Genomic DNA, 136680 nt, shown 5'->3' on the forward strand with positions numbered 1-136680 from the left:
TCTTCTAACATCTGGACTTGTATCAATGCTACAACAAGGCACCAGTGGCTGCATTTAAACCTCTTAATCTGCAGCCTAGCTCTCTGCCAACAATAACTGACAGCAATAGCAGGGCTGTGGTGATGCAGCTCCCACTCACCCCCATGGCTGTGACACATATCCTCTGCAGAACAGGAACTCAGACCCTTGCATTTCTGAGGCTCAGTTCCAGATTTTGGAGGAAAGCAGCCAGTGGGCACAGTGTGCGTACCTGTAATCTAGCCCAGGCTTTCCCTTCTCTCCAAATGCTCCTGCTCGTCATGGTTGTATCCCACTTTCTCCACCATCTGCTCTTCCAATAGCTATCCCAGCTGCCTATACTCTGAGTCTTGCTTCACCTTCCTATTTCCCCTACCCAGAGCTTCTGCTGAGCTCTTGCTTTGTGTTTTCTTCCAGCTCTTCCTCCCCTTGTTCTTAGCCCTCTGAATTTAAAGGTGTTTCTTCCTATCTCCTTTTGCATTCCAGGCTCTCTGGAGGGAGCAGACCAGGCTGCTTGCTGCCTTTAGTGGCTATGCTCTTTGGCAGAGGCCAAAGACAAAAAACTTCTCTGATTTTGTAGCAGACACTCCTAGCAGGTACTATGCAATTATTAGATGACATATGCTTTTATAAATTGTATTCAAGTGCATTTTGCAACTATCCTGTATTTTCAAAATGCTCTGAAATTCAGAAGATAAATATGCAGAGTTGCAGAACTAGCACAAAATGTGAATGGCTAGAGCAAGGGTGATTCATCTTACTTGCACTGAGCTACATCTCCCTCTATAAAGCCCACCAGATATTCAGCTCAAGTGCAGCAGTCAAACTTCCCAGCAACAAAACTTCCCACATGGTGATTTCATTACCAAAAATGAAAAAATTCTGTACAACAACTCAGTGTGATGAAGAGTTAACTTCAGTGCACACTCACTGCATTTGAGGACATGTACATGCATTATCTGCAAGCTTTACTTTTGGCATTTAAAAATGAATTTGCTGAGCTAATGATATTCTGAAAAGGTGTCAAGGTTCCAGGTGCTGTGGGCACTCCAGCACTGCCAGCACCTGCAGCAGGTGGCAGTGCTCTGGGTAAGGCAGATCTGAATCTTCAAGTCTCACAGCACAGTCTTTCAGATAACACAAGCAGAGCCCAGCCCATCCTAGCAGTCGTTCAGGAGACCGCAGCTCACTTCACAGTGGGATCTTTGGACTTTGCTTCATGGCCATGTGCCAAGTCAGGAATTGCATCTGAACCAGGTGTCCTCTGCTGCTTGTGCTGGACAGGCACATAAACATTTGCTCCTCAGTGACACCAGTTCTGGGGTGAACGTGATGCACCTTGACAAGTGGTGACAATGCACAGCAACGCAAATGTGCACAAAGTATCAATTGCCGTCCTGCCCGTGAGGCTATTGGCAAGATTAAACTAAACAATGCATGTTGTGTCAATGGGAACAGCATGGACAACTCAAATGCAGCTGAATCTGCTAGGCAAAACTTTTTGCATATGAACAAAGCTGCCTGTACAAGACAGAGGAGAGAAGCAAGAGGATCCTGTCTGTACATCTCACCATCAACAACAAAAAAGGAGGCTTAAGCTAGGAGACAAAAAGCAGTCCTACATTTTAAGGCAGGCAGCACCTACCCCAAAAGGCTGAATTTGGAAGTAAGCTTTCCATCTTTCAGCAGTGTGAAGGTCTGTGGGATGCAGAAAGAACATAAAAACCCCATAAACACATTCTGGCTAGTACCAGGTTTCACAAAGTTTCAGATTGGTACATCAGTCACAATAGAAATCTCATTTTCCCCCTCCCCCATCCACGGCAGGCCACCAGAACTGCACTCGGAGACTGGAAGACAAATGGGCAGCTGCCTCTGGAGGCAATTGTGAGGAGACTAAAGATCAACTTGCAGCTGGCACTTCCACCCCCACCTCTTCTTAATACTTCAGTCCACTCGCTGCCAGACAAGGATCATGAGTCAGCTCCTAAACATATTCTCCTTGAAACAATAGCTATAGCTCTGTGCTGCAGCTATCCCACTGCTCCAGCTCCAAGGGACACGCCACAGACATGGAAACAAAGGCACCAATTTTAACCTACAGCAGCCCAACACCAGAACTGAATGATATAATAAGCATGCACTAAAGAATACTGTGCTAAACCTGGGAGATTAGCAAAGCTAATTTTGACATATAACAGGCATGAAGTCAGTGCTGTAATGGCAATCTGCAGAAACAGCAAACAGAAGTGGGTTTGAGGCTACACAGTAAAGCAGATAGCTTTTGCTTAAACCTTTTCTGCTACAACAAGGTACAGTTTGATACCACATCACTGTATCCTGCAGTACTAATTAGAGGGCAAAGGAGACAATTCAGCCTTTACAAATCAACTTTACCATAGCCGTAAGAGCTGCTCTCCCAAATCTGAGCAGCCACCACTCACTGAAACTCCTGGATTCCCAAAGACGGAAGGCCACCACTGGTCCCTCAAGGACATTTCAAGAAGAAAAAAGCTTCATTTTGCAAGGACAAACCCTTCAGCTTACCAGCTGATGACATCAAACTCAGGCTCTTCCAACCCAAGTGCTCTCAGACAATAAAGAATTCAAATAACAGACAAAAAAAAAACACACTAGAGATTTCTCACTATTAGATGCTAAGTGATGAACTGGTGGTGACTACTGACCACTTAGAGCTGTGCACATAGTAAAGACATGGAAGTCTGTGTCCATGTACCATCAAGAAACAGCAGCACCCAGAACATGCCTTACCTGCAGCCAGTCCACTGAGACCCTCTGATGAGGTGCTGCTCACAGAGCTACAGTGCCAGCTAACATGAAAGGAGACTTGTGACTGCTGTGTTTCTGTAAATCAGCAAACCCAGTTGTTCTTTCTCACCACACCATAGCTGGTGTTTCTTACAGCTGAGCATTGCCAATCACTTTGAAGAAGTCTCTAACCCTAAACATCATGAGCCACATTGCCCTACAAACCGGAAGGAAAATTCGAGATAGAAGTAAAAGACTGACTCCCAACATGATAAAGAGATGGGAGAATTGAAGGCAAATCCACAGGACCCGGCCAGGTGTGGTTTGTAAGACTGAGCAACACAAATCAGAAGGTCCTACAGCATATCAATTTTACCACTAACAGAGAACTGAGTAATGCACACATTCTTTAAAAAGAGATAGCAGGCCATAAACATATGTATCTTTTAAATTATTTTATTTTGTGTAAGCTAAAAGGAAATTTACACACTTAAATCTCAAAAGACCTTGGGCATGCATATTGACCTTTTCAGAGGTTCTTCGACATAGCTCTCTTTTTTCCATAGGAATTTCCCCAGACATTTACAACCCATAGTTTTTTACTGTATATACAGCCTAAAACCATAGCAATCTATGATTATGTCATTTTACACTGTGCAAAATCAAACAGGAATAGTGGTACAACAGAACATAAAAAATTTCAACAGGTAAATTTCATTGTAAGACATTCATATTGTTTTGGTCCTTCTTTTCCAAATCAAACTGATTAAAAGCAGACAACCTTCCAATGACAAAAAAAAAAAATCAAGTGTTTAGACAGTAATCCATAACTGGAACAAGAAGTTACTGACAGCATACCTTTCAAAAGGCTGACAGAGCCATACTATTGAAGTTTAAGAACATAAAAACTAATCAGCCAATCAATCAAATGGGGAGGGGATGGAGGAAAAGAAAAACACATCTTAAGCTTGTTAAAACACAAAAGAAATTACTGGGTTTTAAAGAAACAATAACTGAAAAACCCACAAAAGGGACAACATAACCTTTTGATTTTTTTTTTCCCAGCAAGAAGTATTTTAATATATGCAGGAAAGAAAAAGTTGCTCAATGCAATCTGAAAGTCTTAAGGGGGAACTTCACAGATTGTGAAGATTGGAGTTTTCATTAAGTGTTATAGGAGGTTTTTTTTAACTTTTGAAAGTTTTTTAAGAAGGACACCACCAGTGTATTTCACAAAGACATAAATGTATACAGCCCAGCACAACAAAAAGAATAGATCTTCAAAAAGATTTACCCCCAATTATTTACATTTTTCTCTAATATAAATTTAGGACTCCAGTATGTAAATAAATATACATTACTATGTATACCTTTCTAGTGCTGCTTACCAACAAATCATCTGAACTTGATATTTTTTTAATTAAAGCAAGATTGCTTTTTATAACCCGCAGAGGGAAGAAAAAAAAAATCAATAGAAAATGTCCAATTCACATCACTTTAGTCTACCTTTTCTTGGCAGCTTGTTGAAGGTGTTAATGTGGCTGGGAACATCAACACCTTGGCATGCATGAAAGTTAAGTCAGGAAGGCTAGAAATCACCTTGGCAGCCTCTTCACTAAGATGTTCTTCCTTTTTAGGCTTCCTGTTGGGAAGAAAAGAACAAAGTGCATTAATCCAGTACCTGATATCCCTGGGATCACTGAAACAATCACTAATTGAAGCAATGTTCTGTCAGCTTGTCTCCCACTGACAGGCACTTCTGTAAGCTACTTGAAGGTAGTCTGATGTTAGAATACCTACCTGTCTACCAATAATGTGTTAATAGAGAGAGTCAGCAAAATGTTCCTGTGTATATTGTTGCAATAAGGAAAAAACGTCCTATTTAAATGATAATTTAAACAGATTTTTTTTTAGCAGCTTCAAGAGTCAAAAGACTCACTTGAAGAGACAACCATGCCCATATTCTAGAGATAAAACAGTTGGAGCATTAGTTCTAAATTACCTAAATCCGGTACAATTCTTCAAAAATAAAATTGAAAATATCTTAAAAGGACATCAAGAAACTCCTAAGTTACATCTCAATAATAATAAATTAAAAAGCACTTACGCTGTGTTTTCAACATGGCTGTTCTCAGACTGCACATCATGCCACTCTACACTGTGTTCCCAAAACCCTTTTTCCCCTCAGGATTCAGCAGCAGCAGAAGGTACCTCACAAATAAGTGTATCTACTTGTTTTGAAGTGCAGGAGTATGAGTAGCCATGATACATACAGCAGTTTGGGAATCACTAGGGTTTACTTTGCCTTTTGCATTATTCACAAGAATTGCTGAGCACAAATGAATAAAGAAGTCTGAATCCATGTCACTGGGTTCTCATTATTATGCAAAAAAAAATGAAGCCTGGCTCAGACTGCTACAGACCCCACTCCTTTGCCCAAACATCCATACTTTTTTCCATCAAACATTATTCCAGTTTCAAAAAGGCACCTGCTAAATCCTATAATGATGTAAGAAATTCCAACTGAATAATCTCCCTCACCTTCGGGGGGAAAAAAAGCTGAGACAAAACGCTTGAACCAAAGAAACTGCTTTCCCTAGAACACTTCAGAAATTTCCTTTCTGTATGTGCTCTTATTCATAAACTTTAAACCAAGCCCATGAGAGGACAATGTCCACTCCAATCATGAAGCAGCATGTACTTTTTGTCAGCTCCCATGAGAATTGTTTCCTCAGCTGAGCAGAGACCAGTGGTAAGCAAGGGGCTACATGTCTGCTTCAACAGCAGCCTCAGAATTCCTTAGTTAGAAGAAAAAGAGAGCATCCTTGACATCTGATCATTGTGTTGACCATCACCACTGATCATTGTGCTGACACTGAACTATCATTTTTGTTTGCTACTTGAAATCCCCCCTTGAAAGTTCTCTAGATGAGGTAGTCTAAATAATGACTTACCTTCACAGAACAGCAATTTTTTTTTTCTCTGCTGCAGTGGAATTTCACGAGCTACTGACTAGGCAGATTACCAAATTCTGGAGGATAAACAAAGCTGTGTGCTGGATTTACTGAAGGAAGAAGCAGAGAGCCAGTATGTACCTCCTCTAACAACTTCATAGTCAGCTCTGTTTGCACTCAAAGGACTATCTCTGAGCTGTTGAAATGTGGTTCTCATCCACCACTGTGTTATCAGTATCTGGTGCCACCATTAATAATCACTTACCACAAGCCTCTTAAAGGTACAACCTCCTGATGATCAAGGACTTAGAGCTAACAAAGGAGTGTTTGACAGAGGAAGCCAAGGGAAGAGGGCTGCCTTGGAGATGTTCCTGTAATTGTTCATCAGGCAAGATGGAGCTCACACACTCCTTGCTATTTATATTCCTCTTCCTCCTCTGCTCAACTACAGCATGCTAAGAAATGGCACTATTGAGTCCCAGAGGCAGTGCTGTGTTTCATTCCATGGTCACATGCAGCACCTATCACAGGGCAATGCCATCACTCCTGCTGTACCAGCTGCTCTCTCTGCAGAACACGCACACCGGTGAGCCCAGTCAGGTGTCAATCTCACCCAGTTACCAACTGCTCCCTTTCTGGCTGGAATATTCCCCTCTGCAATAATTTATGTACTCCAGTGCAATGTAGTAAGTATCTATAAAACAGGAGAAGCTAACACACTAACACAGCAACCACTGCTTAACTGTGACCAAGGCAGAACTATAAATACAATCACTTGGTAATGAGATTCAAACCCTTTTTTGAAATCATCTCAGTGCAGAAAGGAGTGAGATGGCCAAAATTCTACATTCCTCAATGGAGAGAGGCAGATTCCTCTGCAATTCAATATAACTGGACACTGCAAGTACCCTTTCTGGGTAACAATCAACACTTTTGATAGCAAGTATCACCAGGGCAACCCTAAAGAGTTACTCATTAACTGCCTAATTTTAAAAGACAAAGCAGCAGCATCATCATAGCAGACAGGTTTTGCTCTTAAAACTTAGCCAACTCGCTACTAGCTGTGATGTCCTTTAATAAAAGCAAGAGAAATAGCTGTGCTTTAACTTCAGGTACCACTTTTGCTGAAGATGTTCCTGTTGCCAAGAGCTTCCTTTGCTGAGCCCTGATGAGTGGAGGGGAGTCCTGCAGAGCTTCTCCTGCTCATACACTCCTCATTTCTAGGTGCCATGGCTTAAAGAACAGACACCTAAGTGAGTGTACAGTCAGTGGCAGCTGTACTACTTCTGTATGCTTTGGAATCAGAACTTTTGATTACAAAACCATGAAAGGACCCATCCCTGGATTAAAACAAGGTCTCTACCTTATTCAGGTTTCAAAATATTCCTCTACAGCACACTTTGTACCCATCCATCTCTTCTCTTACACTAGGTTACATTCCCTCCCAAGAAGGACAGGAGGGATACTCCTAACCAAGCATTTGTACCAGCCCCTCTACCTGTAGGTACTAGATTTCCTTTTCAAGAGCATGTTAACATTAAGCCACAAGAAATGAACCAGACTGACAGGCAGGAAAGTTGTTGGAAGAAAATCTGGCAAGAAAGAGGTAATGCTTTGTCCATCCATCACTTGCATGTCACTGTACTGTTTTGCATTCCAACCCCTTCCTGCAGCATTCAAGTCTTTCAGTGCTTCAGTCACCTCTCCCGTTTGCAAAGGGTTTTTAGGACAGCATCAGCAAGGCCAGGCTTTATCAGCAACAATGAGCTGATTAGAAAAATGTACTTTAAAAACACTCTGTAATTAAGAGTTAGCCCGCCCCATCCAACATCATCCCCAAGGAATATTTCCAGTTTAAATGAGAGTTTTGGCCATTTCTTGGAAAGGTGTTAGTGCTCTGCTTTCCTTCAAAAAGACAGCAGATAAAATTTTGATCTCTGCCAATTCTATGGAACCAGGCAAGGCTGGAGACTCTGTGGAATGCTGCACTGGATCCCTCACTTACTGCTGCTGTCGAGGTTTCAGGCTCAAGCTAAAGGGGAAGTTTCCCTCCTCTCCCAATACCTTCCTGCTAACAAAACGACTTTCTGGTTCAAGAGATGGCTTTGCAACTAAAGACAGGGCTATATCAGACAAAGATGACTCATCACACAGCATCCCACAGCTGAATAATGGTATTTTTCACTCTAAGCTTTACCCTAAAGATCCTGAGTTCAGCCAAGTTACAGATGTGAGATAGCCTCAGTACAACTGAAGTCACCATCAAAGTGATCCTAATCCACTGGTTTTGTGCTCCTCAGCCAGTTATCATAGGTGTCTAACAGCTAACGTTTCCAGGCTGGTGCATGAGCCTCATTCTCACTGACCTGGCTGGAGCCAGCCACTCCTATTTTAAAGTCTCCAGTTGATTACAAAGGAATTTTAAAAATTGAGAAGAAAAACAAATTGATTACAAAAAGCTAACATTGTGCCACACTATGGCCATACTGCTGAGGCTATACCTTCTTACTTCTCAGAAAGTTTCTAGCTTGAAAAAACAGACTGCTTCTCTTTTGGGGAGCATTAAAAAAAGCACTTGATAATTTTTTTTTTTAATTCAGAGTTTAACACATAAAAATATACAGATAAAAACATACAAAATGTATTAAACTGTGAAAACAGCTAATCCTTGTGTGTGTCTGAACTTAGCCTCCAAGTCTGAGGTCCCCAGTCTGATATATTGTTATGTCACAGAACTAGAACCAATTCTTGTTGGTAAGTAATACTCTCCAGAACAGGGGAAGAGCTCTGATATGCAGATAAAGAACTTTAAAAGCACAAGTAAGACCTTTCAAGTGCATTGTGGAAGCACTGGGAAAAAACCAAACTCCTCATATCAAAAAAACAGTACAGAAAAATGAGGGTCAACATTAATTTCAGCAAAGATTCTTTGTAAGCAAAAAGCTGAGACATCTTAAAGCAAGGTACAAATCTAAGAGTGCAGATACAACAAAGATACATTTGGAGATTGCACGTCCTGCTATGGTTACTTTAAAATTAAGCTTAGAATATAATGCAAAAGTATTTCAACTGCAACTATGTTTTTTAATTCCTGAAAGCCAAACATCCACTACAGCATCTGTACGCAGACTGTGCACTCCATGGATCGAAAAAGAGGCAATCTAAAAGACCCAAAAATCAGCATGGAAGTGGGGAGTTCCCTCTACTGGTTCTCCCTTGAAATTTCATGGCTTGTTGCCTTCATGTTCACTGCAGGAAAACTAGGAAGATAGCTTACTCATTAAAAGAGCATGTTTTAAAAGAAATCTTGAAAATGACAAATTAGTCATTTTAAGCAAGCCAGCTCCATCCCACCATTACCGTGCCTCTTCCTAAAGGTTGTTGCATGAAAACACATCTAGTTCAAAATGTGATGTCTAAAGCTCACTTGGGAGTGAAGATATGTTACCATCTACTTGTTGCACAAGTAGAGGCACACACTTCAGAAAACCAATGGTTTACTTGGTAAAGATTCCTCAGCATTTCTTTTAATGGGCACAGACATTAATTATATATTAAAATGGCCTAGGATCCTACTGCTAAGATATACATAAAATAAACCCAAAGAATACAAGCTTATAAATGGAGAGACTATTCTGTAGCCAATAAAAAGGGCAGACTTCAAGATAGCCATTTGATGTCTAAATCCTTTCTATAGATACTACCCATAGAAAAAGCACAAAGCTACTTCATGTGCTCCATGGAGGCAGAAATGACATCCTAAACCAACTACACACTCAATCCTTAACCTGCAACAGCAAAATCAAACTCGTGTTTGGTCACTGAAGTTTTGACAGGTATTAGAAATATCTGTGAAAGGACAAATACAGTCATAATCTTATCATTCTACTTGTGGAACATTCTGTATTTATAAATTACACAGGTCCAAGGAGAGTCTTCTGTCTCAGCCCTAGGTCGCTGAACTTAGTTCAGTTTACCCCACCACTCTCAGCAATCAGCTCTAGTGTTCGGGAAAGTTGCTTCCTCCAGTTCAGACTTTACCTTTTAAATATAGATCCTAGTAATCTTTTTCCTTCAGCTCTTAAACTCTTACCCATCTCATTATAGAGTTCTGAGACAATTTGAAATAAGAACTACAGTACAGTGAACTTCAGATTTAAAATCCAAAGCCTTTTGATCATTCAGGAACTTCCACCCTAAAACTGCACACACATTCATGCCTCACAGTTCATGCCACCCTTAGAAACAGAAGAAAAATGTGCAATGAAGAGCATTTACCTTGTGGATGTGCTTGCCTTCTCCACTGTGGACATAAGCCTTGCAAATGCATCAGTCACTCTGCTGCTTGCATTGGAAGTTTCCAATTTTGAGGTTGTCAATTCATACAACTCAGGATCCACACCTTACAGTATAAAATAATAATCAGTGATGGTTGGTGGGAAGTAGAGTCATAATTAGTCACAGACCAACTTGCTAGAGACTGTTTTCTGTAAACATCTGATTCATTTATAATTTCAAGATGCATGAAAAGAACATGACAGAACATGTTTGCGTTTCTGAAGTATCATCGTCTCTCCCCATCCTTTTTCAGCAGCTTTTTAAGTTGTACAAAACACACACCTTGGATCAAGTCTGGCATACAAGGTCTCAGTCTGTGACTAAACAAAACCAGTCTGACTTTTCAGAGTGAAACTTCTATAAAAATGTCAGCTGTGTCAAAATGGATTGTATCAATTACTTCAACTCAACTGCCTGTATTAAAAGAACACTGCATGTTAACAAGGACCAACTCTTCACCTGGAGATTACAAACAACACTGGCATGCAATAGAGTGCATTTAGTATCTGGCTTTTTACTAGGGGCTGTGATGAAATTTTAAGTGAGGAAAAGCAGTTTTTATGAAACTTAGAAGTGGAATGGCATTAAAAAGAAGTTACATACTAATATGCACAGGACTACCAAAAAACTTTTAGTCTGTGCTTCCTTTTCACCTCTCAAGTATTTCTAATGCATTTAGAATCTGAATGTTTCAGCCTTAAATTCCTAGCTTCAGTTATCTGAGGTCAGATGCTGAATTTTGACATCACATATGTTGAAAATGGATTTAAAACCTTAGCAGCAGAGAGCATTCTGAAAACACTGCAAACAACTGAAACTTGCATGCAAAAAACACAGTTATGAGTTAAATTCTATCTGTTTAGTATCAAGCATCACATCTCAGTAGGAAGTAGCTCTAGGATTTTTATATATCACATACTATTTCTTAAAAAAAAACAACTCTAGGAATTAGATTTACCAAAACAAATCAAGAGGAAAGACTGTTACAACAAATTTTGTTGCATTTTAAACTGTTGATACTTCCCTAGTTACAGTTTCAGATATTTTATGCTTCATGGTTTTCATGAACTGTGCATATGTGCCATCCACAAGGTGTTTTTCAAAGACAGTACATAATTTTTGTTCATATACACTGTGTTTATTTTCAGACACCTCTGTGCAGGCATCAAACTTGTGCCTGTTGGGGTGGGCAACACAAAACTGTTTCATCCTACTGCAGAACAAACACTGCAAATACTGAGACCTGATGGTCCCATGCAGCTCCCTGATACAAAACCAGCATTTATTAATATTTGCTGATGATTGTATCCAGTTTACTTCCCAGGATCACAATGCTGACCAAAATGAAGAAAATCATCTGGTTAAGTTGCAAGAGGTGGAAGATTTGTTCCATATAATATGAGTTGACTAGAAATTAGTCAGCTATCCTTTTAATGTATATTTTTTTTTAGTCTAGGTTTTCACAGTTTATTTGATCAAGTTCCATGCAAAAATATAAAAATATGTACTGTCCTGAGACCAGTATACCAAGACTTCTAGTAATGTCAGATGTTTACAGAACTTAGAAATAGGAAGAAGCCCAAATATTCCATAAAATATCCACTTTCAATCAGGGAAAAGAAGCCTTGAAGAAATACATTTTGACTTGCAGAAGCCTGTGAAATCCCATTAAGGTACAAATTGGAAAGCTAATTGAAGGAAGGAGCCCTTTGACATGCAACTCTGCAACAAACATTAAATGCAATCCTGTAAGTTACATCATTTAGATATTCCCATTTACAATCCTGTATGGGGATGTCACTGCTCAATTTACTGTTCTTTAGACACCTCTTCTCAGCTGCATTTGTTAAACTATTAACATAAAAAATAAAACAATACATTAAATCTGTGGGAAAATACTAGGAATGAGTAACTCCCTGTTCATAATGTAGAATGAAAATTTTTATTAAAAAGTTATTTTGAGTACTGATGAAATTAGACTGGGAAGAATTCAGTGTCAATCTATAGCAAGTAAAACTAAGTCTCCAAAGAAAGAATAAACTTCTACTGATAAAAGTATCATCTTTAAATTAAAAAAAACCTAGCAATTTGTCTTTCAATTATTTTATATATTTTTAAAGAGTTGCGTATTCTCCATTTTATTCAGATGATGAGAGAATATTTAAGGAAACCACTGCAAAACCTTAATGAGATATTGAAGGAAAGTTAGCCAACCAAATCCCACACAAAGCTCCTAAACACACACACAAACACACGAGCTGCAAGCCATGAAACAAATGACTTTCCCAGAAACAAGTGAGTAAGGAAAAAAACCCAAAGCCAAACCAAAATAAAGAAAGAAAAAAAGGGGGGGGCAGGTGAAGCGCACTACAGGGCATACCATAGAAGGTGATACCTGTAACTTGATGAAACAACAACATAAAAAATAAAATGCAATAAAATACTAAGTATTCCTCCAGTAACCCCTTCCAGTGTGTACACCTTCTGCACAAGCAATAATACATGTACTGGGCACTGCTGACTTGTGTCAGTGGACTTGTGCACACTTACAAAAGAATCTGCACCTTGACTTTGCTAGCTGTCACTTCCATGACAAATCTGCCCTCTTTCAGCTGATAATGGTATTTCTCAAGGGTGGAATAAAAAGTTGTTTAAATTGCCATGCCATAAAATTGCTTTCAGTGATTAGATTTTAAAACTAAAAAAGTGTGTTTCTAAAAACAAAAAAATACCATAAGTACATTCACTTATTTGAAATGTGGGAGAACCCCAAACATCTTATGAATGGATTTAAAAATTAAAATCACTAAGAGGAAAAATATCTTTTTTATGAAGAAATGGCTTCAGGCATTGTACTGAAGGAGTACTTGCCTCATCAACTTAACCTATGCACTGGAACAAATCCCCTAAGCATTCCCTGAAATTCCTCCAGAAATTTATTCAAAATGTAGGTTTTCACAAGCTCATGCAAAATATACTCAGAGCAGGTAAAAACCATGTGATAAGTGAATTAAATTACTTTCACACATTATTCAATGAGAGAGTGGTGTTTTTATCTCCTTTTTCAGGGAGTAAGCTGGAGATAAAGTGCTTTGGCTTCAAAATTAACATTAATGAACTTCTAATATCCCACAAACATGCAACTATCCCTCTTTTCTATTATAAAGACTGTTAAAACACCTTTTTCACTGTATTATTAGTAGTAGTCCATGGCCTCCTGGGCTGTGATGTATCAAGGTTGATAAATTTACATTCACACATGGCTTCCAAAAATCGTCATAATCCTGTAATTTGGAGGCACTCAGAGAAGAAAGCAAGCCTCATGTTTTAGGAATTGCCACTTCTACACCATTTTTCAAATTTCCTTAAGTGCTTAGAAGAGTTAACTACAGGAATTTCTCATTTGAAACAAGTGTTTTAACATCTTATTTGCAAGAGCATAAAAGCCATTCATTCCTTCAGCAGGTGACAAATACAGAGCTGACAGTACCTTTAAATACTTCGTACTCGATACAAAACATCAGAAAACAGAACACAGATTAAAGGAAAAACGCAGTAGAGAGACATTTTAGAGAAATGCAATGTAAAACTTCTTGTTTGTAGGAAAGTCAAGTGATGTGCTCATGCTTTTAGTAGGTCGTTATATTCTTACAGTTGTGGTTTTAACACTCTGCTGACCTGGGATTGTGGTGGTGCTGCTAGAGCTACTGTCATCCACGGGCCCAAAGAAATCAAGGTTCAGAAGAGTGGAACCTCCACTAGCTTGAAATTCAGTGACCGTGTTGGTAGGCAGCCATATAGAAGGTAAGCCAAGGGAGGGGTTTATGTGTAAAAAGGGGTAAGACACACACTTGAACATGCAAGTTATAATTAGTACTCAGTACGCAATTTAAAAATCGACATGAAAACAATGCTTACAGTATTAGTTTGTATCTTCTAAAATGTTAACAACTTAATTCAGTGCACATTTCCTCATGTACAATGCAGCAAGGAAATCAACACTAGTAACTTTAAAATAGAAATATTTATTTCAATCTAAAAATGAAAAAGAACCAGCAAGACCCAGAGAGAGAGATGTGACCAGTTAAAGGGAAACAATATACAGGTCAACTGATAGTTAAAATATAATGGGTTTTTTCTCCCCTCACTGAAATTGAAAGCCATTCTTTTACCAGGAAAACTTAGCATATCCTCAAATAGCAAAGAACAAAAAGAAAAAAAATATTCAGCAGCTTTAGGCTATTAATTATCATTATCTTAGAGCAGTGTGACCACTGGGTAACAAATGCCACTCTTATGTCCAGCTCCTCACTGGCAAATTATACTGTTCCCCTTTAGTACTAAAACAGAAATCAAACCAAGATACATTTTAAAGTTTTTGTTAAAAAGAAAGCATGATAATTGACTGAAGTAGTAAGACACCAGACAACAGCAAAAGGGTCCATCCAGGCTTTCCTTCAGCACCATGATATTGCTATCCAAACTCTTATACCCCACACGTTCTGCAACAACACAGTGTGGCAACACCAGTGCAGAAAGAGATGCACTTTATCCGAGCCTAACTTTGAATTTGTGTGTCATCAATCAGTTGCTGTCAGCAGGTTCCTTGTAAAGGAGGTTCTTGATAGGTTTCTAGTCTGTCAATCAAACAAGTTTCCAGAACTTGTTTTATCTCCTTTGCATGCACTTACATTTCTGACACTGGAGGCAGTGGCACAATTCACTTCGCTACTAAAATAGACACAAGTGAAGGGTCTTTTAGGTGACAATTATATACATTTACAGATACAAATAAGTTGGTAGCTACCTCTTTAATATATTAGCTATAATTAGCTCTTTAGTGTAAGCAAAAGTGATAATGAATGAAGTCACATTTTTGAAATATAAAATTATCTTTAAATCTGAAAACTTTCAGTTCAGGAGGTGTATATTTTGCAAACAGTTTGTGGTTAAAATATTGTGCTTTGAAGTAGCCACTACACAGAAGTTTGTCATACAGAGGATGTCTAAAGAGATAGCTGAATGGTGAAAAATACTTTTAAGAAGTAAAACTCATCAACCTAAAATGCTCATTTGTTCAGAGTTTCATTATAATCTGCAGCTATACATAACGAAATGTTAATATTGCCACTGTGTCACTAGCATATGGCGGGAATCTAAAATAATACTTAACTTCATATTTTTCAAACTATGTAATACTTCACATAGGGGCACTGTTATTCAGAAAGAAAGCCTGAATTTCCAAAGTTAGGAGTAAGAAATAAGTATTATATATATTTTTATATATGTGTGTGTGTATATATTTAAAAAAATAATCAGCAGATAGATGTTTGTCTGAACTTTGTAGCTTTCTTATCTCTAGCTCTGGTGCTAGAGGTTCTACGGAGAGACGTACCATCTAAAGGGTTAGTAAGGCCACTGCTACTCCAGTCAAACTGGACAGGTGGTAGAGATTCCTAGAGTTGAAAAGTCAGAAATCAGATTTTATAGTCAGTTCAGGTTATAACAATGCAAAGCAGTTCAAACAACAGATTCTTTAGTGTCTAAACACTAAAAAAGATAACTAAATGATCAAACCCCAACTTTTGGGAAGTGTGTATTTTCATAATACACACTAGAGATTCAAAGATTTGTTCTACCACATGAAGTCCATTAAATTCTACTACAGATTAGGTAACTTCTAACTCAAACAGCATTTGCAAATTAACAAAAACATATGAATTGAATAACAAACCTTAAGACATCATTGAAAATTAAATTATTACTCATGGAAGATGAGGCACCTAGCATAAAAAATTATGCATACACAATTACAGGGCAAATTCAGAACAGTGAAAGTTGTCTGTGCTTCTATGCTTTGTCTTGATCATATATATTATTTATTATCAAACAACCCATCATTCTTTTGGTTTGTTTTGCTCTTAAGAAACATAATCCCCACATGTGAGGAACAAACTATCAACATCCTTTCCACTCCACCCTCTTTAAAAATAGAAGTCCTGCAACTTATTATCCCTTTACAGTTAACTCATGCTCTTATATATAAAAACCATGGGCAGCAATGCTTGAACAAGAGGAGTATGGAAACATTGACTCCTTCTGGGAGCCCATCCATGCCTTTTGATTTCCTCTTGTTAAGCCTTTTGGACACAAGCAGGCAGCAGGGACCATGCTCTGCAGGGGATCTGTGTTCGGGTGCAGTGTGACTTGCAAGCACTGTCCTCCTGTACTCTCAGGACACAAACTGATGGGACAGTAGCAGAAATGTCTGAAAGTTGAACCTTTCTACTTCTGTGCATTACACTCTGCTCTCTCCCCAGTGAAGTCAACTGTCGTGAAGCACTGGGAAACAACATGCCCTCAACTTCTAACAAAACAATTACAGTATGGAAGAAATGCAATGGATGTTCTCAGCAATATTTTTTAAAAATGCATCGGTACTTGTTAAGCTTCCAGTGGCTGAGCCATACCTTCACTTCTGTAGAAAAATCACCCTTCATTTTTTAATTTCAAAACTTCCAACGATCTGACACCGAAGAAAAATGCAGATTCACTAATCGAGACTGTAGCAACCTGAGGTAGCTTTGTAGCACAATTAAGCTCACTATAAAAGGCACTTCCTCAGTGCTAGATGTTTACAGGAAGCAAAACAAAGGGAGATGGAGAATTCTGTATTTACTTATAAGAAAGATTTTTCTAAGCAAGACATTTACTATCTAATGTCTTAAAAATAATTTCAGTACTGAGCACAGCTTGAACAGTATTCTCTTCATGGAGGTTAAGAAATTGATTCTTCACTTTTTACTTTGCTTTGCGAGTGATATTACTGGCATTGAAATGATTTGCATGCAGATATAATGTCAGCAGTGTGGAAGCTCCACCTGATGAAGTAATGATCACTTATCATCAATAGCTTGTTTAAACTTTGTCTCATGTAAAATACATTAACATTAAAAGGAGTTTGTAGAAAAAGAGAAGGGTAGTGAGGATAATTTAGTAGCTTTCTGCCCCGAGCAAAATGAACTCAAATGGAAACAAAGTGGTTTCCTACCACCTCTCTTACTGAGGAAAACACCCAGCAGATTAGGTGTCAAAGCCCTGAGTCAGGACTGAGGAGTGTGACAGAGTTGCATGGAAAAAGTGGCACCAATGGCTTGCTAAGTGTTTGCCTTTAATGATTGCTTGACTCTCAGATTTGACAAGCAATGGGCAAAGGATGTGACAAATTCTTCCTAAAATGGGAAAAAACGAGTCTGACTAAATCAGTGAGAATATACCAAGTATGTTTGTCTGCTCTGTGGGATGACTGCCACTCTGCTAACTTCAATTACTTTGCAAAAGAAAGGATAAGTAAAGGAGCCCTCACCTATAGAGGATGCTGGCAAGCCCCAGTCTACACAGCAGCAAACAAAGTAAAAGCAGAAGGCAGAGGAAAAAGCAAAATTAAACAGAAAGTCTTCTGTTTCTAATTACCTCAGCCCTAAGAAAACTACACTGGCACACCTGAACACAGGTATTGAAACCTCAGCCAATGGGAACATATCCTGCAAATGCGAACATAATGTTTAGCCTTTCTGAAACTGTGAGGCTGTTAGGCTACTGCAATTATTATTTTAGTAACATGCTTCAAGGAAAAGTGCCCAGTCTAGGAGAATACTGAGAAATGGAGCACACTGCTTTCACTCCTTGAGGCCTCCATCTTAGATTACAGGACACAGTACAGAAATTGAAAAGCTTACTCAGCTGTCAGAGTACTACTCTGAATGTTAAGGAAGTAAGAAAGAGGAAATTAAAATGCCTGCTGGTTTTACTGCATCATATTTCACTTTGATACATGCAAGATATGTTTTCACACAGTAATTTTAGAATGTATTATGTAAGAGCTCTTGTAATCCAAAAGAGTAAAATGTAAGTGTTTGTGTCTGTGCCAATAATTACCCAAGGAAAATTAAACAAAATTAAAACAAGAGAAGTATTTTGCTGTCTTAAAGCTGGGCAAAAAGAATAAAAGGACTTGTAATACAAATATAATGTCAATATTTAGATGGATCCCACAAATGAGCACCATAAACACTGCAGAAAAAGCTTTACATGCAAGTAATTCATACATTTCATTGTGTGTATTCATTGGCAAAATTATATCAGTTCTGAAAATGCTCTTTTCAGACAACCCCTTTACACAGCTGTAACATCTAACAGAACATCAAGTTCTGTAGCATCTCTTACCTGCAAATCTTTCTTTCTTACTCTGTCAACAAAGCTACACACACTCTCACACTCTTGGATCTTTCTCACACACATAACTGGAGAGCAGTTCCTGATGGAGCCTTTGGCTGGTGGCCAATAATATGGTAGTTTGCATCTGTCATTGTTAGAAGTCCTGATGGTCTCTTATGTAATTAAAAGTGTTTTTAGAGACTGTCACCCCACAGGGTTTAATTAAAGCTCAGTCCCTAATAGCCAGCAAGTGTAAGACGTATATTTCTATTATAACCTGATCCCTAATTCAGTGGCTTACATGCAAGCAGATGTGCGGTAACGGGCACCTGAAGAAAAGAACCACTGGTAATTTTCTTCTGGAAAGGTCTGGGTCACTGCAGATTTTTATTCCAACATAAAACTTACTACGTAAAACTTGGCAGATAACCCTACCAAAGAAACACAGTCCCAAAAGGAGAGAAGAGAATGTTTTGAAGCAATATCAGAAGAGCAGAAATATCTGGACAACTTTTTTCAAAAAATCCAAAGAGAAGCAGATAAATAAAGTTTAATCAGAAAACAGTATCAAACCAAGAGAAAGCAGTCATCATTAAGTCCAGACAGCAACCCTTTAGACAAGCACTGGAATGTATTTTACATGCATTGCCTGAAGACTTGGCTGTGATGTAGAAGCCCACTAGAGCTGTACAAAAAAATAAGAAAACCACCTGTCTTGGGTCTCACAATCAAAGGGTGCCTATTTCACAAGACACTCCTTACACCTGATGTGCCTTGACAGAGCCTTCTACTTCAGCCCTGTGAAGTCTTTGAGACACCATGCTTAGATCAAGGCAACTGTAATCAGGAGATTATTTCATATTCTATTTACTGCCTTACATTTATGAGCACAGAGGAACAGAGAAATAAACCCCTCAACTGTCAAGATAAACAACAGATCAAAGAAGAATTTAGATGCTACCTTCAAATATAAAAGAGAGTGACTCTACAAAAATCCTCTTTATACAATAAACTAATGCGACAAACCAGTCAGTAACTTGCTTGAGAACTCAGTTTCAAAGCCCTTGTCCTTATAGCTTAAATGGCTCAGATGGAAATTCACCTACTCTACTTTCACAGCCTAACTCAGTGAGACCCACTGCAGGGAATGAAAGCAAAACACTTGGAGTTTATATCATACTAGGAAAAAACATTGCAGCTCATTTGTTGCTTTTTACCTCATTCTATTAATTCCAAAGTTCTCAATTTTAAATCTCTGCATGCTTTTGTCTGTTTGCCTACAACAAAAACATTTAGGAGGCATTTCTGTGTTTCTACAAATGTTCTTTCCATTATTACTTCTGCCTCATCGGTCTTCCAGCCTTACTCCCTTAGCAGGAAATCATACACATACATGCACAGACACTGATCTGTATTATAAGTCCCATAAATGCCAGCCCTTGAACAGAGGAGAACTTTTCCTTGAGCAAAGAACATTAATCTATCAACCAGTGCCTCTCCTTCCAAAGAGAATGTCAATATTCTGAAGTTTCTGAAAATAGGGATAAACCATCATTCTGAAAATGGAGGAATTTGCAAGTTTAACTAAATAATTACAAATTAATCAGATACACTTAAGATATTTGAATTGTTGCACCTTGCATTTAGAATAAGAAGTTTCAGAATAAGAATAATTTTAGAATAAGAAGTTTCAGAGTCCACTAAAACTGCCTGTATTTCCACTGAATACTTTAACAATGTTTGTAGCATAGCTCCTAACAAAATGCTCAGGTATATCATCTTATTACCACAACAATCTGGAATATTCTGAAAGAGCCCTCTGCACAATATGATGTGAAACCAGATTTACCCCAAAGCAAACAGAAGCCACCAATCATTGACAGAAGATGAGACCAAGAAAGAAAGGAGGTCTCTGAGGTAGAGAATTGATCCTTCATGCCCTGAAACTTTCAGGGCACCATCTAACTGTAGCCTTCTAGAACTCTGAAGGGTTACAATCTCTAATCCATCTCTTCCCCAAAAGCTTATTTTAGTATTTGTCTTTTTGGAAAAGCTAATCTAATGCTAACAGTGCAGACACTTCTCAGATGTATTCATGGACCACAACTATTGAACAGAGATGGCCTCTTCAGAACAAGCCATGGGACAAGATTATCAAACTGTGACAAGTAACGGGAAATTCTGTAGCAGGAATTCATCATTACAGAAAAAGAGAGACTTTGGTAAGTAGAGGTTTTTATTTTCAGCACTATGACTGTCAAGCAACTGAGAAAATGGCACTTGTCAGAGATGCTGCTACTGCAGGCTCTTGCAGCTCTCTACACTCTTTAGTGTATGGTTTAATTTATGTTTTCTCCTCTGCAAAAATGGGTACTTTGAATGCTGCAAAAAGACCATAAAATTTTCTTACTTTCTTACCACACAGTAGATTTCTTCAGGTCAGACTTTGCAGTAATCACTACCGTTACCTTTTCTTACATCCTGTTCGGCTGCTCAGTCCCACTACATATGAGGAGCAGCACAGGAAGCACCAAATGTGTACTGCTGTACAAAACAACATCAGCTCTGAGCCCACTGACAAACTGCTACTCAACAGCGAAAAAGAATTCTCCTCTGCTACAAGCATGTCATACTCTGCAGTGTGGTAGAGCAAGGACTGCACTATAGTCACCAGTACCTACTGTTAAGGTTAGGTGTAACCCAAGAATAATTCTTTCTGGAATGCCTTCATTCAGAAGTCACGAGTATAGCAGGTAACTGAAGATACTGGGTGGATTAAGCAAGACCAGCACTAAGAAGGGACAAAGTCAAGTCTCTGAATATGTACCGAGCACCACTGTAATGACAGTGAAAATGAGATCTCTGCATATCCCATTAGCTTGTTGACACCCACACACATTGCACATGCATGGCATTCAAGTACTCCTCTAATATCCCTACATCAAAACAACAACAAAGAATTAGTGAAATATAAAAGCTCACTCCTAAACTCCTCTGAATTAATTTCGTATCAGACTTTAAAGACAGAGAAGCCAGCAAAGCAGCTGTGTGTAACAGATAATTCAATAAAATCTGGCACAAAGGGCCAAGAGAATTCATACAATCAAAAAGTCAGACACATAAGCTTGTAATGACCACACCCAAAAACTCTCCAGGCAGCTGGGCTGCTTTTCATGACACTCTGAAGAAGTAAGAAAGGGCAAAAGGAAATGAGTATGAACAGTATAAATTTAAATAGGATAATTCAGAAAATCGAGTGCTAACCAACATGCAGAACAACCTTCAACAACAAGCTTCAGAATAAGCAGAGATGAAGAACCTTAGCCAGAGGTCAGATGATTTAATACATAGAAAACCTGTCTAACTGCCCACCGCCTTTGAGAGCAAACTGCTTTGTAACAGTAGGGATCATCAGGACTCTGAAATGATGGCCACCAATGGCTACAGCCTCATCTTAGGGACTCTCAGTCACACATGAAAAGCAGATCCAAGAGCAAGACTTCAATCTGACACAACCAACATCTGCCTTTTACATACAGGTATCTCTGAATACACCATCCAGATATTTTAAACAAAGAGACAAGGCATCCCATTATTTCCCTCATTCTTTCTTTTCCTCTCCTCACCCTTCTTTCTCCATTTTTACCTGGAACTGATCGGATGCACATGTGTTCATCTCTGGTGACACAGGAGGTGTCTGTCCTATTGAAGCTATTTTTTCTGCTGCAGATATTGGTTTCAAAGGTTCCTTGGTAGGTTCTAACATACCCTGAATAAACAAACAAACAACCAAACAAATAATCTAATTAAAAAAAAAAAATACTTGGACATGCAGACACATGCATTTACAGACATTTCAAGAACTGCAGATCCCGAAAACTAGAACACACTACCAGGGAGCACTATCCTCAAGTAAGGGCTTAGGGGTAACCAGGTATCTCTGGGACACTTTCACTGTGTCAAGAGGGGCAGGAGTAGATGGAGCAGGGGAAAATCATCCTGGGTCCTTAAGCTTAAGGAACATTTTAAAGCCAGTAACAAAAACCTAAGTGTTGAGCTGGAGCTTGCTTTCAATTTTCTGTAATGTAATTCAAGCTGGAGAAAACAGTTACTTGATAAGGTGATGTCTTGTCCTCCCAGTTGTGTGTTGACTATTCCAGAAATATCAAATGACCAATCAAAAAAGTACAAGTGCATTCATTCCATTTCAACAATTAAGTAATCCACAAGAAACAAATCAAATTATCAGTTTTCAGAATGATACCAAGAATGATAATTACTGAGATAGAAACAAATGCATTAAGAAGCATTAAGAAAATAAACCCACATTTTTAATTTTAAGCAAACATTTCAAATATAGATAGAATTATGAAAAACATCTGAAATCTGATCTTGGAAAAAACAGAGGGTGAGAAGATCTATAGAAAGCCCAAAGTTTGCACTGAGACATGCAAACCACCCAAGAACAATGAGAAACCCCCAAATAAAAGCACAGTATTTGCAACTACAGCATTTTAAACAATTTTCAGGAAGTCTCTTGTCAAGATCAGTTGTCCCACAAATGTTTCTACACTAGATTATGGGAGCTTTGAATTTATCGACCAAATAAATAATTTATTCTGGACAGCAGAGAAAAAGAGCAATGTGGCAACAGAAAGCAACAAGCCACTTTACTCCTACTATCACTGCTACCCAGCTTATTCTGTGCACAACTACATTAAAAATTTAGGAGATAATTAATCAGGAACAACAAACTGTTGCAAAAAATAACTGCATGTGTTGCAAACATAGTCCTGCTCACAAACAGGAAGAAAACAGCAATATCTCTAAGTTGTTTTAAGTATCTGCATCAGAATACCATGTTTACATCCAAAGAAGTACATGAGTTGACTGACTTTGATGCATCTGAAAACTGCAGAAGTCATTCTATAGAATTAACCTACATAATTAAATCAGCCTAATATTAACCAAAGAAAAATATTTTTTTAATACTCCGTTTGTGGATTATCATATGAAAACATAGGTGGGTTTGTATGTGTGTATACATATAAATGCACTGCTTTTCAAGAAAAAAAGAACATTTATTCTGTTCAGATGAGCAAAAAATCACAAACCTTATCTTCTTGTTTTTACTGAATACTTCTTCCACTTAAAGTATCTGCTCGCACACACAATGAAAATTATTTATTTGGTAATTCTAGCAATTCTACTAATGTCTCAAGTATAACTGTACTTACAAAAAGATGTTTCAGCACACTTGGTGTTTAATGTCATTTAATATATTTCATTATATTATGTTATTGGAACTATAACAAAAAAATCATAATAAAAAAGCTTACCAGTCCTGCTGCATACATGGGTACTATAACAGGCTGCTTCTTGTTGCCTGTAAAGAGCTGATAAAACAACAACAAAGAATTTACTGAGAAGTTTCTATGTCAGTGATGGAAATGTTTTTCAACGCTACGTAACTTGCCTAAGGTTAGCATCACAGAATAAATACTACGTTAATTATAACACAATGGTTAAAAGCTAATGCAACTTTTTATATTAGTAAAAGGTTGCCAGGTGGTCTGTCATTAACAGCCATGTTCTGTGCAACTATGCAATTAGGAGAAGGCATTAACACATAACATTATCTGATTCTACATATAAAGCAGCTTCGTTATTTAGAAAGGCAGTTTTACTGGCAGACTCACAATATTTCTTGTGTCAATTCCCAGAGAGCACAAAAGCTTTTTGTTGCTGTGGGAGCCACCCCACTGGTATCTCAGTCCGTATGCATCATGGATGTCCTGTAGCTCTGTCCACACATCCATCAGTTCCCTGCACAACCCATCATAAATCAAGTTATCATTCAGAAAAACAGCTTAGCAGCCTTGAATATTTATTCTGTTTTTTAATGCAAGTGACTTATTATACATTCCAATTAAACTTATGCCCAAGCACAATACCCAGGGGAACTAAAACTGTACAGTGTTCTCAGAACAATTATAATTCAGACTTCTTACTGGAAAATGATGCCCACAGCAGACAGACAAAGCCTGCTTAGACTTCACCATCACATGAAGAAATACAGTAATTTACAGCAAGTGTAACTAATAAGACATATTTGGTTAATTGAGAGATATCACTGAAAAGAAGATGATAGGCTGCTGAGTTACTAAGTGAAGTACTCCTGGCACATGTAGTCGCTGAAAACATTCATTCTGACAGCTAGCTAATTTTCACTCGATGGCTTCTCAAAATGCTTGAAGCAAACACCTCATTTTAAATTACTGCTATATGTGGTTCAAATTCATTTTATATTTGTGGCATTGTGGTTTCTTACCCACTACTTCCTAAGGTCTCCTCAGTTGTTATCTGCTTTTCACCCACTTCCAACAAATGATTCAAGGAACTAATTTCTTCTTCAATTTCAGCAACAGGAATGGAAGGAAAACAGACTTCAAATATTCGTTCCAGACGACTTAGCAATGTTGTCTATACCAAAGAGAAAACATTTATGTCAAGTTTTGCTAACTGCTCTAAAGGTAAATCCAGTATTATAGCAAGGTGGAAAACAACTTGTAGGTAACACAAGATTTCAATTACCACAAAGTATTAACTGTCACGACAAGACTCTCTAAACACCAAATAATACAGGCTTCTAGCTACTAAGAAACAGGAATGATCTTGCCTTCTGCAAAGTGAGTTCTTATAGAGGAGTCCAGAGTTACTCTGCTACAAATTAGCAGAAAATGTAAGCAACAAGACCGATGCTATATAGGGATAATGTCTCAGCAATATAAACAGCATATATTTGAACTAATGGTTTTCAGACAAAGCATGCACTGGGCCTTGGCAGATGGATCTAACAAAAAAACCAAACCAAAACAAAAGCAACCTCCTGTCCTCACAAAAACAAAAAAATCCCCTTTATTTTTACAAGCATAGTATGCTTTCTTCTTTTCAAGTTTTCCCTTATGTTTCTCTTTTCTCTTTTGTATTTCCATGTAGACAGGATTTCAACTTCTTATACCTCTTAACTGGTCTTGGACATCAGATAGACTAATGATATGGACTTTTTTTACCCAGTTCAACCCATTAAAAACAGGTAAGCATCAAAACTTCTATTAATTATTAAAATACTGCTTGTAAAAACTAAATTAAAGCCTTTTTTAATGTACTCATTTTTGCCAGAAACGCCCAAATCCCTTTTCTTGCTAAGGAAAGGAGGCCACAAGCCTGGCATTCAGTGCAGCATTTCCACCTTTCTAGTTTAGGGTTCCTCAACAACCACTTTCCCAGTGCTCTGCTGCAACACACACAGGGCGGCATGCAGCAGCTCCAGCTGCATTTCTACTGGGGAAAAGGAAAAGAAACAGAGTAGGAGGAAATCCCAGGAGCGTCCCACTGCCTGTTTTAGCTGTGCCAGCAGAGCCCTCCTGTGGAGATGCAGCATATATCAGCAACAATGCTGAACTTACACAAAGGCCTCAAAACAGGTTTTTTTGTTACAGCTGAGATGATTTCAAGTTCAGAAAAGCAAGGCCATAGAAGGAAGTTACCTGTTTTAGTTAAACCAATCAATACAACTGGGACAAATCTTCATGCAGCAAAATACCTGCTTCACAATTCCAAGAGTTATCTACAACATTCCTCATTTGGATTTTAAGCTGAAAATTTGCTTTGTCTCTCCTCTCAACTAAGCAACTCACTGACCATGTACGTCAGCAAACATAGCAAAGGTAAACATGTTATCAAAATATCTGGATTCTGTATTGGAGTTGGGATGATGAGTGAGGAACTGGGATTGAGTCTGTCCAGAATATTTTTTCTGTTCAGCCACTTACTGCAAAAAACAGGAAAATTAATTGGCTTAGAGCATCAGCTGTTCAGTTTTACTACTTGTGAAAGAAATGCCTGACAGGGATAGCCACTAGGTACAGTTGCTTGCAAACCATAATGTAAAAATGTGCAAAGATCTGAATTCAGAGTACACTTGACTCACCTTTTTTTTTTCTTTACTTCTTCATTACTTCTCTGGTAAATTCTGACCATAATGAGCCATGTAATTACATATGTAATTTTCCTTCTAATCATCTCTCAATGCCCAGTCATTCTGGCCATATACTAAGCTGCAATACTTGTAGGTTGTTTCCTGTTTATAGACCAGAAGTGAGACACTAACTTGCATTTTCAGGAAGTAAAACTAAACAGTATTCCAGATTCTAGCTTAATGCTTCAGCACACAAAAGCATACTCTTCAATTTTAAACTTTAACTTTGCCTACAGTATATTACTTCCCTTTATCTTACATCAATAGGTGATGTTTACTTCATTTCTATAATACAGCAAGAGTACATAAGGGAAAAGTAAGAGACAGATGAATGGCACTGGATCATGGAAACAGCATGGCATCACATTTCTTGAAAAGGATCAACATTTGAGAACATGCTAGTGTCTAAAAATATGCTCGCTTAGGTAATGAAAGAATTAACAGAACATCTCTAAAAACCAAGCAGCATCTCAGTCAGTGTCACATTTCAAATCCGAATTTAAGAACTGTGCCAAAATTTCAGTTTAACTATAGCATTCCTTACACTCCCTGTCATCTTTTCTAAATCTCCAGTGCTGCTTAGCCCTTATTTCTATATGACAAAGAATGGTTTCCATAGCAAACCAGAGTAATTAATTCTGTATGCGCAAATGGACAAAGGGATGAGTGCCCAAACACACATCTCCAGGCAGTGGCAATGGAAGCAGCTGAACTTGCTTTTCTAACTGGTGATGAAATGTGGTCACAGCTTCCAGGTATAAACAGCATCACCAAAATTTTAAAGCTGGTGCAAACTTTAATCTATTGTTGCATAAATCAGACTGCAAGAAAATACTATGTATGATCAGAAGTAATGTCTGAGAAAAAAAAAGAAAAAAAAAGGCAGAAAACAAGAATTTTTATCCACTTTTCATGTCACTAACAGTATTTGATACCTGACTCTTCTCCACAGCCATTTGAGAATTATCATTCTTGAAGGCACTTACAGAAGATGTGAAAAGGTTACAGCTGCCATTAAATATTAACAGTGACAGATAAAGACATAAATTTATTTATTGATAAATTTAAAGCCCCATAGTTTTTGTAAATGCATAGAAGATTTTAATAGCCACTTCAGATATGTGGTAATCACCACTAGAACCAAAATATCAGAGATACTTTTCTGAAAAAGCATAACCACAGGATTAGAATTTATCTCTGTGTTAATTAAACAGAAGGCAAGATCCACTCCTCAGAGCTGAAAGCCTGAAGTACTTGGTTTACATAATTTGTTTTTTCTTTTCTACCACAAGGCCACAGAATCCATGAACTCCTTCAACACAGCAATCCTCCACTGATGACCCAGCACACCAAATCCCCCCTAGCTGCCCCCACATGTACCCAACAGTGACAGGTCACTGCCTTCCTTCATAGCTATGAAAAGATGAAATAATAAAATTTGCCATAAAAAGAACACTCTTGAGCCCCGCTACAGAAACACCGGACATAAATGGCAGTTTTCACCATATGACTGCTGTAATGTTTCTATGGCTAAAGTTTTGGGGAACTCTGTGTACAAGAGCGGAAAAAAACCCAGTCTTGCTTCTCTCCACAATTCTGATCATATATGAGCTGTGGAGCAGACACAAGAACTCATCCAGGTGAACTCCCTTTCAAAAGTGGAGTGGCACTTTGTCCTTCCACCCTCTCCCCTTTCCACTGGAGGGCACAGCCCCATTTTTTAACACAAGCCCTTATTTTCCCTAAGGAAATCTCTTGCATCCCACAGCATCTCTGCTCTGGCAGCCTCCAGAGATGCTTTAATTTAAGAAGGGGAGAGTCAAAAACAGAGCATGCCCTCAACCCTCCTCATACTGTTGCCAAAAAAAGAGGCCACAGAGAAGCTGTTTGCATCTACCAAAGAAAAAACTGGAAGACCTAAGAAAAAATAAAACCAGTGTAATAGTTAAATTGTTGAGCATGTTTAGGTAGTCAAGCTTATGTGAAATGTAATAAAAGAAACAATATATTGAAGGAGATGAAAATGAGCCTATGAAAGATCCAAGATGCTAAACATATAAAATAGGAAAGGAATAAAGTCCATATGGACATGACTGACTTCTAGTTGGAATCCAGAAGATGAATGAAAGCTCTCAAAAAATGAGAGAACAATGCTCAGGGCCCAAGAAGAGAAAATTATTAACCAATGAAATTTTACTTAACTTAAATCATGAACTCATTATTCTGCAGTGCCTAGCACAGCTTTTAACGACTATTTTAATAAAATAAAGTACAGGTTAAATTAGGAACTCCCTTTGCTGGGCTTTTTAACAACCAAACCACATTTTCCAACAACACATATGTTGCTGTGTTTGCCTGTGAAGAGCTAAGTTGCCATTTACTCTCCTGTCTTTAACATGTGTGTGCATGGGATGGGTGTATTTGGGGTTTTTGTTTGATCAGTTTTATTGGTGTTTTTGGAGTACTTTTGCAGGGTAGGGTTTGGGGATTTTTTAAGAGCTAAACTTCATGACCATATAGCTAACACAAGGGAGCTGAAGAACCAGTTTCAGTGGATGCAACTCACCATGAGGAACACACCAATCAACTTCCCTGAGTCTCAAAATTTTCTGGACTCAAGCATTATACAAAGCTAAATGGTTAACTAGAAGCACACAAGCAAACAAACAAATCCCTAAGTTCTCAATTAAATGGTGACAGTTTTTTCTTTTAAATAGTTTATGGACTGTTTAAACTATGAATCCATTTCCTTTTCACATAGCAACAATTTGTTTCTTTGAAGCACAGGCAACACCTCCTCAGAAGGAATGGGAGAACAGCTGCAGGCAGAAAAAATCCTGAGCAAAGTTTACAAAGAACCCTAGTTTAACTTTTTGTGTAGCAAATGTGATGGTTTGTCTCCATCCCTACTTTAAAAGCAGGTAAATATAAGGTAGTGTAATATATTTCTTAGATGTAAAAAATTCAATTGAAATATACATTTTTACTTGCACAGGAAATCTATAATGAAAACACTTGTCCTAAACTGAGATTTGCAAGTGAGGAAGAGGATGCCACAAAAGCTAAAAAAAAAACCTCCATCAACATAAAATGAGGAATCAGATTTTTTATTTTACAATAATTTAGAGAATTAAAGAAGGCAATGTTAGTCCTAAATACCTCATTCCCATTTTTAAAGAGTAACTATAAGCTGCAAAACAAATCTGAAAATATAGTGGCTTAAGGAAATAAAATGGTTAAGACTTCTCTTTTTACTGCCTGATCTGAGAAAGGCAGAAACTGTACAGAAGTTCAGGCTAGAAAAGTGAAGCTGTCTCTCTACTTCCTGCTGGAAGCTTCACCATTTATTCTCCTTCAGCTGAAGAAGGCATCAAATATTGCATCTTCCATGCAGGCAAAGTACAATTTAACAGTTATTTATTCTGACTACATAAAACTCACTGAACATTTCAGTTTGTCACACTGTTATTATCTACTGGTGGTGTACTAACTTTTCAGTCAGACTCTGAGAGGAAGTACAGCAGATGACATGTACAAAACGGGAAATAACTTTGTCCGGGGATATATAAACAGTAATGCTAAAACCCCTCTCAAACTACTTTTTGTAAGATTCCCCTCAGCCAATCTGTTCTAAAAAACAGCAATTATGGGCTACTTTTAATAGTCTGATTTTTACTGTTATTCAGCTGCAAATACTTCAGAACTGTGCTAGGGACTTCAACCCCCCCAAACCTTTCCAGAAAGGTGTATTTACATAAGTAGCCAATACTATTTTAATTTACCTTACTGAACTGAGGGGCTGAAGTCTTTATGGTCATAATTACTTTTTTTCCAAAAGGATGATCATTGCCAAAGACAGACTACACTCCAAATGACAGTGATCCTGGGTTTTCTTTGTCTTGGTGCCTATTTGTGGCTTAGTAACTGTGCCTCGCCCACACTGATTAATCTGAAGAGGCAGAGCCTTCGAGCACAGGCTCTCTAATAAGTGGAGAACCTTAAAACCCACTTGGAGGGCTGTTCAGCTTTTCCTTCATGCCTTTCCAGGATTTGTTAACTCTCAGCTAAACCAGGTAAGATTTGGCCCTCCAACCAAGCCCTTCTTCAGCTCCTGCTCCTCTGGAGATGCCCATGCTCCTTGCATGGAGGCAGGCACAGCCATATTCCCCACCCACACAATTACCATGGATTATTACTGCTCTTGTGCCTCACTGCTGAATCCTATATATATATTCTTAATGCAGCAGAGCAACCCCCTCAGTTGACTAATGTTCAGCACTGTCTCATGGAAAAAGCTGTGCTACAAGCCTTATATTCATCATAAATATAACTTGGTAGTGTGCAACATGATCTCACAAAAGGGACTAATGCATGTTCAGGTTTGCTCAAGACTCGCTGGATCAAGAGTTCACCCACAACTACATCCTAAATCAGTTAATGAACACAAAGGCACATCTCTTAATGCAAACTGCAGCCATACTGAAACCAAGCATTACATCTCTTCAGCTGAAGACAGAAACTAAATGGATGAAGGCATATGTAGTATTAATACGGGTTCAGATGGTAGTCTATACATACACCATGCCCCCTGTCCTCTCCCCTCTACACAGAACTACTGAAGAGATCAGCATGTTCAAATCCTGCACTGTGAATTGTGTGCAGAATGCAGCAAGCCTGACACCAAAGGCAAGCAAGAAAAGACCATGATCTTTTTGCCACTACATGTCACTATTTAAGATCATTTCTGTGAATGTCCCTCCCCTTAGTTTCATGCTTTATATTGTATATTTTCTAATAAAAACTGGATTAAATAGTTGAATTGAAGCAAAGTCTATTTTTAATTAAAGATTATACCAAATCCACAGTCTTTAAACAGTTTGCCCATCGTACATACATCATACAATCAAGATTGTATTCAGAAAGCACAATATTTTACTGCCATCTCCACATTCAGAATATACAAACTAAGAAACTGAAAGGAAAATACACAGAGACCTTTTCAATGGAAATTTGAGCTACTGATAAATAACTTTGCTTTCATGCTGCATTCTGATGGATGAAAATTACTGTATACATTATTTCCACATTTAAACAGCAGTGCTGCTGGCTATGTATTCTTTTCAATTTTCTGCTTTTGCAAAGAATTCCATAAGGATCACTCAGTTTATAAACCATTCAGGATTCTTTCACTACCACATTACAGTGACTCTCCCAGCCTCACCATCACTGATCAAGTATGTTCAGTATCTTGTAAACGATCCCAGCTCACCTCTAGCCCAAGCTGAGATCTCAATTTCCCCATCTTTCTCAAATGTCTAACACATGCAGTATTTCTCCCTGCACAGCCTGCTCCCTTTGGATTGCTACAGCAAGTGCTTTTTAGATCTGCCCGCAATACACTGATGCGAGCGATCCCCTCCTCCCCATCCTTCTTTAGGATGGGTAATAAAAAACTTTGTTCTCTTCCCTCTCACTGGATTTATCTTCCCTGCCAGTATTTCTTCTTTTGCACCAAACAGCTGCAGAACTAAGTTTAATACATGGCAAACAGAAGATGGGCAGCTACTTTAAAACGCTGTATTTTGTGTTTTGACCTCAGTAACACCCTCTTAAATGACAGCAAGGAAGTTGATCAAAATCTCAGTTTAATTTTACTAAGATTCTGCACTCAGAGTACCAGGACTGTACTGTCTACTGGTTCACATTGACTCATTAGTTAATCTCTGTTTCCAACAGCAATTTAGCAAACTATGGCTCAAAGGATTATAAACAGAACTACTATTTAATCTTAAAAAAAGCATTTTTTAAATATAAAATGTTTTAATAGACTCTTCCAAAACTTAAAGCACTTACAAAATAACTACTGTTTTTAAGAGTTAACTGAAAAAAAATGTAGCAATTGACACTGCAAGGCTAAGGAAACTATTACAACAGAGAAAACATGCCCAGCTCAACTTCCTCTCCAGTTTATTAGTGTAAGGCATTCTCTCAGCTGTACTTCCTCACTGGCAGAAGAGGGAGAACATCACTTTAGATCCAGTCACAACTGTAGCATAAAGACAAGGAATGAAAAAACCTGAAGTCTTAAAATTTGCTTTACAATCTAATCTAACTACCATATAACTTCATGGCAGTCTTTAAATAAGGAACTTCCAATTTAACCTTTTATCTTTTGCTAAGGCAGACTTGGAGAGGGAAAACTTAATTACAGAGCCTCTGAGGCCCTGTATATAAACATCTCTTTATACAAACATCTACATACAGAAGTGTTTTCTCTTGAAAACCTAACATAAAATTACGGAAAACTTTAAGTGAAAATAAATATTTGAAACCTCCAAACTATCCCTTAATATTAATTAATTACTAGAAAAAAGGGATTATTTACTAGAATCATCTCCTCACTCTATTTCTTTCTCAGAATCTGGACAGTCTTTCAAGTGGCAAGAGAAACAATTGAAATTAATTGCACTAAGGACCTTAGTACTCTCCAATTTCATGGGTGAACAGGTAACAATATATTTTTGCTTTCAACGTAAGAAATGGATCAACACATTCAAGTGATAAACAAGATCTCGCACAGACACAAAAATCTGCCTGAAGGTTTACTCTGAAGCTTTTTTCTTGGCTTGTGAAATCTCTTTGAGGTTTGGAGTGTTAGTCACTGCATGTAAGAGCAAGCAGGAAGAGTAAGGACCTGAGGCTCACAGTTTTTAACGTGACAAGAAATCAGTGCTAAGTCCCAAAAGCTCCATTCCATTTGCTGATGCTGGCAGAGCTCCAGCTGGCACAACCTTCTGAAAAGCCTTTTCACCTGTCACTGGTAGGAAATGGGAAGAGGTAGGGCTGTCACCAAGCAAGGTCCTGAAAGAAAGGACTTACCTCATTTCCTTTTATTGCCAGAAAAGACCCAAACCTTTCAGACACTTATTACCACTAACTTCCTTTACTGCTGGTGCTGCTGCACATTTCAAAAAGACAGAGCATACTCTAAACTACTCATATGGAATGATTTAATGAATCAAGAGAAATTTTGAAGAAAATTCTAAACTGAAATTGTTCTGAATTTTGTAAAAGTATTATTAAATGCTGAACAAAAAAAAAAGGTCTTTGTAAGAACAGCCATAGATCTCAAAACGACTGTTAAAAAGATTTAGGAAGCAATTAATTAGGAATTAATGAATACTTACCAACGAAAACAGAAAACATAGGAGACGTGGTAAGAAATAAACCTATTTACTTCCCTCTCCTGAAAACTTCTAATTAGAAATACCAGCATCTTTAACAAATCACCAGTCCTCTGTTTGTGATGTTGTTATAATGTGCAGCTTCCCACAATTAATATCTAATAGAGACTTATTTTAAAAGAACTTTTAAAGAGTTAACTTTCCAGGAGTTTGAATACCCAAGACAGAATTTCACAGGTTATGTTTTATCATGCTGTCTCCCCTAAGTGAATTACTGCAGCTATTTACAAATCCAATCATCGTTTTTAATCAGATTTTGAAAACATTGGTAGAGAATGGTGATGGAAAATTTTGGGAACCAGTAATCCCAGGTTCTGGTCACACCACCGATTTACAAAAAGGCAAAAGAGTGCCCTCCCAAAAGGCAGTAAACAATGATGCAAAAGGAAAAACTATCACAGGCTTTGAAATGTTCATGGTGGCTTATTCCTTTGATCAATTTATGTAAAGACCACATGTAACCATCAAAACAAATTCCTACAAGTTCCAGCACACCCTGTTCATTTGTCTGTGGGAAGTAACAGTGCTGCAAAGATGTGCAAGATCCAAACACAACATAATGTTTTGTATCAGCCCGTCTCGCATAGCACATTAACTCGCTCCTAAAAAGCAAACAAAGACTATTCAAATATTTGTTCTGTGCAGAAGCAGGAACCAGGAAGAACTGTATGCATAAGCGCAGAACAAGACTGAAGAAAACCAAGCAAACCCTTACCTGAACTGAAGGTGATAGTTGTTGGGATTGTTTACTGATAGTCCCTTGGAAAGATGCTAAAGCAACACTGTCACTCTTGTGTAACACTGGGCCATCACTCCTGGCAGACGCATCTGTCCTATGTGACTGCCACGTCTCTTTTCTGTGATGAGATTCACCAGCCTGCTCATCTCCAAAGGCAGCCCAAGAACAGCTGTCTTTTTGTTCATCTTCAAAAGCATTCCAGTCTGTAGCCTGGTTACAACCTGCTGAACTGAAGTCCGCAAAGTCATCCAAGTCCTGGAAAGCAACACTCTCATCTTGAGGTTTTGGCACTGAATCAAAGTCTCCAAATTCAGTATCATCACCATTTTCTACCTCAGTAGTATGCTGGAAGTCTAGTCCAGAAGTTTTTCTGGTAGTATCACATTCTAAAGTGTCAGGAGTCTGATTTAGTTCAGCTTGGTCCAAACTTGCTGGCTGCTGACAAACAGTACTCATGTCCCTGAATTCACCAAATTCCTTGTTAAGTTCACTAATATGTGCGGGCTGTTCAGAAGTTCTCTCTGAATCTAGAGCATTTGTTGAGTCTTGAGCATTCCCAAAGGTGGGAGACACACTGCTGACTGAACCGAAGTCACCAAACACATCATCATGTTTGTCACCGCAAGCTAAAACTTCAGTGCTACTTCCACCATTGAGATCTTCAGAACCACACAGTTTTTCTCCTGCAGGATCACAGCTTAGGCTTTGGATCTTATCAACCTTAATGTCTGCTGCTTTTGAAGAATCCTCAGACCTACTAAAATCTTTGCCATTCTCTATATGATGTTGTCTTCTCCTCCCACTGTGCTCTCCATTCTCTGTAGTGCATATTGAACTTCCAGTTGTTTGAGACATACTAGAAATTGCAAATTCCAGTGCTGAGGGACCCTGTTCACAACTAATTTCTGAAATGCAAACATCTTCTTCACTATGACTTACTCTGTTTATTATGTTGTTCTCCTGAATGCTCACTGAGTCTCTTTCATTAAGAGCACTGCATATTGTAGGCTCTGTTCCCTCTAAATGGGTTGGGGTTTTCTTTGAGAAGGTAGCAAAATCTGCAACATCTTCACCTGAGCTAGGCATTGAGTTCAAATTTTGCTCAGTACTATGGGTGCTAGCAGTTTTAAGTCCCTTTGAGTCACCAATACTGTCTAGATCTTCTGTTCCCTGAGGATTTACAGGGTCTGATGCTGCAAATCCGTTTGTTAGAATCTCTAGACATGGAAGTTTCTCACCATTACAAGCATCTATTTGCTCATCTTGGCTCTCAACTGTTACACCAGTTCTAACCACACAAGACGAAAAACCTTCTGATTTTCCAGTGTTGTCTCTTTGTTCCCCCCTTCTGTTTACATCTTCTAAAGCAGTACCTGAAGTTCTAAACTTAGATTTTTCTTTGATAGTACTAGTAGCTGACATATCAGAAAGCTCCTTAGTATGAGTAGGAAGCTCTGCAATGCAGTCTTCATCTTTACCATTTTTAACAGATGTGAAAGTTGCAATGCTAGCTACATTGTCAGAATAATCATGGAGTGGGATGAAATGATTTGTGGGTATAAACTCTTCCTTTGGATGACTGTAGTCCGGTGTATCAAAATCAGCAAAAGCTACGCCAGCAGTGCTCACACCAGAAAATCCTCCAAACTCATCTTCATCATCATCATCAGCCCCATTGTCAAGCGGTGGAGGGGATGAGGAGTACATTCGAATAATGTCTGGTTCCATTGTTTGGTTCTGCTTCAGCATTAATGTATTTCTGTATGAGGGAAAAACAGAGCTATATTACAACGTGGCTAGCTTTTGTGTTCTTATATATTTCATTTTTATAGTTTCATGCCTCATTTTTTAAGTGTGTATATAGGTCAGATATCAGAAAGACATCAGATATCAGAAAGAAACATTGCCCAAGCCCATTTCTTTTACAAGTCACAAAGAATCTATTTGGACAGTTCAAGCCTCTTCTAAACTACTACATGATCAAATTGTCAGCAGACAGTGCTGAAATGATCCTCTTGTACTGTTGTGCAACACTGGCACAACTAAACTCAGTTTTAACTCATCAGTACTCTACCTCCCATCACCAGCAGTTCACAAAACTGCCAGTGACCCTGGTCCATATCTTGCCACACTCCTTTGTATGCTCAGGCGTGTGACAAGAATTAAGACACTCCATGAGCTATGCCACAACAGCCATACACATAAGGGACCTTCACCAGCATCAAAAACTTCAAAAGTGTTTCCATAAGCTCTGAAACTGTAAAGGAGTGGAGGAAGGAACTGTTGTTAGAACCACTACTGTTACCCTACTGTTTGAGTCTCTTTCTGCCAGTCCATGGGTTTCTGTTTGGTTGCCCTGTTCTCTGAATTTCCTACCCACAAGCCAGTACACTGCCTTCACAGCTGCTGCCACCAGCCTGCTTCTGTCTTAGGAAGTAGCTGAGAAATGCCACCATGATGCCACCAGTAAAGCCTAGAGCCAAACACACTTCATCAAAACTTCTCAAAAGGAGAACTGAGCACGATTATTCATAAAATATTGAAACACAAATCACTACACCACAGGAGAAAAAGAAAAATGAAGAAAGTATTCCCATGGCCTAGATAGAAACAGATTAAGGACTCCCTGTTTTAACACTGCAAACCATTACAGGAACAAGGCAGGTATAGATGGAAAATTTTCTTTCCTAAAAAATAATCGTGACTTTTTCAATGTTGTGTGCAATTAATGAAACAATAACTACTAGTATGAATAGACTGACACCGAGCTCTCTCCATTTCAAATGATACTTGCCATGAATGAACTGTAACACTAACCCTTACCTACAGAAAAAGAGCAGAAACAACCTATACATATCAGCAAATGTTTGAACCTCTAACCACCAGACTAAGTGCAGAGTTTATAACACTAGTCATGCAACACAGATAAAATATGATCCTTAAATCCAGTGCCTTTAGTGAACAACTTCGTAAAAACACCTTAAGAGAAGCACACAGACTAAAACACAACAAATAAAGCTCTGCAGCTCTTCTCAAGCACAACATACCAAGCACTTCAGCCAAACAGCTCTGGATATCTGCCAGGAAACTCTGGCATCCTTGAGGTGACTAACATACCTACAATTTCTTTTTTAAAGGGTGGATTTCAATTACAAAAGTACATAATGCTTATCAGATGAAACCTTGAGGTAATTTCTAACATAACATGCAAACTGAAAAGAACTGCAAAGGAATTTTGTTTAGAATAAGCCTAAGTTGTCAACAAGCTCCCACATAGGCTGACTCAGCACCAGCTGCTTAACAAGGTATTTGAGAGAAGAACTTCACTCACTCTCAACTTCTGAACTTTCCCATTGAAAAAAAAATTTGTCTATATGGTTCATCAAAACCCATGCATTTTAAGTATTTTCAGATTTATAGGCTTATAAATATAAGGTTTAGGTAGAGGTTGCATTTCACCCAAATTATTTGAAATACCACATTCAGGTCTGTATTAGTAACTACACCACCTTACATTAGTGGATCTCATTTTGGCAAGACATGCCAAGAAAAATTCTTAACCTACACTAGCCATAGATCCATGTACTATCTACTATCCATCCTAACTCTACTTTTTTTTTTTTGACCATTTACTGTATGAGTATTTTCGCCTCGGCCAAAAATAAATAACGATAGAGCTGAATTGAGAGTTGAGAACATCCTTGGATGCAAGGATGATCTAAAATAACCCAAATATGCAGTTTCAGAAAACAAACTGAATAATGTGAGAGGAGCAAGCATCACAATCCCAGGGAATTTACCCACAATACTCCTTTCCAGTTTAACACTAAAAAAGTGGGGAGACAAGGAACAAGAATAACAAGGACAAGCATAGGACAAAGATAACTACATGGGAGCTGAAGCAAACTGCTGAAGCCCACTTGAATATGTAGAAAGATGTCTGATGATTAAAAAATTTTCTCTCCTGCAACTTCTGACATAGAGCAGAAGAAACTTCCTTCAATTTTTCATTTCAAAGCACTTTTAAAACATCACAGGGATCATTTACAAAGCAGCAGTCCAGCAGCACAATGCTCCAGCTACATTTCAATAACAGTTGCCAAAACAGGATCTGCAAGGAACATTAACTGTACATTTAAAAATTTGATCACAGGTTTGATAGTCTACTATGTGTTTAATCAGTTGTACCCACAAGAACCCACTGCATAACCAATTGTACAAACTTCTATATAATTATTTTTAAAATGTCAGGTATTTCCAGTTATGTTACTGCTGCATTTTAAAAGTCAAACATAAAGAGTTCCAAAACATATGAATCTGCATTATAAATGAGTGCAAGGTTACGTTGACACAATTTAATTGCTGTTTCAAAACTCAAACATACTCAAACTGCAAGAAAAGGAAAAACTTCATATTAGTATTCCCTCTCCTTTTGCCTAATTAGTGATAAATTTTTAAAATTAGCATAATCCAAATTCTCCTCACAATATAAAACAGCATGGGAATTTTAGTCTTAATGTTGTTTTTTTTCAGAAATAATTTCATTATGGTCCCCTTTCATGACTTCCAAAAGTGTTCTATCTGCCAACAAGAAACCAAATTAGTTACTGTCCATTGAAACCTGTGATGAAAACCCACAGGTCTGACAGAACTACTTTTTTTTCCTTATCTCATTTAGTTAATCCCTGCTTTGTCTGGTATCTCAAATAGAGCTGGAAACATGTTTCATGTTTTGTAGTCCTTCTACCCAACTCAGATATATTCTTGGTCAAGACACTCAGCTACATAATTTTGTAAATTTGGTATTTCAAGTGATGTTTACAATGTTATTATATCCAAAGTAGAATTTGAACAAGTTGTATCACCAATAATATGAATTATTCATCCTCTTGTTTTTGAGGGAATTAGTCACCAAATTTAAAAGTCAAGTATAAAGCTAACATGCTCAGTTCACTTACAGATTCTCTGAGTGTTAAGTTAAAAGAAAGCATCATTTTTTAGTACACTATATAATAAGGACTGCAATTTGAAGGAAATTGTAAGTTTTTACTTGTGTAACAGAGCATAACATGCCCAACTTATGTGATTTGTAATAAGCAACAACCCAGGTTTCTGGCATCAGAACTTACACCTCGAGGTGAGGAATCTGACATAGTTAAAGTGTTCATGTTTAGTGCATTGCTTTATTCACAAACACAGATTTATGTTGATAAATGCAGTAACTTCTGCAGATCCCAACAGTTTAAAATTAGACTGAAGACAGATTTCTATCAATTGCTCACAGCACGTGGTTGTACCAACGTTTTCTAGGAATAAAAAGAATTGTATTCTCTCTCAGATGCCATTTTCTGCATTTCTGTCTTTTACCTACTTGTTTGTTGAGTTTTTATTAACTGGAAATGCTAGTTCTTGCATACACGTGTTGCTTTATATTCACATCCTAACGTTTGTTATCAAAGATTTCCCAAAAAGTTTCAGTACCACAAACAGGAGACTGTTTAAGTCATACTATAAATGCAATTCACCAATACACTCACAAGTACAAATTGACATCGTACTCTAAAGAAGAAAAATGCTGATTAATTAATTTTCAAGGTTCAAACTTTTTTTCTCAAGTCACATGCATTTAAGGATGCAATTCAAGTTAATTTAAAACATTAAAAGAAGAGAGAAAACATAAATCAGTAATGCTAGAAAAAAATTGATAGGAAAGGAACTGAAAAGAGAAAATTAATACCCTTCTTTTATGATCACTAACTAGGTTTTCAAAACATTTACAACAAAACCAGGCTATCTTATTATTTGTTTGCAGTAAACAGGGAACAATATGTGCTTTCCACACACACACCACATCCTTGTTCACTACCTTTCTGTAGAGTAATAGCAAAAGCCTAACAAAGACTCGGCAGCAAAGAGAACAATGCAATTACACTACACAAAAGCAGGTATAAATAGTTCCTTCTCTGTGTATCTTCTAAGGCAAAACTTGAAACAGTATTTTTGGCTCTTACATAAGACCTAAAAAATCAGGAGGTCACCAAGAGGATCTCTAAAGTAATACTTGAGGCATGTAAATTCAAAAGAAACCCCTTGCAGAACAGAATGTTTCATTTGAGAGGAAGCAAAGCAATGAATAACCTCTCAGCTGTGGATTATTCTGAAGAAAAGCTGAGTTAAGCAATCATCTCCTTAAAGCATACAGGAAACACAATAATCAGAAATGGCACAATCAAGATCTCCATGACAGAAATTACAACATTACTAAAACACCCTACAGTAAAAAGCCTTGCAATAGCAAGGAGATGGATTCAAGTCATTAGCATCTGATCTTTCCAAGAACATTTAACTCTTACTGCAAGGGAATTCCTCTAGCAAACGCCAAAAATACCACACTAAGGACCAGATTTAGACTTATTACAGCACAGTACGCTTCCAGCAGGAAAAGCTGTAATGGAAGCTCCTCTTCCATTATCCCTTTGCCTTCTCTTTGGCTTAGAACAATGGAAACCAGATTCCCAGTCTTTCTGCACCTGAGAACCTATTTCTAGAACAGTGGTTGCAAATTAGAAGATCCTGTCTGTTAGAACAGCATTTCCACAACCCAAATCCACTTTAGAGAGAGAGCCTCTGTCCAAGCTGAAGTCAATATGTTCTTAAATTGGTTTAATAAGCTTATTTTTATTTTTGGAAATAGTTACCAGCAAACAAAATACAGCAAGAAAATGTTTACTTCATAAAGCCTCCAAGAAATCAATGTTTTCGATTTTGAACTTAATGCTGTTACAGTCAGAAGGTCCATTACCCAAAGAAGGTGTTTCAGAGCACTTTTTCTTGGACATGTATGAGTTGAGGAAAGCAATGTTCTCCAGTTCCAGTAAGGGAAACATATCTAAGCCTTATTTCTCACTACCCAACATTTGGAATTAATCAATACCACCATATATTACTTCGGTTTCAAACACTGAACTTGCTGGACACCTTCTATTACAAAGTGTTGTATGTATAATGAACATTAAAGTAACAGAACTCAGGAGAGTTTCACCAAGAATCTGGCACTAATTTCAGTCAGCTCATTCTTCTTCTCCTGTGCTCCTCAGGCTGGTATTAAACACCAGGCACCCCTAGACAATCCAGCCCATGCAATATTCAAACCTCTTTGACAGTGCTCCTCTTCCTCTCATCAGTGACAATGCAGAAAGACCAAGTTAGGTGGCACAAATGTGAAATTCAAAATATCTTTGATATAAGCATTTTCATTTTAAATGTTGTTAAACTATATAAAGAAGCAAACATTTCAGTAGTTGTGCAGCTTCACTTCTCCCTGTTTCATTTTGGCTTAGCTGTTGGAAAATATGAATCTAAACGTTCTGTTGGTTCATGAAACTCTTTTTTAAACCAAGAATAGCATTGCTTCCCAAATCTAAAAGACCAGGTTATGCTCAAAGTTACTATAAGGGAAAAAAATGTTTCAACTCAAAATCCACTGATGTGCTTTAACAGCTGCAGATGAAGATGCTGCCTGTACCTAAATCTGAAAATAGATAGTGGGGAAAATGTTGTAAGAACTAGCACATCTTAAATTAATATGGGCAAACACAACTGGTTGGAATCAGGTTACAATCTGACTCTGTGGAATGCAGTATTTGTGTCCAACATACAGCACACAGACACAAAATGTGTAAAGAAAGACGTCATAAGTAACAATAACTGAGATGTTTTCATTCTCACTATTTCCTAAATTAATTTAAAAACAGGACTCAACTCAGTGAGAAATCTATTTCTAGATATTACCCTCAAACATGCTAGCTGGGAACGGGTACTAAATTAGGATAAAAAGATGCTAGATTAGAAAGTATTAGAACTAGATTACCTAGGGTCAACTGTTCTCAGAGACTTCCTCACAGCGCAGTATGATCTCCATCACACAGAAATCTTTCAAACTTCACACAGACTATAGTAGAGTAGATTAGAACTAATCTACAGGGCTGCAGTCTTCTGTGACGGGTTCTCTCACAGCCTGGTAGAGGAAATACAGCTGCACAAGGAAAACAACCATGGTTCTTCTTTCCACTACTGCAAACATACTTACTGCTTGTTTTTCAGTGAGCAGGCTTACATTATTCATCATTTATCCCACCTACAGACATTACCTCATATTAAAAACACAATACAGGAGGGACACCTGATAGTCCAAAGAATAAAATCTATTTTCCATCACCTTTCAGTTGACATACGAACTTGAGGTTTCACATTTCCTTCACCCTACTTTCAAACATACTAAAGTGAAGAGAGGATTTGCCCTTCCCTGTGGTTCTCCCAAGATAGGACTCTTTGATTTGAAAAATCCAAATTATTTGCTTTACAGAAGCAGATTTTTTAGATCACCTTGCAAATGGCACCAACACAGAAATATTCCTTGAGATTGAAAACTTTAATTGCTAAAGACATTAGCATGAAAGAAAGTCTACTGAAAATGAGATTGTCAGTTTTCAAACAAGGCGTATTTCATGGATTTTTTTTCTGTATGTGCGTGCAATAGCAGCAGCTTACTCGGTGTTTTGTTTTTTATTTTCCCCACAAAGGAGAAAATCTAACAGACAAAATTTCTAACACCTAGGAATGAGTAGGATCTAAGACACTTCTCTGACTATCCAGAAAAATTACAAGTATTTTTGAATCCCCATGAAAGGGTTAGCATGTCATTGCACTGAGACGTTCACAAAGAAGCAGTTTAAGTTGTCAAACAGCACAATAGCACAGAAAGGAATGAACATTCTGTCGAGATAGATAAAGGTATCTGCAAGATTATGCTGCTGAGTGTAGTGAAAACAACTCGATCGAGCATCAGTTTCTTTACTGCTGGATTTCTAACTGATACCACCACAGATCTGCAAGGACAGCTCAATGAATATTTCAGGAGGAAAAGGCAGAGTTGACTGAGGTCCATCTAAGCTGCTTTATTATTTCCACTGTGAAAGACAAGTCTTTTTAAAGTACTGAAAGTTTCGGAATTTTACTTTAAGTAATTAAGGTGTTAAAAAGTTTGCATTAGCTTAGTAAGCTACTGGGGGAATATTAAAGTAGAAATGCAGAGATCACACAGAGCATTCATCACCAGCAATATGTAACACAAATATGATTCACTGTGTGAACTCCAAATTTTACAGTCTATTAAATCCCTTACTAAACAAAACCATGATCTGAGCAAAACCAAATACATAAAAAAACCCCAACAAAAAAACAACAAAAAACTGAGGCTGAGATCCTTCAACTGCTTACTTATAAACAAATTAAGGAAGTAAAAACAAGAGGTCAGACTTTCACATGACCTTAAAAGGTCACACAATGTGTACTTTATGCAACTATCATGCAGAATGAAAATGCCAGAGCTACCTAAGCTTTTCTACATATTTTTAAGTCCAATTCTCAATTCATGTTATTCTCAATGACATGACTGTTTCAAATGAACAAAACAAACTCTCAGTAGCCACAGGTACTCCCAACGCTTCCCCAGGTTTTCACAACTAATGTTACATTCCTCCAGGTATAGCTCCAACTTCAGGAGGAGAAACTGATACCTGTGCATTGCACGAGCACACCTCTGCCTGTGCTGACAATAAAACAGAACATTTTTATTTTTGAAGTAGGCTAATTGCCTTTCCAAGTCTAGTTCATATGTCCAGAGAATAAAACAAGGAGGAAATACTTTTAATTTTGTTCAATCTCCAAGGACCAATTCAGCTAAAAAGCAGCATCCATCAAACTCACTTTACCACGGACTCAACAGCTGAAATGTGAGTTCTAATGAAGCATGTTGGGCTCTAAACCATGTATGAAACAAAACTTGTAAAACCAACCCAGCACAGCTCCTGTAAACAATGTTTCTCTACTTGCTCCAGTCATTTACGAACAGATGTTTGCTTAAGGAGCATTAAGCTGCTGAAGGCTTTCATTTCTGTGCTGAACCTGGAAGGAAGGGGCTGTCACCATTAAGAGGCCAATTTACTGACACTTCGAAGGAATCCCAAGGTTTAATCGTTGTTTTTAAGGCACCGTCTTCTCTAAAGTAAAAATTGTATTTTGGTTCATCAACCAGACACTTTTCACAGTAAACTGAAGTGTCAGCACCTAATAAAGCATTTGAGCAATTTCGCCCCAGTTTAGAATACCATTACCTCTTTTACAAAAAGAAAAATATCATACTTAAATTATGGTAACTCTGTTCAGCCTGTCATGCCCAGATGCATTTAGCAACGGACACTCTGCACGCCCCTCGAATGAGAAAGCTTGTCAGGAAAAGCCAAACACACAGGACAGCTGAACTTCTTGCACCACATCCTTGAGCCTTCTCCCAGCTGCGGCGCCGCTGAACCCCAGGAAAACGCGGGCCCCACCACAGGACAAAGCCGAACCTCCCGCTCCGGCCGCGACGGGACCAGCCCGGGGAGCCGCGGGGCTTCACCCCTGCCCCGCCCCGCCCGGCCTGGCCCCGCCGCCCTCCCCCGCGGGCCAACGGGAAGGACGCCGCTGCCCCGACAGGCCCCGGCCGCCACCGCCCCCCGGGGGCAGCGCCGAGGGGTCCCCGGCGCCTTTCCACGGCCGGGCCCGGCGGGAACGAGCCGCCCCCCGCCGACTCTTACCTGCGGGCTGCGCGGGGGGCGGCGGGGCCCGGGCGGGCATGGCGGCGGGCGGGGAGGGGGAGGGAAGGATGGGAGGAAGGGGAGAGCGGCCGCGGCCGGTTATCTGCGGCCTCCCGCGGCAACCGCCATGGAGGGGAGCCCCTGTGGGCGACAGGAACCGCGTCGCTGCGGCCCGGCCCCCTCCGGCCGCAGCCTCCCGCCCGCCACCGCCCACCGCGCTCCCGGCACGCACCGCGCTGCGCCCCCGCGCGCGTCACGTCCGGCACGGCCCGCCGTAAACAACGCTTGGAGCAAATGGCTGCGGGAGTGATGGGGTCTGTGTGTGTGCCCGCTGTAAACAGTGCTTAGAGCAAATGGCTGCGGGAGTGATGGGGTGTGTATGTGTGTGTCCGCTCTAAACAACGCTTGGAGCAAATGGCTGCGGGAGTGATGGGGTCTCTGTGTGTGCCCGCCGTAAACAATGCTTCGAGCTGCTGCGGCAGCGATGGGGTCTGTGCCCTTAGTCCTGCTGTGCCGTGGTGCTGTCGGAACACAATCCCGGAGCGGCTTGGGCGTGGAAGGGACCCTAAGCGTCAGCTGGTTCCAGCCCCCAAGCAAGCGTGTGTTAAAATGATAAAGAATAAAGTTTAGAAGAGCAGCATTTGGGTAACGCGCAAAGCCTGCCATTTGTCCTGTGGCCGTGGTTAACTGAACTCCGTACAGCGGTCACAACGCGGTGGCAAATTGCATTAATAAAATAGCGAGCAAAGCGTGGCATTAGAGCTGTGTTACGGAATGACGGGATGAATTAGGTTGGGAAAGACCTCTGGGATCACTCAGTCCAGCCTGTGATCCAACACCACGGTGTCAGTCAGACGGCGGCACCGAGCGTCACATCCAGCCTTTCCTTAAACACCTCCAGGGACGGTGACTCCACCACCTCCCTGGGCTGCCCGTTCCAGTGCTTAATCACCTTTTCTGCAAAGAAACTCCTCCCAATGTCTGGCCCAAACCTTCTCTTGCTGAGGACTACTTGCTGTCCTGTCATGGTTGCCGGGGGGAATAGGCCGAACCCACCTGGCTGCGGCCTCCTGCCAGGGAGCAGGGAGGTCACCCCAGAGCCTTTGTTCCTCCGGCGGCTCCAGGTGCACACACGCATACACACTGTGTTGAAACACAGAGTACTTTGGCTGACAAAGGCTTAAAACGAGGCCATTCGTAGAACTTTTCGCGTTTAAGGTTTGTGGAATAAAAATACCTCAAATGCGTTTAAGCGTAATTATAATTAATCTGCTAATTTAATCAGCAATAGAAGGCTTTTGTGAAGCGAGGGGGGCGGAATTATATTGTTAACGCAATGTTTTTGACTATTACTGAGTTTGACGATTAACGAGGCTCTATTACTTCGCCTCCTGGTGGCTGTTCTCTTTTGCCAGCTGTCAGAAACGCAGAGTGGAGCTTGTGCTGACCCAGCAGGACAGAAGGAGAAGCTCGAGGGAATAGGAAATAAGGTAATTTAGCTCTCAATGCTCTTTGACCTTCACCCAGCGTACAGCAATGTGATTTACAAATCGTAAGGGTATAGAGAAGATCCTGTAAAAGCAGTGAAATATTTTGCTGTAAAGCAACTGAGAAACGAGATCTTCACCCCCACCCCATATCTGGCGGTAGCCATTAACTTCCAGGGCCCCGAAGTACCCTTACTGTGTGGTGCTACTTCGTGAAGAATCTTTTTCCATTCCAGCTGTGTTTAATTTGTGGTCATTGGCAATTACTCTTAATCATCCTGTTGCAAATAATATAATTAGAGCAGGTAAAATAATACCTTCTCTTTTACATCTGCCTTATCAATCATTTGAATGATACATTAAATAATCATGCTGCCTGTAAACTCCCCAGACAGCAACATAAGCCCCAGTGTTGTCCAGAAAAGTTAGATTTTTTACCTGGTGCAACAAGCCAATAATTACACACTCAAGAGAGACATTGGTTATTTATTTCAGAGTTGCACAAACCTGGGTCCTCTGTGGTATTCCACAAATCAAGCACACCAACTATAAAAACTTTTTACTATTTATACATTTTAGCAAATGAAAGAATTAGTGCTCATTGGCTACAAGTTACAAAGTTCTCTTATTAATTAGCATTCTCTCCTTGATTGTTTAATGACTCTCTTGCTTCTCATGCTGTTTAGTTCCACATGCTCAGGCTTTCTCTTGGTCTGAGATGGTGATCAGCTGGTGGTTGTGATCTGTCCCTGCTGGAATTACCTTTTACCCAGGCAGAGCTGATTCAGCACAGTCACTGAGTTTTCTTTATTACTCTTTTCCTTATCTTCAGAGTTCTGCTAAATGTCCTTGAGGCCCATAAATTCTGCATTCTTTGTGTCTGCTATCAATGGTACATTCTTCTTCCCAAGTCTGGTTAACCTCCCCCTACCTCTGAGATCATTGAAGCATGTCCAGCTCTTAACCTTAAGAAGGCAATTCTACCCACAAGTAATTTGTTTTTCTAACACCTGCATATCACTTAGAGCTTGTTAGCTGCTGTCTGTTTAATGGATTAAATCTCCTTCTTGTTGATTGAGCTTGAAAGTATATAAAGACCATTAAAGAACATCCTTTCTTAAGAAAATTTTTCATGTTTCACATTTGCAACACTGGCACCCTAAAGAAAAACCAAGTAGTAAAGCCCTTCTTGTGCAAAAGCCCAAAGTCACAGCACAATCATGCACCTCAGAAAAAGATCCAGAAAGATAAGCTGTGTCAGTAATCAGGTTCTAGATTAGAAGAAAATTTGTTAAGTAAAATTTCCAGATTATTTGAAGAAGTGGCTCATATCCTAAGCTAGAAAGAAAGGCAGAAAATTCCTCCAATTTCAGAAGTTTCCAGGACCAGAAGTGTTAATCAGTATGCAGTTGTGAGTCTATAAAATTCACTTAACTTGAATGCAAGATCAGATGAGAGGTCACATAAAAAAATGAAGGTAATATTCACTTAGGCATAGTGTGAATGATTGACAAGATGTGTCGGATTTTTTCAGTCATTCCTGCATAAGCTCTGCTGGTTAAAGAGATTACATTTGCTTTTGAAGGCAGACTGACTCTTTATAATTGAATTAGCCGTATCAAGTATTAGCTCTGTGAAATGGAATTCATGGTTACAACAGTAATTCAGGGTTATATTTCTAAAATATATAAGTTTCCTTTACAGAATTGCATGAACTGTAAACACTGTGTCTTATTTGGAGATTATTCTAGCACATTGTTCTATCCATTTTCAAATAAATGAGGCATTTTAAAAGCATATACTTTCAAGACATTTGTTTTCTTAAAGCACAGTGAAAAAAAATTATAATTTCCATATATACAGCTCAACGAGAAGCCCTTCTGCACCGTGCAACAGAGTTTTTAAGCCGAGCTGATCTGATCTTGGTAGCTTCAAGGCTGAGCCTTGACTTGTTGACCGCAGCAAAAGTGGCTTTATGAGTCACTGCTGCCGATTCCTGAACGGTCAGGAGAGGGCGCAGCCTTCCCAGAAGTCTCAGATGGAAAAAGGTACTGTGGTGTGTCAGGATGAATCAGAAAGCTTCCCCCAAAACCTTGCGGGGTCTGGAGGCTCAGACTCTCCTCCTGGTTTGGGAATTGAAGACGGCGGAAAGAACGTGCTAAGGTCTACATCCATGTCCTTCATAAAACTTAGTCATAATTCTCTGAAAAAAAAAAAAAAAGTATGCAATATTTGTAGAGAAGAAATTTAGGTTTTATTTCTCATTTTGAAGACTACAACATGGCTCCTGAATGTAAATTTTAGTATTATATAAGCTGTACCATATATTGTGTACTGTGATGCAGAAAATCTGAAAGATGTTCTGCTGGTAGTAGATAGTGCAGTTCTTTTTCTTTTTTTCCTTTTTAATTTCAAAAATACATACAGTGCAACATGGCTCCTGGCGGTGCAAGCTTTTTTGGCTTCCCACAGAGTGAGGAGGAAACTTGCTATAATCAAAGGCTAGCTAAGTCTCCAAAATTCAGGCAGTGTGGTTCTCTCTCTGCTGTGTCTGGCAATGCTGTTCAGAAACTAGCTAGTCAGTGTCCTGAGAAAATACTATCCTTGGTTTTCCTTGTTTGTTGGGGGTTTTTTTTGTTGTTTTTTTTTTTTTTTTTAACTTCACAATCAAATCAGACATTTAAAGATTTTACATTATCCATAAAATGAATTTAAAATAGTCTTTTAACCTACCAAATCATTTAATTTCATTAATGCCAGATGCTTTCATTTCTGCTATTGGCTCCATCCTTGGCTCTTCAACATCTACACCTTGCAGAACTCAAAGGAATACCAAGAAAGTTTGCTGATGTCACTAAATTGGGATAAACTGTTGATTCCCTTGAGGCCAGAGAGGCCCTGCAGAGAGACCTTGATGAATTAGAGGGCTGGGCAACCATCAGCCATATGAAGTTTAACAAGGTCAAATGCCAGATTCTGCACCTGGACTCTGGATGTACAGACTGGGGATGCAGAGCTGGAGAGCAGTGCTGGGAAAAGGGACCTGGGGTTCTGGTCAGTGGCAAGTTGAACATGAGCCAGCAGTGCCCTGGCAGCCAGGAGGGCCACCTGTGTCCTGTGGGGTATCAGGCACAGCATCACCAGCCAGGCAAGGGAGGGGATTGTCCTGCTCTACTCTGCACTTGGTCTTTTCAGCCTGGAGAAAAGGAGACTGAGGGGAAACCTCAGTGGGGTCTTCAATATCCTCACTGGGGGCAGGAGAGGGGCAACATGTATCTCTGCTGGTGACCAGTGATAGGAGTTGAGGAGACAGCCTGAAGCTGTGTCAGGGGAGGTTTAGATTGGATATTAGGAAAAGGTTCTTCACCCAGAGTGTGGTTGGCCACTGGGACAGGCCCCCCAGGAAAGTGGTCACAGCACTAAGCCTGGCAGAGTTCAAGAAAGATTTGAACAAGACTCTCAGGCACATGGTGTGTTTGCTGGGATGCCATGATCAGGGCCAGGAGCCTGGAACTCAATGATCCTGACATGTCCCTTCCAAATCAGCATATTATATGATTCTAATATTCTGTGAAATCATTGCAATTCATCTTTACAGAGTGTTTTGACTTTTTCTCATTCTGACGTGAAACTGAATTGGCACATTTCCCTGAAATGTTTTAAATTCAGTAAAACTGCCTTTTTCTTTGACTGTTATAGCTGAAATTACCCCTACAACTGCATTATCAACAGAAAGGACTGAATTTACCAATCAAACTCAAAAGCTTTATATGAAATTTTTTTTGTGGCTGTGTTTTCATAAGGTGGGCATTATAAAAGCTAGCTGAATGAAAAATACGTGCTTTCTGCTGGCTTCTAAATGGGCATCAGTCAATAAAAGAAAAATTCTGCAGTTACTGTTAGCTGAGTTAAAGCTGCAGCTGAGAAGAGAATGAACTGTTGCTAGAGCAGCCTGCTGCTAAACCCCACTGTACTTTGGCATGGAAAGGTGGTAAAACAGATCTGTGAGCAGTGGATACTTGTTTCTTGCGGGAGTGGTTGGTGCCTTGAGCTCCATCCTAAATCAATGCACACTGCTTGGCTTCTCCCCAGGGCAGTGCAGAGCTCTCACTCGAGTTAGAGTTGAGAGAGCCAGGAGTGCCTCTTTTGGCCCCAGAGCATCACCCAGCCGCATCAGAGACCCCTTGTGAAGAGCCCATCTGGGTCTGCAAACTGCTCACGTCTTCTGTATCACTGCTACCCCCTTTAGCACTGACCTCTGGACAGAATGACCAGGCACTGGTTTCTCTGGTTTTGGGAATTCGGCAAAGGTGGTTTAGCTTTTCCCAGCTCTCCAAGGAAGTCTCTGTCTGGATTCCATTCTAGTCGCGAGGGCATAAAATATAAAACATTGTAACATATGTTTCGGATGGAACATATAAGTATTCTGTTTGGTGGAGTGCAAGTTTGTTAAAACTTTTCACAAGTCTCCCTGGATGTCTTTACTGGAGTCGCACTACAGAAGTGGGAAGGCATTGCTACATCAGCAGCTCGTGATTACCAACCCATTAAAAAATTCAGAATTATCCTCAAACAGGCCTGAATGTACTAACTACAGAGAACCCTGTGTAGTTACAGAAAACAGATGAAATGGCAGTTATTTTAGAAGTTTCCTACATCTGAATGTAGGTTCTTTGGGTCTTGGCTCAGGCTTATTTGGGCAAGAATATGGTTGTTGACACTCGACAGTGTTTGCTGGGAGGGCTGGGGGTTTTTTCAGGGAGGGGGGTAGTGGTGTGGCTTTCTATTTTTTTGTTTGTTTGTTTGTTTTTTGTGTATCTGTGTGTTTTGTTTTGTATTGGCTCTTTGGTTTGGTTTGGTTGTATGTTTCTTTTAAAGAGGTCCTTTCTGAGTCTTGACCATGTTTGCAGCTGATTTGGAGCATCTAATGAAGATGAAGACTCACATTCTTGCCCTATGATGGCTACCCAGTGGATTAACCACATCATGAGTGTCTAAAGAGCCCCATTTTACCTGCTGTGGCTTAGACCACATCCTCCAAGCGGCACAAGTTAATGACTTCAGTGTAGCAATGCTATGTGTGCATCTGGCCTCAACATATTTGCATACGTAACTCATCAGCAAGGTGTGCAAAGTATATTTTAGTGTATGTACATATTAATGGTGATGAGGCTTGTCAGCAGAGTCCATAACCAAACCACGGTCTGACAATACTTCCTTCTTCTAGAAGATGGTATGGAGTACCTCAGCTGTCAGCAGGAAAGCAAGATTTCTCAACCAGCAGAGCTTTCCAGTGCAACTAATTGTTTTGGTTTGGTTCTGGTTGGGTTTTGTTTTGGTTCATTTTTTTATGTGTTTTTGTTTGGTTTTGATTTTGGTTTTTTGTTGGTTGGTTGGTTGGTTGGTTGGTTTGTTTTTGGGATTAGGGTTTTTTTGTTTGTTTTTTGTTTGGTTGGTTTTGGTGGTGGTTTTTTGTTTGTTTGTTTGGGTTTTTTTTTCATATAGAGTCTAAATGCAGAAAGCCCATAAGAAAAGAAATCAAAATTATTAATTTCAAAACACAGTCCCTTGCCTTTAAGAGGCATGGCTTGTGAGCTTTTGACATTTAAGATGAAAAGTGCTTAAAAGTAGTTAAGACCATTATTCTGTTTTAATGGTCTCATTAATTTATTGGGCAAACGTGAGCTGATTTCCAAAGTCATCCTCCTCCCTGGTACATCAGCTCCTTTCTGTGAGGCAGGAGTCAAGAGCCTCCAACACCCTTGATCAGCTGATAGGAAATTCCAAGGTACAAACTATTCACTCTATGTGCATAATAGGCACTATGACAGCAGTCTTGCATACCAGCCTGTGCAGGACAGTAGTATACATTCCTGTATTCTCCATTAACATCTATTTGAGGACATTTTCATTTCTAAGGCATTTTAGAGTTTGGGGATATTTTGTTTGGTTGTGGTTTTTTGAGGTTTAGGAACACTGAAACTTACCTCTGCAGCTGTTTGGGGTTTTTTTAAACATGTATTTAAGAAGAATTGCAATATCCTGTTTTAATCACACAAGTTCATTTCATGTCTGTATGTCAACTGAGTCACTAAAATTCAGGAGTCAGGTTCAGATGTTTTGATTAACTTTTCCCAATAAACCAATGTTGTGTGACTGGCAGTGATTCTTACCAATAAAAACAATTCGAGATTTTTTTTTGCAAAGGTCACGTCCTTTAATTTTTACAGTGAATGACAAAATGTCCATTAAACACAAATGATAGTAGCATTCAGTTCCAGGTTTTAAAATGGAAATGGCAGAGGCTTTTCTGGGTTAATGACAACTTATGTCTCAAATGCAACTGCTATATGCAAGGAAAATGCTTTCTTTCTTAGGTCCTTGTCAAAATCCTTCTCATTGTTTTTCAGACTTGTATCTGTTGACTTGTTTATTTGTCAAAATCCTTCTCATTGTCTTTCAGACTCATATCTGATGCCTTGTTTCAGAGCCACACATTCCAATTTTATCCTCTGTCATATTTTTCTGTAATAGGTTTGCTTTCTTGATCTACATTAATTGAGATGCAAAGCATCTGGGATGTAGGCACATAATTCTTATGATCTCAGAAAAAAAAGCATTGCTTCCTTGAAATCTCTTACACAAGAAATGTGTGAGATTGGCTGTACCTAACCCTAAACTATCTGACGAGGTTGTTGTCATAAACAACAAAACAGAATCAGAAGAGGAAATACCATGCTGAAACAGCACCCAGTGCCTCGCCTGCTCCCAAATACCCTGCAGAGCTGGCCTGGGATGCTGTTTCATGTAGAACGGTCGAGATATTAGAGGCTCTTTATCCCAGGGTTGATATTATGTTTTATTCTTAGGCTTCCACGTGAGCAGAGTGGGAGAGGAGGATAAAAGAGGGCCTCCAGACCCGGGCACAGGTTTTTCTATGGGTCAGGAAAGGGGAGGGGTCAGCCTTAGCTTCAGGCCAATCCCATCGCAGGGGTCAGTCCATCGGTCTTGCAGGGGTTACAGGGTTAAAGGGACATACCATTCTTAAAGCAGTAAGGTACTGGGTTACAACACCATGCTCCAAGTACCTAAAATGTGTTTCAATGCTAACAAAATGTCAGCCTCAGCTGCTGGAGTCTTGCATGCAACAACCTTTGGCTGCACCAGCAGCCAGAATGAGACCTTCAGATGGAGGAATCTGTTGGTGTCTGTGTCATCCCATTGTTGTCTCACAAGTAGAAGGAAGAGAGAGTGAATGCCTGACATTTGTACCAAGAACAGGCTGAGTGGCGGAAGGAGCAGGCAGAGAGGAGTGTGGAGAACACGGAGGGAAACAGCAGGATGGCAAAGACAAGCACAGACAGTGGGGCAGATGAGGAGATGAAAAGTCCAACCTCCACCCCTTTTATATCCAGGATCAGTCAGAGATCTCTGGAGAGCAGCTGAACCAGCTCTTTTTCCATGAAGAGAGCTAAGAAAGATGAGATTAAGTAAATCCAAGTGCCTGAGCAATCTGTTTAACTTCATTAGGTCCCTTTTTCTAAATCATGGCTAACTGGGTTTCAGCAGTGGGAAAAGGATGCTGTCTCTGAGTCAGCTTCTTGGTTTTGGGAAGCAAATATGATCCCATCATGCTTACATGGAGTCACTGATGTGGTCTGCCAAGCCATTGCCAGGATGTGTCTCCTCACCATTTTCTGCATGTCTGTACCAAACATGCAGTCTAAGGGCAGCCTGTGGCATTTCAAGGGAGCAGTGGGCTGCAGTCACCTCATCTCTAAAGTTACTGAACTCAATAGATGTGCATTAGCAGTGAATTAGGCTCAGTTTTTAACCACTGAGCTGAAAAAAGTGCAATACACATAATAAATCTTTCAATTTATCAGGTCTGGTGCTTCTTGCAAGGACCCTCAATTCCCAGCACAAGCTGATCACCAAGCTGATATTCTGAAGGAGAATCTATTGTCTCTATTTCCCTGCATTTATTGAATTGTTTATAATGTAGGCCACAGGACCTTTTCTGTCTGTTTGGTCAGATGTAGGTCAGCAGTTCAGTGGATTTAAATGAATGACTGATGGCAACCTCCAATTGGTTTGCATGGAAATGGCATTGGGCCAATTGCCCGGTTGTGGAATGTTATAGGAGCAGAGGAGACATAATTATTTCCAAATTTGGCCACAATCCATATTATATCCATATTTATCCATATTTTGCTGCAAATGGCCTTGTCTTCTTTGGCAAGACATCCTGTGGGCAGAGAACAAACATATCCTTAGTAACTAACTGTTCTTATACTGGGTATATATCCCTGTTTCATACTGGGTGGAGTTTCCAACAAGCTCTCCTCTGTGGAAAGGCCAAGACTCATGACCTTTGCTAGGCATGCAGCTATCTCACAGAATCAGGCCCGTGGCTCCTTGGCAGCCTGTCTCAAATGCTGCTGTTTATGGGATCATTCACAGATCTTTGAGCAGCAGTTAATTATTGGTACAAAAACTGTTTGCAATAGCCTGGGTTTCGGGGAGTAAAGACTCCTGTGCATATCCTCGTGTAGAGCAGGAAGGAGTTTCAGGAGCACTGCAGAGATCTCCCACCAGTCAAATGCTTGTTTCTCTTATTCAAAGAGGTGGTGGGATGTGAACCAGCTTTTGTTCAAAAATAACGCTGGCATTTTAGCACATGACTGCCCCCCACAAGTATGTCCTGTTGTACCTTCTGGGGTCATTTTGTCTGAATTGTGCTGATGGAATCCAATTGCTAGCAGATAGCTCTTTGCAGAGTTGCTTCAGGGGTGAGGAAGATGTAGACTGAACATGCTGGGGTAGCTGTCACCAGTGGGACTATTCTTCTCCTGCTTGTGGCCAGCCAGTCAGGGGTGGTTGGTGTATCCACTTCATGGCTGCTGAGCCATGAGTCTTTGATCTTTTTTCTGTATAAATGTCTTCAGGTGCAATTTGACAGCAGAAGATTTTTCCACTCTGTAGTTCTACACTATCAAGACATGCTTAAATTATCCTACAGGCTATACCTTCAGAGAGGCCCAGGTTAGTTACACATCTCTGGTTTTGATTGACAATTTATACACCCTCACTAGCTAGGCCACTTCTCTGGAGAGTCCCCGTTTCTTGATCTGACTGAGATGCAGGCAGACAGAGCTATGACCCTGTGCCATATAGAAAAAACCAGAGTGATAACGCCTACAAAATATGACAGAATCACTGCATGCTCGGATTTGCCTTGGAGCTGGTTTGCTTTTGCAGAGCCAGACCAGTTTCTTCAGATCCTGTTATATGCACACTATTGTGGTGCCTTTAATTCATTTTAAGAGTGGAACAGATAGGTTTCTTCCCCTTTCACAATTATTACCTTTTTGTTGCTCTGCTTTCCAATGTGCTCTGGTTGCATCACAGAGCTTCAAGCATCCCTCAGGGCCTGGTGCAGTTACAGTAGTTTCACGAATACAAGCCGCACGGATTATAAGCCGCACCCCCGGTGCCTCGACAATGTTGCTGTCTTTGTCAATAGATAAGCTGCACCCCGAATATTAGCCGCACTTTCGTTCGTCGCGAGAATCCGTGCGCAGCTTTCACAAATTGGCCAATTAGTAACAGGATCGCGGCATAGCGGGGTTTACTGGCTCGGGGCGGGGCCAGGCAGGCTCGGCCCGCTCATGGTTGCCGACGGGGCCGGGTGGCCCAGCTCAGCGCCACGGCTCGGCGGGGCTGGCCGGGTGGTGCTGCCGCGGCCGCCGGGCTCGCTGGCCCCCCTCTCCCGTCAGCACCGCCCCGCGCCGCGTTCGCTCGCCCTGCCGGCAGGGCTGCCGCCGCCGCCGGGCTCGCCGCCCGCCCCGCGCCGCGTTCGCTCGCCCGGCCGGCGGGCTGCCGCCGCCGGGCTCGCCGCCCGCCCCGCGCCGTGTTTGCCCGCCCCGTGCCGCGTTCGCTCGCCCGGCCGGCGTGCTGCCGCCGCCGCCGGGCTCGCCGGCCACCCCGCGCCGCGTTCGCTCGCCCGGCCGGCGGGCTGCTGCCGCCGCTGGACTCGCCGCCCGCCCCGCGCCGCGTTCGCTCGCCCTGCCGGCAGGGCTGCCGCTGCCGCTGCCGGGCTCGCCGGCCACCCCGCGCCGCGTTCGCTCGCCCCGCGCTGCGTTCGCTCGCCCAGCCGGCAGGGCTGCCGCTGCCGCCAGGCTCGCCGGCCGCCCCCTCCCGTCTGCGCCGCCGCCGCGTTTCCTCGCCCTGGCCGGCACTGCAGGCCCCCGCACCGCCGGGCTCCCCCACGCTGCTGGCCCCGATTCTGCTGGGCTTCCCCTGCTGCCAGGCAGCCCCACCCGTCGGCCTTCCTGCTTCTGCCATGCTCCCCTGCACTGCTAGCCCCAGTTCTCCCAGGCTTCCCCGCCCTGCTGGCCCGGGCTCTGCCGCCCCCCTGCCCCGCCCTGCTGGCTCAGGCTCTGCCGCCCGCCCCCCACACTGCTGGCCCCGCCTCTGCCAGGCTTTCCCACCTCTGCCGGGGCCGGCCGGGCTCCAGCTTGGCTTGGGGCTGCCGCAGGCTGTCACTTCCGTGTTGGCAGCTTTTAGAATTTTGTTAATGTATTAGCCGCCCCGGAATATTGGCCGCACTTCCGGGTTTCCACCAAAATTTTGGTCAAATTGGTGCGGCTTGTATTCGTGAAATTACTGTAAGTGTCTGTGGTGTGTTTTGCTCTCTTGACTGTATAGAAGCAGTCACCACTGCATTATAAACTCATCTCTATACCTTTTCAAAGCTCATTCTTGTCTATAGAAAAGCTTCATGTGTGAAAATACCGGGTTCCTTGTGGGATAGAGTGGACTGTTGCACCCCAAGCTGCATCTTGCCATTTCTTTTTTCTGCACTAGAACTGGGAAGAGGGAGCAGATAGGACTAGGTCAGGGCTGTACTGGACCCAAGCCTAATGATGGGCCTGGGTGAGGGTCTCCAAATCTCTCCCGGAAGTTCAAAAATTCTAATATTGAGTGAGTGAGTTCCATGAAGAACAGGAAATAATCTCTGCAGTTGTGGTAGCCAGCACGTGGGAAAGATGCAGCATTTGTGTGAACTGTTAAGTACCAGTTGTAATCCTGTGAGTTTTTTAGGCTGATCTAATACCTTGATGTCGAATTTTGAATTCAACCATCTCACCTCCCAGGAAGAAAGCATGACCACCCCAGGACTTCCACTGGTGCACAAAGATACACACTGTGCTTCCCATTGCACTGGTATTGCTCAGCTATGAAAAACCAGAATCACTGTTTTTAACAAGAAAATGGTTGCTAAAAGAGAGGGGCCTCCCAAGGGACTGTAGTTGGTAAGTTGCTCTATTGGTAGAAAGCAACAAGCTGTGTTGATATCTACTCAACACACATATAGGCTTTGGACTCATTGGTGTTAAAATAATTTTGAAGATCAGGAATAAATCTGTGTATGACTGCCTGTATGTATTTACACTTTTCTTGCAAAGGACAAAAAGAAAAGAGATGCGTGGGTTTTTTTAATGATTAATATTGTTTGTCTGCATGAAGATTGTTTTCTCTGAGGTTTGGATGCATGGTCTTTTACAGCTACTGGGCTGCTCCCCTGTAAGATTATTCCAGAGGATACTGCAGAGCAGCCAGCTGCAATTAAAACTGAGAAGACTTTGTCCAAGTCCTTTGACTTCTAATTCTTTGACTTCCATCATCTTTAAATTACATCTTTAGTGCTGTCACTCTGTCACAGTAGGATCACCCTTGCCTAGATCTTTGCCCATGGTTTAGTATAGCCCTAATCTGATTAGGAATCTGAGGATTTTCTCCTCATTTCACTGGGGAGTATTAAAATGAATTATCCTGATGTGGAAGCTATAAAATAGGTAAAAAAAAATTCAAGCAGTGACTCTCTATGCACCAAAGACCTTACCACCCTGAACCTCACTAGCAATTACAAAATGTTTGAAAATGCAAAGTGTTGTATGTCTGAAGTCTTCAGGATTAACAAAATGTCATTGTCCCTCTGTTGAGAGTCCATAGTCCCAAGTCTTTGCACAGTCTTTAGCTGGACAAAGTGGACAAGGAACTTCAAGTTAGAGCACATCAGGACTCCTGAGTCTAGCCAAGACTGCATATAAAAATAATATTGTCTTAGAAAATAAAAAGGCTGTGTCCTGCATCTGCTGAGCAAGACGATTCAATCCCATGGCTTTTTCCTGTGTGCTGGCAAGTTCACAAAATAGGATGCATTCTGACTACAGCTAAACAAACAGCTGGAGGGGTGTTGTCTCTGTGCAAAGCTGCAGGCCTATCCTTTTCTGTTTGCAGGCACTCTGCCCATTCCCCATCCTTTGTGTAAAGGCTCCAGCCTTGCAAGAGGGTGAGCACACTCACACACAATATTGGTGTGACCAGAGACTGAGCCCAACAAGTTCCTTCTGTCCCACTTCCCCAGAGCTTGTCACTTAATCTCTGATGTATGTGTGTTTTGGCAAAGCACTCTGAAATACCCATCAGTCTGAATCAGACTTTGTGTAGGTAGTGATCATTCACCCATCCCTGGCATCCAGCCCTTTTGGAATCAAGGGGGGGATTGTCCAGCTCTGCCCTGCAGTGATGTGGCCTCACCTCGAGCCCTGTGTGCAACAATATTGAAAAGGCATGAATCTATTACAGTGTGTCTAAAGGAGAGCTATGAAGGTGATGAAGAGCCTAGAGGGGCAGCCATGTGAGGAATGGCTGAGGTCATTTGGTCTGTTCAGCCTGGAGAAGAGGAGACTGAGGGGGGACCTCATTGGAGTCTTCAATATCCTCACAAGGGGAAGAAGAGGGGCAAGCACTGATCTCTTCACTCTTGTGGCCAGTGACATGACTTGAAATGCCATGAAGCTGGGTTGGGAGAGCTTTAGGTTGGATATCAGGAATACCAGAGGATGGCTGGGCACTGGAACAGGCTCCCCAGGACAGTGGTCACAGCACCAAGCCTGACAGAGTTCAAGAAGTATTTGTACAGTGCCCTCAAGCACAGGATGTGACTCCTGGGGTGACCTGTCCAGGGCCAGGAGTTGGACTCGATGATTCTGATATGTCCCTTCCAACTCAGCATATTCTATGATCCTATGGTTCTATGACAAAATGGTAAGCTACATACAAAACTGGCAACCCAAAGCAGCTCAGGTCAGGATTGTTTGCTGCTGTAACCTCCTCAGTATCTGTGGAGTACCAGCATTGCTTCCTCTACATTCGAGTGTAAGAGACCACCAAGGAATGAAGGCTCAATACTGAGACATTTGTCATTCCTGGTGGTGTTTGTAAATAAACTCCCCAGCCAAAAACTATTGCATGTTTTGAATTTCAAGAAGGCAATGTTCTATGTCTTCCTATATGTACCAGTGCTGAATAGTTCAAAAATGACAGTGAAAAAAAATTACCTGTTCAGTCTAAGAAAAGCAATACATCTATTCTCTTGAAACACAATTCTGCTTTATCTGGCTTTACTTCCAGTGGAGGGGGAGACACACAGTTCTTTCCTATTGCCACCTGTTTCTGGCAATGCAGGATTTGCTTGTAAGCCAGATTCCCGTAACCAATAATTACTTTGGATTATTGCTAATAAGAAACTCTGCTCTTAGCAATATGGAAAAGAATTAAAAGTAAATAAAGGCCACATGTTTACAGAGCCCTTCCCATGTCATTAGCATTTCTAGTTGATAGAGTGTATTGTTTCTTACTCCTGTGTGCAGAAGATGCTTGCCCTGCCACTGGAATGCTAACGAGGGATATTGTGCAGGAGCTCTCTAAGTGCCTTGGCTTCTTCAAGGGCCTTTTATTCAGATCTTTTTCCAAACCTGGCAGGACAGGTGAACCTCTGTGGAAGCAAAATTGCAAGTGTCTTCTTTATTTTGTTAGTTATGCATAACCCTCCCTCTGCCTTCAGCACTGAAAGCTTTTGCTGATTTTTACTTTCTTAGCGTGGTAGTTTCTTTCCTAATAGGTACTTAGGGAAAAACACCTGGAGTCCCCTATCTCTGGTCTACTGTTTCCATATCTGATTTTTTTTTTTTTTTTTAACTTCAAACATGTGTGTGAAAAGTTTGTGAAAAGGAGATCAGGCATCTACGTTTAGGTGTTTTGTAGGAAGTGAGTGTCTTCAAAGTTCCTTCATAATCACTGGAGCTAAGGCTTCTGGAAAACCTTTCAGGACATCAAAATCATCCCTGCTAAATCATCCTCTGGAGAAGCATCTCTCTTTCCACTGTGTATAGGAAACCCTCAGAAACCAGACTGAATTACCACAGCTGAAATAAGATGCTGCAGAGGGTGGCATAAATACTCCTGCAGTTTGAGCTACTACTCACACACTGAAAAGCTTGAAAGCCTTCCAGTTTTCCCATTAATGTAGTCACTCTGCTCACCTAAGCAAAAATAAAAAAAAAGGCGTCTTTGCAAAAAATTGTGTATTAAGCACCACTCTTTATTGCACCAAACAAGCACTTTTAAATCCTCTCCCCAGGAAGCTGTTGACACATGTTGGAGTCACTCTACCACCTTCTCCCCATAAATGCGTCTGTAATTGTATTTGTGTCTATGGTTACACGTTGCTGGGGAGGTGTTGGCATGCTGATCTAGTCCTGCAAGCCACCCAGCACAGCCTGTGGCTTCATGGCCCTATATGGCAGTTCACCTGGGAAAGTAACCAGGATCTCCCTCTGAATCTCTTTGAGGTCTAAACTAAGCAGCTTAGAAGATGGCAAATGGAGCTGCTACGTGCCCGAGATGGGCGGCAATCTCTGACAGTGAAAGCTGTGGCCTCCTGTTTGAAACCTGGCTCACATCACCCCGAATGTTTTGAAGGATATTCCTTCCTGCCATGCTGTCTCCAGAACAAGATGTTCTCTGTGGAGCAGTATGCTCTGAAAGGCCAGGTCTGGCTACTCCCTTCCAGCACTGTAGGTAGAAGAAGATGGCTTTAACATAAAGGAAGACACAAAAATTATCTGGAGGCTGGCCAGAGGCAGGTGGGAATGGGCTGAGAAGGTGGAGATCTGTTTGTCTGGTGACATGGCTGTGTAGATTCACTGTCTAAAGCCCCTTAAAATCCCCAGGAGAGAAAGTCATGGAAGGAGTGATTGGCTGCAGTCAGTTTGGGGTGGGGGGACTCTTCTTAAGGCCAGGTGCAGGAAAGCTTGAAAGCACACATTTCAGCATAATTAGAGGCTTTTCTGACATGAAGATAAAACTTGATATGCAAAGTCTGTACATCTGGATTTCTTGTTGAGCTACACCTCCAGATTTGGCCTTTATCTTACCTTTACGTCAGGATGTTAGGCAATTCACCACCACCTGCAATTTACTTTGACTCTGGTGATTGTTAATTCTTACAGCATGGATTGAAGACATCTTTTAGAAAAGTTTCCAGTTTGTTACTTGGTCATTAAGTTGAAAACATCTGTGTACCTTGAAAAAGGTGATAATAAACATGATGAAAGTGTAAAGAAAGCTAAGTGATACTAAGAAGTTAGGTTATGATCTTCTCTTTATTCATCCACCCATTAGAGGATGAAAGGTCATATAATGAGACAAAAGAGTGGCACACTGAAGGCAGACAGGGATTTTCTTTGCATGTAGTATGTTGCCATTCCTGAACAATATCCACACGCATAAACGTAACAGGATCCTGCAAAAGGTCAGGCATGAAATAGCCTCCAACACCGATTGGAATAGCAGTGATAGAAATACAAATCTCAAGATTATTGAATGGGGTTCTGAGGTCAGCTATGCTATAGCTGTCTGTCACAGCATTCCTTGTGCTGTCCTCTGAAACACATTCCAGTTAACACAACCAAAGCCTGGGAGCTATTTGCTTTGCCAGTTTTATCAAGTATAATAGTCACCATGCTCCTGTGATGGTCTGTGACCATCACTTTATTTATATTTGATACAGTAACAGTCTGCTGGGATTCTGGTATTCTGATACTACCTGAGTGACTGCTGAATACTTTAAGTGTACTTTAGTTATTTCTTCCACAAGTGAACTCATATGCTCCTCTGCTTACAGATGCTTGTGTTCGCTCCTAGTGGAAAGTTTCAGACCTCTTCTGGTCCTGTACAAGTCTTGTTTAAACCAGCACAATGGCAGGACTGTTAACCTGGCTGATATAATTCCCAGAGAGCCTGGAACAGCTTCTCTGACATGAGACATATAAATGCTTTATGAGACCTGTAAGTTCCTGACAAATGCTGCTACACTTAGGCCCTGCACAGCCAGCTCCTGGTTGCCTCACAACTAACTTTGCTGATAGTCAACTTGGCCCTCCCAGCTGTCTGCCCACATCTGTGCAGTTTTGTTCCAAGGAATAAGCCTTGCACTTTGTAGTCCTAGTGAGGTTTAGTGAGCCAGGGACCTCTGCACCATGCTTAGTTGTGCAACATGGGCGCCCCAAACACTGCCCGCTGGTAGCTGAGACCCAGGACTGAGCCCCTGGAGGATGCCTAGGGATGGCCTGATATAATTTCATGTGTATTGGAATCAGGTAAGACAGGAGACATATGGGCCTTCTCACCTCAAATCTTTTCATCCTAGAAAGGAAAAGATTCTGCCTTTTCTCAGCTTCCCTCAGAGGACGCTCTCAGAGGTAAAACTGCTGTGCTTGCAGTTGTTGAATTTCTGAGCTGTGTATTCTTGCCCTTTCCTTCTACACCAAACAGTGAAATGTTTGCTGCTGCTGTCCAGGAATTCATCTGTTGGTATTTTAATATGCATGTGTATGATCACTCAGTTGCTACAATTACACTGTGGGAATTTGTTTCTAAAAATACACCAATCTCTGCTGCTCTCCAACACTAGCATGGGGTAATGGCTCATGTTCCCTAGCTGCTAGTCACACATAGGAAGAAGTTAATCAATACAGCTGGCAATACATAAAAATTCATACTACAGCAATTATAATTACAATTAATTTCCCCTTCACTTAAAAACATCATCTTCTAGCCTGCATTATGACAGCTTCAGATTTACAATGCATTAAAACATTCATGGGCTTCCCTTTGCTAAATAAAATCCTGTTACTTTGCTTGAGAGCGTCTTTGGAGTAGTTCAAAGTGGAAAGGTTTGTTATGGGAATCTTAAACCAGCTCTTACTCCAGCAGGTGCTCTGGTGCTATGAGACCCCAATAAAGATATCAGACCCACCAGAGATTTTGCATCGCTCAAGTTATGATTGCTGTACTTTGTCTAGGGAAACACATGTGCACACCATCTTTTACATTTAAGGTGCAGCAAACTTCCTGATCTTGTTCTCTCTCCTCTTCTGCATTATTTAAATCACAGTTGAAAGTACTATGAGTCAGTGGAGGCTGTGAAAAAAGCTGACAGAATGCCATTCATTTTTACTATTACAAAAAGCCGTATTTTGGAAGGATTTTGCATTACAAACAGTGCCTCTGATTCCAGAGGAGCTACTCTGTATATAGCCTTACTCAACCTTACCATTGTATATTTTGTCCAAATAATGTCTGCCTGGTGAGAAAAGGAAGGGGCTTGGGAGCCTGAACTTCACTATTGTAGCCAAAAGTCACAGTGATGAGACATTGTGTGGAAATCAGTGTATTTCAAATTACAGCACTGACTGCGGAGTAATGGCTGTTGCATCTCTGTTCTTCCCTCTCCCTGCCCATAGAATTAGAGCAATAATGTTAGAAATGGCAAGGGGCATTCATGAATTAATGCTAATTTTAGATTTTGTCAGTGCTTTGGAGTTGTTCACTGAGCGGTGCTACATTGGTTGGTGTCTGTTAGAAGACACATAAAGGTCTGAAGCCACAAAAGAGTTCTTCTTGCAGTGGGGTTTCCAGCCATGGTTCTCTCACAGGGAGGGGATTGGCCATCCCTGAGAAAAGGCAATGGAAATAGAGGGGAATGCACGTGGAAGTCATGTTCTGCACTCATGCAATAATCCAAAGCTGCTTCCAGTTTTACCCCTCAGAGTCTGTTTTTACTCCTCATTGTATCTTTCTTCCAAAAATGGGGTGTAAAAGGAACCCCTTAATCCTTGCTGCAGGCTTTTCACTTTTAAATTTAAAAAACTGTTTTCCCCTAGAGGCTGTAGTCAATCTGTTACTTTCCTGAGAGTGTTTTTTCTACCTAGAGCCATATTCTGTCCTTAGTTGTGGTCTGGATCTCTCTTAGACAGCCATTACCTTTCTTGTTAAACAGAAAATTTCTTAGAGAGCAGCCAGGAAAGAATCCTCTCTGCCTCTTGGAGCATGCAGTGCTGGAGCTGCTACTGGAGCTTGTCATACATTACAATACTGTCAGCACTGGCCTTTCGCCCATCAAAGAGGTTTTGGGAGCCAGACGAAAGCAGAGCCACTGAGCACTGTCAGAAACCTCCAGCATTCCCATCCATGCTTGGCAAGAGGCTGCTCCACAAGAACGGAGCTTTACTTGTTTGCTCCATCAAAGCAACTCCAGCCCATGGCTCTGCTGTTAGTAGCAGATTGCTTAGTGCTGAAATCCTGCTTTTCTCTGCTGCTTAGATCTGCTGTTCAGCTTCAGTGGAGTTTTTCTGATTAACCAGGCTTTTGTTCCTGCCTTTCAGAGTCACAAGGAACCCTGCTCTGCCAACCAGGAGTCAGCATAGCTCTAGTTTGCTGTCACTTCTTACTGCTGAGAGAGAGCAACAGGTCTCCTCCTGCCTGCTGGGAAGGGAACTGCTGAAAGACACCTCCTTCTCAGGGTCTTTCACAGAATGACCCCTCCTGGCATCACAGCCCTGGTCTAGCAAGGCACCAGTGAGGAAACTGAAGCCTCAAAACTTCCACAGGATAAGAAATGTGTAACTTCTGAAGAATGCTGGAGCTGATGTGATGTTTCAGAGCCAGCCTCTATTCTCAGAAAAGTGGTGAAAGTCATAATTTAAAAATAAAATCAAGTGAGTGCTAGCAAAGTCATATTGGTGGTATTCCTGTGAGTAAATCCCTCAACATGAATTGGCTTCACTTGAAGCTCAGAAACACTCCACCAAAATAAGGCCCAGCTATGAGGTGTCTGTAGTGCAACTGGAGAGAAGTACACATGGCTCTTGCCACATCAGGTGTCCTCCTCACCCCCTCTCTTCTCCCCAAAACATGCCTGTAGTTTACTACAGTATTACACATCAAACGAGAGCCTTCCAAAGGACTCTGCAGGAGTTAGCCCATGCAAGTGGTGGGATTTAATGTATACCTCCCCAGGTACTTCTGCAGGTGCTGCGCTTCTGCTATCTGTTGGGGACTAGATGATGCTTTTATACCATTCAAAGCCATTTCTGGTTTGCATTGAGGTTACCAAATGCCATGTTTTAAATCAGAATCTCCAGATGTCAATATATTCCTTCTTAGGGTTGTGTGCAGTAAGGAAAGGGCCAATCTCTCTCTAGCTTTGAGCAGGGATGGCTCCAGATTAACACTTTTGGCTTAGAGCTAGGATGAATTTCCTGTGCAGCATCTGAATCAGTCATTTTATTGGGAGGAAAAAACACAGAACTAGCTGTATTCACATCTGTTCATCTGCTGCTTTAGTACTGTATGAATTTTGAGGTTTCCCTCAGAAAACCTCCCCTAAGTTTTACAGCCACAAGAGGATGTAGGGCATAACCCTTTAACCAGTTGGGTCACACAGAATTTTTCCCATAACCTTAACTGAGTGAAGTTAAAGAGTACCTGAAAGTCAGGCCAATGTGAACTTTACTTAAGGTGACACCAAAAAGTGAAACACTGGTTCTCATTAATGATGTGCCTCTGGAGCTGATCTGGTGGTTTTACTCATCCTGTAACACTCACCTATGAACCCAGCCCCATCAGAGTGAGATGAAACAGGTGTGTGAATTACACTGTTGTTTTACCCTGGGCAGAAGTGATTAGTGACCTGTGCCTCATAGCCTGGCTCTGAGGTCTGAGCCTGTTAACTCCTGAGGCTTACACTGCCCAGTGATGTCACCAGGAGTCTTGCAAGAGTCAGCAAACTGTTCTTTCCTCTAATGAAATTATTTGATTGTTCTGCATGGTGCATTTAAACTGTAAAGCAATTTTGCACAAGCTGTTACCACAGCTGCACATCTCATTCTAAAGTTTCACGCTACAGTCTAACGAGGGAAAGAGTCTGAAAAAGTCAGGAGATAAAAAAAGCCAGAAGTTAAAGAAGTTGAGAGGTATGTAATGAGCATTGATAGTTCAGATAAAAGACAGACCAACCTAGTGAAGATTTCATGTTTTATTATTATTAAAAGTTCATTATGAAATCAGCACAACACATAAAAATAGATCTGTGGTGAATGATACATATTACTGTTATTGCCCAGTTGTTTTGTGCACACTCTTACTTTTTGAAATAAGAAGGTAATGAATGTAAGATATTTCACCAGTGAACTGTGAAACCAGTGCTCCTGTAGCAGAGAGGCTGTGCTTACTGTTGACTCTATCCAATGTATAATGCAGTCAGAAATAGTCCTCTATTCACACTTAAAAATAAACTCAGTTTTAGAGTATGCCCCAGCTGAAAATAACTGAAGAGTGAGAGCTAGAAATAACTCCTTTCTTAGGGACCTATTTCCATGAAAGTCAAGGGGATTTTTGACATGGATTTTAAAAGCAGGACATAGTTATTTGTTGACAGATAGAGAGGCCTAGCAACAGGAGCTAGGGAAGACCTGTGGCAGAGTAGGAGTTCATTATTTTGATCTTGCACATGCTGCTGAACTCCTTGTTGTAGTAATTGTCTATGCTCATTACAACAGTGATTGCTGGGAGGAGCTGAGAGGGTGTATCAAAGCCAAATAGGGCGTCTACAGCTCATTTCTTTCTCTCCCTGTTTGGGTTGGCCTTGGTTCTAACCCTGCGCACCGGTTATTGCAAAGTGACTTTCACCTGTGTGCTTTCTGATCCACGTGAGAAAATCAGAACAATACCATGATTACAAAACTCCTCACCAGGTCACTTACTGTTCCTACACTAGTGTAAGCTTTTCTTCCTTCTGTGCTTATCACAGCAGGCGTTTAGGGCTGCCTTCAGCCCCTGATTCTTGTTCCTAACATTGGAGTCATGTCAACTCCAGGGGTACTGGGAGGTTGCTAACTGGCTCAGCAGAATTGTTGCTCTGCAGTTTTGTGCATGGAAAGGTCTCTGTGCAGCCTCGGTGCAGAAAACAGTGCTGGAGTTCTCTGGGGGGAGCATTTCCTGTGGATAGGAGGCCAAATGAGCCCCACATCAGATACACTGCTTGAATGTCTGTGGGGAAAATATACCTTAGTGGAGTGGGTACTCCTGTTTTCTCCTGTTATTTATTTGGGAGCTTTTTTGACATCAGGCAAATAGGAACATAAACCAATCCATGCTGTCCAAGCTTGTAAGTAATGCTGGGTTTTTGCCACAAGTCCTGGTAGGGGGTTGCAGCAGGTGGCAGATAAGAATGTGGAAAAATCCCACCTCTGGGAAGCTGCCCTGCCTCTCCGTAGCTTGTGCCCTCGTCTGGCTCTGAAATGCCCACTAATGCCCTCTGAACTCTGCTCTGTTAGGACTACAGCACATCATACTACCCCAGCCTCACTACCAAGCTGATGAGCACTGTGGCTACTCTGGCCTTGTTTCCTCCACAGTGAATAGCTTCAAAGCCAAAGATAAAAATCTCAGTGCTGCTCCCTGCACGAAAATCTCTGGGCTTCAGTCTCAGCCTCACAGCAGGAGAGTGACAAGGGTGGAAAGCTGGCACAGCAGAATGGTGATTCAGGCTCTCCCTTTGGTTTTCAGGCTGTTTACTCAAAACAGCCCTTGAGAAAGATGCTAGGCTTCAAGCACATGTCACATTCAACCGGTTTAGCAATATTACGCCTATTTCTGCTCAAACTAGCCAGGGAGGGGAGGGAGAATGTAATATGTTAGTGCAAGTTCTCATAGACAGTATATTCATATTTAGTACAAAATGTTCTTTCAAGGTGGGGCAAACATTTCTAATTGTGACACAAAAAGAAGGTATTTTGTAACAGTTTTAACAAGCTGCCTGTGAAAAAGCATTTGTGTGAAATATGTTTAGACAGACTACCTCACACGACACTGAAATATTTCAAGGCTCTTTCTGAGCAAGCAATAAGCTAGTTTTGTTTTTTTAAATCAAATCAGCTTTATCACAGCCAATCCCAAACATAACTAAATAATTTGGTTTTGATTTTTTTTTTGGTTAGTTGTATTTTTTTTTCTTTTTCCTCTTTGGAAAAATAAAGCTATGCTGAGTGTTTCCACTCCACATGGGTTTTACCCATTCAAGACTTCTTTCATTGCAGAATCAACATCCTCATTCAGAAGAAACCACAGAAATATTCATCTAATAAATTTTAGCATAAGATTTCAAAGGCTGGTTCATTCACTCCTGAAGTCCTGAAGAATTGCAGCTTCCAAGAGGCTCACAGACTACTTGTCCCTACTGAAAAGCATTTTATAAACCTGGCCTAATTTGGAAACAGTTTTTATTTCATGTCTATTAGGGCTTACATCCAAACCAAAGATATGTATAATCCCTAAATTGTGGAGACTGAAAAATTCAGGTATAAATTATGTAGCACAGTCTCCCATTTGAAACATTTGGATTTGACCCAAAGTCCGACTGAGTAGGAACAATTAAGGCCCCAGTTTTCTCTGACTTACACTGCATGTGCAAGTGTTCTGTAGTTGCTTCTTAACATGATCAGTCAGTGTAAGTCAAGCACGAGTGGAACAGCCCTTGTTTACACAGACATCATCCTTTTTTTGCCTAAAATTGCCTGGCAGTGCCAAGAGTAAAAGAAAAATAGAAAGGCTTCCAATCAGCTGATAGACAGATAGATGTGGAACCTTCCTTTAGCTTGACTTTCTGCCCTTTCTTGTGCTCTCAGCCAAGCTATAACCCATCAGAAGATTTACAGCCATTCTTGTCTCGAAGCCTGGCTCAGAAAGCACAAGAAGGCAGGATCAAGTGGTGGAGTTATGCAAAGGCAAAACCGGTATCAGAGTCAAAAAAGCATTTTCCCCAGAAAGCAAACTCCTGAAGCAGGAACAAATGGGAGTACCCAGCACAGCAGGTGGGAACAGGAGCAAGGCAGGATCACCAGGCCCTGGCTCCCACCTGAGATGCCCCTGACACTGCACTGAGCTCACCTTGGCATCCCTGGTGTAGGCACTGTGCTGTGCCAGGCTTTTGCAGGACAGTGAAACTGTGGGGGCTGTGAAAGTCCAAGGCAGCCAAAATGCTTTTTCCGGGATACAGTAAAGACATGGAGGGGGAATCTCTACTGGTGGGCTGTCAGGGAGATTCCCTTTGGGTTTGTGTTACTGTAGGGTCATGGTGCTACTCACACTTCCCAGTGGACCAGGCCCAGGCTATGGCCCTGCATCAGCAAACCTGGCTTTGGATTTCCAGCTGGAGAAAGCACTAGGCACAGAGGGTGCTAAATTTCTCTCCAAACAGAATTCATATTCTGCCTGCATCAGCTTTGGAATCACAGAGAATTTCCAAGCTGGAGAAAAATCCAAAATACCTCATGTAGAAGCACCTTTCCCTTGGATTTTTATTATCATACTTCTTAAGAATATATTTGGTACCGAAACACTGTCAGCATTCTTTATACAATGGAAAATGACACAGTCATTATGTATCATGTAAAAGAGTAAAAACAGAGTAAGACAGGAACATTTCAGTTCAATCTGGAGTACAAATAGAATCTGATGTACAGATTAAAAGCCACACACCAGATAAAAACTTCATCTGGAAAACAACAAGTTTTCTTTTGGAAGTAGGAAGAAAAGTCAGGGAACATCAAATGTTAAGGCTAAAAATTAAAATTTTAACTTGTATTTTATAGGTGGCAGCCTGATTCTTAATTCATCTGCAGCAGCAGCAGCAACAACCCCCCCTGCTTTACAAAGAGATTTGCACTTGCAAGAAATAAGAATCAGGCTTCTATGCTTGGAGGACTCTGATTGACCTCAACAGGCTTTGGACTAGAGCCACAGTTGGAATTTCAGCTTGCAAGTCTAAGGCTTCTTAACTGCAGGCCAAATTAACACAAAATGAGGCTTTGCATTGGCATTCTACCCTTAACTTTGGATATTCCAGTTCTGGTTGCTTTAAACCACACTTTTATTGCAGGTTTAACATAGCTCTGTGTGTGAGATACTCTTTTTGTTTTTTCTTAAATACTGTGCTACAAAGGATGTTTTTATAGACTGTATTTTAGTCCCTATATTATGTGTTTTCAAAATTGCCTAAATGTATGTTTATATCATGATTAGAACTACTCAGAAAGACTCACTAAAGTCCACTCTGAGCAGCCAAGGAAAAAAGTGTATTTAGTCCTAAAGAAGTCAAGAAAAGTGGCTGTGTTCATTTATAGTGTAGCGCAATGACTGTGTTTATACAGCTATACCTACTATTTAAAAAGCTACTTGAAAAGTTATTATTCATGTGCAGTAGCTGATTTTCAAGCATTAATAACTTGGCTGTCTAGACAAGTTTTAATTGTTTTAATTGTCATATCAAAGGCAAACAAGTGTAAAGAATTTCCCATCTCCCTTGGAAAGAGGCTGGTTCTCTTTCTGAACTAAGAGATTGCCAAATTTAACTTTTTCTCAGGTTATGAAAGTACAGAAACCCCACAAATTCGTGCTGTTTAAGTTTTTAAAATGGATTGACTTCAACTCAAACCTATCCTGTGCAGCTAAGTTAGTAAGCCCTGAAAAACAGATTCAAGTGAATATGCAGATTTCCCCCCACCAACTAACATGCCCACATTTTCCCAGGGCCTAGAGGGCTCCATTAAAATGTAACTAAATGTGCAACAGGAAACACAGTTTTTTCAAGAACGATATGTAAAGTTTACCCAAAGAACCTAAGACATTTTGTACATTCAAAATGTTTACACTTTGCTGTTCTTAATTGTCAGTAAGATTGTACATTTTTACTAATAATACATACAATGAGTATAAATAAATAAACTACAGATAAGTTTTAAAAATTGTATTAACAATACGTTGTGCAAAAACTCATAACGATCTACATTCTATGCAAATACCCTGACTAAAATACACAGGCTGTGTCAATAAACCCTCAGTCAGTTTTTGCACAGTCCTTGGGCCAAACCAGCAGCTGAGGGAAATCACCAAAATTCCATTACAAGCTATGGAGGTAATGCTGATTTACACCAGCAGAAGGGCAGCCCCAAGGTGTGTGCAAAAATGCCATAGAAATCAGTGGGAATTGTGCTTGACTAAGGACTAGACAGTTTGATTGTACCCCATTAAAGTGAGTGGGAGTTTTGCCATTGACTTCCATGGAACCAGGCCTAGGCCCTGGGTAAGGACATCAGCACGTGGCCCTATATTGTGCTACACTACTCCACTTCAGTGCAGAAACAATATTTGCAAAAGAAAAACTTGTTTTTGTAGTCACTACTGTTCAGTAACCGGTTTTAGTGCTGCATTTCAGAGATTGCCTTTTCTGTGAGACTTGAAATAAGACTGCAAGTCTTTCTGAATCCATTCCAATTTGATTATCCAGCACAGGTGGGCTACTTTGATCCAAGAAAAACAGCTTAATGTCTATAAACCAACAGTGCTCTTCGTTAGGATAAAAAACAGCCTGGTTCATCGGCACAGGAGTGAAGAACTGCAGGCGGAAAAGGAACAGGGCAGCCTTCCTACCATAGCTGTGTCCAGAGCCGGCTGTCACTGCTCCCAACAGATGATGGCACCTGAGCTGGTTTGGAATCTGCAGTCCTAACAAGCTCAGCCCAGTTTTGTAAGCTGAAGATCTCCATTTATCTTTATTGTGTCAATTGCTGACAGTGTTTCAATACGGTGGTAAAAATCAAAGAGCTGATGTCCATCCACAAATATTCTAAAACGGGGATGCTCGCAAAGTATCTCAACCTGTAAAAGATAAAATGTTGAAGCATGTTGTTCAAAGTGTAACTGGGAAGTTGTTTCACAGCACACAAAAGAGCACGTCAATAGCGTTGGTGCAGCTGCACATTGTGCTACTTATGTGCCATGCAGGAGACAGAGGTGAGACCAGTTTGCCCCATTGACTCCAGTTACACTATGATGGATCTGCTCTCACTGCACAGGGACATTAATCCAATCTCACGTTGCTGTAGCAGTAAGCATGAAAGGTTTTGTGTCTTGGAATACGGCCAGAGACAGACTCAAACTGCTAATCACAGCAAGAGGAAATTTTACTTCCAACCCAAACCTTGCATTCCTTGCTACAAAGTTGTTTTTGCTGGTTTTTTGGGGGTTGTTTTTTTTTTTTTTTTTTTGGCTGCATAAGCTCCCTCTCCAATGCTTTCCACACTACTTTTAATTTACTGGAAGGGAGTAAACATGGAAAGGGGATATAAGTTTGTCCTCCCCTCCCACACGTACACAGCTGCTGCAGAACTAAAAATCCTTCACTCCTGCGGCTGCAGACAGTCCCTACCAGACTAGACTCCATCCTGCAGTGAAGGAAATGCAGTGCAGGTTTGCTGGGAATTCAGCTAGGCAGTTCTCAGGAGGTACAGACAAGATCAGGGAGGGACATAGCTCATCTCTCCTCCTGAAAGACCTGCAGAAATGCTCTGGAAAAGCAACAAAGCCTGGAGCTGAACAAGCTTGGACATGTTAGGAGATTCTTGATGTTTGGGGTGGCTTGAGAGGGTGCCCTGCTGTAAAGCTTTGCTGGAACTGCCCCAGCAAGAAGCTGGGACATGAGGGCACAGAATATGCACTTTTACAGGCCCTTGGAGACCTCCAGGTCTAGACACACTAAGGAGAAAATCTTCAGGGAAGCCACATGTAAATCCTGGGTCATTTCCAGAAGCTGGAAGTCCTGAGTGAAGTGCTGCTACCAGACACTTGACTCTGCTGCTATTACAGTGTATAAAAACGGGAACAGGGCCCGTGACAAACTGACTGAGCCAAAGCCCAAGTGATTTGGAGCACACTGCACCGGGAGAAGTGGCAGCATGCAGCCCAGGAGAGCTGGAACTCCCAGATCTCTGGTAGTGTACCAGGTACCAGGGAAGTGGCTGTGCTGCCATGGAGCTCCTGTGTCACTGCAGCAGTGCCTGCCTGAGGCCTTGTTATGTAAAAGATATGGTTAACACTGCTCACGGTCCGCTTTTTACATCACCCGCAGCCACGCTACAGTGCTAATTGGACTGGATCATAAGTAATTGGCAAGAACACTTAATAGTCTAATTTATTCACTGAGAGGGAGACCATCAAAGGTACAAAGTCAATTGGGGCCTCAATTCTGTTTGAGCATTTGGGAAAAAAGGAGGAAAAAAAGGCAAAATAACAACTCCCCTTCTACAGTCTCTGATGCTAGATGTGCAATATTGCTGTCCTGTAACAACAGTTGTCATTAGTGGGAAATGCACAAAACTTGCTCCGGGTAATTTGTCTGGCTTGTCTGAGGGCCCAGTCACCACCCAGTGCAGAAGGCAGTGGAATCCTCTCAGATGGAACAGGACCCAGCCTCCAAGCCTTTTCAAGTTCCCACACCACCAAAGGGTGTTGCCAATCCTTATGGGAGGGTGAGTTTGTAGAAGCAAGTAGAGCGCAACCAATTTGCAGCAAAACCAGTCACAAACACCCTCTTAACACCAAGCATCTGAGGAGACGGTGAGCTTTTGGGGTTGGGGGAGATTATCTTGGGGGCAAGAAGGATTAAGAGAGTTTGGCAGCTGGTCATAGCACTGGCATGTAGCAGAGGGGCCAGTGAGGTTTTGTAAGAGGGACAGGGAGGAGGAGGGGTTTTCTGGGTCAGCTGCATGGAAAAGGCATGCAGCCTTTTTTCCTCAATGTAGTGAGAGAAAAGCAGCCCTCTGCAGCCGCATAGTTTGTTAGTCCTGATTTGCAAAGACATCTTCACATAACCATAAACACTACAGATGGGAATCTGCTTCTAGGTCAACCCAGTCCATCCACAGCACCACAGCACTTCCATGTACACCATTTTCAAGTGACTACAGATTTAAATTAGAGGGAAGGTTTAATCCCAGGGTTCAGAAAAGAATACCACTATTGCTTAGCTGTTTAATCTGCTAACACGAAGAGCTATGGTCAACCTTAACGTAACATCCCTGGAGACAAAGGATGAAGATGATCCTTATTAGCTGCACTAAACTGCAAACAGTATGTCCATTAAAAAAACCAACAATATATACAGCAGTCCCACTGAATATTAACATTCTCCAGTAATAACTTGTAATGCACTAATAACATAGAGGTACTTCTTAATTTATGGTTATAAAACTAAGCTCAGGAAGTTGCGCTTCATCACACAGTATTACAGCCTCCGACTTGTCATAGTGCCCAGGTGAGGCGTTCACAGCCCCATCTGAACTGCCTGCAGCTGCACGTAGCAGCGGGATCTCCATGCAACTTGATGGATACAAACAAACCAGCAACTGGTGTCTCAACCAGAGCAGTGCGGGCTACACTGGGATTTCATGAGAGGCACATCAGGTTCTGCTGCAACTTGTATCAAATGACACTTTATCAGACATGGTGCAAGCCACTGCCATCCTGGTACTCACCCTAAAAGGCTGGTCCGGTATAAATGGAAAGTAAGGAATAGATGATTGCTCTTCCCCCCATTCTCCAGCTACACAAGAGTTTCTGACAAACTGTCTCTCTGTAAACACAGCTTTCAGTTCTATGGCTACATCTGCAGGAGGATCTTCTGATTCCCCACAGGTCAGACTGATGCCAAAGCTGCAACACAAACAGAACAGCTCTCATTCAGCCAGAAAAAAGCGAGTAACTCCCAAATGCCACCAGTCTTATTTCCCAGCTTATTAAAGCCACATAGCGGCACAGGCTGGAAGACAGCTCAGCTTGTTCAGAGCTCTCTGAAAGCTCATCAGGGACACGAACATGGTTATAGAATATATATGTGTGTGTGCGCATGGCGTTATGCATGTATCTGCACACATATGCAGACATGTATGTTTGATACGCTCCTTCACTCCCAAGTGAAAACGGAATCCCTTGAAGAAATGCCCCCTCTATGGGTCAAGGGAGAAATCAGCATGCTATATTTAAAACGATAAAAATAATCCTTTCCAGAAAGGAGGGATCCGTGTGGATCTGTGTGTGTGTACGTGTGGGTGGCCGCCCCCTTTGCCCCCTCCCCGGGCCCGGTGCCCCCGGCACGGGCAGCCCTGCCCGGGTGTTACCTCTCGGGGTTGAGGTCCACTATGCCCATAACTAAGATCTTCTTTCCCGGCCTCATTCCTCCTTTGATGTGCCCACAGAAAGGGACGATCTGGAAAGGACAGCGGGAAGGTGGCGAGGGTCAGCTCGGCATCAGCAGCGGCCGCCCTTGTGCAGTCGGAGCTGAGCGGGGGCGGGGGAGAGTAAAGGACTTGACAAAATAAAATACACCACCACCTCCACCAGAAAAAAAAAAAAAACAACCAAAAAAAACCCCAAAAAACCAAAACCAAACACAAAGGTGGTTTACCAGGCGAGGGAAGTACACATCAGCTTGCACCGGCGATCCCAGGGAGTTGTTTAAATGCCCGTCCTCTATTTTCTGCAGGTAAAAAGGAGAGCGCTGAGGCAGGGCCATGCGGAGCCTCCAGCCCGCCCCGCTCCTCAGGTGCCCTGCCTGGCCTCCCAGCCCCGTGCCGGTGCCCACAGCCGCACTCACCAGCGCGTCCCGCTCCGCCACGGTCCCCGCCATCTTGTGGAAGCGGTGGCGCCGGCGCTGGGGACAGGGCGGAGGGCGGGGGAGAAGGAGGGAGGGAGGGATGGAGGGAGGGGGGGTCTGTGGCAGCCCTGGTGGCGCAGGGGTAGCGGCGTTGCCGGAGCGGAGCCGGTGCAGAAGTAGGAAGGCGAGGAGGAGGAGGAGGAGGAAGAGGAGGAGGGGAGGTGGCCGCTGGCACTGCCTCGCCCGGCGGGGAGCCCAGCCGTTGGCCCGAGGGCGAGCCGGGCAGGGCAGGGCAGGGCGGGGCGGGGGCTGCTGCCGCTTCCTCCGCTCCGCGGCCCCGCGGCGGGGCTGTCCCTCGGCAGGGCTGTCCCTCGGCGAGCGGTGGGAACGCGGCTCCGCTGCGCTGAGGGGACGGCGGTGGGGACGGCGGTGGGCCCGGGCGCCTCACCTGGCGCCTGCAGGTGATGGCTGCCTGGGGAAGGGCCACAGCAGCCCCGCGCCCGTGGTGTCAGGGGTCAGCTTTATGTCCGAGCTTGGACACCTCGGCGAAGAGGGCGTCCTGGGTGACTCCCTTCCTTCAGAGGTGGGGACAATGCTCGGTCCCTCCGAAATGAACCTCCACCCCTCCACCCTCCGTCGTGCCCCGTGGCGAGGACCCTCAGGGCGCTGAGACCCCGAGCGGGGTCTGTGGGCAGAGCTCAGGCCCGAGGGTGAGGGGACTCTCCCGGCTGAGTGCAGCCGCAGCTGCCCGGGGCCCGCCGTGCCTGCAGCCTCCGGCGAGGTGCGGTAATTGCATAAGGCGGGCCGTGCCGGTGAGCTGCCATTGACATGCAGTGGCCGTAGTTATGCAACGCGGCGGTGTCTGCGGCCGTCCCGCTCTGCGGGAGCACGGCGACCTCCGGCCGAGGCCACCGGCGTGCCGCGCAGGGAATCCCCCGCCTTTAGCACATCGGGAGTGACTCGACCCGCCAAACGTGCTGTCATGGCCCTTTTGATGAGTTCAGGGTCCTGGGTGGGGGGAATTGAGGAAGGCTTTCTTCACCACTGGGATATGATGGCATGAGCATTCCTTTAGGAACGTGACACAGCAACTGGATTTGGCCTGTGCTCTGCTGGACCTCATACAGGTGCCTTGGCTTTCCGTGCTTCTTGCTTACACACTGGGCTGGGTTGGTGAATGTCCCTGTCCTTCCTCCTCCAAGGCACTGTGAGGATTAATTACATTGAGTAAAGTGGAGTGGGAGAAGCAAAGTCACTGCAATATTTAGGGTTTCAATATGATGGTGTCTGTTGGGAAACACTTGCAATCAGTGGGTGATGCCATGAGGAATCAAGAGGTACTGAATGTAAGAATAGATTGTGCAAGTGTTTAGACGCTTGGCTATTTTTTTCAATAGTGCCCACTAATTTGGATGTGTTTTCCTCTCTGGATGCCCAGTTGGAAATGGCTCATAGAAGCTCACGTTTGGAAGTCGTGTACTGAAGTCATGGCTTCTTCAGGGTGTACCAGCACAGCTGGGCACAGAGGCAGTGAGCATCCCTGTAACCCAGGTCTCATCACAGGAAAACCACTGTTTTTTTCTTGCCATAACACTGAATGTCTCATCACCACACAGAAAAGCATCTTTCTGAATTTGTAAATAGTGCAGTAACATGAATCCATCACACATCAGAAACAGCTGGCTTTACAGTGGTCAGGTGAGTGCACTCACAAGTTTACCACAAAGTGGAACTGGAATTAGCTTGATGTGTTTCAGCTCCTGTATGCTGCTCACCTCACTCTGAGGATGATGATGCCCACTGCATTATGTTTTCTTTTTCTCTTGGCCTAAGAGAGAAGAGAAATCATCCTAAGCTTTTGGTATTGTATTATTTTTAAATTTAGTTGTATGGTGTTACACATTGTCCAAAGAACTCTTTTCAGAGCCCTTTGTCTTCTCTGCTGTACAGCGGGCCATTTTGTTGGATAAAATTTAAATTCATTGGACATAAAAATCAGGCCAGCCAGTTGTTTGTGCCAAAGCATGATGTTTTATGAAGGGAGAGGCCATCATTATGTATTTGTTTTGTAGCTGGTTTTAAATGAACTTTTTCATTTCAAAATAATTGAATAGCAAGACTTGTCCATTTGGCTAGCTGCTTTGCCCTTGTGCTTGTCTTTTTGGCATGTTTTCCCCAAATTAGCACAAATGCAGCATTTGTTTTGTTGGCCGTGGATTGACAGGAAGAACCCGCACTGTGAAATTTTGATGGAAAAGGGCATTCATGAGTTTTTAAAGCTCTGGTGGCCTCTGTTTCTGTGCTATGCTATAATTTTAGCTTGTAACAGTCCAGGAGGACACTGAAATCCTCTGTATATCCTGAACAATGTGAGGCGACCATAGAGGAGCTCTGCCTCTGTGTGCTGCTGTCTTGCCTGCTGTCACTCCTGTAGTTTCTCTGAGGGAAGTGTTCTCCAACAGAAGATTACCTGCATTTCCCAGCAGTCCATGGAGCAGGATTCCATGTCTGGGCAGCAATGTGCCTCTAACCCATGGAGAGGCTTCCTTGGGACCCACCTTCCCAGAAGGTTCCCCTCTGCAAAGAGCTGCAAAGTAAGTGCTGCACCTAAGCTTCTCTATTTGTTCTTCTGAAAAAGGAGAGGTCTGAGCCAAATCTGTTCCCTCACCCAAGTAGTCCTTGTTAAATCATCTGCACAAAATAGCCCCCATTCAGTATTTTTAACAGCTTTCTTGGCAGGGAAGCTCTTGAGCTATCATACTTGAGGGCCTGAGCTTGCAGACCTTGTGGCAGTAGCTGGAGCAACATGATAAATATTTGTGCACCACTGAAAGGATGCTGAGGTACAGCCTACCAAACTTGTCTGGCTGACCAAGTGCAAAAAAACCTTGTGGATAGGTATTGTCTTCCTTTTCTGGGTTTGTACAGCCTTTTGCACAGTGGGCGCCTGGGACTCTTGAAATGCAGAGAATCATATAAAGATTAAAAAGAAGTGACATGGTGTGAGCATCATTTGGCAGCAGTTAATGACATGCCCAGCCCAGCCACCAAAGCCGTTGCTGAGAACTGGCAAACCCAGAACTTCATCTTAATCCCAGCACCTTGTATCTTGCAGCCACTCCCTTTGATGATTTGAAAAGGTGTATCTAATTCTTAGCTGGCCTTCACGGGCAAGGAATGCAGCACGATTGCAAATTTGGTGTGGTATAATTACCCTGCCTTTCTTGCCCCATTACCACTGACATTACTCTCCTCATACCTGGGTTTATAGGCTGACTTGTAGAACCTCTCCGGTTTGTTTTGCTTTTTTAATGACAATGTTGAGAGGATGGGAGGTGTTTGCTGGTTTCATGGAAGCTTCCTTTGGTTTCTGGGTGGCAGGGCACCCCACTCCTTGTTTTTGTAAGACTCGGAAAAAGCTGAGTAATACAATAAAGGAGAATGTCTGGGAATAAATGTGATTCGGTGATTGGAGCCAAGTGTTTAATAGTTCAGAGGAAATGCTCCTTTTCAGAATTACACCTGAATGGCAGTGCTGATAAACAATTATTTGGGTTGTGTGGTACCTTTTTTTTACCTTGTAGCTTTGCCCCTGCAAATCCTCAGTTAGAGGGGTTTTTTCAGGTGTAAGTTTACCCTGGGCAGGATGTCCAAAGCAGGACTTGGGAGAGGATGGTACTGACAATTACAGGGGTTTGATAGGGACAGGGGGCTGGAAAGCAGAGCAGGAGATGTTATACATGCCCTCTTGCTGCATGGCTTCAAAGTGTTCCGAGGACAGGTTCCTCTGGCACTCTGCACCGAGGTCGAACCATGGGGTGCTGTGTTCTGGTGGAGATGTCCCTGATCCTGCCCTCCCATGCTCACCCGTGGGAAAGACAAGTGACAATTATCAGCATGGACAGCGTGGAGGGAGTGTTCAGCAGCCTGTGTGCTTTCACAGACTTGTCTGTCACATCCCCGTGGATGGAGGAGGAAACCTGAGGCCAGCACCCCTCTCTTGACATTTATTTCATGTGACTTCACTGCTTCTTGTTGCCCCCGAATTATTGCAGTCAAGGGTTTTGCCCTTAGGGTTTGAACTCTGGCTGTGCATGAACCCCCTGGAGAAGTTGGTTTTCTGGGGCTCCCAGTAACAGATGGTGTTTAAGGAGATGGTCCTGGTGGCTGAGTCTCTTGGTCACACACAGAACTGCTGCCCATCTGGTGCAGAACATGTGTGTATCAGAAACATCTGTCTTGAAGGCTGTTTACTGAAGTTTGCCCCAGGATCTGAAGGCATGTGCATAAATGCATGTCAGATACAGTGGAAGCCACCTCCAGCTCACTGCTTCCTCTCCTTTTAGCAAACAGAGCACCAAACTTCACCCACAGCTCCCTCTGTCCCCTGGACCAGCTCTGGGTGTTGTGTGAGAGGAAGGGGCTGGCTGGGGGAGAAGAGCAGGGAGGTCACCATGAAGACATGACATTTGTTACACTTTCCCACTGGCTCCTGCATTGCTGATTTTGGGTGACTCGTGGTTCCCACATCCAAGAGGCAGGCATGAGAGATTCCCAACTTGGCCCATGTCACACAGAGGGCAGAGGGAGCCCAAGCTTGGGCAGCACCTCTGTCCTGCCACCATGCCCTTCCCCACGAGTGCAAAGACCCCTCTCTGCTCTCTTTCTGGGGGGCAGCAGGGCCTAAGGCTGTTTCTGCTCTCTTTCTGAAATGGAAAGAGCAGTGGGTGGACACAGTGCTGGGGTAAGCTGGGGGATGCTGCAGCCATAGCTGGGTAGGGGAAACACAGCTCCCCAGCTGGGGAGAGGTGTCCCTGTGGCTGCAGCAAGCCTTGGGCAGAGCTGCCTGACAAGAGAGAAGAGATGGCTTCATGGAGCTCAGCTTACTCCATGTCCATTCCTGCTGCACAGGACACTACAAGGACCCAAGAGAGCCTGGGCAACCCACCTGGAGTTGAGCTGTCTCCATGTCATTGAGAGTCTCTGCTCTGGGCTTAGTCACTGGTACTAGTGCTCCAGCTGAGCAGTAGAGGCACCACTGCACACGTTCTCCTACTCCTGTCTTTCCTAGTGGAGTCCAGCCAGTGCTGGGAGCCTGGAGAAACTGGTGGAGGCCAGCAGATGACAGTGGGAGACTTACTGCTGGCTCTGGCTGTGCTGTGGTACAGGGATGTGCAGCCAGTGGAGTGAGCTTGTGTGGGAGGGAGGGAAGGGGTATCCCATGGTGCCAGTCAGAGAGATGGAGAGGTCTGGGGAGCCACCAGCAGCACTGTTAGGCTCACTGGCAATACTGGGAGAAAATCTGTCATGGAGGACAGAGAGCCTGGGAGCACAGAGAGTCCTGGCTCTGCTGTGCTCAGTCTGCTTGTGCCAGGTAAAAACTCATCAGTGGCTCTTTCTACTGAGGGGCTGCTCTCCCAAAGGGAACAAAATCCTGCCTCCTTCTGCCTTTCGGATTTTCTCAGAGTTCTGTGACTCAGTTGCTGCAGGTGCTGATTCATGTTCAGCTGATGAAGTGCTGTGCCTCCTGCACCCCCCCAGTTGATGTCCATGATAAAATGGTCTTACCTCTCTTCTGACTGTTGACACAAGGTTTTCTGGAGTGGGGAGCTGTTTGGGGATGAATCCTGAGGGAGGATTGAGTTTGGGATCATTCCTTGTCCCAGCATCCTTCCTAACAGGCAGCTGGTTTGAGCTGAGATGCTTTAGGAGACAAACCGAAGCAGAGCATCCCACCCAAGTGTGGAAGGTAAGGGACCTGTGGAGGTCTGCTGGTCCAGCATCTGCCCCAGCAGGATTCCCCAGAGCAGGCGGGCCAGGTACCATGTCCTGCTGAGTTTCGGGGATGTCCTTAGAGCAGCGCCACATGATCAGAGTGAGGGCGGGACATAGGCAGGGCATGGTGCCAGGAAGGGCTGTTATGGATTAGAGAACCTGGGTGTTCAAAACCTAATGAATTAAGTGGTGAATGAGTGAAATGACATGTTAGATTCCTATGCACAAAGGGGATTGAGCCTTTATTTGCCAGGGTTTTCTGTTTGCTTTCCTAATGAGCTCATAAAATATAGTTGAATTTATGAAGTACCTTCTACTGCAAAGATGAGGTTTCCAAACATACCATGACACTGCTCAGTCCAGAAGAGACTTTCTGTAACTTTTCACTGTCTGCAGGACAGGGTGGGGGCTATCCACTATTTTGAAAAGCTCTTTGGGGAATATTCTTCATCTGTAATTAAAAAAACCTGCCTTAATATTCTTGCCTTTAAAATACTTTCTGTAAATGAAATGAGGAACATGGGAATCTCATTTTTATGTTTTAATTGGTGGCCCCAGCAGTTCAAGTAATATGCAGAGCAAATTCTGCACTTAGTCATATGTGGGCAGTGCAGTCCCTTCTGGATTTCCTGGACACCACTGGTTTGTCCAAAGTGGTTTGCTGGTTTTGGTGCATTAGGAGCAGAGACAGCCTTTGAGTCCTGAACATCTGCAGGCACAGCGTGAGACTCACAACTTGTCTTTCTTCTCTTTATCATTCAACATTGCCTTCAGAAGATCCCATTCAATCAGCACATCTGCCTAGGCTGGGAACAAGGCCATTCCTGTGAAGACAGGGATAGATGGGAACTGTGCTGAGTGGCTGATCCAGCCAGGTTTTCCAGCCTGTGCACGTGGGCTTCAGGTGCTGCATTCTCACCCACACTTGTTGCAGTCTGAACTCCTCTTCCTGTCTGGGTCATGTGAGGTACCCTCCATGAGCAGCACTTTGCTCTTACAGGCATCCTGCTGTGCATTGCAGCAGTTCAGAACTAAATAATTTATCTAGGAAGAATGTTTTCTACATGACTTAGAAAATGGAAGAGAAGAGGAATATTGCAACAGCAAACTGCAGGGTGGACAAATGCATTCTACCTCTCAGTTTCTGAGCATTGCATTTTGCCACTTTTGTTTCAAAATTGCTTTCTCTCCAATAATTATCTTCAAAAGAGAAAGCTGATCCCAAGTGTTCCCCCTTTTTTTTTTCTTTTCTTTTATATGTACATTTTAGGGTGGTTCATTGATTTCCATTTTTAATAATAAAAGTGAATAAACAAAAGAGAAAAGCCCCACAGCGATATATTACCTAGTACTTAAAATACAGAGAATGCTCATATGTGCCACAGCACACTTCATCTGTGGACATCAAAGTGTCTCACAGAGGTCGTAATCCTCATTTCCAAGATGAGGAAACAGAGGTGCTGAGAGAGAAAGTGGCTTAGCAGGTCAGTGACAAAGCAGGGCAAGAGTCCCCTGAGCCCGTACTACAGGCAGAGGTGAGGGAGCAAAGAACAAACCTGTCCTCACCTAATCAGGACAACTGAGTCCCAAGTGCGGTGAAGGCACAGTGACACTGCAGGGAGAACACCAAATCATGCCACAAGCCATAGAGCCAGCAAAGCCTGGTTTCTTCCAGTTTTGTGTCTACTCCAGTAGTCCAGGGTTGTCTGCTCTTGGCCTTTGATGTCACAATAATGGAGTTCCACTTGTCTTTCACCAAGGGCACTGGGGGAGTTTGACTTCTCAGATTTTTGTCTGTTTTCCCAGAACTTTGGGGTACTTGAGAATTTTTGAGCCTTTCTGTTGTCTGTGATCACTGAAGCAGTGGAGTCACAAATAACACATCCTTTCATGTACACACAGGCATGTTGGTCTTGGCATTGCAGTTGAGGGTTGCCTTATCCTATGGAACTACTCAATCACTCAGCACTTTAATGCTGCAGATCTGTGGCTTGAACATTTTCTATTCTGTAACAGAGTTCTGGAAGTGGATAAAGGGTGGCGCAGTAAGGATGTTCACGATGTTGGTTCAGTAACCGCTTACGGGAAAATGTTTCCCAAGGGGAGAGACAAAATTGGACTTTCAGCTGTATAGCTTCAACTTATTTGAGCCCTGAGAGGCTCACAACACAGTAAGACTCATTCATGTTGTTCATTTGATGAATAACTTGAGTGAGAAGGTTTCTTCATGCCTGCAGCCATGCCCCCTTGGGTCATGGTCCTCTCACATCTTGTTACCCAAGGAAGGAGAGATTCAATGGGAATTTTGGTGGGAAGATCTAACATAGCAGGCTGTAAACTGTCTTGATTTGTAAACTCTGGAAATACTCTGGTGTGGCTGTTCGGCTTCCTTGACGGTAAATTGAAACCTGCTGATAAGAGATTGGCTTTCTTAACTTTAAAAGACCTGTTAAAAGTAGGCCATAGGTGCCACAGGTCCGCTACCCAAAAACTGAAGGCACTTGCTCTAAAGAGTCCCCCTGGTGTTTCAGGAGTGCTTCTAATGGCTAAGAAGAGAGCATCGTGCTCTCTGAGGACTAGATGACAGCTGCTGGATGAGCGGCATGAGTTTCATGGTGTGATATGGCCATAAGTTAATTAAAGGTTTTGGAGTATTCTCCATAAGGGGATTTACCTCTGAAACATAGACACAATTTGGGAGATTGTCCCATAGTAGGAAGCAGGATGGTTTATCTGGAGGGGAAGGCCCTCACACATTAGCTACTAGTCCACTGGCTCTCTACTGAATGTTTTACATCCCCAGGTGCTTTATTAATCTTCCCTTAATACTAAGACTTTTTGCTGATTATCAATATGCTCCTTGGACTAGTAAGGCTTTACTGGCTGTTGTTCAAAACAATTACTTGGACAACATACACAAATGGAGGAATACCTGAAGACCCCTCTTCTTCAAACCTTACCAGAAGAATATTCTTTTTACTGGGCTAGGTGTACTTGGTCCTCCATCTCTTCTGTGTCAGGAACTATTTTTCATTGGCTGCGCAGTGGTCTGATGTGAAGATGAGCCAAGACATCTTTCCTTCCCTCCAGCCAGTGTGGGTGCTTTGACAGGATGTGCTGGATTGATCTCAGACTGAAGGTGAGATCAAGGTGCCTTGCCTTTGGTGAGCATCACAGTGCCCTTGGTTGATACACTGCATCTGGGCATGACAATATGAGAAATAAAGCAAGGAACAATTCTCTTTTGTTCCCATGTACCAGTGGGATTCAAAATCCAGCTGGAGGAGGCAGGAGGTGCATTTTATTAGTGTTTAGTGTTGGCCATTTTAGGTGTTAATTGCAATTACCCAGCAATTATGGTACCTCATATTGGAGGTGTAGGTGAGTAACTGGGGATTGGGTATTTCCCTGCTGGATCCAGACACAGGAGATGCCTCCAGAAGGGAGGTGTAGGAGTTTCTGTCACCACACCTAAATCCCTTGTCAGTTGTAGGCCAGAGTGCCCAGGGTAATTAATTGTTAATGATGGAGGAGCTGCATTGTTTGTCCACTGAATAAATAAAGCATATTTTCCAGCTGTTTCCTCCTCCAAGTCTCTCTCAGCTCCTTCCAACTTCCCCACATCATTCCCTTTTTCTAATCTCCCCATCTTTTCTGTGAATTTATTCTGCTGTTTCAGCTTTGGTGGGCAATTCCCAGGGTGACAGAGGGCAACCTGAATGTCCCCATACATCCCCCTTCCCAAAATCATCTGTGTCAAAAACTGATGGTTTTGCCTTTTTGCAATGATCACATTTAATTATTAGTTACATATTGAGGTCAGCAGCCACTCCTATCCCTAAAGAAGCTCTATGCCTTTTACACAAGTGGAGCTGGAGGGCAAGAGCATTTAATGATCAGACCATCTGCAGAAGAATTGACCTTTCCATTTGTCCTTCAAAGCCAAGGTTGCCGTATTTTCCTAGAACCCCTGACCCATATAGCAAGTTGGTGTCCTAGTAGGATGGCTGGTCCCAAGGTGCCCATGTTTCCTGCCACCTGTTTCAGAAACTGCCATGGTTTCAGCATCCTTGTGGAAAACAATTCAGTCATTCCATCAGGTCTTTCCAAAAGCAGGAATGCAGCATAATGGGACACACCAAAACCCATTCTGAAAGCAGTGCACCAGTTAAATGGACAGACCCTGAGGACACTCTGAATCAATATGTAATAACAGTGGTGCTGTATGAAGCTTCCATTCCATCAGAGCAGCTCTGTGACATTGATTTGTGCCAGAGAATAACTGGGAAGCTTTTCTCTCTGTAAATCCACTTCCTAACCTGGCAGACTTTTACAGCATGGAAGTGTCTATGTGATATTAGTTCTAGTTTCTCCCATGTGTTTTGACAGGGATATGTATCTAGTTCTCTTTGTTGAGAGTACATCTCCTTTAGAGGTGTTGGGGTTTTTTTTTCCCTAGAAGAGCTTTACTTGGAAAAAAACTTAATGACAGTTTTATGATGTTCAAATATTAGAGTATTTTCTTAGAAAAGGTACATGTGTTTTTTCGAGCATAAAAACGCATGTGTGTGCAGGATTCTGGGAATCAGTAGAAATTATGTTAGCAAGAACATGGATTTTTTTCATATATTGGGAAAGCCAGTCCTACCATTGAATATAACTCTAAACAAAAATAAGCTGGGTAGTGTTTTTCTCTCATAGGCCACCCAATTTAGAAGTGTTTTCACCATCACCATATCAACAAGGACAACTGTGAGAAGTCAAGTGTGTTGGAGTCAGACTCATCTCACCATCTTCAGCTGTCCAACTTCAGCACCATCAACTCAACACTGAGACTTTCTGTATAAAGGAATTTCAGATGGAATGAACCATCATGGTTTCTGTGGAAATATGAGGTCTGCAATTATCTATTTCTATCCACAGGGTTTTAAGGGAGCCCAGAACTGCCGCTTACAGTGTAAATACCCAGTATCAGCCTAGATAAATCCTGTGTTTGACCCCTGAGATACTCAGTAGGTCTCCAGACTCCCAGTCTCACCTCCCACTCACCTGGGTACAGTGCACACTGTATATATATATAGCACCAGTCCCTGCTCAGCCTGTCTTAATTAATAACAGCTTTATTATCTGATAGGGACCCACCAGAAGATAACCTGTGACACAGAAGGCTCCTGCCCTGAGGATGTTTCCCTTCAGACAGATGGCAAGCAGAAAATATGCCAGAAATGCTCTGCCTCAGAAGGTTCCCTTTCAGGCATTGGTGGCTGGTGTGGGCACCACTTACAGAAGAGGTCTTCAAGGCCAAGGCAGCACGGAAAACCCTCAAGGGAAAAACAAGGGAAAAAGACCCAAGCAATTAGTATTCTCCAGAGAGGGTTTTATTTCAGCTCCTTGCTCTCCCTCTTTGCTTAGCACCATGTGGGAGAGTAGCTCTGCCCAGGGAGATGTAGCATCCACACAGGCAGGAGAAGAGGTGGGAGACAGCACGTACTCAGCTTAATTTTACAGACTCAAAGCAGATTTCAGCAGCTGACGTCATGACTGGTATGAGGTTGGTGGGGACATCGACAGCAGAGGCAGTAATTAAACCCCTGGCATTCTGGCCGGAGGCACAGTCATGTCCTGCTTCATCTGAAGCAGAGTTGGTCTGACACAGCAGAAGCCTTTACATAACCAGGCCAGATTTTCACTTTTGGAGCAACAGTTTCAGAAGAACTACAGAAACTGCAGATAGGATTTGTCGTTACTTACGTGCAGGGGCGTGAGCGCACTTCTGTCACCTTCTGTCTCGCACCTTGCTGGATGACAAGTATGTCAGGGAGTGAGAGCTGGTCTTGCAGCTAACTACCAGGCTTCCGTTTCCATTCCCATTTCCTCTGTGTTTTCTGTTGGGATAGCAGAGGTTTGCACTGGCATGTGAGACATTTTCTTACTGTTCTCTACAACCACAGTCGCATTTCAGAAGCATTTTGGCACATTGCCCTGCTGGCAGCCCACGATCGCAGTAGCAGCTTCTCAGGCTGAAATGTTTTAGTTGCAATGCATTAGCCCATCTCTATTATTGCACAAGTTTTTCCTTTCCCCCTCACTTGCTCTGGTCATATCAGGAGGAATGAACCTTTTTCAGGGAATCTTGAATCTTTTTCAGCATTTGGAGTGAACCTGAATAAGCACTTGTTAGGTTAAAAAGCTTAATTGGAAAGACTTTGTGTATTTCTTGGCTTGTTCTGGCTGACAGCATCTCTTGCAGAAACAGTATTACAACAGCAGTAGTGCAGCAATACACTTAAAATGGCTTGGTGCATGTAAATATGATTGTTTGAAGGGGGAGGAATCATACTGACATGCCTTCCGACTCCTGATGTGGTCATTGCCTATCCCATGAGCATGCTTTCCTTGTAGACACACTCACCCAGTGGTTTCCTGGAAAATAGAGGCTTAAAACTGATAGGCATTTTCTAATAACACTTAAAACTGTGGGATAATTAAAGTCAAATGCTTTAATTCATCGGTTCCCTTTTCAAGTAAAACCATTCAGCCAGAGGAAGAACAGATGACTCCCCATGAGTTCATCAGCTGTAAATCCAGGGTGTAAAGCAAAACAAACACATCATAAAACTTCAGCCCTGTTTTTTTCCCACTGTTCTTTAGACGATTCATCTCTTTTGGAAAGCTCATTAGTTCAAGACTTTAAAATCAAGGACTGTACGTGAGGACCAAATATGATATGAAGGTAGAGGACACTGAGGTGTTAATTTGAAGGAGAGGTGGGAAATGTTGGCATCCTTGGTGAGGAATGAAGTGAGCCAGAGAGTGGTAGGCTGGGGGGATGTGTAGTTTGGGGATCACTGCCCAAGTTCAAAGCACTTATGCAGGTACTTGCCTGTAATTATGTTTTAAACACAGACACGAAGATCTTAAATGCATGCACAAACCTAAAACTCTAAACTTGTCACCTCAGCGTGTGTCTGTGTGCTTTTCTGAGTCAAAGCCTGCACAGTGTGTTGGGTTTGGTGAGAGCATTGCTGGGATAGAGGCTCACAATGATTCGGACTGGCAGGGCAAAGCTGGAGTCTTTTGCAGAAACTCAGCTACCACTGTCAGAGTCTGTAGAAGCCACAGTGTCCAATTAACATCTTTAATCTTATTATCTCAAGCCTTTTATCTTCACATTTTCTTGTCTGTTTGTTTGTTTTCTTTAAATTTGTTTACATATACCAGACTGAAAGTTTTTCTGGAAATGCTGGTATGGCTTTTAACTGCAAAAGTGATTCACAGAGAATAATTAATTCAAAGATCTTGGCATCTCTTTTCCTTGTAAAAAAGGTGGTGGATATTCTGTGATTTTCTTGAAAGATTTTTCCCCCTAAATGTGCATGTTTACACTCACACCCACACGAACTCATTTGCAAATGCAAACACTTCCCTCTTCTTTTGGAGCTTTTAATTTCTAGAGCAGCACATCTGACCTGTACAATTAACCCTTTCTGCTATGCATCTCCTTTATTTATGTCTAAAAGCAAGACAGCTTTAGAGGTTGGTGGAGCTCATTCCATAGGCTTTTGTCCACACCTTAAACTTCCTGAGCTTCTTGCACAGAGCAGGCACATGCAAACAGCAAGGAAGATCTGTGGCCCATGCTAAATCCTGCAGGAGTGGTAATTTCAGGCTCCGTCTGGGACACCGCTGCTTGGCCTGGGTCAAACCGGCATTTTTCTAAGGAATTAAATATCACTGATTGTGTCCAAGTGCCCAGGATTTTTCCTCGGTGTTTTATTAAATATTGCTGTTGATATAAAGGTTATAGCTTACTCTCATTTTACTATCTATTAGCAGCAAAAGGAGTGAGTTCTACATCAGACTTTGTAAGCTTTCAGGAGTATTCTTAGGCAATAAATTAAGCCTGGACCAAGCAAGTCTGGAAACCAAGCTCATACAGAGCATAAGGGCTAGGATTTCCCCACTGACACCATAAATGAAGTCTCTCATGAAACTTGGAGTGGCTCCTCACTGTAAACATCAGCAATACTTGAACTATTTTCTTACTAGAGCTCAGTTTCATTTGAAATTTAGGCACCTAAAAAAACCCCAAGGTGCTAACCACCTTTGAAGAGTAAGACCTTATTTTTTCCCTTGTTCTGAAAAAAGGTCACTTATGCAATGACAGAATTCCTGTAGCTTAGTAGTTTCCAGTATTATTTCAGAATTTCAAAGCTATAATGCTACTTTTTCATCACCATCACAGCATGACAAAAATCCTACTTTGCAGTGATGGTCATATCATTGCAATACTGACAGCTCCCTTGGGACTTGTGCAAGGCAACAAGGAGGCTGGAAGTGAGCTGGGCTCAGTCAAATAAACACAAGCAGCCCACAGCAGAATATGGAGTCACTCTGTAATTATACTCCAGTTTTTTCTGCCTTGTCTATGAAGCAGTCACTGGAATAGGAGAGCTTTTAAAAATTCAGGGAGGACCAAGATTATTATAACTAACTATAACAACTCTTGGCTCTATGAGGGCATTTATTCAAATGTCTCCAAGCCCTTGCTCTTCACAAAGAGAGATAAATGTAATTATCACAGTTCTAAAGTGGGGAAAGATGAGGCTTAATTAACTGCTCGTGGATATACAGCAAATGAGTAGCAGAGATGGGAACAGAAACCAGTTCTCCTGACTTCCTCTGGCACCTGAATCCCAGTGCCACCTCTATCAGGTACACACCACAGTGGGATAGGCAAGACAAAAGTAGCAGTGGGTCAAAGCTGAGACCACAGACAGTCCCAAGTCTAGATGAAGTGTCTCTGGGATACTCCTGTTGCCTGTGGTCTGGCATTTAGTGAACACTGGCATGAGGAGCCTGCATGTTGTATGTGTGAGAGACCAGTTTGATTGTCATAGTGTTGTCCTCTCAAAATCCTAAAGTTTACTTGTGGGAAAGAGTTACCTGCTGAGGCATCACCCACCTGGCTGCTCTCTGCTGCTCCACCACTCCAGCTGTGCCAGCCAGGGACTCCTGGCTTTATCCAAGGCAGTGGTTTAGGATGCAGCCACAGTGATACAGACCCTGCACCATCCACTGAGGGTTCTTGGTTTCCAACCTCTGTCGCTTTTGTTCCAATGGCAGGAATGTTCATGCAGGCTCAGACAGGACTTGTGGCCAATGAGCCATGCACTGGGAGACTCCTTGTTCCAGAACACTGAGCCACACGCCCTGGAAGAAGAGGCTGTACTAGGAGGTGCAGAGATGAGATAAGCCAGGCACTGATTCCTCAAAGGAAGGATTTAGCCATTGTTTTCCAAAAGGCTGATGACAGAGAAGAATAGCTTTAAAGTGTTCTGTTCTGAATAAACAGTGCCAAAGCTGAAGAAGGGATATCTCTTTCATTCCTCTTCCTGACTTTGGGGCAGGAATATTCAAACTCTTTTTCCTCAATGCCTACACAGCCTGGGTGCTGTGTCTTCCTTAGGCACTGCCAGCTATCATAACAGCTCTGGAAGTCAAGGTGCTCACAGCATCTCCACAGGCTCTCTGGTGGTTTATCCACCTGTTTGTCTTAGGGTTTTCTTTTCCTAAGGTTGTGATAGAAGTTGTCTCAGCAAATGAGGAAAATTCATTGCTACAACTGAGATCACTTTCCTGTTTGGGTCAAAATGCAACCTTGAGCTTTCAGATTCCACTTGCTGTGGCTTCCTGAGCACACTGGTGTGTGTCTGCAGCCATTTATCCAACTCCAGGAGGCAAATCAAGTTAAACTGCTCAGAACAAGTTTTTTCTGGCTTTTACTCGTGACTTACTACATTGCAGCAGTGAGGCTTTCAAGACAAGAAGATATTTCTACTCCAGGCTGAAATAACAGGCTTTAGCACAGCCAGCAGGTGTCTTGCTGTTCACAGCCTGGGCAATACCTGCTTTTGCTGAGAGGGGAAGTAGGTACAACTGATGCAAGGGGTGACTTTGATGGTAGAGGGAAACCTGTAAATGGGAATCACACCTTTTACTTCCAGCCACAATCAGAAGACCTGTTTAGCATTTGCTCAGCTTCCTAAAGGACAATGTTATCTTTATTCCACTAAAGCTTAAGGGCGAGCAAAGAAACCTTTGAAAACTTGCTGCCTTAACTAGGTTGAGTCAAAGGGGACACTGACCACTGAATGCTGCATGCAAATGCATGCAAGTATATGTAGGTATCTTCTGTTGAAGGTTCTCCAGTGTGACTTTATATTGAGGGCTTTCAGGTCAGATGGCACTTAAAGATACTGAAGAGCTTGAAGAGAGAAGTGGAGACTCTGACTCAGTGTTCGGGTGGCAGCCTGATCCATCACCCAGATACTTTCTTCCAAGGGGAAATTTCAAAACAGAAGTCATTAAAGGGCTTATTTGTGAGAAACAGCTTGAAGACTGGAGGGAGGGAGGATGGAGGGAGGGAGGAGCAGCAGCAGCCATTACCTGAAGGTGCTGTGGGTGGAGATGCTGCTGCAGCTCTCTTGCATCCCCTTTCACTGTGCAGATGTCAACAGCTGTAAGAGAAGCCCTGGGTGTAGCTCAGGTTTTGCTGTCATCACTGATTCCAGAAGCTATTCTGGAATGCCACCTGCTGGCATTTTTCCTTTTAACTACCCTAGAGATGAACTGTTGTGTGGTCACATACCAAGCCTGGAAGCAAAGAGGCAAAGTTGACCTTTTCTGTCCTTTTCAGTGAATGTCCTTCTTGTTTTTTTGGTGAAAGGTTGCCCTGAGGCCCTGTGAAAAGTCCAGTTATGTAAGGGGGCACTTGTTATGTGGGACTGGGAAAAGGGATGCCGATGCCAAAAGAAGCGATGAGAATGGATGTGGGTGAAAGAAACAAGGAAAAAGTAAAGCAAGAGAGAAAAAAAGTCTGCAGGCACTAGTGAGGGATAAATGAGGTCTTCCATCAAGCATCAGTTTAGATGGCCCTTAAAAAGGAGCATTTTTGTCCATGATGTTGCTTTTTCCATTAAAGTTTATATGGTAGTGATTTTAAAAAACCCTTATTTTTAGTTTTTAGTTGAAACACTTTTAATTGGAAAGGAAGAGGAGGCATAGCTTCTGACTGCTCTGTTTTTTGGTACCAACACCAAAATCTGCAGTGCTGATGTTTATAATCCCTGACAGTCCCGACAGCCAGACCAAAGCAAAGAACAAAGGCCCGCAGTGGTCAGTCACCCTCATTCACACAGCAGGCAGAGCTCTGCATGCTGCTGCTGCATGCAATGGGAATAAACCTCCCAGCTGCCATTCTCCTCATGGATACAGTGCCCTGCTGCTCCTCCAGCTTCCTGGCTGTGACCTGCTGCAGCTTTGAGGTTCCAGGAAAATAAACTCCAACAAAACTCCCAAAGCACCCAGAGGGTCCCAAGTGCTCTGAGCAGCCTCAGTGGGGACCTCCATCCAGCTCTCTACCCAGCAGCTTTAATTGAGCGCAGCCCTGGGCTGTCTAGCAGGGGGGTTGGTTTCTGGTTTTACTGGCTGGCTGGGCCCTTGAGGGGATGTCTTGTAGCTTGTCTCCAGCCCCCAGTGATTGAATAATTGCACCCCCAGGTTACCCCTGGACTTGGGCCACCCCTTTGCTGCTGGGGCTTTTCACCCCTTTGTGTCTGGGGCTGTTGATGTAAGCTGCTACCAGCACCCAGCTCTGCTCAGGGACTGTGGCTGTGGGGGAGAGCACAGCCTGTGATGGGTCTCCTTGTCCCCCTTCGTGGGACAATGCTGTTCCCTGACATAGATAAATGCTACTGATAATCTTCAATTTCTTGTTGCTCAGGCAACTATCTCCTCCAGGGTTTTTTCAACAGAAGATCCTCCCATTAAATTATATATATGTGTGTATGTGTGTATATATATATATATATATATATATATATAGTCTTCTGTTCTCAGGATGGTCTCAGAAATTTTCTTTTAGTAAGTGCTGTGGATGAAATGGTTTCTCTGAAAATCACTGTGTTCAATGATGGTGAAATCTTGCTGTCTGTGACTGCCATGAATAAGTAGTTTTGAGCAACAACCTCTAGTCTTATCCAAGTCACAAAGATCCCAGTATAGTCTAGTTGGGAGGCCTTGGCTTCACACTCATCCTTCTGGAATGGTCTGAGCTATTTTCCAAGCTTTTCTTTTAAGCGACCAGTGAACTTCTGGGCATAAGTCTGATTCCCACTGATCCTTGGGAGGGAGAAATGTAACTGAACAGGACTGTTCTGCTGCTGTGCATCCAATGGTCTGAGTAAACCATCCATACCTGCAGAGATCCTGCTGGCATCTCTGAAAAGCCTCCTGCTCATGGTCAGGAAGGGGAGGCTACTTGGACTTTGAGGGGTTTTATTTATAGTTTTATAATTTTATAGTTTTACATATTTATTTCCTTTTATGTTAGAAGCACAAGTTGATGTATAAAAGATTTATCTGGCATGTGGAGCAGAAGTGGAAGTGGAGCTTCTTCAGTATGGTGTACTTAGGGTGTGAGCACAGCATAACGGCTTTTAATATTTGGAGTTTTATGAAGTGATCATGATGCCTCTTCCCTGAAAATTCTGAGAAAGCTGAAATTCTCTTCTTTCAGACACTTTCTGTTGTATGACATGAAAAAAGCTTTCACTTCTGTGCCATATCACCCAGGGCTCTCCTTTCAGGTGAACACTGCCAAGTGACAGATGTGTTCCGTCACAACACTCACATGCCTTGAGAGCATATCTCTGGCTCAGCAGCTTTCTCTAATTGGGAAAGTGCTCTTTTCATGGGGAGTAAAATATGAGGAGATTTATAGTCTCTACTGATATAGTGTGATCCAGCCATGACAGTCCTTTCATCATAATGAATGATGGATCTTGTTGTTATTACCCTGTTTTACTACTGTAACAGGTAGTAAAACACAGGTAGTGATCTACACTTGCAGCAAAGCATGAACGTGCTTGGAAGGATAACACTGCAGTTGTTGTGGTTCAAACCCACTTAAGAAAAACTGCCCTGCATGTGAACTATGGATGATTTTACGTTGGTGGAGAAAAGCCAAAAGAAAAACCCCAAATCTTTGCTGGTTTACTTTGCTCTTTTCAGTGTGTATTTCCTAATGTTTGAAACTGAAATTCCTGTGTGCTTCTTCTCACATTGTTGGTCCGTTCTGTGGAAGTATTTGTGATCAGAGCAAGTCTTTCAGCAATTGTCATGATCCCAAATTCTCCTTGATTTGCAGTGGGTGAGTTTTTCAAAGTGATTCTTAGGTTTGCTGGTGTTTTAACACAGGAGCTTTGCAGGACCATGTGGCAGACAGGCAGATTATGTAGCCTATAAATAACCTCTTTTGCAGTAATAACCAGTGTCTTTAAAAAAAATACGCTTGGTCAGAATGATCCTGTGTTTATCTGTAGGACCTGACTCCATCGCTCCTACAAACTTTCAAACAAAATGAGTCTTGATACGCCTTAACTTGTGTCTGAGCTTCTAAAGCTGATGAGAGAGGGCTGGGCACTGACTGGCCAGTTGTCTGGGTCTTGCATGGCCCACTTTACATGCCAGTAAGATGCCTTTGTCTGGGAGCCTTACTGCCAAAGCCCTGTTCGGGTAGCACTTTCACACATTTGGAAGCTGTAATGCAGGAGAAAAGGATGTTGTCCTATTATCCAGAGAGCTGATAGTTCAGCTGTCTTCCCAGGCATGACAGCAAGCTCACAGTGATGGCACTACTGAGGCTTTGTGGATTCTGACTGTAGACAAGCCTCAACAGAATAACCAGATCAAAACTGCTAACACCATAAGTTTCACTTAAAAATTAATTAGTAGGAAGAAGGAAGAGGAGGAAAGGTGGACATTGCTTTGATGATTGAATTGCAGAAAGTAGCAGTGTGATAACCCTGTGAATGGTGTTTGGGCTAAGACAACATAAAGTTTGAAAATATTTGGAAAATACATTAAGAGATACCTCTTCAATGTGCACAGGGTTTGGACTCTTACTGGCTTTTTCTGACACTTGTGGGAGCTCAGTCCTCATCAATGTGCTGCTAATCTGCATTTTTGAAAGAGGTAGCTGATCACATCCTTCTGACCTTTCTGAATGCTTCTGATGTTCTGAGGTTTGGATTGGATAATAGGAGATATTTCTTCACTAAAAGCATTGCCCAGCCCTGGCATAGCCTACCTAGGGAAGTGGTGGAGTCACCATCCCTGGATGGATTTAAAAGATGTGTAGATGTGGCACTTGGAAACACAGGGTAGTGCTGGGTTAACATTTGGACTCGATGATCTTGGAGGTCTTTTCCAGCCTAAACATTTCTAATATTCTACATTGCCCAAGGAAGGGATTCCAGTCCCTCCAAAGAACAAGCCAAAGGAGGAAATAAGGCATCTCAGGTCCAAAGCACAAGTTAGCCCAAATCACTGCACTGGGGTTGCACTGGGGGTAGGTCTTCATCTGCATCTGTGGGAGCAGGCAGCCTCCAGTGGTGGGTGGCAGGGCCTGGGACCATTTGTGTGTTGAAAAAGGCTTCTGTGATAAACTGCATTTTACCTTCTTGAGATGTAAACCCCTTGTGTTCAGCTGGCTTTCCATGGACATACCTGGTCTTCAGCTTGAAGGAATAAAAACACCTACTGCATGACTCTGGGGAAGTGCAAAGTGAGGTTCTGGGTATATGGGTGTGCATGCACGTGTCTTGTAACAAATACATGCACGGTAACATGCATTTACTGTAGGCAAAAATTACACCATTGTTTGCAGTTATGGCTTCCTTATTCTCCCTGCTAGAGCTCCCTTTTTTCTCTTCTAATTTCACCAAAATTCCCACTTTGGTTGCAGTTTTCCCTTGTTGCTGCAATTTCCCATTGTTTCTTTCTTGCCTCAGGCTTAGTTTGTTTCTCTGAAGTTACAGTACAAGAGGTCTCCATGGTTTTGGCTAAGTTTAGAAGGCAACTGATGTTTTGTCTTAAATTTCTGTCTGAATTTATTTTTTAATTATTTGAACACTTTTATGTTCTGAAAGGCAGCCTGGAAATTTGTCTGGAAGATGAACATGGAATAAAGGGTGTGCTTTTTTGCCTTCAGGAAGTAGCCAAATGACTCTGTTGAGTTATAGGTCTGAAGATACTTTTTGCACATCCTTGTGGGAGAGGAGAGGGTAGACACTGGCAGAAACCAGCCTTTGGAAGTGACATTTCCTCTAAGGGAAAGGGGATGGGAGCAATTGTATGGGATACTGAGAATGAGACAGATGAGCAGATGGAGAAGTGAGGGTAAGGGATGTGGGAAGGAGGGTGAATGAACCTTGTGAGGTAACATGTAAACAAGAGATTCACTTAATGGGACTGCTGCCTAAAATCTGCCACAACACACACACATTTCCAACCTCTGCATTTCTGTATGGCCAGCCAGAAGACGTGTAATTTGTTGCCTAAATTATTCCCTGCCCTGGCTCACAGGAAGTTAACACCTTCCAAATTGTGCCAGGATCTCTTCCTGCCTGATGTGGGGGTTTTTAGCAGAAATAACAACACTGTTGTGAATGGAAATGCCTGGCTGAAGACAAGAGAAAAACAGCAGATGAAGGGTTAAAGGAGTAGCATCTATTAATTGCTGCAGAACCACAGCCACGTGTTTCATGCAAATAAATAAAAGAGGACAAAACCCAGACTGGAGCCTTAGAGATAAGGTGACAGGATGATGACCCACAGTAGAGATACTGTGAAATGCCTAGATAAGGGTAACAAAAGACTCAGTTTTGCCTGAAACTCTTGAAGGGTGAGACACAAGATCATCATATTCACTGCTGAAGTGTATAAAAGATGCACATTAAAACGAAGAAGAACCCTAGATGCAGTGGAGTGGTGGTGTTATCCTACATGCTTCCTGCTGTAACTGGCTGATCCTGAGCAGATTGATGCATACAGTCCTGTGCACGTGAGTATGTAGAAGGGAGAGTGGCAGTGGGTAGGACCAACTTACTGTAATCTTTTTTATAAAAAGTCACCTTCCCTACCTCTAAGGTCTTGCAATGAGTTTTGTTCCACTAATTTCCCACAATAATGAGACTAAATGTTCTAGTTCTGCTAATAGTTCATGTAGGAGGTGATACATATCCGTATTATGACGTTTTATATAAACCACAGTTGCCTTTAAAAAATACCTAGATAATTAGATTGCAGAGTTGCTATGTTAAAGGAGTATTCCTAGTAAAGTGAGGCACTCAGCTGCCATGAATGGAAGATATCTGTTTAATCTTCATGCTGCCCTCTTGTAGGAAAGCTGCTGCCATCCAAATGTTTCTCATTTTCTAAATGTTCAGCTTGTGAGATGCATTGAACACTGCCAATTATAGGTGACACTACTGCATTGAAGCATATAAAGTGCCACAAGAAAAACACCATAAAGAAAATCAGGCCATCCAAGTTACCTCTCAAACAGGCTTTCTGCATGAGAGGTTCTGTCTGACCTGAGTGCTGCAGCTATAAAAGAAGGCAGCTCTCTGCTCCCACAGAAGTGAGAAAAACTTGTGCTCTGACCACTGTCCAGGTGCCTTTCCTCCCTTTCTATATGTCTCTATATGGCCATGCTGGTGGCCATGTGAGCTCTGCAAAACAGTCATCTGTACCCAGTGAAGGCTTAGAGACAACTCCACTGCTGCCAATGCAGGGGGCTGGCTTTTCCTTTTCTCATGGAATTGTGGGGGGAGAAATAATTAAATCCTCGTGTGATAGTGATGAGGTGTCCAGGAAAATATTATGTCTGTGTTCTTAAAATCAGTAAGGACAGAGAAGTGACACTGAGCAAACAGAGTGCTGAATGAATGCTCTTGGTTTTGTGATTGCTTCAAGGAGGACATGGGAGAGTCCTGTGAGCAACAGTTATGCCATGGGATTGAATAAAATAACCTTTATGCAATTAAGAAGTTTGTAAATTGAGGATACCCAGTGTCTTTGTTCATCACTGCTCAGTTCTGCTTTCTCTGTTTTCTCATCTCTTCACAGCCATCCTGTTTGAAGGGGTGGGTTGTGCAGCTGAGTTCCTGGTTCCTTGTGCCTTCCTGCTGCCACACTCCTGATCTGATGCTGTGGATGCTGTCTGCCAGACATTGGACACTGCTGCAGGCAGACTCTTGGGCTGCCTTTGAAGAAGGCAAACTTGCCAGTCCTTAACCAGTAAGTGAGAACATCTGGGGATAATATTTTTTACTATTTCTTAGAAGCTCAGTTTAGAGAAAGAAGTGCATTGTCTTTACACTCTTTTTCTCACAAGAGTTGGCAGGGCTTAGTTTCAGTTACTTAAATGTTTGCAGTAATGTCCTTAATCTAGAGTTCAATGAAAAGATTTGGAGATCAGTCAATGATTTTTAACATGGCAGCTTACAGTCTGGTTGAAAATATGAGGGTAGTGAATTCTTTACTCATCTTGCTCCCTCAAACATAGGGATATTTTCCTGCTACCAAAGAGTGAATCTGTTCTCCAGCAATGAAAAGCAGATGATTTTCCTTCTTAAAATACCCAAAGGGGATTGCTAACACAGATCCTCTTCACTGTGTGCCCATCGTAACGTGCACAGCCAAATCCCATCCCTTCTAGCAGCAAGGAAAAGCAAATCCCTGGCATTGAGGGCACCCAGATTAACCCACTGCAGGATTAGGATGCTTGAGCTGTTGTTAGAAGATTAGTATATTTGGTTGTCAACACTTGCTGAACTTGGCCTGAAAATTATTTCCAATGAGGTCACTGACTTGTGGATGCAAGTTTGCCCAGCACATTGGGAAAGCCTGGAGTTAAAGCAAGTGGCTGTGGATTAAACTGGAGCACTGAGTGTGCAGAATATCTTTAGGATTTAAACCCATTATTGATGCTGGTGGGGACAAAAGGCTCTGGCAGACTGATTGTAATATCTGAGCTCTTGCCTTGCTGTGGAGATGTTTCTGGAGCTTTGCTTTCTGGAGTTTCCTGCTGATGACAGTGTGCCATTAGGTGGGTGAGCTGCCCACAGATGAACTCTTCTCAGTTCCTGCACAGTACAAAACTAGTTTATTTTGAGGACAGGGCATCCACAGGGGCATCTCTAGGTAGAAAGCAATTGGCTTCCACTTTCTGTTCCGGGACTCAAACTGTCTGTGCTCATAACGTTTTATTTCAGCTACTAGCAGGAGGATTCATGTCAAGGGTTTTTCTAAAATGTAGGATCTTCCTCATGTCAGCTGGGCATTAATACCAGCACAAAGTCTGCTTATGCTAGCTCATCACCTTATAAATACCTACATGGCTTTCCAGTGCATGGGGGATGACAGTGGACGTGTGGTCCCAAGGCAACCAATCCTGCTCTGGTGTGTGCCCTAGTATCTGAGGTGCCCTGCTGCTGCTGGAGCACATCTTGGTGCTGAGAGAGTGTGCGTGGGGAGGGATGGGCATGGTAGGTCTCTCCTTCTTGAAAAGCAGCTTTTTTTCCTGCCTATTTTCTTCTTCTTTTGAAACAAATGAGGGCTCTAAAGAGTATAAGGACAGACCCTTTAAAGATTTTTGGGAATACAGGAGGAGCCCGTATTTTCCTCTGTTTATCAGTGGAAAATTGTCCTGATGGTAAAATAACTGTTAGTTGGAAACTGTTTTTCTCTGTCATGAGCCAGATGAATACAAACTTATATTTGATTGAAAGCAACTTGTCCTGAAAAGTACCAGCCACTGTCTGTGTCATGGAAGTTGGTTCCAGTGATTTCATTCAGTGGCCTATCTGGATTTCAAGACACATCCTCTTGTAAACATGGATTGTATCATGCTTCTCTTTGTGCATACAAACATTAGCAGCCATTTCTTGTCTGAAATTAATATACAGTAATTTCACTAATATAAGGCACACCCTTTTGACTAAAATTTTGGTGCGAACCTGGAAGTGCACCTTATACTCTGGAGCGCCTTATATATGGACAAAGTTCGGAAATTTGCCAACCTGGAAGTGCGAGCTGAACCGCGCAGGGCCGTGGGGCTCAGCAAGGCTTGGCACATGTCCTGGTTTGGAGGACAGGTGTCTGCTAAGAAAGGCAGGACCCTGTCTTCGAAATGGAGAATGTAAACCCCCTCCCTCCAAATTACAGTAATTTCACGAATACAAGCCGCACCAATTTGACCAAAATTGTGGTGGAAACCCGGAAGTGTGGCCAATATTCCGGGGCGGCTAATACATTAACAAAATCCTAAAAGCTGCCAACACGGAAGTGAGAGCCCGCAGCAGCCCCAAGCCAAGCTGGAGCCCGGCCGGCCCCGGCAGAGGTGGGAAAGCCTGGCAGAGGCGGGGCCAGCAGTGTGGGGGGCGGGCGGCAGAGCCTGAGCCAGCAGGGCGGGGCAGGGGGGGCGGCAGAGCCCGGGCCAGCATGGCGGGGGAGCCTGGGAGAACTGGGGCTAGCAGTGCAGGGGAGCATGGCAGAAGCAGGAAGGCCGGCGGGTGGGGCTGCCTGGCAGCGGGGGAAGCCCAGCAGAATCGGGGCCAGCAGCGTGGGGGAGCCCGGCGGTGCGGGGGCCTGCAGTGCCGGTCAGGGCGAGGAAACGCGGCGGCGGTGCAGATGGGAGGGGGCGGCCGGCGAGCCTGGCGGCGGCGGCAGCGGCTGGCCCGCCGGCAGGGCGACTACGTGAACGCAGCAGCGAGGCGACCGGCATGCCTGCCAGCGGCGGCAGTGCCTGGCCCGCCGGCAGGGCGACTACGTTAACGCAGCGGCGACACGGCCGGCATGCCTGCCAGCGGCGGCAGTGCCTGGCCCGCCGGCAGGGCGACTACGTTAACGCAGCGGCGGGGCGGTGCTGACGGGAGAGGGGGGCCAGTGAGCCCGGCGGCGGCTGCAGCACCACCCGGCCGGCCCCGTCAGCAACCATGAGCGGGCCGAGCCTGCCTGGCCCCGCCCCGAGCCAGTAAAGCCCGCTATGCCGCGATCCTGTTACTAATTGGCCAATTTGTGAAAGCTGCGCACGGATTCTCACGACGAACGAAAATGCGGCTAATATTCCGGGTGCGGCTTATCTATTGACAAAGACAGCAACATTGTCGAGGCACCGGGGGTGCGGCTTATAATCCGTGCGGCTTGTATTCGTGAAACTACTGTATTATAATTTTGAAATTAAGGGGCTCTCAGACAAAGATATGGGAATTAGGAATAACAGTTCTTTACTAGGAAAATTAAGATAGAAATACAGTACTACAAAGAAACAAACTCCAAACACTGACAAAGTGTCTTGGGTTACAATACAGGATATGATCAAAATATCTATTCTATCACTATCTGTTGTGACCAGGTGGGGCAGTAATCCTTATCTCCGTGGGAGATACTCTGCTAATGGGCCATCCATTGAAACCAGGCGGGGCATTGTTCTTTATCTTTGCACCCCCCATCCTTCCTCCAGGGAGTTATCTTCTGCTAATTGCTGATTGAGTCCTACTGTGTGACTGATAAAATTATTTCATCCCATTGAGAGTTGTTCCAGCCAGTGAGGAGAGCCAAGCCTTTCTTGCCTAGATAAAAACTGAAATTCTGGGACACCAAGTAGCCCTTTCTCTACTGGACTCTAGAAAAAAATGAGATTTCTCCACATCATTACTAGATCTCTGGAAGGAAACTGTGCCTTCTACAAGACCACTGCTTCAACTAAACCACATCTGTCACTGCAAGAAGACTTCAGCTACCATTTAATCAAACCGCTACCAACACCCTGCCTGACGGGGTGTCAGGTTGTACTCTGACTTTGCCAGGGTTTGGAGTTTGTTTCTTTGTAGTACTGTATTTCTGTTTTAATTTCCCTAGTAAAGAACTGTTATTCCTAATTCCCATATCTTTGCCTGAGAGTGCCTTGATTTCAAAATTATAATAATTTGGAGAGGGGGGTAACATTCTCCATTTCAAAGAGAGGCTCCTGTCTTTCTTAGCAGACACCTGTCCTCCAAACTAAGACACAAAGTCAGAGCACAACCTGACACCCCGTCAGGGTGACACCCATCAGGCAGGGTGTTGGTAGCAGTCCCATTAAATGGTGGCTACAGTCCTCCTGCAGTGACAGATGTGGTTCAGTTGAAGCAGTGGTCTTGTAGAAGGGTGCAGCCTCCCTCCCAAGGTCCAGTGATGATATGGAAAAAAAGTTCAGTTTTCCCCTGGAGTCCAGGGAAAAGAGGGCGACTTGGCGTCCCAGAATTTCAGCTTTTATCTAGGTAGGAAAGGCTGGGCTCTCCCCCCTGGGTGGAACAGCTCCTAATGGGATGAAATAATTTTATCAGTCGCACAGTGGGACTCAATGGGCCATTAGCAGAAGATAACTCCCTGGAGGAAGGATGGGGGGTGCAAAGATAAAGAACAATGCCCCGCCTGGTTTCAATGGATGGCCCATTAGCAGAATATCTCCCACGGAGATAAGGATCACTGCCCCACCTGGTCACAACAGATGGTGATAGAATAGATACCTGGATCAAATCCTGTATTGTAACCCAAGACAGCCTGGCTGGAGCGATTGTTACTAATTGGCTACTTTGTTGTGCGCAGATCCTTGCTGCAAAAAAAAAAAAACAAAAAAAAGTGCGCCTTATACTCCAGTGTGCCTTATACTTGTGAAATTACTGAAATTGCATTTTCCTCTCCTCTGATAATATAATTTTATTTCCTCAACAGACCAGCAAAGATATTGAAACCCATGTTGAAGAAATAAGCCTAAAAGTTCTCCCAGAGAAGATACACTATAGAAAGGTAGGACCTTTCTATAAAAGCTTCCTTTGAGTTTAACTCTGGCATCTTAAAGCTACAGCTGACCTGAGCATTCCCACTTTTGGGAATGCTGTGCAGCCTAGTGAAGCAAGAGATGTTCAATTTTAATAACTTTATAAGTACATTGCTCTGTATTTTATGAATGTACTTGAGGGAATTTTTTTAGGGCTGCGTGATAAAATGATTTTAAATATTTTATCCAAGGCCTGTGTTGTGATTTATTCTGAAAAAAACCCCAAAACCTTCAGAAACCCAGATTGTGGGCTTCAAGTTTCTGCCGGGATTACAGAGCGTGGCCATAGGACAAGGCCACCACTGTGGTGGCATTGCTTGCAGTTGTCTCACTGCAACAAGAGACGCATTGTGGAATAACCAGCAAGAACATGGGACAGAAAGGCGTGGGGGGGGGGGGGGGGGGGGAGGTGCGTGAATTTTGGTTCTTCTGAGCAAAGACATATATATGCCTATACACACTAAATATATATGACAGCCATAAATAAGACATGGTCCAGTGTGAAAAAGAAGGTGCATTGTAGATTTAAATCTACTGGGAGGAGAGGCTATACAGGTTTTGTCATAGTTCTGCTTGTATTTCATCCCGTGCTTGCTGCAACAAGTGTTTATAAACTTGTGACTTCGAGGCAGTTTCGACGACATGGGCAGGGTCACTGTGTACATATCTGGGGGATTCACAAACTGAAAAAAAGAGAGAAAAATTCCAATGTTGCCATGCTGTGACCTCAGGCCTTTGTTTTCTTCAAGGAACATGTTATTCACAAGTAGCTCAAGCAGCTCTTGTTTTTGATCCATGTGTAGAGCACAACATGTTATCTGGCTAATAAGAAATAATCATACTTAAACCACTGGTTTCCACAGCAGAATACCTCCAAAGGGTGGACCTCAGAATGCCTCCAAAGGGTGGGCCTCACACCTACACTGATAAATAGACAGCACCAGTGCTGGCTGGATGCCCTGCACTTCCCACGGCTGGCAAATCCATGTTCATAGAGGCTTTCTGCCTTTCTCAATGGCCAAGGAAGCTCTTAGCTGGGTTAATTTCCAGTCCCATGATGCTGTTTCCAATGGATGAAGATAGGTGCTAGATAATTCACTGCCTTTATATTTGACATGGGACAGTTTCCAGCCAGATTGTCTGCTAGGCAAGCACAGTGGCTGCACAAGGTAAATAACATTTTGATGCTGAAGAATATTTTAAATTAGTTATAAAAGTTTAAATTTGAGAGGAAACAAGCAGAAATATAAAATGTAAGGAGTGGATGTGGTGAGACTGTAGTTCTGTAGCAGAAAAGGTGCAGGCAGAGACTGATCAGCTTGCATGGCTTCCACTGCTTCTGTGGGGTGGGCTTGCACTGGGGGGCAGGAGCCTTTTCTGTATCAAAGAATGAAAGTTTACTTGTGACCCAATCTCCATCTTGGTCTATAAGAAGATCTGAAGACGCTCACAGGATCCAGACTATCGATCTATGTCGCTTATGGTTAGACTGGATCTTAGAGTTCTTTTCCAACATAAACTTTTCTATACATCTGTGTGTTCATATCTGGAAATGTTTAAGGCCAGGCTGGGTGGGGCTTTGAGCAACCTGGTATTGTGGAAGGTGTCCCTGCCCACAGTAGAGGGGTTGTTGGAGCCAGATGATCTTTCAGGTCCCTTCCTATTCAAACCATTTTTATCTCCATCTTCCCCGAACCCCAAATCCAGTCTGTTTCTCCAGCAACCTCTGCCAGCATCTCCCAGTCAGGAGCGCTAAGATTTTGAGATGCAATATTTTACATTAAGTGTTCAGTTTCCCTCCTCCTGGCAGGGAAGGGGAAGGACAAAGCAGGCAAGAGGCCAGAGCATGCAATCATTAGCTTCTGTCTGCCAACAAGTTGGGAACATGCAATGTTATACAAAATGTCTGGCTGTTATAAAAGTCTTTGGTTAAGTAATCACATTTCTCTTGCATAAGTGCTTGTTTTTGGGAGGCTTTACCCAATCGGAGGCTGCAGCAGCACACAGACAGAAAGCATGTCTAACTTCTGTGAGTTTTTATTTTTCTTTTAATAGTAAGTGATTATTAATCTGCTGAGAGTTGTATGAAATCTCTTTAGGTAAGTTTAGGATGCGGAGACTCCCCAGCACTGCTTGTAGCTGAACCACAGCTGTGAAACGCTGCCATTAAAGCCTGTGTGGATTACTGTGAGTAATATTTCTGAATCTTTTAATGGGTATTTGTGACTAGAGACTGCAGGCAGGAAATATTTCAGACATTTATAGCAAGCAGTAAGTTAGAGGGAGGCAGGAGGTGGGAGACACTAGTGAAACTATTGACCTGTTTAATAAGGCTTTCCTCCTAGACTTCCATAAGAAAACATGGGCTTCCCTGAAGCTGTGCAATCAAGGTCTTCCAAATATTCTAAAGAAAAAGAAATATGATGCAGAAGTCAATTACAGGACTATGGGAGGACAGAGTTTTGGCCTGACAGGGAGATCCTAGGGCCATCTAGTCCCATGTACTGGTTTGGAGCAGACAAATGTCCTAGTCTTATATTCTTTCCTTGATCGCTGACAAGTGTACAGTGATATTTTTCTCCTACGTTTTCATGGCTTTCAGAAGTCTGCATGTCAGTTATGTCCTGAGCCAGAAACGATATCTCTAATAGTACAATGCAGTAGTACAACACAATAGTACAATAGTGGATTTTTCTTTCCAGAATTTTCTAATCCAGTGTATCTGTTGAAAACAATATGTTGTTCTACTATTTGACTGATATAAATCTAGTTGGGATTTCATATCTTGCATTCTTCCACATAGGATTTTAATTTTTATTTTTTAGAAGTGTGCTTTTTTCTGTTAAGATAGAACTGAAAAGGGAAAAACATGTATGGATTCACAGAAAACAGAATTTCCCTTCCCACTTCCTTGTGACGTGTTCTGTGAACAAAGCCTGGAACTATAAAACTATGCACTGGAACTAGAATTTATTGTTCAAGACTGAGCAATGTGAAACAACTCATTTGTTACTCCTGCCAACTCTGGAAAGCATTGAAGTGCCACTGTAGAGAGAAAGCAGCTCAAGTGCTGAGCTGTGAGGAGAAATAAAGCTGTTGCCTATAGTTGGGTGTGTGTGTGTGTGCTTATTCTTAGAGGTGGCACTGAATTTTGCTGGGATAGAATAAATTCTGGACTAATGGAAATCACTTGGGAAAGCTCAAGTCACTACTTACTAACCTTGAAAAATTGTAGAATGTGGATTTTATAGTCTATAAAGTTCTTGAGACATGCTAAAGCATTTAAAGCTTATTTGCAGCCAGTAGATGAGGAGGTAATACCACCATGAAAGGAAGTTCATTTATCAGAGTTATAGGATTAGAGAGGTAACTGTGAGAAGTTGAACTAAAAGGCACTTGGCTGCAAAGCAAAGACTTCAACAATTTAATATTTGCTTCCTAGAGTGGGCAAAATTGATAAGCCCGTTTGCTTCAGTAAAACTGCAACAGTGATGCCAGATGAGCTAATTTTGTGGGCTAGCTATTTAGGCTTTTGTGAAAACCTTGGGCAAACCTAAGTTACGGCTTTCGCAACGGAGGGTGGCAGAGCAGGCAGCTCTCCCAAAGCTTCACATTTCCATTCTGCAACCTCAAGAGATCTCTTCAAATGGAGAAGCTCCTCGCTGAACCAAAGGCCTCTTTAGTTCTAATGAAAACTCCACAAATAAAAGTTGGCAGTTAAAATTTGTGAATTTACAACATTATTTCTAAAACAGTCTCTGGGATGTGAGTCAAATCCAGGCTTCCTTTAGGGTAAGCCAACAATATCTCTGATGTGTTTCAGAGTAAGATGGATGCTCGACATAAGTTGAAGATTTTGGTGATATTTCTGTCTCTGGCTACTTTCACAGTCATGGTGATAATGAACGCTGGAAATGCCACTGGGACTTTCAAAGGTAATGCCGGCAAATTTTCTTTGTCCAGAGGTGGGTTTCATGCTTTATATCATGCAATGATACAAGGTGGCTTGCATGGGATAGATGTTTTTGCTACCTCATCAACTCTCCAAATACACCTTGCTCTGTGAAAGGTGGAAGTAGCTGCTGCATACTCCAGGTGTTACAGCCAAATGCCTGAACCTTATTTAGTCCCTTGAAATCCAAGTAAATGCCCCCACTGAACCTGCATCTAGTGGTGGTTGAAAGGCAGATCCTGTATCCCTGGTGGACTGAATCTGCCAGAAACTGCCTTCATGATATCCTCTACATTACACAGACAGCTGTTTTTTCTGGTTCTGTGTAAGAGGAGAGGTGCATGGTGATCCTAATAAGGGACGGTGATCCCATAATGGATGTCTAAACCAACAGCAGCACATGGCTGTTTTGCACCAAGGGCATGCTCTCATCATCCTTGAACCCACTGAGGTAGGGAGGAAGACTGAAGGTTGAGGAAAATCAGCAGTCTTTTCCCATCCTCTGGATGTAATAACACTTTTGCTTGCAATAACATTCACCACTGCAGGTCTGTTCAGGACAACCCCTGGAAACATCTCAGCCAAGTACAGCACTGATTTCACACCAGCTGGCTGGACTTTCCTCATCTGGAACGTCATCTACACCTGGCAGCTTGCCTGGCTTCTCTATGCCTTGTCAGGGATCTGTCGAAGGTATTTTCCTTATTTACTCTACAGTATAAATGAGAAGGGACAGCACCTCTTCCCTTATGGAGTAGCTCAGTCTCTTACCTCCTTTTCAGGGGTTTCTAGCAAGAGCAAACCCACTGCCATTTATCTTGACATGTTGCATCTCTGTGGCTGGAGCATCTCCTATGACCAGCATCCAAAGTTAAGAAGCAGTTTGGAGGTGTGCATGAACTCCTCTAAAGTGTGGGCAGGTATCAAAGTGTGTAAACTCCTCTGTGAGGCCTCGTTTCCAGCAATTTGGGGAATCTGACACATTTATCCAGTACCTGCATTTACCCACTGTTAGAGGCTGAGAATCCACAGAAGCAAAATTAATGGATTACGGAGTTAATACTTTGAGTTTTCTTTGTCAGAGATCAAACAAGCAGCACTGGGGAGTCTCTTGGTTTGTTGAACTGGACTGGAAACCCTTCCTGGGGCTATGAGATCAGTAACTGCCTGATAGGGAAAGCCACAGGTATTTCTGTATTGTATCAGAGAAGGACACAGAGGAGAAATAATCTGATTTAAGCCAAAATGTTTAATTCCAATGTAGAGTCCCTCCTACTCTAAGGAAAATGAGGCCAGAAATGTTTGTTTGGTCAGTGCAGGCATTTTCCTTTCTCCATACCCACTTTTTCCTGGCAGGAATGAACTTGGATATGTCTTCATAAAGCCAGACTTGCTGCCAATACCTTTTTATGTGGCGTGGTGTCTGAATAATGGCCTCAATGTTGGATGGCTCTTTCTGTGGGACCGAGAGTAAGTTGTTTTCTGTCACAAATACTTTCTAACATTCTTGATGGGATTGCCCTAGTATATTTTTTTCTCTTTGTTTTTTTTTTCCTCTGTGTGAACACTTACTCACACCTGTAAAACTCTATGCCAGGCTTTGACAAAATGAAGCCTTCATAAAAGTTTGGGGGTTTTTGCATTATGTTGTCACCTTGCCCATGAAACAGATTGGTCACTGAAGTCTAAGATTTCCTCAAAGCTGCTTTTCTTCTACATTTTTAACTCCACAGGTAAGAGAGGAGCCATGCCTCTCTTCATTAATGCAGTTAAGCTGCTTGCCTTGGACTGTTTCCATAATGATGGTCACATTAAGGGCTTATAAGAGCACTACTGTCAAGGGGTGAAGAAATCACTTGCAGTCAAGAAAGCAATTTCATGATTAACAGATTAAAACAGCAACAACAATATGTCAAAATGAAGGCTATGTTTAGTGATTACCTTTATTAAAAGCTGAATGACTTAAAGCCAGCAAAGGCCAAACACTAAAGCTACAAATTAGGGCATTATGACACCACTGAAAAAAATGTGATGTCTATTGTGTGTGTTCATGTTGTTTGTCCTAGATATCTTCTTCCAGCCCTGGTGTTCCTGGTAGTCCTCTCTCTTACCACATGTGCTTCCCTGTTTGTTTCCCACCGAGCCTTGAGCATCCATTCCTCATGGTTTGTGAAGGGTCACAAAGCTGAGCTCTGGCTCATCCGCATTCTGGTAGGTGGCTTTTGAGAAGCTGTGCTGTGGGTAAATGGTAAAAAAAATCCAACTTCTGTGCAGTGCTGGAGGTATCAGAGTGAAAGATCCAGTGGCAGAACACAGCTAAGGAAAGATTTCTGGCCCGCACAGAAAAGTTCCAAAGGGACTTTACCTTGTGGAAAGGCATCTACATCTCTTGGCACAAACTGGGAGTGGGCCCTATTCTGTGCACTTACTGAAACAGCAGTATAAGACACAGCTAAGCTGGATCTCTGGAGCCCCTCAGGACTCCAAGGCTTCATTTGTCCTGTGTATTGGGGGACTTATCCTGCAGCGACTTCCGGAAGGCTCCTTAACTGCACCGTGGCCTGTGGGTCATCAAAGACAAACAGAGGTTACCGGTGTGTCACTCTTGTCCTCTTGCTGTGCTTCACGGCAGGTCCAGAATGGGCTGGCACTGTACATGACATGGACCAGCATCGCCACACTGCTGAACTTTGCTGTTGTGCTGATCTACAAGTGGAACGTGAGCGATGAGAAAGCAACCACTGCTTCCCTGAGCATCCTGGCACTCAGCCTGGTGGTATGGTAAGTGACCCCAAGGGTCCCCACTGAGCCTCAGAAACCTCTTCCACCTCTCACCAGTGGTGACCATCTGTTCCAATTCACCTATCACTTGTCCCTCTCCCAGCGCCGAGTACAAAGGCCTCTGTTACAATTCATGGCAGATGAACTGAGAGTCTGGGCAGAGCTTTTATCCCCTGACCTTAGAAATGCCAATAAGCATTGTGGGCCAGGAACATGTTTTTGTGACTTGCATGACCCCAACCTGCCTTAGGTTTACCGGTAAGGGTGTGATACAGAAACCATATGAAATATGGCTTTATTTTCCCCTACACTTACTTTAAATAAATTATTTATGATTTTTTTGAATATTAGTAAATGAAGAATTTTGTATTCTTGTCCCAGCTGGCCCACAACCCAACTCCCCCCACCCCCCCCGCTCCCCCCCCCCTTCCTCTGTCTAATTCCTTTCTTCGGGAATGGAAAAAAAATACAGAGGAAATTTTTACTCTGGTCACTCTTTTTCTTCACAGGTTTTATCTAGAAAACTACTTTCTTGACAAGTATGTCCGCTACAACCTCACAGTGTACCCAGTGGTCATAGCAGCTCTGACTGGCAGCGCGTGCAGGAACAGGTCGTTTTCATCCCCACTGACCAACGACGTCTTTATAGGTGAATCTTTCTGACTCCTGTGAAAGAAGGCCAGTAAACACTTCACAACCTTCCTCTGTATTGAGGGCAGAGAGACTTGCCACTTGAAAAGCTTTACTTGTTAAAAGCAGAACTAGGGACATATTTGAAGGTATTAATTTTGCTAAGGAAAGAGCAGAGCAGAAATCATTGCCCATGAGCCTTGGGGCTGAACCCAAACCTAGTGTTGTCTCAAGTTCACTTCCCAGTGCAATATGTTTGTTCTGCAATCCTCTATCATCCACTTGGCTCCTCCAGCAGCTCCACCTGATGTAGGGCAAGCCAAAGGAAAAGCAGGGCTGGGATGAAGGCTGTGGACTTCCATTTGCCCTGTATTGCTGGGCTTATTTGGAGCAGAAGCATGAGCTTCTGACCCACAGAGGGCTTCACAGTGCAAAGCCCTGCACATGCTCCTCTCCTATGCAGAGCTCAGGCTAGCCTTAACAAGTTTTCCTGGGATAATCTGTTTGCTGTGAGGCACTGTAGCAGAGTTGAGTGTAGTCATCTGTGGTAAAAGGCTTAAGCTGTCCAAATTCTGTACAATCACAGTCTGGCAGAAGCTGTACCATTATGAGCAGTTTTATGCTGGCATGAAAGGGACCGAGCTGTGTGAACTCTGAATCCTGCTGAAACAGTTTGAGATGCCTATTCCCACCACCGGGTCAGCAGAAGGGAGCATGTTCCCACCCTTCAGCCTTCCCACTGCCACATACCAGTGGCTAAAGCTAAATTCTGGACTGGGATCACCACTGGAGCTGCTCCAGTACAGTTCCCTGTGCTGTAAGTGCAGCTGGAGCCAGGTCATGTCTGAAAGCACCCAGCAGGACGGACTTGGCAAATCTTGTCTGCCACAGCTACAGGGGCACTGGAGGCTTGTCTCCTGATGGTTGTGGCTACCAGAAATATGGAGGTGTGCATGGTCTTTGGCAGGCACTCTGTTCCTGCAGTAGGTACATTTCTTACCAGCAAAACTTCATTCTTAGTGGTTCAGCTTGTTTGGCTGGTAGGACGAGAATGCGCTTTTCCCAAACTAGTACATGTTTCTTTATATAGTTCAACTATTCTTGGAGTATTTTGTTAATGTAATGCACTTTAACTCCTGTGTCCAGGAAGCCTCCTCCTTTTAGACATTCCTTGACCTGGAAGCATTGGGCAAGTTTCACTGTAGAGCAGTAAAACTCTGAGAGATACAGCTCTGGGGGTAATGGAGCCTGTACAAGCAATTGTGGGTTTTTTCTCTTTCCCTGAATTCTCCCTGCTCTGGGAGCTAAAGTATGACAAGAGGCACTGTCTTTTTTTAATGCTCTAACCTGCTTCTGTGTTTTTCCCCAGTTGTTCTGCTGGCACTGACGTGCTTGATCTTTGCTGTTCGGCTGGGATTAGTCACATGGAGACACTGGAAGAGGCCACTGGAAACATCAGAATCCCGAGGTCTATCAGGCATAGTGGCCTGAGACCTCTGGCACACTGTGGCTGATACTTGAAAGGGAGAAAAAAGAATTGGGCATGAGCTGGTCCTTCCTTCCTGTAGCAATTTCCTTGTGCTTTTCTCTCATATTCTCCATTTCAAATGCAGATGTCTTGCATCTGCAAATGTCTTGCTCCTACGTTCTCTCAGATCAGCTACTCACAACCCTGGCTTGAATTCCTTTGGTTTTACCCTGGAAAAGTTCAGGAAAAGGTCCTGAGCAGCCCCGTGCACCTTTGTGATGCCTGGGCTGTGGCTCTCTTCTCCTGCCAGTGCAAGGAGGGGTGCCAACAGGTGCCCAGCAGGCTTGCACACAGAGTTGTTCTTGTTCTTTCCTTGGTAGCTCACTTTCTTTGAAGTGCAGACCTAAGTGAACTGTCCCTAGGATTCCAGGAGAGCAGTGGGAGGTCTGTCATTCCCTTGTCCATTGGTGCTGAGCATCCTCAAGCCCTGCAGATCTCAGCAGATCTCCTGCAGGCATCCACAGCTCCTTTCCCTGCTTCTCTTCAGCGTGACAGGAACAGATACTACAATTTGATATCTACCTTTGCAGTGTCAGCTCTGATGTTTGATATTCAAGGGGGCAGGGGGAGTGACTGAAGATTTTTGACACAAATATGTTGCCTTTCCCTGAGCTGTGCACAGTTTGGGCTGGCTGGATGTCTCTCACTGGGGAGGGTTTGTGGCTACTCTGGAAGGAGGTTAAGTGTACAGATGAGCTGGTACCTGATCTGGGGTAAAGCCTGATGCTTCAAAGGAAGTCTGTTTAAAAAAAAGAAAGGAAAAAGTGAACCAGTAGAGCAAGTTCATCCTGGATCAGTGCTTTCTCATGTGGCTTCACCACTTCTGAGTTGGGATTAGGAAGCCTAAAACTAGATTAACTGAATTTTTGGACCACTGCCTCTCCTTCCTGTGCCTAATGGAGAGTTGGTGGTGTACAGGTGTCTGGAAAGTCTGCATGGGGAAGGTGCTTTCAGATGTTGAACATCTTGCAGTACTATTAACAAAGCTAAATTCTAAATCTGTGCTGTTGTTTACATTTAACAAAACCCAAAAGCAGTGTAATGCAGTTACTCTCATCATCACTCTGCTGTGTGGTTTTTTTGATTTTCAAATAAATCAGCTAATTCTACCACTCTGCCACTAACTCTGTAAATCGTCTAAAGCAACTGTCCTGGCTCCCACCTCACTCATGCCCAGGGTTCCAGACTGACTCTGGGTACCTTGCTGGGATCTCATGGAGGTAGCTACTTCCACTGATGATCAGCCTTGGAGGTGAAGAGTTGGAGGATGTAGATTGCTAGGTATGATTTAAACTCCTTTGTCCAGTATGCTGTTTATTAAGTTTGTACTTTGTAAGCTCTGCCTCCCAAGAGCCCAGCTAATAAATTCCTAGCAGCTTCTCCATTAGCTGCCTTCTTTAATAGAGTGGTATTAAATCCACTTGCATGGGGATTAAGGGGTCCAGGCAAAGTGAGGAGCTGCTGTGAGGTTGTGCAGAAGTTAATGCACAGGAAGGTTTTGCATCCTCCTGAACAAGAAAATTGCAAACAGGTCCTGAACCAGGGCAGCTGCACTGGTTTTTCACAGGACATTAAAAAAAAATGCCTTCAGGAGGTTTCTTGATGTCTGTACCTCATGTCTGTGCTGGCCAAATGACCAGAAACTATATCAAATAATGCAATTATTTATCTGGGGAGAGTTGACAGGGCTTTTGCAAAGGGAAGTCATGTCTCAAAAACCTCTGAAGGGCTCAAAAAGCACAGGCAAGAACTGTCTCATATTTCTACTGGCTTCTACAGAGGCACAAACGCTGTCACAAAAATCAAAGTCCTCCCACTGGAGATTAAAGCTGGGAAGCAGAGTGGGTGTTTCTCCAGGGAGGAAGGTTGCTGGTGCCATGTGTTATGGGCTGGATAAGGTGGTCACTAAAAATCAAGGGATTGCTTCATGATGGACAGTTATTCAGGACAGTAAAGGAGAGGGGTGTACCAGATGATGCTGTGCTTCACCTTGCAAGTGTCACACTCTTACCCGGCCCCTGCCACTTGGGCACAAGAGTTTGGGGTATTGGCAGACATTCCCACCCAGATATTTCCACATCTGGCAGCAGCAGAGGTAAACCATATACCAGGAATTATAGGAAAGGAGGAAAACTTAGAGCACCCTCCTGCCTCTCTAAAACAACTGTGCATCCACATCTTGAGGACTTTGTGCAGCTCTGGTCCTTGCACTCCCAGGAGATTATTAAGGGTTTGGGAAGAGCAATGGCATCAGGGAGTGAGATGCCTCCCTGCCCATCCATGCTCCCCAGAGCTGAGAGGCAGCTCAGGAATGTGAGTCCCTTCTCCATGGGCACCTTGATGTGGTGGCACAGGGCTGGGTACTGTTCTTCCCCCTGCTCTCACAACTCCAAAACCAGCTGTGAGGAGAGATGCAAATGCCCTTTTCTGATGAGGTGCTGCAGCAGCACTCATTTAATCTTTGCAGACCTCCCTGTGAGAAAGCCCCTGATGACTGCCCTGAAATGATAATGCTGAGCTACCCCAACTCTCATTTGGCCACCCACAAATAATTTCCCGATCCCAAAACTCTCTCCAAGTTCTATTTTCTCATAGCCGGTTCCCACAGCTGTCCCAGCACACAAAGCTCCTGCCAGTTTTGGAGAAAATGGTTTGCTTGCATCTGCAGCAGGAACAGGAGTTTAAAAAGAAACCACCTGCCCCTTTCTCTTTCAGTGGGCAGGAGGAAAAGCAGATGAAAAGTAAGTGTGACCCTTCCTCTTCCAGACTTGGGGATAAAGATGGCTTCAAGACTATTTTTAAAGGCTTTTTTTTTTCTCCTGAAATGCCTTATTTTGACTTGTCTTTCCGAAACCACCACTACATGATTTTGCCCACAAAAATTTTTTTTTGGCAGAGCTGCATTTCAGAAAGCTGGAAGCCTGCCAACCTTTCAGCAAAAAAATAACCAGTCCAGCTTTTGTTTCCATCAGGGATTTTGGGATTTGGGTGAATTTTACAGGATTTAAAATTTCTTGGAAAGCTGGTGGCCTTCAGAATGCAAGGCCTGAAAAATTAATTTAATTTGTGAAAAGGTGGTTCTGAAAAGGTTCATGTGCCTTGTAGACCACCCTACTGGGATGTAACCCAAGTTCCCTAGACCCGCTTGGCTGGAAGATGGATAGGAAAGCTAGGTGTGATGAGGTTCCCAGGACACAAAGGTATACTTTGCTTTCTGATACAAAAACTGGGTTTACACTTCGTATCCTCTGCAGAGATTCCCTCTGTGGCAAAATGGGGAAATAGGGAAAAGAAGGGTGATCTGTAAAACACCACTGGGTAGACAACTTCAGTACTATGTCTGGGGATGAGTGGGGATGCTCCTTCCCCAGTCTGGGGCCAGCTCCTGTTCAGGGAGACTCCATCTGAGAATGACCCATCAGTGGATCATAATTTTTCCACAGGGATGTACTGGATGGGCTGGATATTTCTGAGACTATTGGACTGTTGTTTTCAGTAAAAGTTTCAGTGAGAATCTGATTCAAAAAAATGTTGTATGGGAGAAGTTGTGGGGCAAGGGAAATAAGCATTTGAACTGAGAAAGCAAATGTGTTAATTCAAAAGGAATTATTTTTTTTTAAATGAGGTTACAAGACCTTGGCTCAGGCTCTCATTAAAGCCCACGCAGCTTCCGGAGAAACCCATGCTTCATTTCTTGCCTTAGGACTCAGGTGGCTCCTCTTCAGCCATGGTGAGAGCTGGTGGGAGACTGGAATTGGGGCTTTGACATCTCCCAACAGCAGCAGTTTGCTCCAGGCAGCGCTCCCCAAACCTCATTCTGTCCTCAGCCCCTGAACACTGCACCCCCTCATGATGCTCTTGGTTACAGAGCTCAGACAGAGTCCAGGCAGGAGGTTTGCCTGCTGGGCTCCTAAAAAGCAGAGCAGCCAGGCAGAGGAGACGTTGTGTTACAGCCTAATTTGTTCTTAGCTTAATGCTACCCTCAGGACTAATTACTTTATATTAAAGCATCTGTGAAATGGAGTAATAAATACATAAAACTGAGCCTGCTGGAGAGATGTTACTGCACAACGCAAAGCATCAGAACAGAAAGCAGCCTTGCTTTCCAACTGCAATTCAGAGCCAGTCTGCAAACCCATCTCCTGCCTGCATCCAGGGGCACAGAGGGGTACAGGGACGGTTGCTGAGATATGACCAGCCACAGGGGCCTCCACCACCAGTAAGAAAACAAGGAAACTGGAAAACGCTTCTCATGTCATCTTGCTGAAGGAGTGTCTTGGAGAGGGAACACAAAGAAGGGTGGCTCCAAAGGTGGCACCCCAAGCACCCCAAGCCCAGCCCCCGCTGGCTGCGCCTCCATTTCCTTATCTGTGATGCAGAGATGAACAAGACAAACCTCTCTGTGGAGGACTGTGAAGAGCTGCAGATAAAAGCATGGAATACACACAAGGATGATTAAAGACAGCAGCACCCTTTGCTATGCACACAGTCTAAACACGCTGGGCCATCCCAGGCTCTTTGAAAACTGTTAGATGTTTTCCAGCTAAATATTTATTTTATCTGCTGGACAGCCCCATGTCGGGAGATCAGCTCACTCCCTCTGTCAAAGACATCTCAGCAAAGACTTATGGGCTGAGGCAGGACTCATGCATGGGCTGAACATGTGGGAAAAAATGCTGGAGCAGCCCCAGAGCCTGACCCTGCCCCTGGGGAGTGCTGTGACACTGCTCAGAACATGCACTGGCTGTGTGATAGCACCACGGGCCTTCCCTGCTGGAAAATTAGACTCAAAACCCTTGAACAGCCACACAAGGATGCTGTATTTTCTCCCTCTTCTTTGGGAAGCAAGGGTCTTGAAGGCCTTTGGCCAAGAAGTTGGTAAAATGCGATGTTTAATCAATCTAGAAGGGCTGTTGCCTGCTCAGGATGGGATCACTTAGGGAGTGCTGGAAGTGACAGTGACTTTAGCTGGTAACTTGGGTTGTCTCAATACTGTTCTAGTACAAACATTAGCTTAAAAAAAATGGGTATTACTGAAAAGTATTTAGCTTAAGTACATGGTCCATGACATATTTGTATCCAAGAGAGGAAAAAAAAATTGTGTTTGGGCCTGTGGTTGCCATTGCTTACCCTGGTGGCAATGCATATTTTGCCACCTGTTTCACAGGAACAGAAGAGAGGAATATTTTGCTGTGAAATGTTCTCAGGGCTGAGAGAAGAGCACAGGGCTGAGCAAAGACATGTGAGAGCTGTGTCAGACCAACTTGCGAGCCAGAGTCTGAGTTTCCTTGTCCTAATGCTTCACCTTAAGCCTGTTAAAAATGGCATGGACAAAATACCTGCATACTGTTGTTGTTTTGGGCTGTAGCCCAGGGCAAAGATGCAGCCTCCTGGGAGACCCACTGTGTTTCTTCTTGTTTATGGGGTGCCTTTCCCCCTGCAAATGTTTCTGCCCAACCCTATTACCATTGGCATGAGAAAGTTCCCTCCAGGAGTGGCAATGTACTTGGTAAGAGAAGTCCCATCAGACAGAATCTCACCACACATGCGATTAGAGAAGATCAGAAACCGTGAGGAGACACCCCCTATGTGCCTGATACCAGCAGCAAGGGGAAGCCATGGCTTAGGGCTGCACATGACCTCCATCACTGCTGTAGCAGGTGGAGGTGTTCCATGAGGCATTTTTGTCTGATGGCAACTTGATACCCAGGACAGGCCCTACACACCAGTCATGCCAGGCACATTCTTACCCTGATGCACCAAGCCACTGTGTGGATGCTTCTGACATCTTCTTGGGAAGAACACCACCCAATCTGATTTGAGACACTGTATTTATGTATCTCTTTATGCTATCACTCCATCAGGAGCACCAGCTCTCCAACCTGGAGCTCACCTGACCAAAAGATGATAGGAAATGACAGACACATTGTCCGTGTAACACTAGCAGAGGAATGTATCCTACTCAAAATAGTAGGAAGAAAAGCTGCTAGTGTGGTTTAATAGGATGGATGGAAATCAGGAAAAACACTGTTGTGGTTCCTCAGACAGGAACATCTTGTTCAGCCAAATGCAAAGGTGTTCCTTGAGGACACTCCTGCGGAGACAAGGAGACAGGATGATGGTAGTAATGTTGGTGCCTGGCTGGGAAAATGTAAAGGAAGCATTTGAGAATTATCACAGCATTACCACAAAACATATGCAGGCAGGGAAGGAATGAGGTCAGGATTTCTGCAGCATCTGATCCTTTTCCCTTTTCTTCCAGCGCTGGCACCATGTTGGAGGAGGGGAATGTGATGCTCCTGCCCATATTCCAGGCTGAAGGCAGGGAGCATCCCTGCTGTCCCTTGGGAAATTTGGTCTCATGGCTGCTACCAGACTGAGGTGGCCCCAGTGCTGGAGCTGCTCCACCCTACAGTGGCAGTGGGGAGGGACACTGATGTCAGGCAGCAGCTGCTGCCTGATTCTGCAGCAAATCCAAAGCCTGCAGAGCCAGCCATGACCGCTTGTGGATTTCTTTGCTCTCTGCAGCAAGTTTTTGAGTGCAGTATTGGTTGCATGTTATCAGCTTGGGCAGGGAGAAGCTGAAGCAAAGCAAAAAGCCATCCCAAAAATGCCCATGATACTGCCCTTTGTGCTGCTGAGCTGCCCTGGTGACGTCACTCAGATGCTGCCCATGTCTCTGTGTGGGATGCCAGCCCTGCTCACCATGCCATTTTCTGCCTGAAAACCTGTCCCTAGGGCTTCCCCCCAGGGTATAAACTGGGCAGAGATGCTGATGAGTTCAAGAGTGCACTTCTTAAGCAGTCAGGAATCACAGCCCAGGCCCTGGAGTGTGTGCCTAAAGCATCACTCCACAAAGCCTGTGCTAAAACTCGGCCAAGTTTTAATCTGCTCTCTGGATACTGAGGGCAACCTGCACGTAGGCATCCACTCACGGGTGCAGAGAGCTTGCTGCAGTCAGCTGAGATGATTTCAACTGGCATGAGGGTGCAGTGAGATGAGTTTTTTTCAATATTAATGAACCCTTATATGTTTCATTCTGTCAAATGGGAGGAAGTGAGCAGCACAAGGTGTCCTGGGGCTGGCTTACACCAGCCCTCATGCTACATGAAACTCCAGCTCTTGAGAGATGAACTTTAGTCCTACCAAAGATCTCCAGTGTTAAGTTTGAAAATATTTTGCTCCCACCCGCTCAGGGATTGCAGATGTGTTGCTGAATGGAGAGGCAACAACTTCAGCGGCTCAGCCAGCTGATGGGGCTATCCAGTGCCCGAGGGCAGGAAAACAACTCACAGCAAGGCTGGGACCTGGGGCTGGCATAAAGAGTCCACATTAGGAAGGCCCCAGAGCATCTCTAGGATGAGACCCACTTGTGGGGTTTCCCATGGTGTTGCTTTTGATGTGTCAATCAGAGAAGCCCATGGGGAAAAAGGAGCTTCCATTTCTCACCCTCTTCCACTGATGCTGTCTAGATGCAGAAGTGGTTGAGCCTCTCAAAAGATGCAAGGCTTGGCATAAAGGGTTGGGCTTCCTCTCTGGCTCCAGCAGCCTCTTAAAGGCTGTTTCCTCATTACTCATCTCCTCACACCCCTTCATATACCCCTTGATCTTCAAACATCTCTCAAAAGGCAAATACACTTGGTGTGAGGCAGGACTGGAGCAGCTGCCAGCATGCCGCCTTCCACGCCATTGGGATGGAGATGGTCAGGGAAATTACTTGATCTCAGCTGGCGAAACAAGAATCTTTTCTTCCCCTTTCCCTCTTCTGATAGAAAGGCAGCTCTTTTCCTCAGCCATGATGGGACCTCCTGTCTTTCAACACTGATCGATCACAAATCAAAGCAGTGCTGGGACTTCACCTTCTGGAGCAGCACTTGGGACATTATCTCCAGTAGACATTATCCATGCTCTGCAGCAGATACCAGGATCTGCTCTGGGCTGAACCTGGTGGCTGGGCAAGGCTCAGTGACACCAAAGCCTGAAATTCTGATTGTGGTTCCTAAACTTTGTTTCTCCTTTGCATGTCCAGGAAATTATTTTTAAGAGCCCTGAACAATGCCAAGGCTTTAAGGGATGGCATGGAAAACATGGCCAACCCAGGAAATACTGGGGGTGGGCCTGTTGCTCTGGAAGAAACATCCCTCTGAAACCCTGTGAAAACAATCTCATTCCCCTGTGGGCAGCAGTGATCTGACTGGACAAGTCTCTAAGGCTGAGCCTGATTATTTTGTTACACTGAAATTATTCTAATGAAGCCTAGGAGGGTGGCAGTGCCCAAAATGCCACATCTGAGAAGAGGCCTGGCTTCTGATTCCTGCAAAGCCAATCTCTTCGCTCAAGCTTTCCCAACCAGGGTATGTAAAGAAATAAAGATCCTCTTGAAACCTCCTGACAGCTTGTCAAAGGAGAGGCTGTGCACACTGAAGGCATCCATGACACAGAGTACAAGCCTCTCCGGCGGTTTTGTCCTGCAAAACTGGATTTCAGGAAAGGTTGTTGTTGGGCAACAGTTTCCATCTTCACCACGGGGGTTGAACAGGCTTCAAAAAGAGCAACAAATGCAGAAACCCATTGGCTGACTGATGGGTCAGAGGCTTCACGATGAGACCCACCCCCCCCACACACACTTTGCAAAGAAAACACAGGTGATAACCGGGCAAGAAAACCTTGGAAATCCCTTTTCCAGCCAAAGCAGTCCTTCTCTGTCTCTGGGTAGCTCTCCTCTTGCAGGGCTAGAAAGCCTCTTCACTTCCATGCTGTACATAAACACATGCCATATTCCCCATCAGAGGGTGATAAACACACTTTTAACTCTAAGTGTGTTTATCTGTTGGCTGACAACCGCCGCTTAAGAGCTCAGCTTGCCGAGTCCCAAAGAGGCATCCTCCCTCGCGGTGCCAGGAGCTGCTGGAGAGTTTCTGGTGCTCCCCAGGGGCAGCCCTGTCACTCAGCCCACCCAGAGCTTCAGCTCTGCTGGTCCACCAGCTCTGGCTAAGGGTGCATTTTGTTTGATAGCTTTTGAAGGGGTGAAGGAGGAGGAGGCACAAGCACTGTGGTCTCTGGCTGTGCCTGCAGGTGCTGAAGCTCCCAGGATACTTTTGGAAGCGTCTGCCCACAAACCGCATGGTTGGAGAGGGGAAAAGTGTCCTTCCTTCAGCTCAGTCCTGGTCAGGGAAAGTTTGGACATCCTCTACCAGGACATGATTCCTCTATGGGGGCAAATCAGTGCAAACAAGGACCTTCCAGGCAGGGGGGAAATGATCGTGCCTTTGCTCCATCTGCTCAACTTCCTCGACGCATTTCCCACTGCATTTCAACAGGACCTAGGGTTCTTCAAACTCCGCTGCCATCCTGCGTGGCCGCTGTAGAGAACATCCCCCGAGCAGGAAAATAAATGCCCGTTCTCCTCCCGCCTGAGGCTGCAGCTGGAAATGCCGTGACAGTGATTTCTTGGGAGGAAGCAGAGCACCATCTAGTGAAGTTTAGCGAGGGAGCATCAGCCTGCATGGGGACCAACTGTGGCCAGGCTGAGACCAGCTGCGTCCTGGAATCACAGAGTCACAGAATTATTTGAGGAGAAAATGACTTGTGAGATCATCGAGTCCAACCATTAACCCAGCACTGCCAAGCCCATCACTAAGCCATGTCCCTAAGTGCCACATTAGTGCATTTTTTGAACACTTCCAAGAATAGTGATTCTACAGACCCCTGAGCAGCCTGTTCCAGTGTCTGACCACCCTTTCAGTGGGGAATATTAAGTTGGTAAGCCATGATTTTTCCTTCAACCGCCCTTCTGGCTTTAACTGTAGGTGCTTGCACCCATAGGTGGGCACTGAGCAGGATCCTTCTTGTCTTCTCCCAAGGTTCTCCCAAGGCAACTTCTTGTGGTGTTTCTTTTTCCAGCTTTCTCCTGTCCCTTCCTGAGGGAACAGGGCAGCTGGTATTTGTATGCAGACAAGAAACAGAAATCGTGCTCACAGCTGAGCACAGCTGAGCTGGGCATTGCTGCCATAGCTGAGCAGAGCCCTTTGTCAAAGCGCCTGGGGAGAATTTCAGGTTCCTTCATGTGTTTGGACTTCAAATTCTTTTGTTCTGGGAAACCTTAAAAACTTCCAAACTGTCTTTGCTGGTGCTCTTTTTTGTTGTGTGGCCTGTCTGTGACTTTGGCCTAAGAGGTGGAGAGCCAAGACCCCTCACAAAGGCTGTGAGATGCTGCCCACCTGCCAACCTACCCCTGCAGCTGCTCTAATTAAAACCCCAAGGAGGAGTTAACGTGGCTTTCTTTTTTTTTATGGATGTGTTTGAAATGCCTCATTGCTTTGGGCAGTTTGGGCTGTAATTAAGTTATTAGAAGAAAACTTTAAGCTTTACAATCACCCCTTATGACAAAATATCTCAGAGATCTGTAAAGCAGCTGTTTTAGAAAGTGAAAATGCCCTTTGGTGCCAGAGCAGTCACAGACATCTGAGGACAAGTCTGTGACAGCAAATTCCTGCCAACACCCCCGGCCAGGAGCAGCCTGTCCTGTGATGAGCTGCCCCATGGGTTGCTGGCTGGGTCTTCTTCAAGGCTGATCCTTCAGGGCAGTGCTGCTCTGATGAGGAGTTCATCCTGGTGTCTGTAACCGGGATCTTCCTGATGGGACGTGTCTCCTGGTGGCAGTCCCTGCTCCAAGCTCTGTTGCCTGTCTTTGCCTTCCTTGCCCAGAGGTGAGGGCCAGTTGCCTGTATGCAACTGCTCTCACCTCATGATATCGTGCTTGGCCCTGAATCATTCCAACCCCTCAACAGGATCTCCAAGGTTGGATTCACCTCTGCCTGTACCTACAGCGCAAAGTCACTTCCAATGCCCCTCTCCCAAATCCTGAAATAATTGGCTGAAATAATCCACATAAACACTTCCTTGCAAACAAAATGAGCGTGTGCCCCTGCCACACTGCTTGGCAGAGCTGAAGGCACTCCTGCTGGCTCAGAGCAGTTTGGGGATGCTCTTAAGGCCACCCCATGTAAAGCAGGACCGCAAGCGAAGGAAGGGCTGAGCCCTGGAGCCCGTTCTGCGCCCTTCCCAAATCCATGGTGTGGCCATTTGCTGGCTGTGCAAAACCCTCTAGAGGGAGCCCCGAGCCCAGACATCCCCAGGCAAGGTCCACCAGGTCACAAAGATGCTCTGAGAGTGTTCAGATGGATGTTTTGGCGGGTTTTGTTGTTCTTTGGGGTTTTTTTCCCTTAAGGCTCCACACTGCTTTAATGGTGTCATCGGTTGCAGGTGTGGGCTTGCTTGCCCTCTCCGAATATTTCTGCGTGTTCCCATCTCCCCAGGTGCTCCTCTCCCACCTCCAGCATCTGTTCCTCTTAAACCTCCCTGAAAAGGGTTGAAATCTCCTCCCACAATGCCTCCAAGGGCACTTCACTGCCTCGGACCCAAAAGCCAGCTCTGGTGGGGAGCATTTTGAGGCAGCAGCCATCCTTATTGGCATTTACAGCTCTTCACACAGCAGTGCCCTGGGCCATGGCTGGCTGCTGGGGAGTCCCCAGGCTCCTGTGCAAGGAGTACGACTTTGTTTCCTTACAGAAAGGGCCCTGTGGGTCTCAGTGGTGGCTCCATTCCCAGCCCATGCTGACAGCCAGCCCAGGGAGAGCAGGAATGAGCTTCCCACGGCAAGTTGCTGGGAAATGGCAAGGACAGGCCTTTTGTGCCTGCCTGGCAGGCTGAGCATAGTGCATGGGAAGGGACACTATGAACACTGTGCTTCCAACCAGAGCCTGCCCTGGACCTCCTCACTCAGTCCAGCAATGGGTCATTGTGGGACCCTGCAGCCTCTGTGCAGGAGAGGCAGGTCCCACCCGGGTGTTCAGCCAGGACCAGCTCTGAGTAGTTTCCAGCAGAAGTCTCTGAGCCTTCTGCTCTCTGTAATGGGTGATACAGAACTCACTTCTTCAGCTGTCTCTGCTGCTTCTTGCATGGGTTTCCTCTTTCAGCAGATGGGTACAGACAAGAAGTCCTGCAGGAGATAGATACTAGATCGAGTGGTGGCTCAAGGATTTGTATGAGCATGTGTACAAAAAAGGCACGGGCAACTTCTTCCATTAGTCTCAAAGTATATCCCATGGTCTGATTGCACATGGATCAGCAAAAGTCACTTGAGCTCCAAAGGTAGCTGTGGCCATCCTGTTGCAGACCTTCCCAAGGGAGTATCCCTCCTCTTCTGCTACTCTGGACCTCTGAGTCATCCATGCCCGGTAGATACCTTGCCGTTCCTAGGCCATGTGTCCAAGCAGTCACGAGGTGAATTGGGAACAGCAGTGGAAGCTGCCTAGTGCCACTAGAGCAGCTGTCTTTCCTTGTGTTCCAGCAAGGGTTGCAATGGCTCTCTTCCCCCTCCTCATGACTCCCTCCTACTCCTCAGCTACTTGCAACATCAAAGCCCTGAATTCTCCATTCGTCCATTCTTGGGAGATCTGGTTTAGCAGTTAGTGAAGGATTTATGCTGTGATATGACAGTCACTGCTGCCTGTAGGAATAAGTCTCACAGATATTAACCGTATTAGGATCAAGGCCCTGCTGGTTTGCCATCTCCACTCTGGCTGGATCTTCCTTCCTTTCCTGCCCATTTCTTTATTCATTTATAAGTCCTGTGAAGTCCCAAATGACATCTGATTTCCATCCAGTTGGACAGCAAACTTACATTTTTCTCACGGTCTCTGTGCTCTTGTACTTTGGGTCTCTGCCAGGCACTTCACAACTTCACATCTTTAACTTGCCTTTTTTTTTTTCCCCCTTTCATTTCTCTTTCATTGCTGGGGTCCTCCCTCCCTCTTTCCTCCCAGCCTTTAAAGGAAGCAAAATAAAAACGGTCGACAAGAAGAGCCAGACTCCTTCCAGGACTCCCCAGGGATGGACCTGCTCCCCTCCCTCCATGCCAAGTGGCCCAGAGATGCTTTCCTGCAGTCCCAGCAACAGCAGCTGCTCAACTTTCTACTCCAAAAGTGAGAAATGTAGCAGCCAGTGCTGATAAAAGGTGCTGGTCTCCTTCTCCTTCCCATTTTGCTCTGGGATCTGCTGTCACTCGGGCACAAATCGCTGCCCCCAGTCACTTGCCAATGCCAGTAACCCTGCATGTCACTTCTGTTTCCCAAAATCCTGGGTAACTGCTCTCATTTTGAGGGGCTGAGTGAATGTTCCTCTCCCCAGAGGTGGTGGTGTTCTGCCATTCACCCACTTCCAGCCGTCACAGGAATGCAGAGGGAATACAAAGAGTACCCTCAAACTTACTTCCTTTCTCACCACCTCATGGCCTTTTTGCTCTCTGCTCTGTTGGTGGCAGGGTGGGAAAGAGACAGGAGCACATCCTGGTTTCCCCCTCCCCAAACCTCTTTCTTCCCAGGACTTCTTCCCTTTCACACCCATCTGGCCAGCTATGGATACAGGGATGATGCAGAGATGCTGACCCAGGCACTAAACTCCAGCATGGTAGAAATTGCTGCTGGCAGCAAAACCTTGGAGCTGGCTGAGGACTGCAGTGACCAAGACAGTTTCCCTAAAATATCCCAAAACCAACCAATCACAAGAGCATTCACCAGTCCCATTAGCTGGTGGCACTCAAAGGCACCACAGCTACATTGGGATTGGGGATTTGCTAGTGATTCATATGGAAATGGAGTGCCATGGTGGCTCTTCTTCTGCTTGGAGACACCCTTGAGGCAGAGTGAATCTGAAGTTGTGGTGAAAATGTCTTTCTGGATCAGATGTTTTCTGGACTGCTGGGGCTATGCACCCCCTTCTTGCATACAGGCAAGTGTGTGGAAATCTGCTCTTGTGCCAAGACTTATTTTGATCATAGTGAACCTTGCTCTCTCTCTATTTCCTCCACAGGAAGCAAAGTCCCTTGGGTCAAAAGGTCTCCCTGTTTTACGCAGGGGAAGTCTTCTGGCAGCATAGATATACAGCCTTGCCATGCAGACTCGACTGTTTTTTTCTAGGAAAAGTGATTGATATTTAAATTACATCATGTTTTGAATCAGAAGTAGGAGTTTGCGTTAGCAGCTGAGCCTGCCCTCGAGTTTTAAGGGCATGATAAATCTCACCAGTCAGTGATGAAGGCAAAGGCTGCTCGTCCCTTTAGGTTGGGTGTTTTCTGCACCTGCTCATGGAGATGCCTATTTGAAGCCAGGTAACTGCAGAAATGTCTATCATGTTACAAAACAGCAAAAGATGCACTTGATTTTTCTTTCGGACTAATTGGTTTCTGCATCCCAGAGGGTGACAGGATTCTGCTGAGACAGCAATAAGTGCATTTTGAGGAAATTGGAAAGCATCATTTTCTCATTTTCCTAGTTGACAAGACTTTGATATATACTGGATACACTGCTCTCAACATTTCCCTTGATTTTAGGCAGAATGGCAAAGGCAGCAGGTTCCTCGCCATTCCTAGGTCTCATCCCCCAGAACCTCCTGCAGCCGACGGACTCCCCTGCAAGCCTTTCAGGAGAGGTTAGGCTTGAATGTGGTGGTCAAAGATGAATTTAGGACTCTTGAGCCTGACTCATTTCTTCTACCTCCCCCAGTTTTACTTCTTTTTGCTCTGGTGCCTGGAGCTGCTGTGGGCTGAGCTTGGTGCAGAGAGCTGGGCACAGGAGCTTTCGCCCTGGAAATGGGGAGACCTTGGTGGCCCCCTGGGTGGTGCACAGCACCTTGGGCACACCAGTGGTGCTGCTCTGTGCCATTTAATTTTAACATACCACCAAAAGACTCTTCTAGCAGTGTCCTGTGAGACTGGAGGCAAAAGCAGGCTGGGTTATGCCAGAGGAGTTTTGCCTCCCACACGGGCAGGTCAGTGCAAGGCGCTGGTACAGCCTTGAGGTGCTAGAGCACCATGGCTTAGCAAAGTTTCTGCTCAGTTACTGGGATCCTTCAGGGAGAGGAGGCCCCTTCACCTCTTTTGCCTGTTATCCTCCTTTTGTGAACATCTATGGTGTCTAGACAGGGCTGGGACCCACACAGGGAGCTTCCCCTCATTTTTAACTGTCTGGATGGAAGTTGTGAGTGCTCCATGACTCACTCTGCTCCCTTGCACAAAGAGGAAACTCTCCTTTATTGCTTCCCTCTGTGATATCTCCATATAAAATGAGTCCTGCTCGAATAGACCAAATCCCTGTTTCAGGAGATTTGCTGTATGGGCATCCTGCAAGCTTCCTTTTTCCTTTTTTTCCCCCCTGTTGCGTCTGTACCACATCTCTGTTCCATAGGAGCACCTGGAGACCATGCTGTGGTTTCACTGTGGCTGGAGTTTGGTTTGCATATGAAAGAGAAATCAGTTGTAGGAGTAGCAATGAAGAAGAAAATGAAGAAAAAGGAGGAGAAGAACACAAGAGAAGAACCTGGAGTCAAAAATTAAAGGAACACAGTTCACTTGGGTGAAGTTGTGGTTTAGCCCCTCTCTGTTTATCCTCTGTAATTTTTATTATTGATCTTGGAAAGAAAACAGAGGAGAAATGTGAGTCTGAATTTGAGATTCTTTCAGGAGTGACCTGCTCAGTGTACCTAAAAGTCTGGTTTTCATCAGCCTTTTCATGTGGATTCCCTGATGCCTGATATGGGATGGGGTAACCCACAGCCAGAGCCATCAGCAGGGTTACTTTTTAATTTTATAACCCCTCACCATTTTTTGTAAAAAAACTATGGAGTCTTAATAACAGTCTTGGAGGGTTCTACCCACTGCAGTGTCTTGCTGAAATTGAGCAAGAAATGTCCCTACTCAATGGAGACTGCAGGACTGTGTCAGACAGTACATGCCAATAAAAAAAAATCTTAAAAGTGTCACAGTCCCTTCTAGGAAAAGTAGAATAAAAGAGTCCAAAACTTTATGGGTTTTGAGGCAGAAGTGGTTTCAGCAGCATGCTAATCCCTGATACTCATTACAACTTTAAATCAGTGCTTTAAAAATAGCTCCTGTGATGATGAAACACACTGTCAGGAAATGTCACTCACTTTATGACGTGGCAGATGGAGATTTATATGGTAACACCTCTAATGATTTTAATGGGTTCTGCCTAAAATGGGACTTGGTGCTAAAAATCAAACTGTACAAGGTTACAGCGAGCGCCGGGCTGCCACTGGCAGAGCCTTGCAAACAGAGGAAATTCTGTGGTGAGCACTTGGCGACAGCACTGAGACATTGCAGCATTAAAACCTCAAAGCACATCTCCAAAATGCAGTGTGGGACTAGGCATGAAAGACTTCAGGGCTGTCCTGGGCAGGATGAGCCCGTGGCACCCTGAGGGTCTGGCATGGGGAGCACGTATGGCTCTCATTCCTCAAGTGATGTTGCAAAGAGGGGATTAAGAAAAGACTGATTTTTTTGTTGCAGACAAACCACTAGCAACTGAAAATAAACAGGCAAGACATCAGCTCCAGCTGAGCTTTGAATAAAATGCAGGATTTGAAAAGAATAGTTGTTTGTTTCAAGCATAACTTCAAGGAAGGCAGAAAAACCTTTGATCTCCTGAGCCCTTCTGTAGTGCAGCTTCCAGTTTTAGATGTGTGTCTTGTTGGGTGCAGATCTTAATATAGTTATTATCTTATATAGTTGATTTTGAAAGGAAAAAAAAAAAAAAAGCTTGGTGGTCATGGCTTTGGTGCAAGACATCTGGATGCCAGAGATCTTGGGAGATTATGATCCAGCAGTAGCCAGGAAGTTTTCCTTTGAGGTATGTTACTTCACCTCTGCCTACTCTCTCTACAGTCCCCAATGCCTTGGGAAACTGAGCCCTCCAATGGAAAAGAGTCCTGACACCTCCAAGGACTGTTTTTCAGAGCAGGGGCAAGAGGGATGGAATTTTTTTTCCCAAATTTATTTTTTTCCCCATTTCATTGCCACTGAGCAATGGAATGATACTGGGCAATGGAATGATTCTGAGCTCAGTTTTCTCTCCCTCTTTCTAAATCTCTGATTTCAAAGCGTTTGTTTTTCCCTTCAAACAGACATAGATTGCTTTAAAGACAGAGCAGTGTTTCCCTGCTTGGCTAATTAAAGCCCCAAAATTTGCGTTTGTGCAATGGGCTTGTCTGGTCCTCAGCGAGCACAGAGATAACTCTGCTGTAGCACTTTGATCATGCCTGGACACGACTGCACCTGCTCCTGCTGCCCTGGCGCCACTCCAGGCACGGAGAGAAGGCACCCAGGGACGGAGAGAATCTCTGGCACATAAAAGGGATCCCACCTTGGTTAAAGGGTGTGGTGGGTGCAATTTCTGCATGGTCGGTTGGTGGTGACCAGCCCTTGATGAACAAAAGGGAGCTGGGAGAAGTCTCTGCTTTGGTGGATGGAGGAACAGATGATGCCAGCAGGAATGCCACCAGTCCAAGGCTGCACCGTCTCTGCTCCCCTTCACTTCCTACCATGCCATCTGTGCATGATTTCTGCAATTTCTACTCTCAAACATGCCTCCTATCTCTCTACATGTGATTTTTTGGGGGTAACACCCTTGAGAAAAGGGTTCATAGCAATGGCATCTGTACATACATGCTGAGAGCACTCAGTTTTTTACCCAGCAGGTTAGAAGACTTAAGCAGATTAGTCTTAGCTGGAGGGATAATTCCTTTGGCCACAAAGAAGGTGAGTTGTGTGTGCTCAAGGAAATGTGGGATCTGTGGGACCTCAGGCACAGCTCATAACCATATGTAGGAGGAGGAGATGTGGATGTAATGGGAACAAGGAAGAGGGAGGGCGACAGTGACAAGTTTTAGGGACCTGGGTGATTGATGCTTCAGGTAGAGTGAAGGCAGTCCTGTGTTTGGGTTGATGTCATAAACACCATCCTTCAGACAGCCATCAGCAGGGTTAGACCATGGCACCAGGGCTTTTTGGACAGGAGGCTTTACTGGGGAAAAGAGGAACATGTAGAGGTAGGAGGAGAGTATAAAAATTGTCTCGTGAAAAGAAATGAATGGGGATAAATTAAATATGACCTGAAGAAGTCATCAGAAACATTGTCCGAGGGAGGTTTGTGGATGAAAAGAAGAGGCAGACAACCCATCACTGCTAAAGGCAGGACTCCAGCGGAGCTGGCAGCACTGGGGGACACAAGACTTTGGCTTAGCCCTCTACAAAATCACATTTACACCACCATGACTTGCCCTGGCTGTGGTGAGACTCCTGCATGTCCAGACAGCTGCCTGGGCCAATGGAACAAGCAAGGCCCAAGGACACTTTTCATTCGTGCTGCTCCTTGTGCCTGCAGCATTGCCTCAGTTTCCAGCCCTTAGAGGTCAATTCATGAGCCCCTGCTGCATAATTCATTCATCAGGCCTCAAGGCTTCTCCCCTGCCCAAGCCCACCTCGGTGGCAGCAAGCAGAGCTCCACATCACCTCCAGCTTTTCCTGCTCCAACCCAATCTGGTTTGCATTGATGCAAGAAAAGAGTTGCACAAAGTTGCTCAGAAACAGGCCCCTCCGGTTATTTCCAGCTACTCCAAAACTGTTTGAAACCCTACACCAAGACCTCCCAGTGCTGCTTTTCCCCTGTGCTCCTATTCTTTTGTCCTTGCCTCCACCTCGGTGGCTGAGGTTTCTCCAGCACGCAGCCACACACCCAGAGCTGCTGGGAGGAGGCAGCAACCACTGCAGCCCTGAATTCCCACCCTGTACCTTCTCAGCCAAGCTGCAGCACGGGAAGTCAAGCCCTGTAGCAGCAGTGGCACCAGGGAGGCAGCAGCAGCAGCTACTCTACCTTCAAGAAAAATCAGCAAATTCCCTGGTGAAATGGAGAATTTGTTCCTCTTGCTTGACTGCTTCTACCAGCTATAATAACAACAACATATTATTAATGCTTATTATTACTATTAAATCTAAGAATGATGTCACTTCACCTCACTACCTGTCACTTCACAGCATCTTGGTGTTGCAGGCATCTCTCACCCAGTGGATCACCTCTGCCACAGCTGATGGATCCTGGGAGCTGCTTTTGGTGTGTCTAAGCTAAGGGCTGGCAGTGCCATGAGCAGGGCTTGCTGGGCATGGCTTGCTGCTGTGGAGGACAAGCTGCTGCCACCAGGGTCCCTGTGAAGCAATGTGTGCATGTTTGGGCTGGGCTTGAAGATGCTCCAGTGACCGCAGCATCAGCAAGGCATCCAGAAGAAATCTTTGGATTTGCCTCTGGATGCCTTTCCCATCCTGCCACTGGGTCTGAAAACTCAGCTAAAAAAGCTGTAGTTGCCCACCAGTGCTTGTGACTCAGTGCTTGGCAAATATGGGCAAGCAGTGCCCGTGACCTGCTTGTCTCTTGAGGAGTCCCAGAACCTCTGAGTGGGGAAATCTGTGTAATCTCATTTACTAAGGGGTCTCCCTTCACTGAGGAGTAGGAAAACACTCATTAAAAACATATGTCTGATGTAGGCACAAATCGTATAGATGCTTTGTGCTCCCTCTTTCCAAGTCCCTTTATCCTGGAGGTTAAGAAATATTGTGGTTTTATCTTCTCTGCTGTTTTCTCCCCCTCTTTCTTGGCCTCAAGCCTCAGACCAGTAGCCTGCTCCAATAAATAATGTAACATCTGTCTGGGCAGTTTGTGGTCTGATCTTATCTGATGGATGGTGTCAGTGGAAGGGCTGAGCCAAACCTACTCTACTCTCCTCCACACAGGAGATCTATTCCAGTGTCCTCTGGGAGAGGTGCTGTGTTCAGGTATTGATCTTGTATCAGAGCCATCAGCAGGTTGAAGCAACATTTTCCCACTCTGTGCACGAGCATCTTGGCTCAGAGTGCGAAGAAAGCATACATGGCTTAAGGGAATAAAACCTCAGGGATTTAAGTATAGGCCTAAGGTTTTACAAGTGCCTGAGTGTGTTTCTGAGCTGGGGCCTGAGGGAATGGTGTTATTGTATTACCCAGCCTTTATGGGATTGCCATGGTCTGGTGGGAGCAGCCAGGCAACCGTGGAGATTTCCTGGGGCACTGGGCACACAGCCTGTTTGAATTCCCTTCAGTGTTAGTTGGGTTAGGTTGGTCTCTCAGGACAAAGAAAGCACAAGGAAGCCTGCACTGGAGATGTTTTCGTAGCCAAAACTGTATTGCATGAGTCAGAATCTTGCCTTATTTCCCAGTGCTCCATCTATGGTCTGGGGGAAAGGGACTTGCATCTGCATCAGAGCAACAAAAGCATCTTTTTTGGGCTGTGTGTGAGGAGATGCAAAGCTGACCCTATGGCAAAGGTGTGTTTTCAAATAGATGGAACTCCTTTAAGAGGAATCTTTACATATGAATTCCCAGTGGATGCTGAGACACCCCTGCCCCCCATCCCCAACCAAAAGGACACCAGGATTGGGTCATAGGATTCTGTCCTAAATTTCAGAAACACTTTCTACAAATAAATCTTTCTCACCATGAGACAGCAGCAAAGTGATGTACCATGTACTCATGGGCACATACCTCCTGTGGGAGAGGAAAAAGCCATCTGGGGTCAGTGGGCTGGAGGAGCAGGGGAAACCCCACGCTGAGTGGGCCCTTCTTGCACAGGACTCCCCAAAACCTCCATATTCCTCCTCCTGTCATTTGTGCCACACAGGCACAGCAGCCTTCTTTCCAATGCTGCATAACTTGTACTGATAATTTCCATAATAAAACAATTTTGGGAAAAAAACCCCAAATTATAAAAATAAAAACATTTCTAAAAAGTTGAAGCATTAAAAAAAATTCTAAATTACTTTACTTTTGAAATTATCTTTGCTTTTAAAAATTACTTTAGTCCTAACTGAAAGTGAGGAATAAGTTGATTTTCAGGAGTTAACTGACTTGGAAACAGAATGAAATAACTTTGCTTTGAGTTGTCATGCACACAACTGCCTGAGCTGAAACAAACAAACAAACAAACAAACAAAAAACCCACAAAAAACTGGAGAGGGAAGGGATTTTATCTTAAAAACTAAACTAAGTCCAAGATAGGAATTGTGGATTCTTTTCCTACAGCACCAGAAGGAAGAGGAGGAAGAGGCTCTGAGCACCCAGAATCTCTTGGCAGACAGGGAGTTTTCACCCTGCCACAGGTGGCTGCTTTCCAGTGCAAGCAACTCCAGTGGCTGCAAACTCAGCTCAACTCCAATTGCCTTTTAAGTGTTTTATCTGCTGTCCTGACATGCATCTTTTATTGCCAGAGCTCTTGTAAAAATGTTTTGAAGCCTATCCTGCTGAGCAGATCTGCAGCTGAGTGGTTCAGCAGTTGTGGCAAGAGGGAACACATGCTCATGAGCCCTCTCAAACCCATCAGGAATGTCAGCCTTTCCTCTGGAAATGCTCTTTTGGAATGGTTTCAGTCTTCAGCAAATGCAGGAGGAATAGGAGAGTTGCACATGTGGACATCTCATGGCTGGGCAGATCTATTTAAAGTCTATTAAGATCTAAGAGAAAGAACAAAGTTCATCTTGATCCTGTCTCTCCCTAAAGGAAAAGATGAAAATCAATCACGCCCCATCCATGGTGAAATGATGGATAGTGTTCGTGACAACTTTTCTTGTGAAAGTCGTTTGAAGCATCCTCCTTTTATTACAGCTGAGATCAGCCCAATGGCTTGAGCTTTAAACACAGTTCTGGAGCAGCAGCAAGGCCCTCTCAGGACCCACAAACCTGCTCAGGGATCATCTTCTTGGGGCCACAGACAATTTTTAAAGTCTCATCTATTACTACACAGCTCTTCAATTCTTCCTCAGAGGACATGTTTGCCTCAGAGTGCTCAAGTTTTCCTCCCCCCAGCTGATGAATTATTTTGTCATTCACAGCCCTATTACCTTTCAGAGTTTGGTGGCCTCTGAGTAAGAAGCCACCACCATGCTTTTCAAGTCCTTTCATGCTCTTTACACGTATCAGGCTTTCTTGTGCATGCAGTATTACTGGGCCTGCCTGGCCTCTAGATGCTTGTGCATATTAATGTGTATGAAGATATCTCCTTTCTCAGAGAAGAAAGTGCAGCAAGAAATACCTGTTCTGGCAACCTCTGAGTCCTTCCTACAGAGCTCTTTGAAGAGATGCCCCACGAGGCAGCGCCAGACTCTTCTGGTCCTTATCGGGATTCCCTGTGGCTTTGTCAAGCAGGAAATATTTCAGAAGCATATGAAAATGGTTCCTGAAACTTCAGTGCACACTTGAAGCATGTGATTTTTCCTACCAAATACTTACCTCAGCCACCTCCTCTTGAAATGCCAGCTAATCCTGTCTTCAGGCAAAGTAACCCCCCTCCTGCTGCATTTTGCAATGAATGGGAGGCAGATCCCTGCCTGCCCTCAGACTTCCCTCTATTACCATAACTCATTCTCTTTCCATTAAACCGTTTCCTTCAAGTACTGTGAAAAAAAGCCCTTTTTTTTTTTTGGCTCACCCCATGGTCAGTTTTCACCAAGTGCTCATTCCCAGGTGTCAGAGACTGCTCTGTAGCATGGTGGCCATTGTCAAGGGATGTGCTGTGTCCTGCCATGGTGCACCAGGTGGTCCTCAAGGCTTGTCTGAAGCTGCTCAGTGACTTCCCTCAGTGGTGTCATGGGGCTTTCAGAAACTGCCCAAATAAATATGTGGGTTTGGGGACAAGGTGCTGGTGACATCAGGCAGGAGCACACCTGGATGCTCTGCCTGCAGGTTTTGTAGGTGTAGAGATAAATACAGGCAGCCTGTTGTGCAATTCACATGTGGAGGAATTCATCCCTGGGCATTCACGTGGAGAAACCCTGCCATGAGGTGTCATTATGTATGTGTTGTATTTATGGCTTCTGTAAACCATTTTCAGGGCCTTAGAAGAAATCATTTTGGGATGCTCTGAGCTGAAGTCTACTTCTCCATGGTGATAATTTCACATTCCTGCTGTGCTCAGTGATCCTGCTTTCGAAATTATTCCAGTTTTCAGAAAGAGGCTCTCTGTGTTTCTATCTGTGATGGGGTGGCTTGAGTGTCTCCTGATGGTGCTGTCACCTGAGATACAAATTTGGAATCTGTGTTCTGTGCCCAGCTGCGATGCCAGCTGAATGCTGCCCCTTGGGTAAGGTCTTAAACTCGCACTCAGTTCAGTGGGATTAAGGGTACCAGTGTTGTGTTGCATTGTTCCCTGAGAACAGTGTGCTGGGCACCTTGCACAGTTCATGAGAAGATGCAGACCAAGCCTCGAGGAGGTTCCACTCTGCAGCCCCAACTTTGCTTGGATCGGCAGCTGCCTGCTATAATTTGTCTCCCTTGCCCTGCTGTGAGGACACCAGGCTTTTGCTAACAGACCAAGTCTCCAGGACCCTCAAACCTCCCCAGCCAGGCAGATCTGCACCAGAGATACCTCTGGGTAAGCAAGTCAATTCCTCACCTTTGAAACCCAGTGAACACCAGGTGTCTCAACCCCAACACTTCTGCTCTTGGAGAGCTGGCAGTGGGGGAGCCACCAAAGATCAGTGTCCCCATGTCACACTGACAGAGGGTCACATGTCAAACCCTTTAGAGGGTATGTGGCTGTGATCCAGGCTGGAGGACAGGCTCCAGAAAGAAACTGTGTGTGAGTGGTGTGACTTGGATGACTCCAACTCCTGCCCCCTTCCAGCTTCCCGGAGCTGCATTAGCACCCCCGGATTTCCATGTCGTGACTCTGCAAGCATCTGCAATGACAGCTGCCAAGCAAGGTGCTAACTAACATGACTAAAGGAATTCACAGCTGGCCCTGGGATTGCCAAATCTCTGCCTTTGGCTAGAAGCATGTAGCGTTTGTCACCAATGTCATGTGCCCGTGGAAAATATCACCCACAATCAGACACCTCAGTCCCTTCTTGCCCCTCCCTTATGAGCCTGTGAGAATTTCTCAGTTTTGGGAGTCAAAAGTGGCTGATGAAACCCCAGGAGCTTGACCTAAAGCACAGCCTGTGGGATGCTGGGGCTGTGCTCATAGATACAGCACTGTGGGGAGGAGGAGAAGGAGAAGCCAAACAGCCCAGAGTTCACCCACTGCTGATGTGGTGGCTGTGCCAGGCTGTGCCCTGCAGCCCCTGCTCAGCTGTGTGCAAACAGAGGGATCTCTTGCCCCCGTGCAAGAGCATCCTATTCTCTTATGCATGAGCATCCAGTGAGCCCCTGCTTTCACATTCAAAACAATTTGCACCTGAGTGCTCAATTCACTTACACATGAGCAGCTGAACAACCTAC

The 136680-nt window shown here is 43.5% G+C and overlaps 3 protein-coding genes across 14 annotated transcripts; 1 reads left to right on the forward strand and 2 right to left on the reverse strand.

Annotated features, from left to right (window-relative positions):
- Positions 1 to 3227: 3227 nt before the first annotated feature.
- Positions 3228 to 45147, reverse strand: AFTPH (aftiphilin). 3 transcript variants are annotated; one of them, XM_033054686.2, is made up of 10 exons: positions 44961 to 45147; positions 34297 to 36079; positions 24628 to 24779; positions 23996 to 24122; positions 23636 to 23692; positions 21943 to 22065; positions 15475 to 15535; positions 13758 to 13841; positions 10020 to 10143; positions 3228 to 4429 (listed from the first exon to the last, which is right to left on the reverse strand). In XM_033054686.2, exons 2-10 carry the CDS (start codon positions 36067 to 36069, stop codon positions 4285 to 4287), a joined length of 2646 nt encoding a protein of 881 aa, XP_032910577.1. In that variant the 5' UTR covers positions 36070 to 36079; positions 44961 to 45147; the 3' UTR covers positions 3228 to 4284. The 3 variants fall into 3 exon arrangements, with proteins under 3 accessions (XP_032910577.1, XP_032910578.1, XP_032910579.1); XM_033054687.2 differs by lacking the exon at positions 44961 to 45147 and adding an exon at positions 42191 to 42284; XM_033054688.2 differs by lacking the exon at positions 13758 to 13841.
- Positions 45148 to 45226: 79 nt separating this feature from the next.
- Positions 45227 to 113635, forward strand: LOC116993563. Of its 10 annotated transcripts, none has more exons than XM_033054328.1 (12): positions 45227 to 45394; positions 46376 to 46450; positions 98880 to 99050; positions 103530 to 103604; positions 105735 to 105822; positions 107459 to 107570; positions 108136 to 108280; positions 108944 to 109057; positions 109654 to 109798; positions 110220 to 110368; positions 110878 to 111017; positions 112368 to 113635. In XM_033054328.1, the coding sequence occupies exons 6-12, from the start codon at positions 107465 to 107467 to the stop codon at positions 112487 to 112489; spliced, it is 921 nt and encodes a 306-aa protein (XP_032910219.1). In that variant the 5' UTR covers positions 45227 to 45394; positions 46376 to 46450; positions 98880 to 99050; positions 103530 to 103604; positions 105735 to 105822; positions 107459 to 107464; the 3' UTR covers positions 112490 to 113635. The 10 variants fall into 10 exon arrangements, with proteins under 10 accessions (XP_032910219.1, XP_032910220.1, XP_032910224.1 ...); XM_033054329.1 differs by having other exon boundaries at positions 45227 to 45333; XM_033054333.1 differs by having other exon boundaries at positions 45238 to 45274.
- On the reverse strand, positions 66663 to 76250 carry LGALSL (galectin like). Its single transcript, XM_033054339.2, has 5 exons — positions 76131 to 76250; positions 75942 to 76013; positions 75655 to 75743; positions 75013 to 75190; positions 66663 to 72358 (listed from the first exon to the last, which is right to left on the reverse strand). Exons 1-5 carry the CDS (start codon positions 76161 to 76163, stop codon positions 72215 to 72217), a joined length of 516 nt encoding a protein of 171 aa, XP_032910230.1. The 5' UTR covers positions 76164 to 76250; the 3' UTR covers positions 66663 to 72214.
- Positions 113636 to 136680: the final 23045 nt, after the last annotated feature.

The sequence above is a fragment of the Catharus ustulatus genome, chromosome 3 (assembly GCF_009819885.2).
Source record: "Catharus ustulatus isolate bCatUst1 chromosome 3, bCatUst1.pri.v2, whole genome shotgun sequence".
In the NCBI taxonomy this organism is placed as follows: domain Eukaryota; kingdom Metazoa; phylum Chordata; class Aves; order Passeriformes; family Turdidae; genus Catharus; species Catharus ustulatus.

Coding starts and splice junctions, on each gene's coding strand:
- LOC116993563 (XM_033054328.1), top strand. CDS start 107,465: ATGGATGCTCGACATAAGTTGAAGATTTTGGTGATATTTCTGTCTCTG. Junction 109,058..109,653: donor CTCTTTCTGTGGGACCGAGA/GTAAGTTGTTTT, acceptor TGTTTGTCCTAG/ATATCTTCTTCCAGCCCTGG. Junction 111,018..112,367: donor GACCAACGACGTCTTTATAG/GTGAATCTTTCT, acceptor GTTTTTCCCCAG/TTGTTCTGCTGGCACTGACG.
- AFTPH (XM_033054686.2), bottom strand. CDS start 36,069: ATGCTGAAGCAGAACCAAACAATGGAACCAGACATTATTCGAATGTAC. Junction 24,780..34,296: donor AACTATCACCTTCAGTTCAG/GTAAGGGTTTGC, acceptor TCTTTGGTATAG/ACAACATTGCTAAGTCGTCT. Junction 4,430..10,019: donor AAGGCAAGCACATCCACAAG/GTAAATGCTCTT, acceptor TCTTCCCAACAG/GAAGCCTAAAAAGGAAGAAC.
- LGALSL (XM_033054339.2), bottom strand. CDS start 76,163: ATGGCGGGGACCGTGGCGGAGCGGGACGCGCTG. Junction 76,014..76,130: donor TGGCGGAGCGGGACGCGCTG/GTGAGTGCGGCT, acceptor TTTTACCTGCAG/AAAATAGAGGACGGGCATTT. Junction 72,359..75,012: donor TACCGGACCAGCCTTTTAGG/GTGAGTACCAGG, acceptor TATCTTTTACAG/GTTGAGATACTTTGCGAGCA.